The following is a 119306-nucleotide window of genomic DNA, read 5'->3' on the forward strand; positions in this document are numbered from 1 at the left end:
GAAATAAAGTAAATGATTTAATCCTTTATGTATATATATATATATATATGTATATATATATATATATACATGCAATGTATAAGTAAATGAAATAAAGTAAATGATTTAATCCTTTGTATTGTACTTGAAATTAGTAGTTGGCAATATGTATCAATTAATATATAATATTGCATAAATTATTATGTAATATATGACAGTTATAATTTTTATTATATAAAATATTGAAATATTCTTGTATAATATAATCAATATAATATATATGTATAATATTTCATATTATACATATATTGTACAAATTATATCATATTTAATATAATTCATTTTTTCATATATTAAGCATATTTCATAAAATATATTGCAATAACTATAACTTGTATGTTTAATGTAAGCAATTACAAAATATTTAACTATATGAAAAAAATTTTATTTATCTCAATGGAAAAGATTAAATACATTTACTTATTCATAAAAAAAAAGAAAAAAAAATTTATCAATTTCATAGTAAAATATGAAATATTTTTTTTCTTTCATAAAATATATGTATAATTTAATATGACATATTTTATATTTAATTAATTTTAAGTTATGCAAGATATTAAATATTTTAATTTTTGAAAATTTATAATATATAAATTTATAATATATAAATATATAAATTTATATATACATAAATATATATATATATAAATTATATAATCTATATATATAGATTATATAATGTATGTATATATTTAGCTGTTATTAAATAAAATATAGTATATATTCATAATATTAGTCTAGATATGGCGTCCACATAAAGAAACAATTTGGAGACTGAGGGAAATATTTTGCCTTTTTATCTGCTTGATTATATCAAGTTAGATAGATATGAAAGAGTATTATAATGTAACTATTTAAAGACGTCACATAAAAATTAAAAAGAGCACATTTCTTATATACCTGTTATTCTATCACTCTATCACTATTTCACATGTTTTAAAATAATTTATATATTCAAAATTTTAATATTCATGAGATAGTTTGGAAAATCGATTTTAGAGATTAAAATAAATATAAAAGTAATTAAATCTTATTTATTAAATTATAAATATTTTACCATAGATGAAATAAAACAGACAGCTATCTCGATCATATTAATATCTCACTTTATCCAATTAAAATTTCAATCTATAACTTAATAAATAATTTTCAATTTTTATATATCAGTTCAAATGTGAATAATTTTTGTGTTTGTTTAGATTTCTAAAATCGATATTAAATATCAATACCAGGATATTCTATATATATTATTAGGCTAAAACCAAAGATAAATATAAATAGCAAAAAATTATTAAATATAAAATAAATTATGAAAAAACAAATATATGCTTTGTTATATGTATGTATGTATTAATAACTGTTCTAATATTAATTAGATAACACAGTTTGAAAAGAATAATTATGCCTCAAGTTTTAACATAATTGTATTTTGATAATATTAGAATACTATTATAAAAATACTATAAGGGTATTGGAAAATAAATTTATTTTCATGTAGTAAATTATATTTATATTTTTTAAAAATGTCATTATTCAAAAAAAACATTGCAGTTTTTAGTACTATAATTTAAAACTAAAATCTATATATTATTTATAAATATATATATGGATATTTATTTGTACTTATTTGAATTAAAAATATTTCAAATAAACTATTTATATAAAAAATTAATAATTAATTGATTTTGATAATTTACATTATTTTATTTTAATTTGCATAAATTTTTTACTTAATTACAAAAAGAATAAAAAATTAAATTAACGTATTATATACTTATAACGTATACTTATACTTATACGTATACTTATAACGTATTATATACTTTTCTAATACCCTTAGTAACTTCATTTTGTAGACATATTTTTAATAATAAAAATAAAATGTAATAATTAAATATCAAATTTTCATTTCTATTTCATAAAATAAATGTAAAATATGTTCATAGAAATGTGAATATTTTGCTTAAAATTTCAATTAAAAATATTTTATGCATATCATATCATAAAGAATTAATAATAATGGATTTTGAAATTAAAAAAATAAAATATGTAATATAACTAGTTCACATTTCTAAAAAATACTTTTATTATAAAAAATATAAAACTGTAATTATAAATTCCTTTCTCATTATTTAAAATTACATTTCCTTGAAAAATAGCAGTTTTACAAGTTATTTTAAAAATAATATTTATATCTTTCAAATATACCGCGATCTCCTGAGAATGAAATCTAAATAGTTAAATCATGATATTAAATAAAATTTTCTTATTAATTTATCTATTCATAATCTTTTGCAGAGAAAATAATATAAATAAATATCATATATAATAAATAATAGAATTATATTATGTATACGATGGCCTTTGTATTTTCATGTACATTACTATTTACTGTTTTTCATAAATGATATAATAATTATCTGGAAATTTTAAACGTTAATTAAAATCAATATATTAACTTTTAATAATATTAATAATTGGAATATAATTGGTATATATTTCTACATTATTTTCTTATGCATAACTTATTTATGTATTTTATAGTAGATATGATATAGTGGTTATTAATAAAATCTGTTAAAATTCTATAAATATAAATATATATATATATATATATATATATATATATATATATATATATGTATATATGTATATATATATTCTGTAAATATATATATGATTTGCTTTATCATAAATATTATTATTGAAGATATATCTTCAAAATATTTCACAAGAAATCGATTTTGAAAAACTATATATAATTTATAAAATTTTTAAATTTTAGTATTGTTATAAAATAATGAAAATTAAATTAATATTAATATCAAATATTAATATTATCATAATAATAAATATATTTTTTATATAGTATATGAAATAATAATAATGTGACAAAAATATTAATAAAAATTTTTTAAACAGGTATTTTATTCTTAAAAGTTTTATGAAAGAAATGTAAAATACAAATTATGTAATTATTTCTTTCCAGCTATAATAATACCATCATATTTCTGCTGAAACCATTTCATTGCATCTTCTTTGGTAAGTCTATGTTGAAAACCAACTTTTCCAGTTTTTCTTCTTCTGTGAGCTACATTGAAACCTTAACAAAAAAAAAAAATAATATAAATTACGCACAAAATAATTTTTATTAATCAATAGTTATTTATTATTTTATTATTTTTTGAATTAATTATAATTATATTTTTTTATAATGAAATATAGTAAATTAATAAATTAAATTGTGCTATCATGATATCATTAATGTTAATTATTTATCTTCTTCAAAATTTTTTAAGCTATCATTCTGTTAATTGAAAAGTTAATTAAGATTTCTACTCAATTCATTATAAATTTTATAATATAAATTGTAAATATAAATTGTAGCTCCAATTAAGTAACACACCCAGTATAATAAAGTGGGCATGAGTTGCAAATATGAAGCCTATATTTTAGCACATATTTTATAAATATAGATACAACTGAATATAGTAGTAACTATTATGCCAAATGTGCATATATTTATATATTTAACAAATTGTTCAGAATATTGAATATAAAATGAAAACAAACTAACCTGGTCGTCCGAGAACAACATAGAAATCCAAACCATAAATACCAATGCTGGGATCATATTTAATTCCTAAATCAATATGTTCTTGAATACCAAAACCAAAGTTTCCGGTACCAGAAAAATTCTCTTTTCGTAATTCATATTCTCGTACCTTTAATAAAAAAAAAAAATTAATATCAAAGAAGAAAATATTATGAAATATTTAATATAAATAATAGAATTACTTTCAATCCACGTTCAAGAATTTCTTCTGCTTTAGCACCTCGTACTGTGCAATGTACTGCAATTTTTTCATTACGGCGAATTCCAAAAGATCGGACAGTGTATCTTGCTTTAGAAAATACAGGTTGTTGTCCAGTTAATTGTTCTAATACCTATAAAAATAAAATAAATAATATAATTGAAATATATTTATTATTTATATTTATATTTATTATTTATATTTTTATTTACAAAAATAAAAATAATTTTAAAAAAGAAAATTAATTTTTTAAAATCAATTCTTATTATAAACAAAAATATAAAAAAAATACTTATATGTTTATATAATAGTTAAAATGGTATAAAAGAATACAAGAAAATTATGAATGTATTAACACAAATATATTAACAAAAATGTGTAGAACATAATACATAAAAAATAAAATATAAATAATAAATTTATAAATACCTTTGCAGCACGAGTTAGTCTATCACCAGATTCACCCACACAAATATTCAAACAAAGTTTACGAATGCGTACTTCACGCATAATATTCTTTGATGCATCCTTAGGCTCCTTTCTCACTTTTTTCTCGATTCTTTTTTCAACTTTTTTTTCCGAAGATTTCTTTGAATCCTATAAGAAAATTACTTTATCAATAAGATTTTAATAAAATTATACATTCCTATTATTATATATAAAAATAAAAAAATATTCAAAATATTTTACTCTAATAATAAATTAATTTAACTTCTCATATTATTTTCTTAAACTATTACATATAAACAATTAATTTACAACTATAAAATTATAAACATCATCAAATAAATTTAGGTTATATTTATTATACATGCTGATCATAAACCTCAACCAACTGTTATATATTAAATTATAATCTTAATATATTAATAAAAAAGACATTAATCAATAGTAAATAAATAATAGTAATTTTTTTATAATATATAAAAAATAATTCATTAATATTTGATGTCTTTGATATTTAAAGATTATAAAATTTATTTTAAAAACGACAATCCTACACTTACCGCCATGATGAACCGGAAAGAACGAATCAATATCGCCCTCTATCGAATATAAAAGTACTACAAAAAAATGTTTCTAAAATTATCTCATAAATAAAAATCTAATGTAAAATAAATTATTTACATTTAATATTTACATATAATTTAGATCAAATAAAATACTTTGTAATAATAAAAAATATGTATGTATAACATATATATGTTAATAACATACATTTACTTTAGATATGATATAGAAATAAAATAAATTAATAACAATAGAATGATTAATTAATATTAATAGAATATAATCAATTACTAGAAATTATCTAAGATCTGTTTCTTTCTATATTTCTGAGTTTATGAAATATTTATTTTTAACAAAATGTGTTATAATAAATCAAGAATTCAGTGAAATTATTCATTTAAATTATTCAATAACTATTATATATATAATAACTATTATATGTATATTTCAATGTAATTATTATATCTCAATTAATATTGTGGTTAACATAATTCAACTATTTCTTACATTGATTATCATCATATTTTTCTTTTATGTAATATTAATCTTTAATTAAGTGCAATATCTTAAGTAAAAATTAAAATTAAAAACTTTTATATTTTTTATTTAAATTTTTTATATTTCATATTTAAATATATTTTATATTTAAAAGTTAAAATATATTTTATATTTTAAAATTTGTACCGATTATAAAAAAAATTTGAAAAATATAAATAATAAATTATTCAAAATCATGAACATGATTATAAATCACATTCTAATTTATAAAACATTAAATTTCTATATTTATAAATCATTGAATGTACGGAATAAAAATGAAAAAATAAATAATATATTTTGATTATTTACATAGGCATAGGCTTTTATATTTATTAAAAAAATAATATTTTTTTTATTTCATTGCAAAGTAATTATAAATGATTTATTTTTATCTTTTTAGTTTTTGTAGATTCAAAATCATAAAAATTTTTTGTGAAGTATCATATAAAGTATCAATATGAAATATCAATAACATTTAATCTGATTTAGATTAATATATTTTTGAAATATGTATATGTAATAAACATTAATACATTATAATATTTTATTTAATATTTTATTATATAAGATTTCATATCAATCAATAAAATCTATAATTAAATTACAATAAAACAAAATGTCTTTTAACATAATTTTGTATTTATAATTCATTCATTGATTTTAATTATAATTTTATTTATAAAATGATTCAAACTTATTTTACATTAATTTAATATTTGCTTAAATTTTTATAAATATTATAAATATAAAATATAAACTATTCCTATAATTATCATTTTATATTTTATAATCACTGAAGCCATAAATACCAATGCTGAGATCATACTCCATTATATATAATTAAAATAATATTGTAAATATGTTTATATTGAATTATCTTTTAATATAACTCGTAAAGCTGTGAAAATGGAGAAGGCATTGGACAAATACTGAAATATTATTAATTTATCATTTATATGTTATTCTTAATTAATTCATTTATAATTAATGTTTGAAGAATTAAATAGTTTTACCGCACAATAAGAGCGCAGAGAAAGTTTTGGCATTAAAAAATTGATAGAAAGAGATATTGGTTTTTGAAATATCAGCATAATCAATATGTTTTGTTGCATTTCTGATGTCTGTTCATACCATTTTAAGTTATATGCACTTATTGAAACATTTTTACTCTAGAAATTATGGAAAATTAATTATATATATGACTCAGTGTGAATAAATAATAAATAAATGAATAAATAAATTATATATTATATTACATAAAAATATATAAAATGTACAAATAAATATTTTATATATATAATAATTTCAAATTTTCATTTGAAGTTAATTATTTTCGCTTTTTCAATGATACAAATAATTTTATTTGAAAATTAAGAATCTTAAATGTTGAGATAATTTATTTATTCATATTTATTTATTATAAGCAATTTAAGTTTATTAAACGAAAAAATAGAGATAGAGAAACTGTCTCTGTTACATAACCGTCTTATTCTGTTTTATTTAATGCAAACTTATATTGCTTATAAATAAATGCATTTTTATATTGTTTTAATTTTTAGAATCGATTCTTCAAATATGTCTTAGGAATATGTACACTCTATATATTTATATAATAAATGCACTTATATTTGTCTACTTAATATAAATATTGATATATTAAAATTTAAGAAAATATTTTATAATTAAAATACTATTATTTTGAATATTACTTATTTCGATAAAATATTCATTTTAAAGTAATATTTGTGTGAATGCATATATTTAAAATACTATATTTTTATGTTCAAAGAAGATTTCAAAGAAAATTTTATTTATAAAATTATTTATAAAATATTATATTATTGAAAGAAATTATTTTAAAATATTTATTTTTATTTATCTATTTCAAAAATTTATTTTCTTTGAGTTCAGATCAAGTTAAATAGATACGTGTGATATATACGTATAAATACTTAAATAATTTAAATAGTTTAACAAATAAAATAATTAAATTTTTTGAATTGCATTAAAAGAAATTAAATGCATTAATTTCGGAAATTTTAAGATAATAATAAAATAATAATATTAAAATAACTATAATATTAAAATAATAATATTAAAATAACTAATAAGACTATTAAATTATATTACGATAATAAATTTGATAGAATTTCTATATATTATATTAATATGTTAATTATATTAATGCAACATGGAACATCAGATTATTCGAAAATATCAAGTTGCTTGTATATTCTCATCATGTATTTACACGAATCTGTTTGAACTTATCCGAGTCCATTTATATTTCTATTCCGATCTGAATAATGTAATTCAATTCATTATCGAATTCAATTATTTATATTGAAACGTAATTTCTGTAAATTTTTGTAAATAATTTATATAAATAATTTATATAAATGTACATGTAAATGATTTTTACCATATCATCCATGTATTGAGCTGGCCATGCATATAAATAAACTTCTATGAGTGCAGTGAAACATGTGATCATAAACTGTATTTTTATGACTAATAAAGGATTCTGATTACAAATTATATTATATTATTATATTATATCATTATAAGATAAATCAATTTTTTTATCGATATTAATGATTTTAAAATATGTTATTAAAGAAATCATTTTGAGCAATTTTTTCCTTTGTCAAATTTAATTTTGAATTATTCACAAAAACTTTTGGTATTTCTTTTATAAAAATCTATATACATTATTATGTGATTTGCATTTATTATATGTTTATACAAGGAATTCTAGAAGCTGATCACTAAAATATAACTAATTTTAAGCATAAACATATAATATATATAATTGTTGAATATAAGAAATATATATATATTTTTTTTTTGATAAATTATATCGAATTATATCATGAATAATGAATAAAGTATAATATTTAACACTTTCTTTGATATATGTTATTTGAATTTATTTGTACTCAATCCGCAATATGTAATTAATGCTATTGTCATTATTCAACTAAACTATATCTTTTGTGTTTGATCAATGTTTTTTGTTAATAACTAATTAACAAAGTCGTAGCAAAATTTTTTACAAAATAACAAAAAATATTACTTGAAATTACCTCAGAATTTATATATAAATTATATATAAATACAGAAATTATATATAAATACATGACATGTTATCGCGAACGCACACATATAAATATTCAGTATATCATTAAAAATTTTTTGCGAATAAATCGAAAATTAAAGCTAATCGATTATATTAAAAAAAAAATGATATTTTTAACATATTTTAAATTTATTGAAATCGATAAGAAAGAAATTAATTGATAAATTGAAAAATATCATGCATATAAGATATAAAATTTACCATTATTAGTATAATACCAGCAAGAATCATATTAAATGATGTTGCTATTATAGTGTAAAAAATGATATGACGGAAACAATTGGCTATTTCTTTTGCATATCTAAAAAATAAATTGCTTATAATAAATATAAATAAAAATAATTTAATCTATACATTAAAATATTATCCCATTAATTAATTTTCTCATTAATTTTAATTGACCTTAAAATATATCGTAAAATATTGTTTTAATTAACTTTTTTTTTACACAATTGAGGACTGACAGTTTTCGAATAATTTGCAAAAAAATACTATTATATTGAATTTTACTTAATACATATGCATTTAAGAATAATATATGAATTGAATAATGTGAATATTATAATTTCATCAATTCATTGTCCTCATTTTTGGAATATCTTATATAGACATACACATATAATAAACAAAATTCAGTAATATAATATTGTATAATATAATAATATAATATAATATCCTAACAATTTTTTAATATAATTCAAAAATTAGAATCGATTATGCATAAAGAAAAAAGTTGAAAAGTAACGATACATTTCAAGTTTATTAAAATTTATGAAGAAAAAATATTTAGCAAATTGATTGTTATCTTTACCTCCTTATTTGTAATTGTTTTTTTATACAAATGACCATCATATCTTTGTTTGAAATATTCTGTATCTTCATGATCAAACATTCAAATTTAATGACCACGAACCATAATAAAAGTGCTCCAAATATGCTTAAGCATACAGTTGCAGAACATTGATAAGCAAAAAAACATTGATGGAAATATATTATAATATATACTGCCGTATTATTAAGGCTTAATGGAAATTCTGTATAGAATGGTAAGGAAATAGGTAAGAATATAGGTCCTAATATAAATATTGTCGTAGTTAAGTATGAAATAATTATAGCACTTCCATAAAGGATATAACATTTTGATACATATTTCTGGATAATTTTCTTTTCATATTGTTTTGCCTCTTTCATATAGGTTATCATTTCTTCAATTATATGCTGTTAATTTATGATAAATAATTTATGATAAAATATACAATAAAACATATATAATAATAAACACAATTTTTACCCATAAATCATAAAATTTCTGCTAATTTTTACTCTATTAATCAATAATATAAATTTGTGAATTTGCTTTCTTAATATTGCGAATATAAATTTTTAAATAATAACAATATATTCTTATTTTTTTAATAATATATTATTTATGAAAATTTCTTTTAACATTTAGTCGTAAACTTGAAAAAATGAAAGCATTTATTAGTATTATTTTTAAATTAAAACTTATAAAAATGAAATAATATATAATATAAAACAATATAAATTATATATTGATAATATATAATATATTATATTTTTTTTTAAGGAAACTTTTTTTTAAATTTAAAATATATTAAGTTAAAATTATTAAAATATACTAGATTAAATTTATTATTCTGAAAAATTTTTTATATTTTAATATAATAATATATATATATATATATATATATATATTGGAATTTATAAATATATTAATTATAAATATATATATTTATATTTTTCAAAAATATTTTATCATTTCTTTTTAAGATATTTTAATTTATAAAAATTACTGTACAAAAAAACAAATAATATATAAAAAGATATATAATTTATATATGTTTTTCTTATAAAATAATTTGTAAGATAATTACATCTAAAAATAAAATTCTGTAAAATGAATGTATATGATAATTGGATGTGATTAATAAATAAAACATCATATTTTTTTCTAACATTGTTTAGTTAACATTATTTATTTTATTGCAGAATTTTATTTTAATATTAGTATTTAGTTTTAATATATAGTTTTAATATAATAATTAATATAATATAATTTAGTATTAGTCATTTTATTTCAAAATTAACTATATTCGAATAAAAAGGGATTGCTATTGAATTTAATTATTATTAAGATATAATCAGAGATATAAATTTAAGATCTTGAATTTTAGAATTTTTGAATTTACATTTTGAAATAAATAATTGTTCATATCTTATGTAATAAATAAAGTAAATTAAGCAAAGTTAATATTAACTAATTTAATTTTTTGAATTTTTAAAATTTTTTTAATGGGTTTTTAAAAAGTTTTTAAAAAGAAAGAAATATTAATTAAAATATAAAACAATTTATATAATTTATCACATTCAGTAATCACTTTAACTTTCGATAATAAATTGTTATTTTTTTTATTTCTAATTTTTTATAATTTAAACTTTAATATTTTGTAATAATCATTGTTACATCACAATGCAATGAAAAATCTTTATTTTATTAGTTTTTGATTTTTAACTAATCACTTTCTAAAAGTAAATAAATTAAATAAATAATTTTGATTTTTAGCTATCTACTTTCATGTAATACTTTCTATAATAAAAGTAGATAAATTATAAATAAATAATATTTTTGATATTATTTAAAAAAAAAGATAATTGCAAATTAATAAATTTGTATATAATATATAATTTAAATACGATAATTAATAAATAAGAATTTAAATTTTATATTCTTAAATATATAGTAATTTAATTACGTCATATCATTCAATTCTAATTTTTAAATTAATTGATTATCCGATGAGACCAATTTTATTCTAAGTATTTTTTTCTTTTTCTTTCTTTTTTTTCTTTATGTCTGTTATTATATATCTTTTTATATCATCTTGTATTATTATTATATTATATATATTATATAATAACTTACTTGTAAAGTGTCATGTTTGATTGCGCATATAGTGGTTTGAACAATTAGTTGAATTAAAACTACCATTATGCTTATAGACTTAGCGACAATAACGATATCATCTTGATGTAAGTATATCGAATGAAACATAGGCAAACTTCCTAAACAAGAGCTAATAATAGTGAAGATTTGAAAAAATCTGAAAACAATAATTTGATTTCTACTGGTGTTAGCAGAAACTGGCCAACAGAAGCACAAAGCTACACTGAGCCATGTAATATAGATGACTCTTTTTAGCATTACTTGTTCTATCATAATTTTAGGAAACTATTATTGAAACAAATGAAATAAGATTTCACTAATGAATAAAATTGTGTGCAGATTGTTGTTATCTTGAGTTATTATACTTCTTTGAAAGATACTAGAGATAAGAGAAAAAAAGAAAGATAATTAAATATTCATTATATGATCATAGACATTATTCGTAAAGCATTGCTTCAACAAAAAAAAGAATTTAATAAATCAACATAAATGAAGTACAATTTATTAGTAATGATTTTTTTCCAGACTATTTCTACATAGTCTAGCTCGATAGAAATAATTATTGGTTACACTAATAGTATATTAGAAACATGCAAAGGAAGGTTATTACGTAAAGTGATTAATATTAAATTATAAACGTTCTATTACAAACTTCTATTACAACGTTCTTTTGTAAAAAGGTAAAGAATATTATATTAAGCTAGATAAGAGAAAAAAAGAAAGATAATTAAATATTCATTATATGATCATAGACATTATTCGTAAAGCATTGCTTCAACAAAAAAAAGAATTTAATAAATCAACATAAATGAAGTACAATTTATTAGTAATGATTTTTTTCCAGACTATTTCTACATAGTCTAGCTCGATAGAAATAATTATTGGTTACACTAATAGTATATTAGAAACATGCAAAGGAAGGTTATTACGTAAAGTGATTAATATTAAATTATAAACGTTCTATTACAAACTTCTATTACAACGTTCTTTTGTAAAAAGGTAAAGAATATTATATTAAGCTAGATATTCAGAGATAGTTAATTTATATACACGCGATATTTACGAAAGATTAGCTAATAAAAAAAAATGTGATAATGCAAAACACATAGAATCCATCAATACAAAGTATCAATATATATATTTTAAGATTTGTGCAGATTTAATATGATATGGTACAATCTAAGAGTCTAAAGATTTGAAATAATTTTCTGATACCATCGAATGAAATCAAAAATATTGTAAGTATTTAATATATGTATCAATTAAAATTCATAAAAATATAAAATAATATAAGGAAATGAAATTCTATGTGAATAATCTTCTATTTTGACGTAATTAATTCTCGAAATTTTATAATAACAAAATCTGTTTTATATTTACATATTCTATATATTTCTGAATTTTTCTTGGAATTCTAATTCATATTCTTACATGAAAATCAAATAAAATGGAATGCCAAAAGTGTTTCTTTCTACTAAAAAAGAATCAAAAGACAAAAATTTTAAACGTTATTAAGAATTTTAAATGAACTTTAGAATGATTTGATTATCTAAATGATTTGATTAATTAATGATTATCAAAAATCTCAATTTTATTTCATAGATAAAATGAGATATTTAAATATTTAAAATTTCATAGCCTAAATTTTATTATAAAATTTTTTTCATTAAACTATTCATTAATACATTTATTTTTTTTAAGTATAAATATTTCAAAAAAATATCATTTCTTTACATCTTTTGCATTTTTCATGATTCCATCCTGAACATATTAGGCATCATATCCAATCATATTAAAATTTACTTCTAAATACGTTTATTTTATTTTTTTATTTTATTTTTTATTTACAATTTTAAAACAACCTTGAACTTTGTTTCGTATCATTATAGCTTTAATTATAATGATTTAAATTTTCTTGATATTATTCCTATTTTTTTGCAACTTTTTATTTCTTCTTTTGCTTCTATTTATCTTTTTACTTTTGCTTTTTTATTTTTTCTCAGTTCTTATTTTTTGCTGTGATTGGAAATATTAATGTTCTTTCAATTGAATAATTAAAAATTTTAATTTTATTTTGCTTTGAATATAATATAGATATTAGCGGATATATGAATTTTAATATTAAAATTTAGATCTTATTGTTGGATGACTATAAATAATAATCTATTATTAATAAAATTTAATTTTTTATTTTTTTATTATAAATGATGTAAATAATTTTTTGAAGTGATGTATATATAATATAAGAGCAATAAATTGTAACTATATTATAGATACATTAATAATATAAAAGATGCACTTATAAACATTTATTGTATTCTATTTTATATAATTTCTATATAAAGTATTCTATATTCTAATATAAATTTTTTATTTATTTTTTAACATTTTTTTTTAGTTTTACAACAAAAGTTAAAATTTGTCTTAAATTTTTTCATTATATTTCAATATATTTTAATTATTAAACTTAGTTTAGTTTAATAATAATTTAATTTAATATAGTTTAATTTTTTTTTTATTTTAAATATTTAATCTTATATTTCAGTCTTTCTAATTTAGATAATTTTTATATTAAATTATAATAATTGATACTTATTATATTTTTATATTTATATATATATAATATTTTTATATTATAATGGGATGTTTTTGTCAAATTTCAATATATAAAAAACTATAAAATATATTATATTTTAATTTTTGCGCGATTGAAATGAATAAAGCTTCAATCAAAAAATTGCTAAAGACTAATGACAAAATGAATTAGTGCGCATCATAATATGTATTATAATACGCATGTCATCAGTCTATAATTGAAAAACGTGATGACAAATTGTGTTTTATGACTACATATATATATTATATAAAATTTTTATTGGTAGGATATTATATTATGATTATTAAGCTTAATTATATATTGTTAAATCTTGTATAAGTACGTATCTATTTATTATTATATAAAATTTTTTTTTATTTATCGATTATCATTTAAAACTTTGCAGGATAAATTGGAAAGTATAATAATTTTTGCAGACATAATAATTAACAGATAATCCGATGATTTTCAGGCAAACGTAATAAGATTTTATTTCTTTTTAATAAAAATTTATAAATTTTATTTGTTTCTTTTCATATATAAAGATGAAAATAGCTAGATTAATACAATTAAGTACATATACTACATACAAGATGTTAATAAACATATGAAACATCTTTGGAGGATTTTAGATATCAAAATGATGAAAAAAATTCATACATACATATGTCTGATAAAGTTTAATTAATATTATAAGCATTTTATTATTTAAAATAATTTAAGTTTGTATTAGATAGAGCGAGACGGCAAAAAAGCGAAAACGCTCAGTTGGGTGGGCGGCAGTATTGCAATATCCCTTACAAAGCCCCTCAATGAAAATAAATATACTGATACATATACTGATTTTTTATATACAATTGATTATTTCAAATAAATTTCAATATAAGATAATATACAATATACATAATATACATAAATATCGTTGAATGTAACTATGAAATATTTTTATATTATTTAAAAAAAATTTAAATATGCAAATTAAAATCTATGTAATTACTTATTTAATGGAAAAATTATAACAAATTCCACGATATTTGGATATTTGGATTTTGTTATATTTGAATATTGTTATATGATGATTATGCAATATTTCATTTAAAATCATAAATGAATCGTTGTATTTCATTCAACCTGCCATATTTATTGAAATCCATTGAAGCAAATCAAAACACACTTCTATAATATATATTTTATAAATAATACTTATATGATTTCGAATTAGAAAGATTGAATATGTTTTTATATGCACAATTACTTTTTTAATTATTTATAATTATATATCATATGTATAAGAAAGTCCAAAATACTTGATCAATTAGAATTTCAGATTATTAAATTATCCAATTAAATCATGTTAAATATCTTTATTTTTATACAAATATCTTTATCTTTATTTCACTTGTAAAGTTCACTAAATATTTTTTATTTTTATATAGAGAGAAATAATAATCGATCTAAATATCATTTATTAATAATATGAATCAATATTACACATTAATATCATATATTCATAAAAAATGTATATCGCAATTGTTTTTTTTACATACTGCTTGAATGAATATTACAAATTCATTAATTTTATTTTGACTTTTATTTCTAATATATGTTACATGAACGTTACGAACAAACTAAATCCAGAACAAAGCAATACTATCTTAGCAACGGGAAAGATTGTTGATCTAAGTTTTTGTATTCTTATACTTAAAACACACAACATTCGATTTTGAATATTACTACCTCATTTTTTTTCTATCAAGTCTTTCAAGTCTCTTTTTCTAACGTCCAACATTCAATTGTTAGCAACGTTATTTCAGTAACACATTGTGGCGTCGCGGAATCAGTTCAGAATTTGATGAAATAATGCATATTTGAATATTTCTTTAAAATAAAGTTTTAATTAAATAATTTTCATATAAAATTAAATTATACAATAATAAATAATAATCGAAATAATTTTATTCAAAGAAATTAGTATAAATAGTGAATAAAAAAAAATCTAATATGTAATAATAATAAAAAAGAAAAATGTAATATTTATATGATTTTTTTAGTGAATATAAGATAGTGGCATTATACTAAAATGTAATATATTAAAATATAAATATTGAATTTTAATTTTTTTGTTTAGTAATTCATATCTAAATAAAAAATATTGACTTTAAGTGAAATAGAAACATAAGTTTTTCAATTGATACTTCAACTGATTTATGAATTTCAAATTGATTCAAGTATCATTAGTGACTTTCTTGTATATGTGAGAATAAGCAAGTTTATGTGTAAAAAAAATATATTCAACCTTTTTAATCTGAAATCGTATAAGAATGTGTTTTGATTTATTTCTATGGATTTTGGTAAATAGGCAGATTAAGTGTCATACAATAATTCAACTATGAATTTAAATAATATGTTTATAGCATAAAATAATTTATCTATGGATTTATATAAAGTAGTGTATATGTTAATATTCTGGAATTTACTAAAACTTATTCCAGATAAGATTTTGTTAAATAAGAAATTACATAATACGTATTATATAATGTTACACTAAAATTTATTTGAAATAATCAATATATATATATAAAAATATTATATATAAAAAAGTATCAATACATTTATTTTTATTGAGGAGCTCCGCTATGCAAGCGATATTGCAATACGATACAATGCCGCACACACAGCTGAGTGTTTTCAATCTTTCGCCATCTCGCTCTATCTAATACAAACTTAAAATGTTTATAACTTGTTAATTAAATCTTATCGAACATATATGTATATGAACTTTTTTCATCGTTTTGATATCTAGAATCCACCCTCCAAAAATGTCCACATATTTATTAATATATATACCCTGTATATATATATTTTTTAAATGCGTATATTCAATTACGTATGTTAAAATTATTTTTATATTTGTTTTGATTTTAATTTATTTAAAATACTTCTTATAATTTTTTTTCTGAGAAATTGATTATTTATGTTCATATCACATTCGATTTATCGAAATATTGAGCATATTTTCTCTTTCCATTTGTAATTCGATAGATCAATAATTCTATTGTCGAAATTCGTAACGATTAGATGCTTCGCATCAGGTGCATAATTTATCTATTTTGTAACTTTTATTTTATAATTATTTTTTTATCATTTGTATTACTATTATTTCACTGATATGTTTTTATTTAATTATTAAATATAATATAATTATATAATATAATTCTTCGAAGAATAATTTAATTTTTTTTTATTCGTCTTAGCTATTAGAATTACTAGATGATTTGAAATTATTGTTTTGTTAATATGATAAATTTAATCTTATATATAGTATATGTTTATAGTATATTTTATATATTTATTATAAAAAAGATCATAAAAAAGAAGATTTGATTTTTTTTGCAAATAAGTAGTTGATTGCTAAGATTATTTTAGGAGGAAAATTTTTAATATAGATGTCATGATGACAATTTATGATTTAAAAATAAAGAAATAATAAAAGAGAAATAAAGTTTAAATCAGAAAGATTTAAAAGATAGCGTAAGTATTTTTGTATTTTTTTTTTTTTTTTGAATGAATAGTATATAATATAGAATATGATACATTATAGTTTTGATATAATTTATAATTACAAATTGATTATTGAAAATATCAAAATAAAATAAAAAAGATTTAAAAAATTGTAATTTATGATTTGCTTATAATTCTTATGAATGTTCTATATTTTACAAAAATTTTTTTTTTTAAATATTTCTAATATGTTACATATTATTAATTCTAATGATAAGTGAACATTAACAATATAAGTTTCTAAATAATGATATTTTTTTTAGCAAATCCTTTTTTATTTTTCTATTCAATCTAATTTTATTTTCAGATTATTGTGTGCATTATATAATGCAATCAATAGATTCATTGTTTATTTCATAATAATATTTTAAATATAACTTTAAATAAATTTAATTATAATAGTCATGCACAAAATTAGAATCAGTATTTGTCCGTATTTATACAATATAATAGACACATTGTAGCTCTTTATTTTTATTTTTTTATATAATAAAAAATAAATATTCATTTACGGCATAGCATAGAATTAATGTTTTTTTTTTCAAGAAAATAAGACGATCGAAAAATAATTATCTTATGTAAATTTTTTTTTAGAAAAAAAAATTGAACTATCCTATCAAAAATTTCAATTTTTAAATTTCAAGTTTCTATTTGAAAATTTCAATTTTTATTATCATATTTGTCATAATGTAAATCATAACGTTTCATTTTTTGTTACGATTGTTAAGATATCTTCATGACAACTTTCATAGACCATAACAACATTGATGGCAATGCAAATTCTTCGCATCTAAAGGATGCATTTTAATTTCTTCAGTTACTCATTCATGCCATAGAATGAAAGTTCCAATCGATACGAGTCACTCGAACACGAAATTGTATATGTGTATACGGAATTTTGCATATTGGCAGATATTTATTATATTCGTGAGTAATAGTATTTCTTATTTTTTGTATATTTCACTTGTTAAATCAGGTATTCTTGCATAGGTCTTGTTGTATATCGCACCTTAATATTAATAACCTTCCAAGTTAATAAATATAATAAGTAAATTTTAATCATAAAATTTTAGAATATATATAATATGAGATATTTTAATATAAATATTTGCAAATATTAAACACCTAAATATATACATATGAATATTCATATATGAATTAAACATGAATATAAGAATGCATAAAAATAATGCGATAATAAATAATTTTTAAATTTTAAATTTTAATTTAATTTGTTTAGTTGCTAATTTTCAAAATAATACTTTTATTTTTTTCATGAAAATATATTAAATATTATATATAAGAAAAGACTTCGCGATAGGCAGATTTTTAAATCAAAGCTATTAAAGTTTTTAATATTTTTTTCTTATTTTCGAAATGTGTTTTGATAGAAGAATCGCTTGAGAGTTTAAATCAATTATTTCATTGAATTGTATTTATAATTAATTTTTTAGTAAATAAATGCTCTTTTAATTAATGATTCTTTTTATAAGATTTCAACGATTTATTATGTTTATAAAAAGTAAAATATAAAGTAAAATCATTAAAATAAAATATAATTATACGATTATATAAAATCAAAGTTCATTAGCCCATCACATACAGATTTATATTAATGTTTTTAACTCAAATTTAATCCTTTTCATATTCATTGTCAGGATCTCACTCACGTTCCCAAGTGCTATTTGGATGAGAAACAGGAGATGGACATGATTTTAGTTCGTAAGTTTATAAAAATTTCTCAGCGACTGATAATGCGTTAAATGCATCGTGTGTATTTTTCACATTATATGTATATGGTTAAGCTGTGGAATCCATTAACAATTATTAATTTAATTACAATTTATAATTAAATAATATATCCATTATATATTGTGAATTAAAAATAATAATGATGCAAGATTAATAATAATTAATTTTATTTTCAAATTATAATAATAATATTTCATTCATTATACAAATGCTTACAAATTAAAATTAATATATATATATATATATATATATATATATATATATATATATATATAAATTTTCTTTTTTTTTACGCAATGGTCTTTGGCCATCATTCAATTTCAGAAAAATGGTACGATAGAATATGAAAATAGTGTGCCAAATTCGGATATCAGATGCATCCTGGGAAATTTTTCCTAATAGACTTGCATCCGAGTGTTATGCGTGAGAATCGTGGAATGAATGTATTGATGTGCCTGTTTTGCTATTTTTTAAATGTAAGATTAGATAGGTAGTATAGACTTCTAGTATGTCTGTTAATTATAAATAGATAGGATTGGTATATATTGGTATATAGATAGGATACTGATTGTCATCTCTGATTGGAGTACGTTTTCGCGTACCAACTTGTTTCAGAAAATAAAATTTGAAAAATCAAGGGTAAAGCTGAAATGAATGAACAATGTTATTTTTCCTTGATTTCATTTATGAATTTTTTGAATTTCGTGATCATGATCGCGAAGTAGATCTCGAAACGAACGTTGCGTTGAAATTTTGCACATGTAAACAATGATTATCATAATCATTAGTTGTCCATATGTATTTAGTTTCAGCGATTTTTTTTTCTTTTTTCTTTTTTTTTTTTGTTTGCGATTAGTGAATTTCGAGCTTAAATTTAAGTTTCAGCGGGCATGGCGCTCGAAGAAGGAAGAAGGAAGATAAAGTATCACGAAAAGAACGCAACAGTGGCCTCTTATTTTTTGGATTTTTTTTTTAAATCCAAAGAATAAGAAGTTATTGCTATTGCGTCACTGTGCTCATTTTTTAGTAATAGATAATATTTGTCTGGCTGGCTTATCATTTCAGATTTCATCATGAATATCGCAATTGTATATTAATGTTGAAATGAAATAAGTTATAATTAATGTTGCGTTTATAAATTTCATATTTTGAATTAATATTGCTATAAAATGATGGTCGCGTTTGCTATGCATTGTAAAAAATGTCGTGATTATTTTTAATTATTTTAATTATTTTATTTTATTATTTAATTTATTAAATTTTATAATTCCTTATCTATCTTTTTTATGAATTAGTTTATTTTTTTTAAATTTAAATTTAAATTTATCCTATAGTATATTAATAATATCGAGATATTTGAACTTTTTATTTGTAAATTAATAATAAATTTTATATTAAATTCATTAATATATATTTAATCATTAGTATCATTTGTATTGATGAAAGATCATATTTTTTGTACAGTAATATTGCATTTATAAATTACCATATTTCTTTCACTTAGATTGTAGAAGTATGTTTTTGTTTATGGATTATTTGCAATTACAAAAATAAGTATGTTACGATAATTTTTAATATAACTGTAATTTCCGTTATTCATTGTAAAAAGTTATGAATGCATGAATTAGCTTTTATTTTATACTTTTGTAAATAATTAAAAAATATTTTATCGAGGATATCGTTTCGTTTTATTTATTTTTCTTTTTTTTTTTTTCTGTTGAACAAGAATTTCAATATAATATAAAGCAATAATATAAAGTATTTTTCACGTTTGAAATTTTAATATATTAATTACAAATAGAAAAAAATATTTCACTTACGGTTTATTCAAATTTATATTGAGTAGATAATTATTTTGTTAATTCTTCTGGCTTTTTCATCATATTTTTTTTTCTCTTAGTAAAAATATTTGTTATTGAAAATACTGTTAAAAAATGTATTTTTTTTATCGATAAATGTTTCTTGTTTCAAAACTATGAATTGCATAACAATATTTTTAATTTAATGTTATTTTTCTTGGATATAAATAATTTTTAAATTATTAATTTAGTAACTAAATTATAGCCATAAATTGAAAAAAATAAATAGGAAAAAAAAGTATGGCTATAAAAAACTAGATAAATCTAATTATCTATTATTGAGTTCTATTAATTCTATTGTAGTTTATTTGAGGAAACTTTATTACTATTTTACTCTAAATTATTTTTCAGCGGAATAGATCAAAAGAAATATCTTATTCTTTTTCTATGATTTTTTATTTGATTTTTATAAATTTTAGGTAGAATCAATAACAAACATTTAGCTTTCTGATAAATAGGATTTATAAAAGATGTATTTAATGGTTGTTCTTTTTATTTTTCAAAAGGTATTTTTCTCTACTTTGATTTAAAATTTCTCAAAACAGTATTCCTATTTTTTATGTTATCATAAATCGTTAGCATTTCTTAAACTTTTTCCTTATAAACAATTCTTCTTGTAAACAACAATCAATCTTTAATATTTATAATTACATCTTTGATAGTTATATTAATTTTATTTATAATTGTTTATCTTTATTATATTTTCTTTGATGATTCATATATTTCATAATTATATTCATATATATTCATATATATATATATATATATATATATATTATATATGATTTATAAATCCTTGAAAATTATAACGACATTACTATGAATATAGATAATATTAGAAGTAAAAGAATTTTTCGAATTTTTGATAAGTAATGTTTATAAACAAAATATTTTTAGTGATGTGAAAAGACTTAGAATAAAATGTTTAAAATGTTTTAATATTATATTTAAATTTGTTTTTAGGATCTTTTATAACACAAGATATGTGATTAAATACATAAAGTAAAGTATTATGAATATTATCGTCATAGTAAATTAAAGATATTATCGATTTAGTATATTTTTTAGGATTGTAACTAAAGTTTATTACTAAATACATTATCAAAAAAAGCATTGAAAAATATACAGTTTAAATATTAATATATAATAAAATATACAGTTTAAGTAGAAAAATTTAACAATTTCATTGATAAATGTAGAGAATTTCAGCATAATGACTGATATATTTTCGCATGTATATTGTAAAAGAAAATATTGAATTTGGATATTTATCAATATGTTATCAATTTTATGATTTTTTAAAAATTTTCATAATTGTCAATATTATATTCGATTATTTAGTAATATGAATACAAAACATTGAATTTATGTTGAATAAATTATTTCAAATCATGTCTGAAATTGCACATAATTTTATGATTACAGAAATTTAAAAATAAAATATGAATATTAGCAAATGGGATTTTCTACTAACAAAAATTCCAATTTAAAATATGTACAAATATGTTTTAATTATGCAGAATAAATTAATTAAGAATATACAAACGTGATATATTTAAGAAAATTTATAGGATCTTGTATTAATAATGTTATGAATAATTATATTATTTGTAAAATCAATATGTTAATATTTTGTAATTTTATAATATTATATTAATCTTTATTGACTCCAAAATTTTTCTAAAAATATTTCTAAAAATAAAATATTACATTTATTTTATTAAAAATATATTCATGAATTATATATAGAAATGAAATTAATTATTATAAAAAAAAGATTATATCTTAAAAAATATATTGGGAAACTGTTTTATATTATGAAATTGTTTAAGAATTTTATACTATCAACTGCAATTGATACCATAATAATTTTTCAAATGAAAATAAATCGCATTTGTATTAACCGCGCTTATGCATTAATCAACTTTTGGTCGGCCGACTGAGTCGGTGCGAATAGAGACAGTGGGTGATAAATAGAAATTAACCTCAATCGACTTCAAAGTCGCTCGTATGTATGCAACATCAATCAGTTGAAACGACTTTTGATCGTTTCCAATATCCAGTATAATTGTACTAAGCATTATAAGGTGTAAATATTAAAATAGTCAAGTGACAAAGGAAAGCGGGTCTTGGTTGCAAATATGTCTAAATTCAATTGGACGATAGATAAAACAAATAAGTTTATTGACTTATATAAGAAACATGAATGTTTATGGAATAATAAAAGTGATACATATAAAAATTGTAAATTGAAAAAAATAGCAATAGAAGATATAATACAAAAAATGAATTTTGAAGGTTTAACGATTACTACTATAAAAGAGAAAATCAGGTCGATAAGAACAATTTATCGCCGCGAATTGAATAAAATAATAAAATCTTGCAAAAGTGGAAGTGGAGACATATATGAACCAAAGCTATCTTGGTTTAAAAGAGTAGATCCATTTCTTCGTTCTGTATCAGTTTTACGAACCAATATTTTAAAGACGGTAGGCAGTTAATAAAAAATATTATAATATTAAAAAATTTTAAATATAATATTAAATTATAATCATAATGAGAATAAGATATAATTATAATACAGAAAAAAAAATATATTAAAATTGTTGATTTGTTATTTGTTTATTATTTTTATCTTGCCAATAAATTTCTTTTAAAAAATATTTTGCATATATATTATGAAGTTTTTGCGCTTTTCTAAAACAATAATTATTTGTAATATCGCTAATGATGCCATATATGCTAATTGTTTTGCTTTTTATATGTGTGCCAAAATTTTCTAATAATTTGTACATTATCAAAATATTCATTGCATTATATAAGTTCCACGATTATTATATATATAAAAATTAATCAATTATAAAACACAAATAGATTTAATAATTAAATAAATAATATAAGTATGTTCATAAGTTATCGAATTTATACCAATAATATGTTTTAGAAAAAATGAATATTATGATTATAGTATGATAACTAACTGTTTGTAAAGAAATATTATATTTCAATTTTTATTATATTTTAATTTTAATATAAATATTCTTTAATTTACTAAAGACTAATAACGACATACAATCATTATTAAAAAAAAAATAGAATAATTTATAATATAAAGTATATCGTATAATTATATTAAGAAAAAAATTAGAGAATATTAGAAAATAGTTACAATAGTTATATTAAAAATATAATACAAATATATTAATTTTTTTTAATTTTATGAAATTAATTTATGTAATTATATTTTATAATTTATAATAATTTAAAAATTGAAGAAAAAATTGTTATAAAAAAAATGTTAAATTCTTAGAAATTTATAAACTATACTGCGAAAAAATAAGTTCATAAATTAGGATTAATAAAGTGTATTTAGTTTATTAATTATATATATAGTGATGATCGAAAGTATGTTTATAAAAATTATTTTTTTATAGAAATATTTTGAATACATTAATAAATATATATTTATAAATTTTTTTAAAATTTTGAATATTTACTATTTCGATAATTATTATTAAAATTTTAAAGTAAAAAAGTTTTTACTTTATTTTTTTATTTTTTTTTAGGCATATTTTAATAATTTTACTGATGATGTATTGGATAATAATGAAGACTCGTCATCATTAATATATGATAACATTATGGAAACTTTAATAGAAGATAAAAAATTACAAACACAAACGACTAATGTGAAAATAAATAAAAAAGGGGCAATCGTTCCAGAAGAAATGGAATGTGAAAAAAATAATTCATTTTTTAAATCAAGACAAGAAAAACAAAAATGTGTATATGTTCCTAAAATGAATGAAAAAGTTATATGTTCAGAAAATAATATATCTTATGAATATTTCAAAGAAAATGAATTTGATATATTTGGCAAATCTGTAGCAGCACAATTAAAGCAATTTCCCCTACTCGAAGCTATAGAATGCCAAAAAAAAATTCAAGATATATTATTTACACAAAGAATTCTCCTTCTTCGCAAGGAAACTTCTCCCAATAGAATATCTGATACTTAGCTTTATCAATTTATCTTGTCTTTTTTATAAAAAAAATTATTTATTTTTGAAAAATAACTCGAAGCTTTAGCAACAATTGATAATAAATTTTTTAATTTTTTCGATATTTTTTTGTTTGATTTAATTTTTCCAATTCTGAAGGAGCACATACATTCCAATAAATATTTCTATGAAACAATATTTAAGAAATATCTTATATATATGATATAATCTTTTATTTTTATAGTTTTTTTTACTATGTCTATCATTTTGATATCAGATTGAAATCAAATAGATATCATACGAATTACATTACAATTTGATCAATACATATTTTTGTTTATTTCTTAAAGAAAAAAAATAAAATTTTGAATTGAATTGATAAAAGCCAGATTAAAAGGATCAATGTAAATAATATATATTTTTGATAAATTAAAAATGTTGCCTATAATTAATAATCAAAATATTATATTGCAATTTTGCAATTTTATTAGATAAAATTATTAGATAACTAAAAATTTATTAGATAACTACTATTTTGATTTAATTTTGTATTTTACTGATTCAACTTGCAATCTGAAAAATATTTTTTACATTTTTTGATTTTTCAAAACATTTGATGCTCTAGCGATATTTTCGATTCAATTGTTAATATTATATTTATTTTATATATTTTTACGTATCTTTATATGAATTTTATTATATATTAAAATATAGAAAATATAGAAAATATAGAAGTAAAATCAAGTTTATTGTCGACTACAGCAATAAAATCATCCCAATCATTTATTTCAAATAAGAACTTGTAATTATTTAAAATTCGATTTACTATTTTTGTATTTCAAACAATTGAAATCTAATTAAAAAATAACTTATGTAAATAATTATATAATAATAATTTAATTGATTATTATATTTATATATAAGTATTATTACGAGTTGATGATCATTGATGATCATAGTATGGAATAAAAAATTACAAAATGATTGATTGTTAATATATATTGAAAATATCGATTCAACAGAATTATTTCTAAAACATGAATGTATTCATTCTATTCTGTATAATTATAAATATTTCATAATAATTGTAAATATTATATATTATTATAAATATTATATATAAGTATATTATATATACTAAATAATTGTAAATGGAAAGACAGTTTTTATACTCGTATAACAATATATATAATAATTCAATTCATATTTGAATTTTAGATTTATTTTAATTAGTACAATCCAATATTCACCAATATTCCAATATAATAATTTATATAAATAAATATTATACAAAATAAATATTTAGATAAATATTTAATTTTTTGAAAATTAAAATAATGGCTATTATTAGTTAATTTTATTAATTAATTATGGATCTGAATTTAAAAAATATTATTAAATTAAAATTAAGATTTTAATTATCGATATATATTCTTATTATTTTTTTCTTATTATTATCATTTACTATTTAAATGGCATTAAAAAAATTATATTTAAAGACATCATTAATAATTAATAATTAACATTATTAGTATATCATTAATAATTAACATTAAATTTGAATTTTAAGTTTTTTTTTTACAGTTTTTTTTGCATGTTAAAAATCAAAGAATTAACTAATCTAAAAATTATTAAAGAGAATTTTGCAATAAAATACTTCTTTCATTAAATATTTATTCAAATATTTGTAATATATGTGAAATATTCAACATTTTACAGATCACTTATATGAAAATAATATAATGTTAAACATCAATAATACGATTAATGTGATATATAATTTTAATATTATAAGTTTAAACATTTAATAATTAAATTTAATTTTATATAACTTTGATAGATTCAAAATATACGATTATATCGTTTGAAATAAAATATAACATATGTACATAATAAAATATAACATATGTAAATATACAATAATATATATTTTATGTGTATACATGTATATTTTTTAAATATGTATGTACGAATATAATTAAATATATCTTTTATAAAAGATTTAAGATTTTGTAATTATTTTATGTATATATGTTATGTATGTATGTTAATTACAGCTAGCTTTAATTAATTTGAACTAACAACTAAGGCGCATTTGAAGAAAATAGGAATGAAATATTTTATATTTCTTATGTATCTTATTATTAGAACGTATACATATGTTGTATATATTAATATAATTCATTTAATAAATTTTGTAAAGTAATACGAAAAATAAAGCTATCTATAATTTAATAAATACAATTGACATCCATTTTTGATTCAGAATTATTAATTTCTTAATATGTTAAATTAAAATATTTTTAAATTATATATTCAGAATATTCATGATTTGTAAGCAAATATGATGTTATATGAATATTTTATTTTTTATTTAAAGAATAATAAACTTATTATAAATAAAACTATAATAAAATAAAATCTATAATAAAAAATAAGCAATTTTGTAAAACATTAAATATATTTATCCTTTTTGAAATTGACAAGATGCATAAAATGTGACATTAAAATTTGTGTTCTTATTATTTTATGCAATGAAAAAATATAATGCATAGCATTTAAAAATGTTTATGCAATAAATTTATAAAATGTTGAAAAATAAATTTTATGAGATAAGATATTAAATTTTCAAGAAGCAATTATATTTTTATTATTTTTAATTTTTCCTGAGAAATATATAATATATATATATATTTATTTTAATGTTAAGTTAAAAAAATTATAACAAGATATAGATATAGATACAACGATATTAATTTTTTTAATATTATATAATATAAATATAAATGTTGCGCAACATAATTTTTAAAAATAATTCTCTGTAACAAAATATATATTTCTACATTCATAAAAATATTACAATAAGAAAAAAAAATGTATTTTATCGATATATAGATTTTTAAATATATATTTCTATTATTATTTCGAAAAAGAAAAGAACGTTCAAAAAATATTTTTCTATAATCAAACTTCAATATATAACTTTAATACATAACTATTTTTAAGATATATGTTTACTTTAACTTGTATAAATGTAATATATATTATATTACATATAATAATAATATATAAATATTTGTGTGAAAAAATAAATACATATGTAATATTAAAGATCGAAATTAAATTTTCTTCGTTTTTCATTAAATTATATTTTCGTTAACAATTAAAACATCAATAGGAAATATTTTATCATAAATTAATAATCAATATGAATTGTTATAAACAATTGTTTTTAAAAAATTATTCTGATTAATTTTTTTTAACTAATTTTTATTTTTTAATTTTGTCGTTAATTTTTTAATAACAAAAAAATAAAATGTTTTAAATTACTTAGATGTTGGTATAATAAGATTATTGATTTTTTTATATTGAAAATGAATGTAAGAAATAGTTTTTATTAATGAAATATATGTCGTAAAATATAATGTCGTAAAATTATAATTTTTAAATTATTTCAATAAATAATTAATTTAAAACGTTATTTATTCAAATTTAATAATTAATTAAACATATAATAAATCATTAACTGTATACTTTTTTTATATTATTTAAATAATATTTTAAAATTTTCAAAATTTTAATTATTTATTAAATTTCAAAAATATGTATTTTTATAAAAAATTTATAATCTGTTATATATATAATATACGAAAAATGAAAAAAAATAGATAAGAATAATAAAAATTTATATATATATATATAATTATATAATATGTAATTATAATATGTAAACGTTAAATCAATAATATTTTATATTATAGTCTTTATAGTCTCTATAGTCTTTGTAGTCTCAAGATATAACTCAATTCGAATAATCTTTCAATTTATATAATAATAACAAAGAAAATATGTATTTAAATCTTTAATATTACTATGAAAAAAAAAAATGACCATTTAAAATGATTTTAACAATCAAATGTAGAATCCTGTTCATCCGTTTATAATTGGACTGCTGCCCCATAGCAACCTGCAATTTTATTCATCACGAATTATTATCTTTTTGTATGGATTTTCATTTTAACACCTTTTTCTATCGCATCTAATCTCCATATCTAATTTTTTTTGTAATAATTAACATATTTAATTGAAAATTATTGTATTATATAAAATTATTGTTCAATAATAATATTTTTGATAATTGTTTTTGTTGCTGTTGTATATGATATAATGCTATTGTAATGATAGCATACATGCAATGATATATGTGTAATTAATAATAAAAAAATATCATACAATAACAAAAATTATTGAATTTTATCTTCGATTAAGCATTAACGATAAATATTTAAATTTAATAATTTAATATTTGAATTAGATACATAAAGTAAAATTTCAATACAAGAAAATTCTATTTTATTTTAAAAAGTAATTTAATTTTATATATTATTATTAAAAATTATTATATTATATATAAGTTATTTTATTAGCATGAATGGTTATAAAATATAATAAATAGTATGTGTAAAATTTTAAATTAAATAATATATATCTTATATATTATTTATATATATATATTAATAAATTAAATAATTATATATCTTAATTGTTTAAGCAATTAACTAAACTTTTATTTCAAATTTCGATATACATATATATATTTATATTATTTAAATTTTCAATAAAAAAGATAATATAATATATAAATAAGATAATATAATATAATAAATAAAATATATAATAATAAAATATAATTTTTTAAAAATTTAAAAGATATTATTAAACACACTTTAACCTATGTATGCATCTTCATAAAATGATAAAATCACAATTATATTACTCGTTCACCGAATATATAATGTTATAAATATATAATGTTGGAAATATTTATTATATATAATATTACTTATAATACATGTAAATATAATAAAAAATTTTAATTGAAAAGAGATATTACAAAAAATTGATGGTAATTCACATGTTAGAAATTCAATCAAGTTATGACCACGTGTTTTGTGATATAAATTATGATCATGTGTTTATCAATATTTAAAAAATTATAATATGTATATACATACATATATCAAAGAGATTGCACAGATTTTCTTTTTATATAAAAAATAGAATAGATTAAAAAATTAAATATTAAATACTAATAAAATATATAAATATTAATAACTATAGTCATTATACATTATATTTTAAATCTTTGAAAAATTGAAAAATTGTTATAAAATTATAGAAAAAAAAATCACTCGTAATTTTTTAAAATAGAGTTAAAAAATTATATTCACAAATAAGCTAATAACTGTTTAATTGTAAACAAAAAAAATTGCATTAAATATATATATATATATATAACAATATTATTAATATTAAATTAAGAAATAATATATTTCATTTTGTTAAAAGATATGAATACAATGACATATTACAAAAAAGAAAATCACTATTTAGGATAAATTTCATTTTTTTTTTTAATAAAATAATATTTAAGATTCCTTCTTCCATTCTTTCATATATTATTGTAATCAACTGAATTTTCTGTTATCAAAATCTATAAAATCTCTAAATACTATGATTATATATAGTATAAGTTTTACGATATATTGGTAATTTGACTATACAGTATAATGATTAAAAAAAACATTGATTGTATTTTATAAAAAATTCATTTAACTTGATAATTTTAATTTTAAGCAAACTTTGTGTAGATATATATGAGCATAAAGGATGTTTTATATTTATAAGAAATATCTTTGAGAGAATGAATAGCTAAAATTTTAGCATTTTTTCAAATTGTGTAATGCAATTTTATATAGAAATTTTTTTATAATAAAATGATACGTTATTAAAAATTAAATATTTATTACATAAAAAGTTTTATTCTATTTTGTATTATTACAAAGTTATATTTAAAAAAAAAAAAAATAAAAAAAATTTTTTTTTTAAATTTTGTATTTGGAATAATTTTGTTTGAATATTTTAATCATTTTAAAAAAGATAAAATCAATTAAAGCTTAAAGTTTCAGTGTTTTTTTTTTGTTTTTTTTAAATATAATATTAAGTAAAGTAAATAAAAATAAAGTAAAAAATTTTTCATATTTAATTTTTAATATTGTATAACAATATATATATTATAAGAAAATTCATAAATAGAATTGTATTTAAAACATTGAAAATACCGAAACTTCGGAAATTGATTTCATTCTCTCAAAAATATTTCTTATCAATAAAAAAATATTTTTTTTATAACTTATTACGCTTTATATGCACACAAATTTTCATTAGAATCAAAATTATTATTATATTAAATGAATTTCTTTATAACATAATATATCATTAATTTTTTGAAGAATTGTCTATGAAACAAATCTATTTTTGAGTTTTATATTAAAAGATATTTTTGAATTTTCTGAAATTTAACAAATTTGGAAACATCAAATTATAATTAATATTTAATGTGACATTTGATGTTATTTCATTTATTCTATATTTATAATATTATTAGAATGAATTAAATAAATATATGAAAAATAGAAAATAATATTAATAATAATAAAAAAATATGTAAATTACAAAATACATATACATATGCAGGATGTTAATATTATTTGTTTCTAATATTTTTTTCATAATTGATAAAGTTGATATGGGAAAAACGGAAAAAGATAAAGTTTTACTATTTTGTATAAAACAATAATCTGAATAAATTTCTTATTATTTATATAATGGCAAAACTATTATTTTAAATTAATATTTATAATTTTATAAAAAAATTCATAAATAGAATTGTATTTAAAACATTGAAAATACCGAAACTTCGGAGATTGATTTCATTCTCTCAAAAATATTTCTTATCAATAAAAAAATATTTTTTTAGCTTATATGTTATATATTATATAACATGCTAATCGATTGTAATATATTTGATATCATTTAATTATAGTTCAAAAGATTTTTTATTATATGGTCGTAAATAATAGAAAAACAATGAATTGGCCAACGTTATAAATATTTCTAGAATATTTATTTAATTTTTATATTTTAAATAATCTTAAATTCTATCATAATTGATTATTGAATTCGTAATTTATTTTAATTATATTAAAATATTATAATTATTAATTTAAAAATATTCATCAATTTTATCATTACAAAGAATACATTTCATTAAAAGAAATCTATTCAGTTTATCGTCTATATATAAAAAGTAATATACACTGAAATATTTTTTATGCGTTTTTGCTGTTGGTAAATTAAATAAAAAGTTTTGTTTTCTTTTTAATTTCGTTTCAATGTGGCACTTTACATGCAATTAATTTTATAAAGAAACAGAATAATAAATCACATGCGCTATCAACTTTTATTGACTTAATTTGTAAAAATGATAAAAAAGCTCATTAAACATATTGAAAAATTCGCATCTTTTACCAAATAATTTAATATTATTGATTTGTAATTTTTTTCGTGCAATTGCACATTTTAAATTTGCTATTTTTTTTTAAAATTTGCTATTTTTATTTTCTGCATTTAAAAACAATTATACTTTCACAAATATTTATTTATATAAACATAGAAATTGTTTAAAATTATCAATATTTTTTTCTGTTTGTATGCATAATAAAATTATTAAACTATTAAAAAAATTATTAATTTTCTTTTTTGTTTTTTTTTAATAAAACCAAAGGGAAAAAAGAAATAATTATTTAACATATATAGATAGAATTATTCTATATAGATAGAACACATGCTAAATTTTCATTCAAGTTATTGAAGACGTGCTTTACATGCATTTTGAATGAAAAGTTTCAATACAATAATAAATATATATGACAAAATATATGAAAAATACATGAAAAAAGTTAGTTTTGAAAAAAAAAAATTAGCCTATTACAATTTAATCATTTTTTAACAACACTATAATATTTGTATCATATAATTTTAAACATAATAGAAAAATAATGATTCTGATCCATACGTTAACAGCACCTATAGGTTAACAGTCTCGTTCTTTATGAAATTTTGGTACGCAATCGTGTAATTTTTCGAAATCATAATATGAGAATTGAAATTTGTTGTTTTAAAACGCCGTTCTTCAAAGTGTAGGGATTTATCTTACGGCGAGTTTTTCTGCAAACGACGAAAACTCTAAGCAACCTGCTCGTACTTGACTTTATTGATGTTGCTGGCTAAGCAACACGCTAGAAAGACGCCTATAAGCGGGAAGAACGCTACGCCAACTGCTATTCCAGCAACCAGACCGATGTTACCATTTATGAAATGCAATACACGAGTGTAACAACCCTGAAAATTAAAATGTAAATTATTATACTAATTTATTGCGTTAGATAAATTTTAAAATGATAATAAATATGTTTTATTTCATTTAGTGTAATGTGATAAATTTTGTAATAAAATGTTTATATATTCGATATAAAAAAGAAAATTTAATGATATGTATCTTTTTTTAAATGAAAATTTTGATTTCAGATTAAGTTAAAATGAATAAGAAAAGACATTCGAAGATTAAAAATATAGAACTTAGTTTTTTTAGGTATTAAAAATACAAATATTTATAAAATTTAGTTTTTATTAGTTTTTTTAGTGATTGAAAAAATACCAATAAATAAATTGCAATGAATAGAGAAAATTTAAAAGCGATTATTATAAATTATCAATAAAATAATACTCTTCTATAAATTTAAATAAATAATTTATAACTAAAATAAATAAAATAACATTTTATTGTTTTTTAATTTTCTGCAGTTTTTATTGTTTTCGCACAAAATCACTAGCATATTTCTATTGATATTCTATCGAATGATATTTTATTTATACAAATTGCACAATTTATATATAATGAAATCTAATCTAAATATGTTAAAAAAATGTATATTATATATATTATGTAATATTGTTAAAAAAGTTCTTAGCATTTCTGATAAGTGATTAATTTTTTCATTACAATGAAATTACAATTGTAGTATGTTACAATCATTTATATATGAGTTAGCACTTAAATAGGTTAGATGAACAAAATGTAACAGTATTTGATAAAACGATTGTAAAAAAAAAATTAATTTTATTAGATAAGCCAATAATATTACTTTACACAATTAGAATTGTTTAATTAAACAATTTAACGATAACTTGGATTATTTTTGATGGATAATTTAATGCTTTGAAATAGATATCCAACCAATAATACACATATATAGTCAATCACATAACTATTTTATTTTTTAACAAATTTTTATTTTTAATGAAACTTTGTGAATATATAATGAATTACTTCGTATTTTAGTATTTTTTTTGTTTTTTTTAACATTTTAAATATAATTTTGTAGTGGTACCAAATAAAACAAAATTTTAAATTATAGAATATTTAATTTTTAATGCTTTATCAATCTATTATGAAAAATGAAATTGAGAAATACTTTTAAGGATTGATATCATTTTCTCAAAAAGATTAAAAAATGTCGATAAAAAAATTGCTCCATATAATTTAATTTATATAATTTATTATGTTTTACATACATAGAAACTTTCAATAAAATTAGAATTTTTAGGGGAATGAATTTATTCGTAATATAGGAAATATACGAATACTTCTATGATATCATATTATCTAAATCCTTTACTTTAGATTTTTTATATATTTTTTTTTTATCTTACCTGAGTATAAATGTTGTTTATGTCATTAATATCACATATATTTATTGGTACTTTGCAACATGATAACGAAATTTCCTTTGGCGGAGACATATTTAACCAATCAGTATAACCTCTGTTACCACAGCATTGTAGCTAAAAATAAAAAATGAATTTTATTCAATGAAAACCTAATTATAGTTTAATATTATATAATAATTTAGTTTATTATATTCTTGTATTGTAATTACTATTAATATCAATTTTATATCTAAATGAAATTTTATGTGCATACATATTGTATAATGTAATATATAGAGTGTGTCATTTAAATTAGTAAAAAAATATTAATTTAATTTTTAAAGTAGTAATTTAAGATATGTGAATTTTTTGTTTTGAATGTTAATATTATGTTAATATTTACATATTTCAAAATATAATATATATATATATATATATATATATATATATATGTATATATATATATAGTATTTTAAAAATGAAATTACATTGAATTGTTTCAATTTTTTGGAATATTATTATATTTGTATAAATATAAAAATTTTTAACAATTAATTAATAATTGATTTTTTTCACTAATTTCTTACAGTAGATTGCATAGTGTCGATATTAGCGCTCTTTCTTTCATCTAATCCATAAACAGACATAGTTTCATTGAGATCTTGATCGAATTTTTCATTTAAATTGGTACGATAAGCATAAATCGATGCACCAGCTGCAAGTTCCAGTAATGCAACAACAGCTAAAAACGCACCGTACTGTAAACAGACATTTTTAACAAATACTTCACACATAGAATTAATAATAAATTAATAATTAATAAATAATTATAAAGATTAAAACTATTAAAATTCATTAAATTCTTATCTAATAATAATAATTCTTAATAATAATTTTAATAATTAATAAAATTGTATAGTTTTCATTATATCAAATTAATATCAATGCCAATAAATAATAATATATAATTTGACTCACTAAGTATAAGAGAGCTGGATGGCCACGAGTTGTACAGCAACAGGCAAAAGTTGCTATCAAAGTTAAGATAGCACCCAAACTAGCTAATGCCAATAAAGCTGTTCTACTGCTTTCTGCACTTACATCTATATAATCACGAAGTTGAATTCTCACCCAAATACCAATGATCATCATCAATATGCCAAATACCTATGAAAACGATATAAATATTTATGTAAATTATTTTTATTTTTAATTGTAAAATATAATTACAATATTATAATTTAATCTAAACTATAAATAAAGATTATTATTATATTAAATAATTTTTGTTAAAAAATAATGAAATAATTCTGAACTATAAAAATTAAATAATTTTCCAATGTAATAAATTGAGTTATAAGTTATATTTGATTAGATATAAATTATTCTTTTATAACATTATATTGAGAATTTTGTTAATTTATTTTTAAAATTTTATTTATTTTATTATCAATATTTTTATAAATTTAAGAGAAAATTTATTAGTACATATTAGCAATTTTTAACATATGATTTATAAAATTTTATTAATAGATATATAATATTAATTTTATTAATTGGAATTTCAATTAAATTAGAAATAAAACTTTATAGATTATATTTTCATATGTTCGTAAATTCTCATAAAATTAATCAATGATGAATTTAAATTTTATGTATTTATTTTATTTATAATGTATATATTTTTGTTGACAAATTCATAATCAACATATAATTTCTAAATTATATATATTTTTTATACATATGTGGAATTAGTATCGATTTTTAATTTTATTTCATATATTAAATAAATATTACTTATAATGATAAATATTATTTATTTTATAATTAATTTTATTATATTTCTTTTGTATGTAGTGAAAAGTCGTTTTACTTGACTTAAATTAAATTAAAACATTAAGTTCATCATGTATAGATGTTGTACTTTTAATGATTTAAAAGAAAAAGAGGTTACAATGATAACATTCATGTAGGTATATATTTAGAGGAAGTTGATAACAAGAATGTTGATAACAAAGTAATTACCAATATAAGGTGAAAATTTTCAATTTAAATTTTCAATTTAAATAAATAGAAATATATAAAAAATATAACTTTAAAAATATTTTTTTTAAAGTTATTCTCATTTTTAATAAAATAATATTGGATTTTTCAATATCAAATAATTATATTTATTTATATTATATTTAATATTAATATCTGTTTGTAATAATATGTTTTTCTTTTAGAATAAAATCTAAAATTTAAATTGTTAAATCAATTAATGAAAACTTATTTCTTTATTTTCATGAAATTATTACAATTAAATTATTAAAATTTTTTTGATACCAATTAATAATTATAAGTTCTTTCAAATCTTATGTAAATTTTTTTAAATTATATATAAATACAAATAATTGTGAATTTTCTTATTAAAAATTTTTTTTTTTGCTTTTGTTTTAAATATATCTTTTTTAAAATTATTTTTCTCTAATGCATAAGTGAAAATTAATTTTAAAAAATTTAGCAAATTCAAATTTTATAATTTTTTCATTTGTTATATCTTTCTTTATTATTCTTTTTATATACAGTAATATCTTTTTAAAAATGGCTTACAAACTGAACAAAGTAGTAGATTCATATAATTATATAATAAAAAATATATATAATAGAATTAATCAAGTCCAATATACATTTTTTAAAATTCAATTTTAGAGTAGATTTTAAAAATTAATGAATTTTCAAATTAATTTAATCATAATATAATAATAGAATAATAAAAAATATATTTCGAAAAGAAAATATTTTGTTTTATATTATATATATTATTTGTTTAAAAACAAAGAATTTAGAAAAAAATAAATATTTCAAATTTATTTATTTACAATCAGATCAATGATATGTTATAAAAACAACCATATTCCGATTACGTGTCACCTTCAAGAGCAGAAATATGATTTAGTAACATTGAAAAAAATTGATCTTACCATGAAATATGATCTTGTTACAATCTCTTGATATTTCATCTATGGGTAGTTTTCATTATATTATATGTCTCATTAAATTTTTTGTAAATAAATTTCTAAAAGTAGATGAATTTATGTTATATAATATTATTTATATAATATTAATATTTTTTTATTTATATTTCATTTTATTTTCCTACGTTGATGTTTTTAATATTTGTAAAAAAATTTCATTTGAAAAATATTAAAAATTAATAAATGAAAATAAATTAGAAAAAAATAAAGAAAATAATATAAATAACAAAATGAAATAAATAGTATAAAACTGATATTTAAACAAAAATTTAAGACACTTAAAGATATCTAAAATAGAAATAACATTATGTTACATAATATTAATGTAGACATTTATATTTGATTTTTAAAAATTAGATATTTTAACAAAAAATAAACTTTGTAATATTTTTATTTATTAATTTTTTATATAATAAAAAGAAAAATATTTCGAAAAGAAAGTATTTTTGTTTTTTTATGTGAAAAAAAGAATTTGTAAAAAAATAAGAACATATCTACAATTATAAAATTATAATAAAATTTTTATTTGTTGAACTTAATAATTATCGTATTACATAATAGATATTAAAAAAAAATATACTTGAATTTTTTAATGAATTATTAGTTAACACATATATAAGTAAATTTAATTTAATGTGACATCGCAATTATTTCAATATAAATTTTAATTTTTCATATGAATAATTTCATATATCATAATATTTATTCATTCGTTGACAATAATAGAAATTAATTAATTTATATCAACACAATAATGAGTGGTTGTATACTATTATAAAGTAGTGATTGTATGCTGTTTTCAGTTAGTACTAAAAAAAAATTTATTTTATATATCATGTTTTAAATTATTTGTATAATTAAAACATAAAATAAAGATTTCGATTTTTATAATGTTATGTTATTATAAATATTTGAATCAATTAAAAATTAATGAAATGTAAATTAAATCTTGTTAAATGTCAAAGTTGTAAAAAATTATGAAGGAATATTTTTGAAGAAAATTTTTGAAGAAAAAATGAAATGAAATTAAATATTATTTTAAATTGTTAAGATTTTTAATTTCACATTATTTTTTTACATATGATAATATTATTCAATTTCTATATAATTATAATAATACAATAATTGTAATAATAAATTGTTTTATTTACTTATAATACATTATTTAAAACTTGTTAAACGCATTTTTATTTTTTTTATTACACTGATACTATATATAATTATTAATTTTTTTATCCAATTGTCAACAAATAATCATTAACTATTGAAAATACATATTCATTTTGAATATTTATTTAAAATTTTTCCTCAATTTTTCGCAAAATTTTTTTAAAAAAATATCTATAAATAGCTTTTGTCAATAATCTTGAAAAAAAAATTACAATATATTTTAATGACCTCAAAAATTTGAAAAACATTGTGTCATTTAGTCAAAACGATTTATATAAAAATTCACAAAGTAATAAGTAGAAAGTACAAAAAGGAATTTGAATAAAAAAAAAACATTTGGATAATAGCACGTCAACACGTCAGTGAGATGATAATATTGTGCAACAGTTGGGTGCAAGCTATTCCAAGATAATAGACTTTCTCGAATCTATCAAAGTCAAAGATGGATACACCAGAAACGTCCTTCTCTTACCCAGAAAACGCAGTTGAAGAGCATCAGTAGAGTCTTCATGCAAGCCATAGTGGCCACGGTTTCCAAACGTTTGGTCATTTTGTTCACACTTCTTTCTTATTCTTGTGATGTTGAATGTAGTATCACGGTTCAATTTTCGACTAATACTACGCACTACACCCTTGGACGAGTGAGAGAAGTCGATCGATTTGCTGCGAAATTGCATGAACTTATGTGTTGCGTGCGTGGCTTACCCCACCAGTCAGTACATGCGCGTTGTAGGATCTGTTCATCCTGTCAACGACTTTCATATCAACGGTATGACTTCTAGATTAATATATATTATATATTATATTATATTATATATGTAATATATAATATATATTAATATATATTATATATATTATAAAAATATTTCAATTGATATAGAAAACCTTGGTATAATATATATAATATATATTAATATATATTATATATATTATAAAAATATTTCAATTGATATAGAAAACCTTGGTATAATAAAATTGAAGAAAATAAATAGAGGATTTTTGAAATAGAAATAAATATTTTTATTTAAAGAATTTGACAAATAATTTTAAATAGTTTATTGTTATTGTATTTTTGCAAAATTGTTTATTGAAAATATGAATGAGCAATTGTTTAAAATAAATAAAATTCATTCATTACTATCTTTTATTCTACTAATTCATATTATTCATTTACTGATTTCTACATAAAAATATTAATATGAAATAATAATATTTTGTAAACCTATTAAACTAAAAATATTTTGTAATTTTTAATAATAATTTGGTATATACTATTTCATATAAAATATATATAAATTAATCAAATGATATTCAATAGTTATATTATATTCAAAATTTTTTTTTCTTAAAAATTATGCAATATTATTTTTCTTTTAAATATCTGGTTATATGATTTACTAGACTTTTTATGTGTCTATTGTATACATATAGAATATTAATATAATATAAATGATATGATATATATAATTTGAAATGTCAATTATAGATATCAAAATAAATACAATGTTGGTTAAAAAAATATCGATTGAGGCTTATTTATAATTGAAATTCGCATTAGATAAAGCAAGATGGGAAACAAAATGTAACAAAAACAGATCGATCTCAATACAAGTATGGAAAAATCTATTATAATGAATATACAAATAGAGAATTAATACAATTATTATAAATTTTCTGCAATTGGAATTAATTTCTGAAAGCTGGCTATAGTATTTATATATAGTATTTATGGCTAATTAAATGTAATATATAATCGATATTTGAATCCATATGTCTATATTTTTCGAATATGAGTATCAATCAAAATTAACATTGGAAATAAAAGAATTAAAACAAAAATCAAATATATTTTTCTGAAATTAATAAATTGTAATTCCTATTTTAATTTTTTTAATATTTAATGCTTTCAAGACAAAATATTAATTCCATCTTTAGACAAATTTTTTTTCTTCTTTTTTTATTTTAAAATAGTTATAAATTCAATATTTTATACTTAAAAAATTGAGAAAATAATGAATAACCACTTTATATATGTATCAATTTTCAATTATCTATCATTTATATATCGCATTGAACATATTAAATATCTCTTTTCGTTTTCAAGATATTCGCATTATTACATATTGTAATACATATTATTTTAACTATACAATACGATTAATATTATCTATATGATTTTACTACTTTTACTAAATCATATTATGCATTCAATTCTATATATAACTAACAATTAATAAATAGTATAGAAAGTTAATTATTTGAAGATAAGATAAAATATTGTGATTTTTAAAATGTATTTAAATGTTATAACTTCAAATTAATTCTCTTCGAAAAAATTCTATATTTCGTAAAATCATTTAGATATATTAAACAAGAAGACGATAAAATATTATGATTATGATTATAAGGAAAAGATAATGATAATGATATAATAGAAATAAATCTTTAATAATTCTATAATTTATATAAACATAACCATTAATATAATTATAAATTATATTATTTTTTATTTTATTTTCTTTCATAAATATTATACATTATATGATTTTATTTAGATAGATTATTCTATATTATTATTTTTTTAATTAATTTTATTATTTTAAATTTATCGAAATTGTTAGTTTTAAAATTTAAAAATTTTTTGAACATTTTTTGTTTATATGATTTTTTTATTTCGTAAAAATTTTTTCCTTATAAATTTATTAAATACATATAAAAAAAATAAAAATAAAAAATTTTTGAAATTCATGATCTTCCTAATTATATTGCGTTATCATGTAACAGGATCGGATAACGATCTCTATTATTTTTCATAACTGATACCTTTTTCGATAAAACAATGGTTTTAATGTAATTTTGTTTCACATACTTATCCTTGAAGACGTATTGCAAACATTTTTAATTATCAGTAAAAATCATTTTTTATTGAAAATGATAATATGTTCATTTTAAAGATCTTGTTTATTTGTTTGCTCTTTAACTTAAAGTCCAAAGAATAACAAAATTTTCATGTATTTAAACTTTTGATATCATTATACAGGATATATTAGATGTTTTTTCTAAAAACATTTTTAAAAAAATGACATAGAAAGAAATACTATTATTAGTCTTATCAGTATACAATATATTAATACAGCATATTATATTATAACATTCATTTATTCCTGATCTTGTTTTATCTTGAAGGTCATAATAAATATATACAATCTAATTAAAAATTATATTCGATTAATTTAAAATTATAATCCAATTATTTATTCGTACAAATACAATCGTTCAATTGCATGTTAATTAAAATTTTAATTTTGTAATGAAGAATATTTTAATATTTAATATTTAAAAAATTACGATTTCCAAATGTTTGAATTGATTTGATATATGACAAAAAAAAATTAAAAAATTATTTACAAAATTATATCAGAAAAAAAAATATAAGCAACAACAATTTTTATATTAATAATTAAAAAATTGCAAATTTTTCATAAATCATTTGTGTCATTCTATATTATATTATTATTGTTTAGTATTTCACAAGACATTAAAAAGATTTATTAAGTATAATGTGCTTATTTTTTTAAAGAAAAAAAATAATTCATTTTTAAATAAAAATGTTATATGTCCATTTAAATTTGTCATAACAAAGAAAAGATTATCGAATTGCGTGACGCAAATAATTTTTTCAAAGAAACGGAGAAACAGAAATTAATTATGTAAGAAATAGAGATTAAAGTTAATTGAATTTTTTCTCAGTTATATATAATTATATGACTAATAAATAAGATCTAATGTAAACTTTTTAATAAATTATAATGAATTTCATATATGTATATTTTTATTTTATTTTATTTTTTCGTAATTCATATGAAACAATTCAAATACGATTTAATTTTTAGAATTTTATCATATTAGAATATAAATGACATTCTGTCTTAGAATGGCACACAATATGATAAATAATACATTAGAATCTTATCTTTGTATGTTTACATTATGCAAAAAATTTTGAAAAAATTTCTGATATATTTTTAAATATCTACTTTTAAGCTATATAATTCAAAAGAAGTTGTACAAATTTCATATTTGCAGTATAATTTTGTAATATAATAAAGACGAAAATGAGAATTTAATTTGATAATAAAGAATTGTATCATTGCAGAAATAAAATATACATACATATATTATTTGTATACATCATATATCGAAAGAAACATTATTTATTTTTTGATGTAAAATATTTATATAAATATTTATATAAATAATAAATATTTATATAAATAATAAATATTTATATAAATAATAAATATTTATATTAATATTTATATATTTTTCTTTGTTTATTTTTACAAAAAGTAAAAGTTGTTTGGCAATTCTTAAAATAATTGCAAAATATTTTTTTATTACTATTGCATTTCATTTATTCTAGCATTTACATATCTTTTATTTCTTCCAATTCTTAGAATTTTTCAAATATATGTCCAAAAAAATAATAAAATAAATCTATCTAAATATTTCATTTCAGAGAAATGATTTATTTATTAAAAGTTGCAATTAATTTTATCATCTAATATAACGTATTTATAATTTAATACAATTAATTAACCAAAAATTTCATATTATTAATTAATTAAATATTAAATAATGAGAGTAAATTATATTTTGAAAAATCTATTTTTATAAATGTATTTCATTATTATCTATTATATTAAAAATAATTATCCTATTAAAATTTATATTTGAACGTCAATTATCCAAATTATTCAATCATCAAGTATGCGAATTCAAAAAAAATGGTTTAAATTTGCATATTTTAAAATGTTTACATTTTAAAAAATATATTTTCTTATAAAAGAATTGTTTTTCATATAAAACAAAGTTTGGATAATATAATTGTAATTCTTTTTATACGAATTGTAATTATAATTCTTTTTATACGAACGTAAAAAAAAAGTTTACACATCATTTACTTGTTGTATTATAAAAGAAGAAAAAAATTTGGAAGTACTGGATTAATTCATTTAAAATCGATAAAATGATTCTTGATGATACTTAAAAGAAAATATTTAATAAAAAAAAAATGCATATATAATAAATACGAATGCATATATTGATAATTTCAAACAAATATGACATAATTATGTATTTATATAAAATATAAATTAAAAATATAAATTATGTATTTATATCCAAATTTAATTTATTTTTTATAATGTATTTTTTGGAAGAATTATGGTTGACAAAAAAACTTGATGTATATTCAATACAAAAAAAATACATACATTCCTTGAAACGATATTAAATAACATAATTTTATATGAGTCTACTATTATTGAAACAGTTATATAATTGTAAAATTAATATAATGCACCAAGTAATGATAATATTGTCAAAATTTATATTCATTTCTGTGATTTCTTGTAATGATGCGGCGAATTGGAAGAGTCGATGTTTTTAGTATAATTCAATAAAACACTCGGCCAAATCACATTGTTGTCACCTACAACCGGAACTTGCTTAACTGTCCTTAATAATCTTTTAGTTCTTCGAATCTCGTGGAACCTCTTCATTCCCTCCTCGTTTCTTTCTTTCCTTTCTTTCTCATTACACGTAATTTTATTTTTGTTCAGACAGCTTAATTTCGTTTCATTCCTCGCATTCGTATTCATCAGAGATTTTTCACTTTGTATATAATTATTATTCGATTCTTCCTCAATCTCGATAATAGTCAAATTATTCTCGTCATCTTGTCTATTGTCAATGCTAACATCGTCTTCATTTAAATCGAGTTTGGATAAATCCACGTTAAACCAAGTGACAGAGGCAAATCTATTCTCGTTCTGATCAGAATTAGCTGTCGGATTAAAGAGATTTTCATCATCATCATCATCGATCCTGCCTTCCAATAATTGATTAGCGATAAAATCCACCGTGCTAACGTCCCATTCAACAATCTCCTCACTGCTAATAGAAATTCTATCTTCACCCTCGTTCTTCGTATCATCATTTACCTCCTTTTTTCCATTCTTTATATCGCCAATAGTTTTGAAGTAAATACTATGATCATACCTATACGTTTCCAAACAGGAACTGTCGAGATTACTGTTCGATTGGTAATTGAAGGTTCCGCAACAATTGATCTTGGTTTCCTCAGGTCGTGATTTTCGTCGAGATTTTTTCAAGGTATGGAAACGAGGATTCCACGCGGAGTCATCGATGACTAGCTTATTCGACGAAATGTTCCATCGTGGCTCCTGTCCCCCTTGCATGGTCATGCGACCTCTCGACAATCTCTGAGACCTCAAACGGTTGTAACCTCTCGCGTACGCGGCCCATCGTTCGATTCGTTGGAAAATATATTCGGTTTCCTCGCTCCACCACTCGGACAGACCTTTCTGGATCATTACAGTTACATCCTCGGTCATAATTATGGGTCGAACAATAGGAAGATTGGTGAAACGCCTTTTGTTCTTCATATGAATGATTAAAACTACAGGTTCATGTACACACCGTGTATACTACGATGATGGATGTACAAATAATGAATTTAGGTCGGATGATAAAGAACAATTGAACTTTCAGAAAGACTACCGGTGATTTATATAGAATAACTTAGAAGCACCACAAATACCGAAGCCATTTGAGAACTATCGTAATCCTTGACCATGAAATTTTCATGAAATTACGTCGAATTTGATTTATCGGTTCGATGATTGCGTGGTGTGTTGTTAGATCATGGTATCTCTGTCGTAAGCGAAAAAATATAAACCGTAACTAAAATATATAACTTATCGTATAAACCGACTTATATTAGATAATAGTTGGTAGATTAATGAGTAACTTGAGAAGTAAATCCAGTTTTTTTTTTAAATCACATTTGTTTATATTTTAAGCAATGAACGATGTAAGAATATTTTTTTTATAATAATTTTAACAACAATAAATATTTTCAATTAGCAATTTCAACTGTTACATTTATTTTTAATAAGATTTTTAATTATGATATTGACCTTGAATTTTTCAATTAAAGTTAATTTTACAATAACTTTTTTTTAGAAATTTTCATTGATCCCTGAGGAATTACTTGAAGAACTATGATGTAACATTTTGTCATATTTTGTATTTATTTAATATTGAAATAAAAACAAGATATTTTTATAAAATACATATAAATATAATAGAATTAAAGTTAATAAAATTTAAACGAAATTTTAAATTAAATTTTAAATTAAATTTTTTTTATATCATTTACTTATTATTAGCATTATTTTCATTTTAAAAAAAGATGAAATAAAAAATATTATTTTGTAGATTATAATAAATAATTTTATATAATTTTATCTAAAACACTTTCATTCCTTTGTAATTTTCTCTATTGAATTTAAAAAAATATTTTTAGAAAATTTAAAAATATATTTTAATTAATAAATAATAAGATAATAATGTGATAAAAAGTATTTTTAATATTTTTAATTCAACTTTAATTTATATAATTATAATAAATAAAATTTTCTATTGATATTGATGGAAAATCGATTATCTCTTCGTAATTGCATTTGTGTTTGACAGTATTGCCTTAACACATTTGACTTTAATTATATCAAATTTTTATTTACATGATTATATTTAATTTTAACTTTACTTTAGCGTAAAAGAAATTTTAATAAGGAAATTAAGTAATTTTAACAAAAGTAAAATGAAATAATTTGAAAACATTTAACAAAAAAAGACAAATGATTCACATAAATTTTAATATATTACATATATTTTGTAGATAATGAAGTTGTTTTAAGACTAATATAATATATATGTAAATAAAATTATACTTAATATTTTTCTTTTATAGTTTTATTACTATAATATAATACATAATATAATACATAATAAATTAATAAATTTAATTTTAAGAAAAGAATATAGTAATTTATAATTAATATAAATTATATTATTAACTATAATATTAATACAATTATTAACTATAATTGTAATTTGTTCAATCTCGTTTATTTTTAGTTTATTATTATAAATTAATTTATTAGATATATTCAAATATTTTAGAAATAGTCAGTTTCAAATATCATAGAAATAAGTCATTATCACAATTTTATATTATTTTATTATTGAACATATAAATAGTTTTAAAACTTAAGAAAAAAATATTTCTTAAAAAAGAATTCTATTCACGAAATAGAAGCAATAAAATATTTATAGACATTTTCTAGCCATTGAAGATTTATATTTTAACCTTTCCAATATTTTTAAATAATCAAAAATTGCATTCAAGTATATGGAGCTTATGTTTTATTAAAATATAAGTCCTTATAGTTATGAATTTAACATATTTTTATTTTATCAAAATATTATTTACATTTTTAATTTTATTTTATCAAAAATTATTACCAATTGTTTAGATAACTTAAGTAACTGTATTTATGTTGAGATAAATTAAGAATTATGAGATGATATTGAAGCTGCAGGAGAATGAATATAAGTAGATGGATAACTTGGATTGATAGTAACTGTCTCTTCTAGTATATGATTAGGTGAAGAGTTAAGATTATTATAATAGCCTTTGTTAGCTTTGAGAAATATATTCAAAATATCATTTTGAATAAAACAACGTACATGATTATTGTAAATACATAATTTCGAAGCCACCAAATTTCCAAAATGGAAACATTCATCATCAACCACATTGTTTGTAGTTGTTGATAATTCACGATCTCTGACGCAACATTGTTGCTGAACGCATGATTGTAACTTTCTTTTTTTTATTCCGATTTGTTGAGAGCAATGGTTGGAACTGGTATCCTTGTTCTGTAATTTTGAAGATGAGAATTCTTCACGTTTTAGTGTTCCTGCCCTATTAAATTCTTGATCACCTTGGGCCTACTTCAAAAAGAATATTATTGTTATTATGTAATAATCTTATATAATATATTTATAAAATTTAGAATTTATTTTTTCAGATAAAATATAAATTAATAAATATTTTTTAATAAAATTAATAAATATTTTTATATAAAAAAATATTATTAATTAAAGATTTTGAAACTATATAGAATTTTCTAAATATTTATTTTGCAATATCATAAAAGATAATAGAGAACATAATAAACGTTTTTTCTTTTATAAATACAATATTTATATTTATGGATGAGAATTATTTATATCTTTTTATTTCTTTAAATGAAAAAATTATAATTTTTTTTTTTAAATTTCTAATCTAAATTGCTCAAAATTGAATCCTATTTATAATTTTTTGAACAAAAAAGAATGATAACGTTTTCATTATGTTATTTATTGTTTTTCATGTTAATGTAAAAAAATTATTTTATTTTTTACAATAAAATGGCATTAGTCATGTTCTTAGAAATAAAAAATCGAATCTCACGAACAATTGCTTAATTTTTGATGTTAAATTTAAACTATTGATTTAATTTTTTTCAAATTTAATTAAAATTATTACAATAAAGCTAAAAAATTTGTTAAATATATTATATTGTAAGTTTATTTAAAATAAATTATATTTAACATAAAATATATAAATTAAACAAATTATTATTTGTTTAAATTATAAAATTTAATTTTTACTTACCAAATTAGATGGTTGAATATATTTACTTTTTTCCAATATAAATTTCATACTATCAAAAGCAAACCAAGAACTTTGATATCCAATAGATTTATTTATTTTCATTTTCTCCCTTCGAAGGGCTGCCAAAAGATATTCTATCTTTTTCTTGCATTCATCTACAGATTTTTTACTTTCTTTTGAAATTTCTTTCCATGCATTTTCTTTTTCCTTCTTGTTATAATGATTTGGATGTTTTGGGTCCCAAAGAATATTCTTTTTACGATATAATTTTATGAACACAAGGGTTTCTTCTTTATTCATTCTTATTATTATTTAAAATTTTTATTATAAATTAGAAAAATATTCGATAGAAATAATTTCTTTATGACAAAGATATTAACAATCTAAACACTTCAATGCGGTGTTTACAACAGAAATAAATGAGCAACGGAACAGTGAAATGGCCGATTGGTCTCGTTACGTATCTTTGTATCAAATTCTAATATGTATGTTTATCTCATTGATAGTAAAACTGATATGATACATGGATACGTAACAAATTAATATCTATTTTTATAATGATATATATAACTGTATTAAATCATATTGGAAGATACATAATAATAATATGATACACGAATATGCAACGAATATATTAATATTATACATTACAGACAACTTTAGATACAAATTATGGCATTGTATTAAACTTGGCAACATTGATAATTTATATATATGTATAGTGAATCTTATTTTAACGTTATAATAAATATTAAGATGAAATGTATTTATTTCGATATATTGATTTTAAAAAAATCGATCTAAATATATATAATTTTTAATAGCTATATATACATATATATACGTATATACGATTTAGTAAAATATCATAATTGTAATAAATAGAATTGATATATAAATATTTAAAATGATAAAAATGTAAATTTTGAGTATTATAGTATTTAATTATCTATATTGATTTAAATAAATTTTAGCATATGTTATTTCTTAAATAATTGTTTTTATTAATTTATTAATTTTATTATTATTAAAATTACATATATATTATTAACATTTTCTAAGAATTTTCTAAAAAAATGGTTTAAATTATTTTTGATAATTATTAGATATTAGATATTATTAGATATTATTTATAAATAAATACATACATATTATGTATTATTGTAAATATAAGTAATATATATATATACATATACATATACATACATATATAAATAATATATTTAAAAACTATAAAAATATTGCATAAAATAATAACAAAATTTTGAGTAGATTTAAGGTTATATGTATATAATATTCATATTTAAAGTATTTACATTGATTTGAAAAATATCAGTAAACTTATTAATGTTATTTTAAAATAATTTTATTTTCTAAATAAAACTATATTATTTAAAAATGAATAATAAAGCCCACAACAATAAAAATGAATAAAAAGTAAGATTTGACATAAATATAATAATGACATAAATATTAAATGAAGAAACTTGAATTAAAATTAATTAATTATATGTATTGTATGTAATTGTATGTGTATATGTAATATGCAATACAATGAATATAAAAGATACAAAATAGGAATACAAAAATTTTGATTTTAATCTTCATTGAACAATTATATTATATATGAAAGGAAAAATCAAAAAATAATTAATACACATATAAATATAAAAATAACTTTATATCACTTATTATTGTAATGAATTATATTTCAATTAATTATTTTATTATATTCTTATTATGTACTTTACTATGCTAACATATATGCTAAAGCAAATATTTAAAATAAAATATGAAAAACCATAGAAGTCTTAAATTAATAATTTTTAATAATATTGTCTGGAGATCAAAATCTTACAATTATTGTTACATTTATTTTTATCATATCTATAAGATGGGTTATAAATATGTTTGTATACATACAGATATATGTATCTATATTTTTGTCCAAAAATTTTAATTGCATATTTTTATTTTTAAAAAAAAAGAAAATGTTTTGATTTTTTAAAAATAAATTATTTAAAAAAATAAAATATGCATTTGCATATTTTGCACATGGAAAAATAAAGACAATTTGAGAGAATCGATTCACGAAATATAAAAATTGATATATAAAACTATCAGTTGAAATTTATTTATTAAATTATTTAAGTTATAACTTTAATTTATATTAAATAGAATAAGACAAAGATGGAGTTATTTTATTTTATTTCCATTCTATTTTATTTAATTCAAACTTCAATCAACATCAAAATTTATGTTTATTTTAATCTTTTAAATTAACTTTCTACAAATGTATCCCATAAATATATTAATATATATGAATTATGTAATATATTGAATTATACCAAATATTAAACTATAATAATTTATAATACATGAAACTTTCTTTCTTAATTAATTTATGACTTATAATACTTATTAATCTATAATTTTTTCTTAAATAAGTAGATTATTATCCGATTATCATTAAGAATTTTAATCTGAAATTTATTTACATTCGTGTATAATTTTATAAAATAATTTATTAAATATTAGATGTATAAGAGAGTTTTTTATATTTAATTAAATATAAAATCATTAAGATCAATAAAAACGCATATTTATTTCGTGAGCATCGATAATTAGGAACAAAAGAATTAAAATATATTTTATATTTAATAAAGTGATATTATCTTTTAATCGATATTTCTTTATTCTCCCTATACTTGCAATATATTTATAATATTATTAAATATAGCATTAATATCACATAATATTATTAAATATTATTATGTGATTATTTAAAAAATAATCAACAAAATAAAAGTACTAGAATATGAACATTAATTTTGCAAATGAAATTGAACTTTCTCTATTCAAAATATAATATTTAATAATAAATAATAATAATAAAAGATTAAAAAATTTTTTTTTCTATTTATTATTTATTCTTCCTATTTATTATTCTATTTATTATTTCTATTTATTATTTATTCTATTTATTCTATTAATAATTAAAATTTTATAAAAATAATAAGAAATTTTCTCATTTTTTTCGTTTTGAATATCCCAATTATATACTTCATTGAAAATTTGCAAATTTAAATAATTCAACTTGTCACAAAATATATTTTCTTTTTCGTTCGAAATTAATTATATATAAATTATATAAATTTCTTTTTAACCGGCTTCTTATTAAATAAATGGAAAAAATGCCGATTAATATCATATTTATAAAATATAGTAAATAAAATAAAAATATATATGTATATTTTATTTATATATAAAATCTAGATATAATATAATATAATATTATCAATATCATATATTGATTGCTATAAAAAAATCGCAATTTGTTTCAATTTAATTGAAATTAAAATGTACATCAAATGTATACATATAAAATATTAATTATTTTTTTAATAATAAAAATTATCTGAAAAAAATTATCTATTTTAGTAAACAAAATTAAATACATTTTCTTTATAATAAAATTCTTTAAAATAAAATTAAAACATTTATATATAATAGTATATAGTATATATAATATAGTATTCATTTATATTACATATATATATATATATATATATATATATATATATAATAATTATATATATAAATTATATATATAATTATATATATAAATATTATTATATATATAATAATTATATATATAAATTATATATATAAATATTATTATATATTATATTTTATAGATTACATTTTCATATCATATTTTATATTTCAATTTCATACTATAGATTAATCGAAATGATGATAAAATCCAATAGAAAACTGTTTATAAGAAAACTCATTCAAGTTGGCAAAAAGAATTTACAACGTTATTTAGAATTTGTCGAATTAAGACAGTTCGTGCATAGACAAAGCGGCTTCCATTATCTTATAGTGAAAGAAGCCAAGATGGTAAAACGGTAATTCGGTTATTCGAGATGCCAATCATCAGATACCGTTGTTGAATATTGAATATTCGACAGAAAAGGTGTCTACGCAGTTAAGAAAATTGTTTATCAGACCTTAGCTACGTGAATTAAAATTCAAAGAGCTCAACGTTTCCCCTGAGATAGGGATGATGGAGTTGCTGTATAAAAAGCCACGTGAAGACAATGGACCGTGCATTCTTCCGCCGATTTCCAATCCTCCATCATACAGGTGAATAAGCTTCTTCCATATTTTTTTTTTATAACATGAAACATTATTTTCATATCTTTTTGTGTTTTATATTGTTTCTTAAAATTGTACGTAAGTTTTCTTTTCTGGAAAATTTAATTATTTAAATAATTAATTATAGACAACTACTTAATGAAAAACTTAATGAATATTTTAATGAATTAATAGAAAGATATTTGTCTTTTTTAGATATGAATTTAACTTTCGTCCTAACTTGCGTAATGGCAATTATTTGGTTATTTTTTGCAAAATGTGAAACAGAAATCGTTAGCAATCTGCGTCAAAGATTCCGCAACCGCCCTTTATTAAGAGAGTAAGTATAACATATGATCAATTCATTGTATGTTTAAAAACATTAAAATGAATGAATAGTTAAATAGTTTTAAGTTAAACTTGCATTTATAAATATTATATTTTTTAAAATTTTTTTAATAATAAATATTATATATCAATATATTAATTATATAATATATTATATTATATAAATATTATATATCAATTTATAAATTAAAAATTATTAAATATTTAGCAAATATAATTAATACTATGTTGTTTTTATATGTTATAATTTTTATTTAAATTATACACATTATTGATAATATTATAAATATTATCATTTGTTTTACTTGGAAACATCAGAATTGAAATTTCAATATGTAATAAAAATAATCACATCCATTATTTTAAAAATTTTTTTTTCAATGATATTGTCTTTTCTTTTTTTCTTTATTTTAAGGCTATGATTAATTATTTTTCAGATATAACGTGGAAAATCTACTTCTCGAAGAAGATGATTTTACAAACTTAAATAAACGACAGCAGTTTGACGATTATGGTCACCTGAGATTTGGGAAACGAGAACAATTTGAAGATTATGGTCATATGAGATTTGGCAGGAATCATCACAAGTGATGACACTAATAATTGATGATAGATGCAATTGTATAGTGTCAATTCACTGTCATTGCGGCAAGAGTCACATTTTGTTTAGACTCTAGATAAAATATATTTTACATTGCAAATATTCATTTTGCAGTTTTCCTTTTTTTTCTCCTTTTGCCTTTCTTCCCCTTAAGTTAATCAGAAAAGTTAATTATATTAAATTTAATTAAAAACTAAATATTGAATATGATTTTCATTTGATTTCATTTCTTTTTAATATTAATTATGAAATATTAATCATAAAATTATAATGATTCATAATTATGAAATAAAAAAATAATATGTTTTTTATATGAATTTTATATAATCAATATTTATGATCATTAAAATTAAAAAATGAGTTTTTATATTATATTATTTCTTTTTAAATGTTAAGTTGTTTCTATACGATTAATCTCTTCTAAAGTTTATGCAAAACGATTTTCGAAATTATTTAAAAAAAAATAAAAGATCATCTATTTTAATCTTTTGAAATTATAAAATTATTTACTTATTCCGTTTCCATTTCCTATTATTGAACTATTTCTTCAAGAATTCTTTTTTTTTTATTTTTATTTTTATATCACTTAATACATATTTAAAGTACTTACATTTAAATTGTTAAATCATCAGAATCACCATTATCGGATGCAGAAGATAATCCATTAATAATAATCAGATTATTAAATAAATTATAAAATAACTATATGTGAAAATTAAGAATACTTAAAGAAATTTTTTTTTAATTTATTTTAAATCTGATCTGAACTTTTTTTTCTTTTTTTTCTCTTAAAATTATTTTTATCTAATAAAAAATATTATTTGTTATAATACAAAAATTAACTTACATTAAATTATTTAATTAAATTATTAAATAAAATTATTAAATAAATTATTTAATTAAATTAAATAAATTATTATAATAAATGAATAAGAATTTATCATATCATAATGAAAATAATTATGTTTAAATAGTACGGTATATTAGAAAATTTCTACAAGTTAAATATTATTATTAAAAGCAATTTCTTTTTTTTATTAAAAAATATGAATAGCAAAAAAAAGTTTTATTTCTATGTTTTGTTGCTGTATTATATATAGTAAATATATTTTATAATATTTTATACAGATGTATATTTTAAATATAAGTCAATTTTGTATCATAAATATTACATAATTATTTAAATAATTATTTATTCGTAATTTCAATATTCAAAAATCTTTTATTGATCATATCAAATAATGAAATATAACAATGAAATATTTTGTGCGTTATAATTTTATAATTATTCTTTTTTATTGCACATTTTTTTATATTATAAATATGAACATTCATGATGATATTTTATATATATATATATATTTAAATTTTAAAAAAAATTTTCTCCATTTCAATGTCTTATATACTTTATAAATATCGTGGAAGTTCTTCTAATGATTAAATATGTATCTAACTAAAGAACGTTTTATAAGATTATATATTTGTGAGTATATACTCTTCTTGCTTAATAGCTACCTTATTCATTCTTCTAACACTGCAATCTGTCAATATATATATATATATAATGCAACTAATAATTACATATTATACTTGTTACCTAGTAGCAAGAAAATTACTTGTAGGAAATCACTAACCGATACATTGTTGTTAATGCTTTATGTAATTCCTCTTATTTAAAAAGCAATTTTATATAGATAGCATTTGAAAATATTCAGTTGCTTTCGAATCAATGCAACAATTCAAGTGATAAAAAGCTTTCACATATCATTCTAATGTGATATACTATCAAATATTATTCGATTCAAAAAGTCAAAAAGTTTTTTGATATTATGTTAAAACAAATGACATTTAAAAAAATTATAAACATTATTTGGTTCAGTGTAGCTTTAACTTTTTGTTGGCCACTTTCTGCCAATAGTACCAAAATTCAAATATTTGTTTTTAGAATTTTACAAATAATTAGTATTATTAATGCTTTTATGCTGATTGTGCCGTTGTCATATTCTATTTATTTGCATTATGATGATATTGCCATTATTTTTCAATCTCTTGCTATATTAGTAGGTTTGTCTCAAATGATTATTCAAACTGTTATATTATGCTTTATCAAATACAACTCTCTGCAAGTAAGTTTGTATTTATTTTATCTTTTTTCCGCATTTCACATAAAAAAATAAATATTTTTACATGGATTACTTTATAATTATTTTTGCTTCTTTTTCTTCGTTATTTTAATATTATTAATTTTATAAAATAATATTTAATATTTAATCTAAAATATTAATAAGTTTTTTATATTTTGAATTATTATTATAATATTTCTTAATTGTATCTATTCATTATAAATTTTTTATATATAGGAGGAATAAAAAAAATTTTATTTATTTATTTGATATTTAAAATAAATTATTTTCATGATTAATAACAATTATTATTTTTTTCTAATCTAATATTCATTTATTGAATATTTTATAAAATTTGTGAAATTTTAATTTCAAAAAATCATTTATAAGAATAACGGAGAAGTTAACTGATATTTGATATTTAAGCATTTATCAAAAATCGATATAAAATCAGTAAATAAATTTCAGTTATATTTATTAATATTTAAAAAAATTAAAAGAAAAATATTAAATATTGTTTAGTTTTAATATAAATTAATTATTATTATTTTTAAAACATTAAAATTCTTGTTATTTAAAATCAATTTTATAATTGCATTCAAAATTACATTATTTGAAAAATTAAAAAATCGTAAAATTATGTAAATTTTGAAATCATTCAAACAATTCTCCTATAAATAGCTGAATTATAATCTATTTATAATTTAAGATAGATTTTCTTTTTTCTTTTATACATAATCTTACAAAAATTTTTTCTTAATCTTAATTTTATTAAGAATTATAATTTTAGTAAAAGATTATGTGTATGTACAGTGTATAATTTACATATAATAGAAACTTTGTTTCGGCAACAAATTTTTTTTTTCATAATTTTTTCATTATTAATTTTAAATATTTTTTTATAATTCAAATATAATACAATTTCTAATGAAAATATATTTTAATATATAAATTTAATATATAAAAAATATATAAAATAAAGTAAAAACTTATTGATAATGTAAAATTAGTCAAATTCCTGTAAATTGTAACTTTTGTATAGTAATTTTAATATCTCTTGAAATGAATATAAAAGTAACAACTAATAGAATTCAATATAACATAGAATTTTTCAATATAACATCAAATTTTAAATTTGATTATAGCGTGTAGTCGAGGAAATGATAATCTGTATCAAAGAAGCACAACAATACGAAAGGAAAATTTTTTGCAAATATATCGAGAATTGCAACATATTTTACGGAAGTTCTTTAACAATCACATACTTGGTTGTAATTATTTACATAATGGGACCTATAGTCCTGCCAACACCTTTTCCAGTAGATACTGAATATCCGTTTCACGTTAATTCCACGATAATAAAGATTATCATATATTTGCAACAATCTTTACTTATTTTTCAATGCGCTGGACATTTATGCATAAGCATATTTTGTGCGCTTTTGCTTTGGTTCACAGCCGCGAGATTCGAATGTTTGATCGTGGAATTGCAAAAAATCACAAATATTGGTATGCTGATTATTTGCATAAAAAAACAATTACGTTTAAGGAGGTAAAAAATAACACGTGTTCTAGATTTAATTTATGTATCAAATGAAATAGATAGAAAATCTTCTTCTACCTTCTTCATCCGAATACACTATATTTCTATTATAATTAATTCTCTCTTTTTTTTCTTTAGATACGCAAGAAACGTGGTGAATAGTTTTCGCTTTATGATAGTTTATGCCATCGGTGTAAGTACTTTTGCTCTGATTTTATATGGTATTATAATGATAGTGGTAAGTAAAATTTTTGTTTCATATATTTGTGCAATATAACATTTATAATATAATTCATTATTCAATTTATGACAGAAGGCACCATTAATTATGAAAATAGAGTCTGTAACTTTAAGTTTTGTTTTACTCCTACAAATTTATATATATGCATGGCCTGCTGATCACATGAAGGATATGGTAATTTATGTTTTATTATTTATATTTATAAATGTAGTAAATTAATAATTATATATATATAATTTATGATTATATATAAAAATAATATATTATGTGTTATTTGAAGTACATTAAATCGTTCATATTTCTTAGAGTATAAACGTTTCAAAAAGTGTATATAACATAATATGGTATAAACAGACACTGAGAATGCAAAAGGATCTCTTAAACGTATTGATATATCAGCGACCAATAACGTTTTCCGTTGATTGTATATTGCCAGAGCTTTCATTACGTTATTATTGCTCGGTAAGTCGAATTAATAATTCAGATATCGTTTCAGAATAATATATAATTAATAGAGTGATAATATTTCAGTATGTATCCAATATTTTCTCTATCTTCACAGCTGTACGTGTCATCATAGAAGATAATTAATTTAATATTTAATATTAAATTTAATATTATTCTATTAAATAATTGTTAAAATATTTCAATTAATCAATTATTTTTATGCAAACGTTAATTTAAGTATTTAATTAATAATTAATTGTGCAAACCACTTATTAATCTATATTTTTTATTAAATGTCGATTAGCAATTGATATTTTTAATTGATAATTAGCAAATAATTTTATTAATCTAAATCAAATTTTTATAATCAATTGATAAATCATTCTAAAAATTATATAATAATACATCATTAAATATAAGGTTGATATTGCTTTTGCTAATCGTAATTTTCATTATGATTTATTAATTCATTAATTCATAAGAAAGTAACTTTTTCAAACAGATTTACCTATCATATTTTAGTTGCTTATCACTATTATTTATTATTATTAATGTTAATAATAATAAATTATTAATGTTAATAATAATAAATAATAGATAAAAAATTGTCGTATGCTAATGTACATAATGTCACGAATAAGTATAAATATAATATAGCATTATAATATAAGTTGAAATTCAATATAGTACTAGCAATTTTTTTATTGCATATTTCGAAAACTGAGACTGACCAATCATAATATGTACAGAAAAAAATTATTCAAAATTCTTTCCTCTATAACATATTTAAAAATCTATAAAGATATTGTCTATAAATTGATCAGAATTTAATTTTCCATAAATATCCACAATAGTGATCTGTTGCATCTTATTAAAAATATCAAAAATCAAAGTTTGATTCGGATTTGAAATAAAAAAAAAATAAAATGCAATTAATTAATATATTCTTCTATCTTCATTGCACATTTTTCACATCACGAACCAATTTCAATATTAAGTTTTTATTCAACAAATCTAATTTTATTTTTTTTTTTTATTGTTATTCATTTACTACATATATAGACATTTTTATATACATAGATACTGACGATAGATGTTTCTAAATATTAAAGAAAGCTTTTAATTTTTTGTTGTACTTTATCTATCTATAATAAATATCACAGAAGCCCTTCTAATAACTAAACATATAGTTATTTAACTAGAGAAAATTTTATATTATTATACATTTGTGAATACTACTCTTGTTGTTTGATAACTATAACCTTATTTATTCTTCTAGCATTGTAACCTATGTCAATATACATATATAATGCATTTAATAATTATATATTATCGTCTAGTTATCTAGTAGCAAGAAAATTACTGATCGATACATTGTCATTAACTATTACGTTCTATATGATTTATAAAATTCTTTTTCTTTAAAAGAGAATTTTATACGGATAAAAACATCTGCAAACATTTAGTTGCTTTCGAATCAATGTAAATCTAAGTAGTCGATAGCTTTCGCATTTTTTTCTAGTATCTTGTTATACTATTAAATATTATACGATTTATATATAATATAATATTAATATTATAAATCGAATTTTCTTGATATTATGTTAAAACAATTGACACCTGAGAAAGCTATCCACATTACTTGGATCAGTGTAGCTATAACTTTTTGTTGGCCACTTCCTGCCAATAGTACCAAAATTCAAGTATTTATGTTCAAAACTCTACAAATAATTAGTATTATTAATGCCTTTATATTGCTTCTACCATTGCTATATTCGGTTTATCTACATTTCGATGATATTGTTATTGTCTTTAAATCTATCGCTTTGTGTGTAGGTTTGTCTCAAATGATTATTCAAACTGCTATATGCTTCGTTAAATACAACACTCTGCAAGTAAGTTTTTACATTATCTTATTTTTACAAAATTTTTTCATATTAAAATTATTAATAACTTTATATTCTAATTTTTTTTCTCCTGTTATTTTGATGCTGCTAATTTTAAAATATCGATTAGAAATTTCTTATATTTTCATTGAATTATATTTATAACATTTTTTAAATCGATATAAAATCGATATAAAAGATTAAAAACAAAATCAATAAAATTACAAAAGTAATTCTCTACGAAAGTAATAGTTTTAATTCTATTTACTAAAACTTTTCAAACACTTATTGTTTAATTTTGAATAAAATGTTAATTAGTATAATTAATAAAATTATTCTTTCTTCTCAATTAAATTCTTTTTACACGGAATCAGCTTCATATTTAGAATCACACGAAGTTATTTGAAATCTTAATATCGCATAAATTTTAAAATCATTTAAATAATTTTCCAATAATTTTTAAATGTGAGCTATCATTATAAATATTTATAATTCTCTCTATTATATTCTTACTTTACAAAGAAAATCACTTAAACTCAACATTTTAATTTTAATAAAAAATTGTATATATTATATATAATGGAGTTAACTTTTTGGCAAAATATATATTTTTTTCATTCATAATAATTCTATTTTAAAACATCTTCTTATGTTTCAAAATATAGAATTTCGAATAAAAAAAAATATATATATATATATATTATAAGTTCGATAGACTATTAAAAACTTATAAAAGCGTTGATAACACAATTGAGCTCATGTAAACTATATGTATTCAACTGTTTATTGTATGAAAATTTTTCTATAGTATAATATTTTTAAAAAATGAGTATCAAAACAATGAATAAAGTTCGATATAAACGGAAAATCTTAAAAATTTAAATTTGATTTTAAATTACAGCGTGTAATTGAAGAAATGATAACATATGTGAAAGAAGCTCAACAGTACGAAAGGAAAATTTTCCATAAATATATCAAGAAGTGCTACACATTTTACGGATGTTCTATAATATGTATGTATCTGACTGGGCTTGCTTTCATAATAGGACCTGCATTCTCGCCAGCTTCCTTCCCAGCAGATGCAGAATATCCATTTCAAATTAATTATAAATCAATAAAAGTTATCATATATTTGCAACAGACTTTAGTTGGTTTTCAATGCACTGCACATATATGCTTAAGCGTATTTGGCGCGCTTTTACTTTGGTTCACGGCCGCAAGATTTGAATGTCTGATCGTGGAATTGAAAAAAATCACTAATATTAGTATGCTGATTGTTTGCATTAAAAAACAATTGCATATAAGGAGGTAAAAATGACATGGTAATAAATTCCAGATTCAATTTAAATATTTATATATCGAATGTTTGGGTAAAGTAGAAAGTTTTATGGATAATTCAAGAACCTAAAATATAATGTGAATCAAAACTAACGAAATTATGTTTGAGAATTTGCTTTTCATTTGTATAAAATTCTAATTATTGTTATATTTATATTTAGATTTGACATAAATAAAATGATTATTTTCTATTTTATGAAGATTCGATTTTCATGTTCGATTTTCTATTTCTATTCTTTTTCTAAATATTGAGCAATTTTTAATTATTTTTAACTAAAGAAGAAAATTTCATAATTTTGTTATATTTTATTTTTATTTTACTTTGACTTCTATTCTTTTAAAACTATTCTTTTAAGTTTTCTAATAGCATTAGCCCATTGTATTTTTATTGCAATTAATTTTCTCTTATTTTAGATATGCAAAAAAAGTGGTAATTGGTTTTCGCTTTATAATACTTTGTGCCATAGGAATAAGTACATTTGCTCTGACTTTAGGTGGAGTTATAATGATAAAAGTAAAGTTCTGTTTTATATATAAATATATATTATATAATATATATAATAAAATTAATTATGTATATCCCAAACAGAAGGCACCATTTATTGTAAAAGTACAGTTCATAACTTTGATTTTGACTTTACTCACAGAAATTTATATATATACGTGGCCTGCTAATCACATGAAAGATATGGTGAATTATATTTTAATATAAATTATATTTTATATAAATGTATAATTTTAAAAATAAATATGTATTTTTTGAAGTATAACTAAATCATTCATATTTCTTAGAGCATAAATGTTTCACAAAGTATATACAATATAACATGGTATAAACAGACATTACGAATGCAGAAAGATGTGTTAACGGTATTAATGTATCAACAACCAATAATTCTTTCTATTAATTGTATATTGCCAGAGCTTACATTACATTATTATTGCTCGGTAAGTTAAATTAAAATACCAATTATGACTGAATATGTATGAATAAGAACAAAAAATAACAAAATAATAATATTTTAGTATCTATCCAATGCTTTCTCTATCTTCACAGCTATACGTGTCATCATAGAAGATAATTCATCATAAATTTAACATTTTTCTATTATGTAATTGTTAAAATACTTAACGAGATTTTTATGCAAATAATATATTTAAGCATTTATTTAATAATTAATAGTTATTTCCTTTGTTATGAATTATATATTTAATTCGGATTGCAAATCTATTATTAATCTATTTTTTTATTATTAAATAACAATTATTATTTTTAATTAATAATTAATATAATAAATCAATTAAATTTTTTATAATTAATTATATTAATTAATAAATATATTATAAATATATTAAAATCTAATATCTAATATTGGTAATAAGAATTCGATTCCTATCAATTCGAAAAAAAGACTATAATAGGCTTATTCTGCCAATGTAGTTATATCGGTTATAATAAGCGAATTCTGATCTTTTCATGTATATCAAAATACTAGAGAAACGAAATTCTTTTTTTAATTCAAAATATATTTGATTTTTTATTATTTCTGTCTTTTTTCTTTACACATGATGCATTGGAAAACAAAAATGATATCTAGTAAAACTAGGAATGTCTTAATTTTAATTTTAATAATAAATTATCAAGTGGCAGAAACAAAGAATTGAATTATCTCATAATTTTTATCACTATATTTATTATTCCATATCATTATATTAAAATATTATATTTTATTATTATTGAATTTTATTGTATCAATAAAATAATAATTTTTAATAGTTACCATCTTAATTTAAATTAAAATGCTAATAATTTATATATGAAATAAATAAAAATTTTGGTCTTATCGCTCGTTTTTTTTTCAAAATTATTATATATGAAACAAATTCAATCTTTGATATTTCGAACAATTGAAAAATAAAAAGTTAATTATAATGGTTTTGTTATTGTCTCTTTGTTCACATTGCAAAATCATGAGATGATAATTTTAAAACTATGATATCAAATTTTCAATTCATAAAATCATTTTACAAAATATCTCGTGCGTTATAATTTTGCGATTATTCTTTTTTATTGCATATTCTTTATAATACACACATAGACATAACAGTATTTTAAATTCTAAGAAAGATTTACTCCATAATTACAATTTCTTGTATAGTTTATTACCTTGTCAATGGATGAATTATTCCAACGATTAAATATGTAAGTAACGTTAGAACGTTAACTAGAGAACGTTTTACAATATTATATATTAGTGAATACCACTCTTACTAAGCACTATACGTTTTTCTAGTAACATAACTCGTCCTAATATATATAATGCATCTAATAATTACATATTATTATCTAGTTACCTAGTAATAAGAAAATTACTAGAAAATTATTGATCGATACGTTATCATTATGTTTCATATGAAATTCCTCTTACTTAAAAAGTAATTTACACGAATAATGTCTGTAAACATTCAGTTGCTTTCGAATCAGTGTAACAACATTTACATATCGTTTTATTGTCTTATCGTCCTATTGTACAAACACTAAATATTATTCCATTCATAAGAAAAGTTTCTTGATATTATGTTAAAACAATTGACACCTGAAAAAGTTATCTACATTACTTGGGTCAGCGTAGCTTTAACATTATGTTGGCCACTTCCTGCCAATAATGGCAAAATTCAAGTGTTTATGTTTAAAGCTCTGCAAATAATTAGCATTATTAATGCTTTTATATTGCTTTTGCCGTTGTTATATTCGGTCTATTTGCATTTTGATGACGTTATTATTGTTTCTAAATGTGTTGCTGTATCAATTGGCTTGACTCAAGTAATCACTCAAACTATCATATGCTTCGCTAAATACGATTCTTTGCAAGTAAGTTTTCAATAATTTTATTTTATTTATCACATTTTACATAAAAAATGAAATATTTTTTAGAATTGATTACTTTTATTGTTCTTATACATAATTCTGACATAAAATCACATGAAATCATTTGAAATCATTTAAACAATTCTTCTGTGAACAATCGAATTCTCGAGAATAAATAAATAATTTTTCTCTCTATTTAAAAAAAAATTTTTTTCAATCTCAAAAATTTTAATTTTTAATAATACGTTGTCTATATATTATATATAATATATAATATGTATAATACATATACTTTATAGGTATAATATATAATGCTGTATAATATTAAGTGTATATATATATATAATGGAGTGATTTTTTTCGGCAGTTTTTTTTTTTTTAATTCATAATCTTTTTATCGTAAAGTTTGTGTATATTCTCACATTTCAAATGCAATTTATATTGGAAATTTTATGAGTTAGAATAAAAGTTGTTTACAATATGAAATATTGATTGAATTAGCATAAAATATATAACAATTCATCATTATATAATATTTATGTAGTAGTTTTTAATACTAATATCTCTTAAAATGAATTCATCAAAATCAAAATAAGACGAATTTTTATATAGGATAATATTCCTAAAATTTTAATTCTATTTTTTAATTACAGCATGTTATCGAAGAAATGATAATTTGTATCAAAGCAGCACAACAATACGAAGAAAAAATTTTTCACAAATATATCGAAAAATGCTACACATTTTATGCATGTTCTATAACATGCATGTATTTAACTGCAACTGCTTTCATAATAGGACCTGCATTCTCTCCAGCCTCCTTTCCAATAGATGCAGAATATCCCTTTCAAATTAATTACACGTCAGTGAAAATTATCATATACTTGCAACAGACTTTGGTTGGCTTTCAATGCGCTGCACATGTATGCTTGAGCATATTTGGCGCACTTTTGCTTTGGTTCACGGCCGCGAGATTTGAATGTTTGGCCGTGGAATTGCAAAAAATTACCAATATTGGTATGCTGATAGCTTGCGTTAAGAAACAATTACGTATAAGGAGGTATAAATCGTGGATTAAATTATGCATTTATGTAAAATGTTCGGGAATAGGTAAAAAGTTTAAGTTATTATTCAAGAAAGCAAAATAAAATAAAAACGGAAAATAATGAAATTTCAGATTTTTAATCTGCTTATTTGAAAATTATTGTATTTACTACTGAGCTGTTTTCTATATTTCGTTTAAATAGAGAAAATTTCTCATATCAATTTTTAATTGTTAACAATTAAAAAACGAAATCTTCAAAATTTTTTTATATTTCATTTTTTTTTATTTTAGTTTTAAGAATTACATTAAATTTTCTAACTATATTGTCTGAATACATTGTAATTTTATTAAAATTAGTTCTCCCTTCTTTTTTTTTTCTTTAGATACGCAAAAAAAGTGGTAATTAGTTTTCGTTTTATAATACTTTATGCCATAGCAGTGAGTACATTTGTCTTGATTCTAGATGGTATTATAATGATAATGGTAAGTAACTTTCAATATTTTTTATGTATATATACGATGTAATATATATAATTTAATTATTTTCATTCATGAACAGAAGGTATCGTTAATTGTGAAAGTACAGTTCATAACTTTGAGTTTGACTATGCTCACAGAAATCTATATATACGCATGGCCTGCTGATTATATGAAAGATATGGTGAATTATTGCACATATTGCATCATTTATATTTATTTTAAATATATAAATATATAAATATATCATTTTAAATATATAAGTATATTATATATATATATATCTTTTTTGAAATATACTAAATCGTTTATATTTCTAGAGTACAAATGTCTCAAAAAGTGTATACAATATAACATGGTATAAGCAAACATTGAGAATGCAGAAGGATGTATTGAACATATTGGTATATCAGCAGCCAATAATCTTTTCTGTTAATTGTATATTGCCAGAACTTTCATTACGTTATTATTGCTCGGTAAGTTAAATTAAAATACCAATTATGACTGAATATGTATGAATAAGAACAAAAAATAACAAAATAATAATATTTTAGTATCTATCCAATGCTTTCTCTATCTTCACAGCTATACGTGTTATGATAGAAGATGATCCATGATAAATTTAATAATGTTCTATTATATAATTGAAGATAGTTTACTAATTAAATTTTTATACAAAGTGATGTATTAAATATTTAATTAATAATTGACTGTTGTTTCATTGTGAAATAAATGTTCGATTCGAATTACATATCTATAATCAATCTATCTTTTCTTTATCAAACGATAATTCAGAATGATTAATATTTAATTAATAATTTTTAAATTAAATTTAATAAATAATAAAGAATATTTAGAATTAATTTTTTGAATAATCAATTACGATAAATCAATTAATAAATCATATTTACAATTATTTAAAATTTATTATTAAATTATATAATGATATATATTAAATGTAAGATTGATATTGCTATTATCATAATTTCCATCAATTTTAATCATCTAAAGATTGCTTTACATTTTATTTTAGCATTCGTTATGAAATATGTATAATCGATGTATAATCTGAAATTGAAATATTTTGAACTCTGATTGTTTATTCTTACTTGTTATTATGAAATGTTGATATAAGAAGTGAATGAAAAATCATTGTGTGCACATATTGTCATGAATGCATAAGAATAGAAGAAATATAATGTAACAGTATTAATCATTTTTTGCAAATATTCGAAAACTAAAATCAATCATCGATTGTATGTATAAAAAGAAGTTGTTTTTAATTTTAACAACATCTAAAAATGATCAAATTCTATGAGGACATCGTACGTTTTTAAAGTGACTAAAATTTAATTTTCCATAAATACAATCTAGTTACTTTTACATTTCGCTAGAAATATTAGGAATCAGAGTTCGATTTGTTTCTCATTGATTATTAGTCAATATTATTATAGTTAAATTATTATACTTCACTATTATTGAATAAAAATTTATTATATCAATAAAAATAATTATTTTTTTAAGCGGTTACTGAATTTTAAATAATATTACGGAGAAGAATTTTTATTGGAAATTGTGAATAGCAAACAAGAATTTTGCTCTCGTGCTTCTCATTTATTTCTCATTTATTTTCTTTCTTCTCCGGATATTATATTTGAAATACAATCTTTCCTCTAAACAAATTAAGAAAGTATGTAGTTATTATATTTATTGTCCATTATTTCACATCATGAATCTTGTCGTGATGTGAAATCTTGTCGATTTCCATTTTTATTATATCTTCAATCCACGAAATCAACAATTTTATGGTTATTCTTTTTTATTGCACATTTTTTCATTCATTCTTATATTTCTTATGCACAACACTCACAATTGATATTTTCAAACTAGAAAAAAATGTTTTCCACCATTTCAACGTTTTACATATTATATCATCTCGTAAATATCATAAGAGTAAGTTCTTATAATGACCGATAATATGTAGATAACTTCATTCTTATGCGTGTTGCTTAATAATTTTTCAAGTAGCAAGCCTATGTATGTATAATACAACCAATAATTACATGTTATCGTTCAGTTACCTGAAGAAAAATAATTATTTCGAATTATTTATTAGAAAATCAGTAAAGGATAGACTATTTTTTATTCTTACGGTTGCATATGAGTATTATTAAATTCCTTTTACTTAAGAACTGATTTTATACGTCAAGAAATATTCAGTTGTATTCGAATCAATCAACTTAACTGAACAATAGTCTTCGCATTCTATCGTTCTATTGTACCAATTAAAAATATTACTCGTAAAACGAAGAATTTCTTAATATTATGTTAAAACAAATAATATCCGAAAAAACTATTCAAATTATTTGGTTCAGCGTAGCTATAACTTTTTGTTGGCCAATTTCCCTCAACAGTAGCAAAACTCAAGTGTTTATTTTCAAAATTTTACAGATAATTAGTATTATTAATGTTTTTATGTTGCTTCTACCATTATTATATTCGGTTTACCTGCATTTCAATGATATTATCATTGTTTCTAAATCTATTGCTTTGTCAGTAGGCTTGATTCAAGTAATCGTGCAGACTATTATATGCTTCATCAAATACGATTCTCTGCAAGTAAGTTTCTATCTATTTTATCTTATTTACCATATTTTTACTATGTAAGAAATTAAATATTTTGTTATTTAACTATACGATTAATTATTTTATTGTTTTCACAAACTATGATATACGAAATCATTTAAAATTATATGAATTTTGAAATCATTTATATATATATATATATATATATATATATATATATATATATATATATATAAAAAATGAATACCAAAATAATAATTAATGAAATTCAATAGCGGGTAAAAATTGTTAATTTAATTTCGAAATTACAGCATGTAGTCGAAGAAATGATAATTTATGTCAAAGAAGCACAACAATACGAAAAGAAAATTTTCCATAAATATATAGAGAAATGTCACATATTTTATGGATGTTCTATAGCATGTATATATCTGACTGCAACCGTTTTCGTAATAGGACCTGTATTTTCGTCAGCATCTTTCCCAGCAGATGCAGAATATCCATTTCAAGTTAACAGTACATCAATGAAGATTATCATATATCTGCAACAGAGTTTAATTGCCTTTCAATGCGCTGGACATGCATGCTTGAGCATATTTGGCGCTCTTTTGCTCTGGTTCGTTTCTGCGAGATTTGAATGTCTAGCCGTAGAATTGCAAAAAACTACAGATATTGGTATGCTGATTGTTTGCGTTAAGAAACAATTACATATAAGAAGGTAATGCCATAATTATATGTCGGATGTTAGAATGAAATGTGTAAAAAGGTTAAAGGATAAGCCAAGAAATTTTTTTTTTAATTATTGATAATTAATGATCTTTTCATAACAAAAATAAACTCATTACAACAAATAAAAATAAATTTATATTTATATTAATCAGATTAATTATTATATTAATCAGACCAATAAGTATCATGGATGATAATATTTTATTTTTTATTTCTGTAAATGTTGAATTTGGATTGAGTATGATTTGTTTATGTACGGTTGTATAATCTAATCAAATATTGATATTTGAAATTCTATTTTCTTATAGTTCAATGAAACTTTTCAACTTATTTCAAAATAGTATTTTTTATGTGACAATGTCAAAATAAATATTTGCATATTTTTTGTTATTTGATTTAAGAATTATTATATTTTCTGCTTGAGCTATTGTCTTGAGCTATTCGTTTGTATGTTGTTATTGTTTATACTTCATTCTAATTTTCATTCTTCTATTTTCATTCTAATTTTCTAAAATTATCCTTTAAATTTTTTAGCTACATGTCCGAATATATTGTATTTTTATTGCAATTTTTTTCTTTAGATACGCAAGAAGAGTAGTAATTAGTTTTCGCTTTATAATACTTTGTGCTATGGGAGTAAGTATATTTTCTTTGACTCTAGGTGGTATTATAATGATAACAGTAAGTAACGTTTTTGTTTTATATTTAATAATATAATATGTATAATGTAATATAATTAACAATATATATCACAAACAGAAGTCACCATTTATTGTGAAAGTACAGTTTATAACTTTGATTTTGACTCTCCTCACTGAAATTTATATGTATGCTTGGCCTGCTGATCATATGAAGGATATGGTAAATTATATTTTATTACTTACATAAATATATAATTATATATGTTTTTTTTTAAATATACCGAATCATTTATATTTCTTAGAGTATAAATGTTTCAAAAAGTGTATACAATACAATATGGTATGAACAGACATTGAGAATGCAAAAGAATCTGTTAAACATATTGATGTATCAGCAGCCGATAATTCTTTCTATTAATTGTATATTGCCAGAGCTATCATTACGTTATTATTGCTCGGTAAGTTAAATTAATATTCAAATACGAATTATAATATAAGTTAATGTAAATGATAATATTTCAGTATCTATCCAATGCTTTCTCTATCTTCACAGCTATACGTGTTATCATAGAAAATAATCCATCATAAATTTAATTTTTTTATTAATAATTGTTAAAATATTTCAATAAGATTAACAATTAAATTGTTATTATTTAATAAATAATTTATTAATATTTCCTTGACTATAAAATTAATAATTTATATATAATATAATATATTAATCTTTTTTATTAAATGATGATTAATAATTGATATTTTTATTTAAAATTAACTGATAATTTTATAAATCATCAACTAAAAATTCTTATAATTAATTTTAATCAATTAATAAATTGTATTAATTAAATAAATAATTAATATATTGTATTAGTACTGTTATAATAATACATATTAAATAAGATTAGTCATTATAATTTCGATCGTCCAAATTGTTTTATATTTTATTATCACAATCTAAGAATATGTAAAATATTCAAGATTAATATATATATGTTGAAATAATATATGTTGAAATTGGTACTTTACTAAACTCATTAAAATCCAACTACTAGATTGATTTATTATCATTATATAAATAAAAAAAATAAATAATCAAATAAAAAGTTACGGAATATATAAGTATAAGCGAAATTCAATGCAATAGCAATTATTTTTTGTAAATATTTTGAGAATTACGAACAATTGAAGATTATATATACAGAAAAAAAATTGTTCAAAAGGATTATTACACATCGATAAGATCAAATTAATTTTTCACAAATATTCTTAATCTAATTACCTAATTGCATTAGAAGTATCAGGAATTAAAAGTTCGATTTATTTTCTGTTGATTTGAAAAAAGGACTAAGAAGTTGTTCTGTTAATATGGTCACTGATTTCAGATCTGATCAGAGAATGCATATTGAAATATGAATTATTTCAAAAATTAATAAATAATACAATTTTTCGAATTTTCTCCAAACAATTAAAAAAATGCAATTAATTATTATGATTCTATGCACTGTTATTTTTCATAGAGTCTAATCTTCATTTCGATACTAAGTCTTCAATCAACCGAATCAACAATTTTTGGAGAAATATTATGCCTTTAAAATTTTTAAATTTTACTTTATTATTTCTTTTCTATTACACATTTTTCTTATTAAAAGAACTTAGTCCAAGAAAGATATAGATGCAACTAAACAAAAAACAAAAAAAAGCCAAGTTAAAAGAAAATAATTCAAATTCTAACGCATGTGCTAAGGTATTTATAATTATTTAAAATAAAAAATATATTCTTTTATTCTAGTATTCACTTTGAATTAAATTGAATTGATTTGAAATTGTTTTATTTATTTCGTATTATTATTTCTTTATATTATTGTATTTCTTATAATTATACATTTACAATAGCTATTTTTCGCTATGAAAAGATTAATGATGCTTATACAAGTTGTACCATTTTTTTTACAATGTCAATGAAATAATAGTTTAAAAAAATATATATTGATACAATTTCAATTTTTATTCAATTTTTAAATTAATATTCTCTTTCCTATATATATATATATATATATAAAGCATATATATATATATATATATATATAAATATATAATAGTATTAAAATTATATTATTTTAATTGTTAACATATAATGTAATTCATTATATGTAATGTAACGCTTTAACGCAGAATATTATAAAATATATATATATAATATTATATAAATTAATCTATTATTCTATTCAGAAATATTTGTACTACTACATAAATTTTTTTACTCTCTTTTCATGAAGTAGCCAAATACTATTGAATATAATATCTTTTTATTATGATTTACATAAATATTTTACGTAAAACGAATGTATTCTACCAAATGCTACTTTAAAAGAAATTCTGAATCCATTTGCGTGATAATTTTTCTTTGCACCTGTCTAAAATCGCACAGATGTATAATACAACCAATAATTACCTACTATTATCGAGCTAGGAGCGCAAGTGTATCCTACAGGTACACAGTACACAGGAAACAGTAACCGATATTACATTTGCTTTAAATTGTTATATTGCTATGATTTATTAAATTTCTCTTATTTATGAAGCAACTTTATACAACATAGGCAACATAAATATTTACTCGTTTTCGAAGTGATGTAACTATACAATCGAAGAATACATATTTCGTTTTATTGTATCGGTTAAATTTTATTTCGATTGATTCATCAATCAATTTTGTTGTTGTAGTATTTCCTCGAAAATATGGTAAAAGAAATGATACCTGAGAAAACTATCCATATTACTTGGTTGAGCGTAGCTTTGTGTTGGCCGCTTTCTGTCAATAGTGGCAAAACTCAAGTGTTCATTTTCAAAATGTTACAGATAATTAGTATTGTTAGCGCTTGCATGCTGCTTCTTCTTTCGTCATATTCAATTTATTTCACACGGACAATGTCGTATTTTTAAGAACTATCATCGTTTTATAGATGTGGCTCAAAATATTATTCAAACTGTCATATGCTTTGTAAAGTATTATCTTCTATAAATAATTCTCTCTCAAATAGAAACTTGATCGATGTGCGTTTATAAAAAAATATGGTGTAAAAAATTAATATTTGAATTGGAGATTGTGCAGTATATAATCAAAGAGATGAAAATCTGCATAAAAGAAACGCAAGAATATGAAATAGAAATTTTCCAAAAATATATTGCGAAATTTAAAACTGTTTGGGGATGTAATATAACGTGTATGTATTTGACCGCTTTGGCATTTACGATTGGATCTGTATTCATATCAACTTCTCTTTCCTGCGATGCAGAATATCCATTTCAACTTAATTACACACTCGTATTTGCCATCAGATATCAATCTTTCCTTAGCTATCAATGTGCATATGCATGTGCGGATCACTTTTACTTTGGTTTACAGCACCAAGATTTGAATGCTTATGCGTTGAATTGCAGAACGTTACTAATATTAATATGCTGATCGTTTGCAGCTACAAAAATAAAATTACAAAAATAAAATTAATTATTTAATCAATTTATTTGCATTTATTAGATTAATGATTGTTTCTATCTTTTTTTTATCAATAAATTTTTTGAGTAAAATTAATTAAGAAGATTAATTAAGATTAAATAAGAAAAAAATTAATTATAATTATATAATATAAATGTTTTTTTTTCTTTAGATATGCAAAAAAAATGATTAATTGGTTTCGTTTTATAATATTTAATGCCATTGGATTGAGCATACTTGTCTTTACTTTAGCTAGTATTATATTAATTATGGTAAGCGAAATTACTTATAATTTTTCATAGTAATAATAATCTAATTAATACAATTCATAAACAGAATGTGCCAAAAATTTTGAAATATCAATTTGTATGTATATAGTCGTATGTAGTTGTATGTATAACTTTATTAACAAAAATTATTATATGTATATATGGCCAGCCGATTATATGACAGATAAAGTAAATGATTTTCCATTTATTGCATATTGTAAATTGCAATAGGAAAAGTTAGCAGATTTTTGTATATAATAAAATCTTTTTGTATAAAGTAAAAGTTATAATATCATTTAAAAAAAAATATATTGTTCATTATTGCAAATTATTATGATTTAATTTTTTATTTATTTCTTGCATCTTAATTTATTTTTTTATACATCTTAATTAATAAAAAATAATATTTTAATATTTCCAGTTTTAATCAATAATATTTTGCTAATATTTTCCCAGCTTATATATATAGAGTGTTCCAAAATTAACATAAGATTTGAATTAAATATAAAATTGTTTTTAGTCTTTAAATATTTATTTTTTAAGTGAATCATAAAGTACATAGGATAGGGTTATTTATGGAATAACACATCGGGCAAATGGCCTCTACGATTTTGCTGGCACATACGCACCCTTTCGTCGAAATTTTTCATGACATTTTTCTGCATAATTGTGGCTGAATTTCGTTGATGCAGCGTTTAATTTCCTCTTATAATGCACATGTGGTTGTGGGATTGTTAACATAGACCTTTGACTTATAATAAGAAGAACCCATAAGAAGAAATCTAATGATGTTAAATCACATGATCTAGGAAGCCAATTCTGATCACCGAAATGAGAGAATACACGACCAGGAAATGTCTCATGCAGTAATTGAATTGTTTTATTGGCTGTATGGCATATGGCATTATCTTGTTGAAATCACATATTGGCCACACCAATATCATCCAATTTCGGCAGAAAGAACTGTGTTATCATGTCGCGATATCGAATACGCGATTAACAGTTGCTGCTTGATCAACCTCATTCTCAAAAAAGTATGGTCCAATAATGCCTTTTGCCCAAAATCCTCACCAAACAGTGATACGTTGTGTATTTGTTTTTCGCTAATCACACGTGGGTTCTCCGAACCTCAAACACGGCAATTTTGGCGATTAACAAAACCATCGAGGTAAAAATATGCTTAGGATTATTTTGCTCGAAAAACCAGCATCCACTTTTTGATGATTAATAATCCATTTCACGTTGTTGTATCGTATAATGCTCCATTTTTACTAACCCTAAACTCTCAGTTGTCAAACTGTTCTTTTTTCAGGGTTGCCAACAACTTAATGCAAAAATGGCGGCAAATTCAAATCTTGCGTTAATTTTGGAACACCCTTTATATTATATATATTATATATATATTATATACAGATTAATTATGTTCTTTTCTATTATATTGCTATATTTATATTTCTATAAAATTGCTCTTCCATTTTTCTTAGAGCATAAATGTTTCACGAAAGATATACGATTCAATGTATACGATTCAATGTTATATTTGATATAAACAAATGTTAAAAATGCAAAAGAATTTATTGAAAGAATTTATTGATATTTCAACGACCAGTAAATTTATCTATCGTTTGTGATTATTATCAAAACTTATATTGCGTTATTATTGCTTAGTAAAATAGTTTAATATTTGTTAATTGTTATTTATATACAAATTATTTAATCAAAAATAACAAAATGATATTTCAGTATCTATCCAATGTTTTCTCTATTTTCACCGCTTTACATGTCTTAGAAGATAATATATAATAAGTATTCTTAAACTATTGTTTTGATAATGTAATAATATATAATATTAATACTTTCTAGACTAGAAATCATAAGAAGAATAAATTGATAAAAAAAAACAACAACAAAAAATACGAAGTTAATATTAATTTTATTATTTTGTACAATTCCTTACCATTTTAATTTTATTATAATTTTTATAGTTATTTAATTTCTATATAGATATCTCCGTTTCCCATTATAGATTACATCTTTCTTTTTAAATTAATTGAATTTTATCTTTTTAAGTTTCTTAACTATCGTTTGATAAAACATTTTGATGAAATATGCGTAGATAATGATAATTTTGTAAAATTGAATTTAATTAAAAATAAAATTTAATTTTTGGAAAATATATGAGAATTGTATGAAAATTATATGAAAAACTATATATAAATAAATAGTTTTAGAAAAATTATATTTTATATATATGCACTAATTTTACAGTTTTTATTATTTATATAATATATTAATATATAAATAATAATAAAATATAATACTAGGATATTTTGTTATAATAATATATTATTTATTTTGATAAATTCAAGACAAAATATATTTTTAAAATATTTTTTTACAATTATTTCTACATTTCATCCATTTTGCATCCTTTTACAATACAATCCTTAGCTTTTTGAGTCTGATCAATAATGTGTAGATTGCTTTGTTCTACATTAGAAGAATCAGTACCTTTTTGAATCTGATTAATAATTTGTGGATTGCTTTGTTCTACATTAGAAGAATCAGTAGTTTCTTGAATTTGATCGGTAATTTGTAAATTGCTTTGTTCTACATTAGAAGAATCAATAGCTTCTTGAATCTCTTCAGTAAATTGCGTATTATACTCTTTTACATTAGAAAAATCATTAGTTTTGTGAACTTGACCAATAATTTCTAGATTGCATTCTTTCGAAGAAGCTCTTTCTTCTTTAGAAGAATCAATAACTTTTTGACTAGTAACTTCTAGTTCTTTTACACCAGGAGAATCAGTAACTTGCTGAATCTGACTAATTTGTTTATTGCATTCTTTTACATCAGAAGAATCAATCTGAGCATTAGTCTTTTCGATCTGATCAATAGCTTCTTCTTCAATCTTATCGATAATTGATCGAGTACATTCTTTTTTATCGACATAATTATATTCTGGAAAACTATAATCTCGAAATGAATGCAATTTATGCTTTTTTAATTTTATATCTGCGACCTGTCGATGGAGTTCCATGTTATCGTCCAGAAACACATTTATCCCCTTTCGCCTTTCCAATTCTTCCAGACTGTACCCAATAGTTCGTCGATGCAACAACCATGGTTCCGGTTTTGGCGGCAATGGTAATGCTCTAGGTTTCATGGGATAAGGTAATCTGTAATGACTTCCTGATGTCGTTCGATAATCCATCCTACGAGCTTCTTCGGCATCGTACAATATATCTGTTAATGTAGGTTCTTCTTCTTCGGGCCTGCGATATATTTTACTTCTTCAAATATCATTTTTTGAAAATATTTATGTATTGCTATGATTTCCTAATAATATTACTTTTTTATAAATAATTATTTTATTATTTTTTTATAAATATAAGCAAATTTTTTATTAAAGGCTATTTTTATTATCATTGAATATAGATTTCACGTAAATCTGTTGAATTCATTTTTTATGAAATTTATACTAAGATATCTTAAAAATTTAAGATATTCTACTAACAAATTATATATTAATATTTTTTAGAAATTTTGTCAAATCATACTATAGTATTTAATAAATATTTATATAAAATTGTAAGTTTTTATTTTATATAGACAATATTATAATATAAATATTATAAGTGGATAATTAAAATTTTCAAATATGTAATGTTATTATATTTTTATTTTCGATTACTGTCAGTATAAATATACTGAATACCTAATATATAATGATTCTAATTCTCAATCTCTCTAAAGGAAGAGCTTTCATCTTTGAAAGATGATTTTTTTAATTTATTTTATTAGTAATATAACACTGATTTTTCATTAATGATTTTCAATAGAGAGAAATTCATATATATAATCTTACTACTTTCTCTATCATTAAAAATGATTTAATTCATTTGACAAATTTTTCCACAAAAAGAATAAATCTCCATTACTTCTAGCTTTTAATTCTAATCTAAGAAAATAATATATCATGATCATCTATTATTTAAAAAAAAAATAATAAAAAAAATTAAACAAAATTTATATTATTTATTCATGCAAAGAAGTTTACTCACATTTAGAGATAATTGATTAATAATAAAATTAATAAATAATTGATCTCGAGATCAATTTAATTATAAATATAATAATTAAAATACAAAACTATATATATTAATATAGTATGATTATATTCAAATATAGAATATAGAATAAAATATTTTTTAATTGATGTAATATATGATGTAATATATATGATACGTACACCTCTTCTACAAGTTTCTTCATTTTATGTAAAGCACGATGCGGAATAATTGGTTCATATTGATCTTTTAATTCTATTTGTGATAACATGGCTTGTGTTTCTGAAATTCCTGTACAAATAGCTCCTGGACCCAATCTTTTATACGATGATAAATGAAGATTTCCTTTTGGCGGAAATATCTCTTTATTATCTCTGGGTTCTGCTAATGTATGCATTTGCCTATAAAAATCAAGTTTTATTAGATAATCGAAACTTGATATTTAGAATGAAAAAACTTGAGTCTGAAAATTTATATTCGAATCTCGAAATTCAAAAAATTCTCAAAATTCGAATTGTTTAAAATCCAGAATATTTATTTAATATTTATTAATTTTTTAAAAGAAATTTTCTCATGAACTAAAATCTTAATAATCATCTTAATTTAAAAATAATTTAAAAATTATATTTTATTACTTTTTTTCATATAAATTATTAATATAAAATCATATCAATTAAAATGCATTAAAAGTGTAAACATAAACTCATTTGAATTATTATTATTTGAATAAAAATATTAATTTTGAGATTTCAAACATCATAGTTAATTCAAAATTAAAAAATAATCAATTTATTATTTATAGATATCAAACAAGAATATAAATAAGATGTAATATAAAAAAAAATAATGATAATTTGTTTAAACAAAATAAAATTTTTTTAAAAATTTCATTTCAGTAAACAAAAGAAGATTTTATTAAAAAAATACAATATTTAAAATTTCATTGTAAAATGTTATTTATATTAATAATTACATTTTTCGATTCAAAATTTCGATAATAAAAAATGATACTTACGTTAATGATTTATTTCAATAAAAAATAAAATAAAATTGTCAATATTATTGTCTCTATTATTATATTATTATTATATTATTAACTAACCATTTTTTAGTATTTTAGTAAACTATTATTCTATTATGATTAAATTTTACTCTCAAATAAAACTACGTACACGATTAAAAGTAGTCACATTATAAATGGTCTTAAAATCAACATTGATCGTATGCGTTGCTACGTATAACAAAAGGAGGGTGCGTTTTACCCTCGTTCGTTTTACTATTTTCCTTCGTATTAATATTGTAAGAATTATTTTTTCTATCATTATTAATTATGCACTTTATTGATTAAAAAAAATTTTTAAAAGTATTATATATATCTTGATTATACATTTTTGCAAGATATTAATATATTCGTAGAATATTTTTAAAAAATCAATTCTAAAAGCAAAAACAAATACAAAAGTTGATGTACAAAAATATCGATTGAAGTTTATTTAAGTTATGTGCAATTGTAGTTTGCATTAGATGAAATGAAACGAAAATAGAGTATAACAGAGACAGAGTGTTTCACTTTATTTCCGTCTCGCTTTGTTTAACTACGAACTTTAAATGATTACAAATAAGCTTCAATCAATCATTTTTATATATTGATTTTTGTGTTTGTTTTGATTTCTAGAATCGATCATCCAAAGATATATCACAAATTAACATTTTATATATGAAAATAAAAATTTTTAATTTTTTTTTTTATTTACTTAGATTTACTTTATGCATAAAATGCTTACCAATTATGAATTTTTACTTTAGTATTATAAATTGCAGGAGTATGAAAAACAATTGGTTCCATTTCTTTAATTTCATCTTCACAAATCGGAAGAGCGGCCTGCAATATGATTAATATTTATAACTTTTATATTTATATTATTCTATATACAATAATAAATATTTTTAATATTGTAATTTTGTTTTATACAATGCGCTATGGAGATTATTCAACGTACAAAAATAAGTAAAAAAAAAAGAATAAAATTTGAAATCTCATTTTTAAGAAAATCTAATTTAAAAATTTATCAATTTCTGATAATATAGAAATTCTGATAATAAAAGTTTATTTTCAAGAAAATCAAATTTAAAAATTAAATATATATATTCTTAATTAATTCTTAATTGAATCTTATTTTTTAATTATATTTTCAAACTTAATAATTATTTTAAAAACGAATTAAAAAAAAAACATTTTATTTCACATTTTTTTTATTTATTTTCGCTTATTTATCTATTAATAATAATTCTATATATATTTAATTAATTTCCAACTTTTATTTATATTTGACTCCAAATATATTTTTGCATATGAAAACTTTGATTCCATATTTTTTTTAATGAAAATTATCATTTTCTTAATTATATCTAAATTATTGAAACATCTTATAGATATGTTTCTAATAATAAATATATGTAATTAAAGAAAATGCTTTATTTATTAAAAATATTTAATTTTACCAATCAAAATATAATTAATATTATATATATATAATTAATATTAATATTTATAATATTAATAAATTATATTTATTTATTATATTTATAATATTATATATATACATATATAATTAATAAAGAATATATATTATATATTAAAATACAATTAATAAAAAATTATAGGCAATTGAAAAAAGAAAAAAATTAAAATATAATAAATAAATTGTATATAAATATAAATGATATTATATAGATCTACATAACATTGAAATAAATAAATATATAACATTATATGTATATTAATATTAAAATATATAAATAAATTTCATATGAATGATATTTTAGATATAGTACATAGTTTATATTATAATAATTAATAAGATTTATAATTAATTAAAAAAATAATCTTACGTTTAATCTTCCTTTCGTCAACATGTTTCTTTTTTAATATTTTCTTAATATATTTCTTTAATATATTTTATTTCACAGAATACTGCACGAATAATTAATTGAAAATTACTTTGAATATAGTATCAAATATTTATAAAAAAAAAATTATATAAAATGTTCCTGTTTAATATTTTCTATCGAATCTCTGATATCTTCACATCTCTTAGAATTAACGATATATAAACGGATGTAATTTATTATAAATCTATTAAGCATTAAGTTATTTTTAAATCGATTTAGCGGAAGTATATTTTTTGTTTTAAGTTTATTGAAAAAGAAAAAATTGTGAAAAAATGAATTCTATGTTAAAAGAATTAATATTACAAAAATGTCGTAAGGTTAGCTCTTTGGAATATGTTGAGGAAGAAGAAAGGGAGGATATTGCAGAAGAAGAATCCGAATTGGAACCAGAATTGCCTTTTGAAGATATTCTCGCCGATAAACGTCGCAAATATTCTATTAAGGAAGAATATATTTATCTTCTTTATAATGACATTTTGAAATATTTTGTGAAAGAGTAATTATTTTTCTTTTTATTGAATCTTTATCTAAATTTCATTATTTATAAATTCAATTCTTATAAATTAATTAGATAATTGATAGTATCAATATTAAAAATTTAGTCAATATAATTATTTTCATTTATCATACTTGATTCATAAATAAAAATTATAGACAAATAAAAGAAATTATATATGATATAAATTATTATTTTAATATAATAAATTTTTTATGAAATCTTAATTCAAATTTCTTTCTATATATGTGTATATTTATTATGTATTATTATTATTTATATTATTTATATATGTATTATTATTTCTAATGTATTTTACATATATATGTATTGGATGTTAAGGATTATTTTTATAAAATGATGTTGATATATGAATAAAAATAAGAATATAATATAGCATATAAATATAAATTTGTAAATATTTTATTAAAAACTTGTAATAAAAATAGGAATGAATTTTTTGTTTAATAAATTATAGAAACACTTTGATTTATGATAAAAAAAATCCAAAAAATTATTTATTTTTAAGTCTTAAACTATAAATAAATATAGAAATATAGAACTTTCGATTTGAAATTTTATTTTAAATTAGATATGATATATGCTCTTTGATATGCTATTTCCTTTTCTAAAAGAAAAAAATTTATTTTTTTATTTTTAAATTATATTAAATTAAGTTTGCATTTCATTTTTATGTTACGTTATTATACAGAAAATATATTATATAGAAAATGAATAATGTAATTATTATTTATTATTTATTATTTGTTATTTATTATTTGAATAAAGTATATTAACGATTAAAATTATTATTAAAAATTTATTATTGAATACAGATGGGATGGTAAATATTTAAGAAAAAAACCTAAGAAAATAATTGATAATGACGATATATTTAGTGATGAAGAATGCATTGATGAAGAATATTATGAAGAAGAAATTATAGTAGGAGATAAAAAAGATGATAATTTTGAAGAATGTATTAGCGATGCATCTAAAACAAATATGGATTTATCTTGGAAGTTAAAATTGCCCGATGAATTTGCAAATATAACATTCATTAATAATAATACATACAGTGGTCGTATTAGTAGGAAAATGATGGAAGGTGAAGGCGTTTATAGATGGGTTAATGGTGCTCAATATAAAGTAAGAATTTTCAATTTGTTAGACAATTTTCTTAGACATTATTAACAAATTATATATTATATATTTTAATTATAATTATATAATAATATATTTTTTAATCAATTGAATTAGATTATTGTGTAATAAAATTGATAATATTTTAATAAAGATTTAAATTTTATTTAAGTGAAATTAGTTTTTATCAATTCAATAAATTTTTTAATCAATTTTTTAATAATTTATTAATAGTATTTCAATAACAAAAAAAAATTATGTATTTTAAATTTGTTGTATGTTAAATTTGTATTATATTATATATATAATTTTTATTCTAATTATAATTTCATTTTTTTAAATAAATAAAGATGACAAAATTTTTTAAAAATAAAAAATTTTATTTAAGTAAATAAAAATATCATATAATATACAATTTTCTCTCTAATTTTTTATTATTAAAAATATAATTTTGCAGGGAACATTTGAACAAAATCTTATGCATGGGAAAGGTTTACTAGAATGGAATAATGTTTGCTGGTACGAGGGTGATTTTATAAATGGTTATCGACATGGTAGAGGAATGATGGTGGATGGAGAAAATCATTACATGTACACTGGTCAGTGGTATAAGGGCTTAAGACATGGTAAAGGGTATGTTATACAAAATACAAGATAATTATTTTAGAACCGAATTAGAACTTCACATGGGTATGAAAATTAAAATATATGTAACTATTAAAAAAAATATAGTATATGATGAAATATTTTGCAGACACAAAATATATAATTTAAAAGAAAAAAAAACAATATCATATACTAAAAAAATATGAATATAATATAGGCTAAAAAAAAAACTAATATTAGATAAAGAATATTTTGTTTCCAAATATTTCTTATTTTTAATTTATACTTTTAATTTATAGTTTCAAAATATAATATATACTGATTTTTTACATTAACAAATTTTATTTATATAATTACCTCATTGTTATATATATAATGTAAATATTAGTAGAGTAAAAATAAGCGCAAAAATTAAAAAAAGAACATGGAAATATCTTTTCTCTACACTTTTTTTGATATTGTTCCCACATTGCCTTGTATTTTATCATGATCAGAATTCAAATATGGATTATTATGATCATAAAATAGGATCCTAAGCATTGGATTTCGCGGTTATCAAAAATTAAGAATATTTTTATTTGTATTTCAATATTCTATATTGCATTTTCTTTGTTATTTTAATAAAAAATTGATTTAAGATTTTAGAGTTTAGAAGAAAATTTGGAAAAACATATAATATATTAAATACAAAATATAAATATATATTCAAAATGCAGACCATTTCAAATAATTCGAAAATTATTAAATTATACAAAAAAATGTTTTATATAAATTTTCATAATGTAATAGTAAAACTATAAATATATTTTCATCTATGTATGAGCTTTTCAATATGTTGATATTAAATTATATTAAACAATCAATATGTTTATTACAAAAGTTATGCTCGTTATGATGATAATGGTTCATACGATGGCGATTGGGTGATGGACAAGATGAATGGGATTGGATTACGGATTTATCCAAGCGGTGCTCGTTACGTGGGTCAATGGAAAAATGGAATTCGTGATGGTATCGGAACTATGGTCTGGACCAATGGAAATTTTTATCGTGGTGAATGGAAATGTGGTTTAATGCATGGGTTTGTTAATTTCAATTCTTATGATAATTCTTATGATAATCAAAAATATATAATATAAAATAAAACATTTTTTCATTTCAAATTTAATATTATGAAATTATACACATATTATAATATACATTAGTTATGGAGAATATGTATGGAATGGATTCTTCAACAGAACTTTTACTTGGCCACAAGAAGCATCTTACACAGGTTATTGGCGTCATGGATTGCGCCATGGCAAAGGTGGATTATATTTTTATTTTAGAACAAAATTAAAAATGTTAATTAAATTGTTTTTATATAGGAGATATGAAATTTAATTCTGTCGGTGGAGCAAAGTATTCTGGATATTGGGAGGATAATAAAAAACATGGTTATGGAATTATAATTGGTAATAAATTATAAATATTTTAAAAATTAAACTTAAAAATATATGATATATTTAAAATTGAATTTGTATTTTTAAATTTGTTTAAAACTTTACACATAAAAGAATTATTTAAATATCTCGTTCTTTATAATCGTATTAACAAGTTTTTCACTAATATTTACAATAAATTTTAAAAGAAAAAATATATTCATAGAATATCTCTGGAAGATTCTAGAGCTTAAAAAATAAAGAAAAGAATTATTATATAAAAATATGGATTGAGATTTATTTAAGATTTAAATAATTGAAATATAGATTTATTTCTATTACATTTATTATTTTTTCACATTGTCTCTGTTTCATTTCATTTAATGCAAACTTAAATTGTTTATAACTTAAGAAATAATTTCAATCAATCTCATCAAAATATTTTTATATACCAAATTATATATATATGTTTGTTTTGTCTTTAAAATCGATTCTCCAAATCTATTTCATAAATATATTAATATACATGTATATATATATATTTATTTTATTTGTTCAAAACATTATCTTAATTAAAAATATATTTTTATTATAAATATATATATATATAAATATATATATATATATTTTTATTATATATAGGAAATAATGGAGAAAAATTCGAGGCTAATCCATTATTTTTAAATGATATTTTATGTACTGATATTACAAAAGATAATAATTTAGAAAATGAATCAGAAGTAGAAGATAAAGAAGAATGCATAATAATTAAAGATGTGAAACCAAAGTAAGAATCACTACTTTAATAGTCATATAATTTTATTAAAAAGATTATTATTAAAAAAATATAAAAGATTATTTTTTTATTCGTTAAGACCATATATAATAAATATATATAAGTATAAATATATATAAAAATTATCTGCATTTATTGTTTATATAATGACAACCAACATATATATATATATATATATATATATATATATATATATATATATATATACATACATACATATACATATATTTGGTAGGAATTATTAATAAAATTGTGAAAATAAGAGAGACAATTATACATGATATTTAAAAAATATAAAAATAACTATTGAATGTTACTTATTAAATATTATTTTTTTCAAATATTATATTTATAAATTTTTTTTTTTTTTTTAATTTTTTAATTTATTACTTTTTTCACATATTATATGTAAAAAAAAATTTAAATAATTATGCGTTTATATAAATAATATAAATATGTATGGAATTGTTTGGAAAATTATTTAATTATAAAAGAATAAAGAATCATAAAATAAATATATATACACTTAAAAATTATTATTGAGATAAAAATATTTATATAATACATTAAATCAATAATTTAATAATTGAAATATTATACAATTTATAATAATAATATATATAATATTAATAAATATATAATAATAATAATAATATAAAACTTTAAATATTAAACTAATATATAAAAAAAAAAAAATTAAAAAAAGTTTTTAAAAAATAAGGAGAAAATTAAAATAATAATATTATATTCTTTAAAATTCATTCATAGAGAATCAAAATTTTTTTTTTATTTTATGTTTTAAATCTTTGCATATTAATATTTATTTCAGATATAATTATATTTATTAACAATAATTAGAAATATAATATTATGTTATATTATTTTATAAATTATATAATATATAAAATCAGAAACATATTAATAAAATAGATATTATTAAAATGGAATCAGAATAAAATACAGAAATAATGATAAGTTACAAAGTAAAAACATTTAAAGATATCTTTATAGTTTAATTATTTATAGATTTATTGAAAAACCTGCTGAATTGGCAAAAGGTTTTGTAACACCTATCCTAAAACCAGAACAATTTCCATGTTTAACTTATTATATAACTCGTCTTCTGAATCCAGAAAATTTGGAACCGCATTTTGAACCTTCAATTTCATCTGGAAGATGTTATAGTTGTGAAAACGAGTCTTGTGCTTGTTTACATATATCTTCAAACGGTTATTTATTTATATTTATTATACTATCAATTAAAAAAACTAACATATTTTTTTTATATTATCTCTATATTAAGTAACTTGTTATTAATTTTATTATTTATATTATTAATTTCGTATAGATATTGTTATAAATGAAATTATAAATGAAGAAAACGATTTTCCACAAAAACAGCTTTTTAACTCTGATGTAGTGAATATAACAAAATCTGAATGGAATTATGAAGAATGCTGGATATACAAATGTTTAATGATTCATATCTTTCGTTTACGTCAAATTTATAATGATTATGCTAAATTATTTGCAAAGCCAGCACCAAAATGTAATCTTGTAATGAGCAGACTATGTTTATGGCAATTATGGAGAGATTGTAATATTCAAAAAAAAATTTCTCTTTCTGCAATCGATAAACATATAGGTAAATGTTCATCAATGTTGATTATATTAATAATTATAGTTAATATATGTATATATATATTGTCTATAGATAAAAATATTTATCGATACAAAAAAATATTTTGGAACATTATTTTACTATTATTCATCAATAATTATAAATCTATTTATATAAATTTATTTATTAATATATATTTAACATTATTATTTATTATTGAAATAATATTATAGCAAAAAATAAAAGTACAATAGTAAAAGATCCCCACCATCCATTTGAAAAGATTGAAATCTGGCAATTTTTACACGCGTTGTTAGAAGTATCTTGGCATTTGTACACAAAATATAATAATATAGAAATCGGAGAAATGAATGGAAAACTTGCTAATGGTTTGCACAAATTTTTAAAAAATGATATATATCCTCATATTGGAAATCATATTGGTATGTAAGCCATATAAAATTACATAAAAAAATTAAATAGGAAAAGTTATTATATATATTTACATTAATATATCTCTAAATACAGTAATTTATCTTGAAAAATTATAAAAAATTATTTGTTATGAAGAAAACTTCATTATATTATTCTTATTTGCTTTCTAGAAAGTTATTTTTTAAGAAGAGTTAAATAAATAAAATAAGTTTAAAATAATTTTACAATGTTGCAATGAATCTCCAAATTACGTCTTGTTTTTAGAATAAAAAGATATTATTATTTCGATATTTTTATGAAGATTATATATATTGCATATATGGACATGAGAGTTTGAAGAATCGAAGAATCGAATTCTAGAAACCAAAACAGAAACAAGCAGAAAAGTTGATATATAAAAATTTTCAAGACTTATTTATTAATATAATTAAATTTTATTTTATTTATAAATATAATTAAAGTTTGAATTAGATGAAATGAGATAGAAAGAGTATGACATTCTTTCTGTCTCCATTATATCATTATTCTATTTTTATTTCGCTTCATCTAAAATTAAATTGTTTATAATTTAATAAATAAGCCTCAATCAATATTTTTATATAGCAACGTTTATATTTATTTTTATCTCTAAAATCCTTCAAAGCTGTTTTATATATTAATCTTATATATTGTAGTATATTATATGACGAAAATTAAATTTGAATTTAATTTATTATTTTATATTTATTATTATTATAGCATCGTATTCTAATACATATTTCAAAAATTAATCAAAAAAATTTTCATATCAAATAAAGATTCTTTTAGATCTGTTAAAATTCTTGAAATTAGCTAATTCTTCTAATACTTTATTTTAATATTATAAAGATTTTATTTCCAAAGCTGATAATAAGTGTATTTTTACGATTTTTTAGATGATTTCAATTCTCTAATCAATGTAATATTGATTCTTATCAATCCTTAAAAAAAATAGCTTTTCTGCTATTTCTATTACTTCGTCCTTCATAATTTTACGAATATTTTATTTCTATGGAAATCAGTCTGTCACCTTTCAGTTCTAAAAACAACTGTATATGTAAATGTATGTATATTGTCAGATAAATAAATAGAGATAAGAGAAAAAAGAAATAAATTTCTCTTTGTTTACATATCACAAAAATATCGAATGCATAATGCAAATTTTTATTTTCATAAATACACAAAATTATTGTTGTAAGATAATTATTATAGTTATAAATAATAAATAAAATAATAATTATAAAAAATAAATAATAAACAATAATTTTTATTTGAAATATTATCTAGATAAAAAGAAAGTTTAAATTTTTGCAGATAGATTGATTTATTAATTAAAATAAAATTTTTCATGTCATATAGGTACTTTATGCAATGAGAATAAGGATATATTACCTATGAATTGTGTTTTTAAATTGTATCAACAAATTGGATATCCACCTTCTGCAAGAGATTTACTTCAATCAACATGCATCTTGAGTAAGCTAATAATTGATTTACAATATGAATTTTTTGTTTGCATATGATATAAAACATGTATATAATATATATATAATGTTAATATATTTGGAGAATTGATTCTGAAGATAAGTTGATACAAAAATACAAAAGTTTTTGATTAAAACTTATTTATTAAATTGTAAATAATTTAAATTTGCATTAGATAAAGTGAAAAAGAAATAGTATAACAAATTGAAATTTCACTCTCTATTTGCTTTTTCCAACATAAATTTTAATTGCTTATAACTTATAATTTATAATAAATAATTTTCAACTAACGTTTTATTCTTATTATTCTGTTTATTTTATTCTTTAGAATCAATCTTTTAAAGATAATATAAAAATATATTATATAAATGCATATAAAATATTACTATATATATATAATCTTTAAATATAATATATATATATCAAATAATTATGAAATACTTATACATTTCGAATTGTAAAGATAAATAAATATTAATAATAATAAAATATTTTTGTGATTATTTTTATAATATTAGTATAAATATTATCTTCATTTTAATTTCTTATATTGAGATTTTTATAATTAATTTTATGATAATTCTAAATTTTTATATATTTATTATATGATGAATGTATACAAATTTTTTTAAATATATAAAAAAATACTTGTTTTTTATTCAATTAATTATACATAAAATAATTAAAAAAATATTGCTGCATGCTAAGATAATAAACATTTAATATAATATGAAAAAAATATTAATATATATATGTATGAATATATATATGTATATTATTTCAGCAATTCTCATATCATAACATGTGATTAAATATTTTGGAAGTATTTCTTACAGATTAAAAATTATAATAAAGTAATATATTAAACTTAAAAAACTTAAAATTTGTCTAATTATCTTATGATTTTAAATGTATACCAAAAAATTTAAACAAAATATACAAGTTTAAAGTATTTTATTAATAATTAATATTATGAACAATAATGTGTTTGTAATTTCACAGTATGTATGTATGCATGCAGAATTTGCTTAAAATCTAATTTTTGTAATAATAATATTTTTATATTAAAATATATAAATATTAATAATGTAGATGCAAAAGATTCACGATTATTTGCCACGATCACTGAAACTATGAAAATATTTCCGGAAGGAATTAATTCTGTGACAATAGGTGAAAAAATTAGTTATTTACTAAAACTTAATGAAATGTTTACATTACATAATTATACGACTGATATATCAAAGAAAAATGAAAATAATCTAAGTATGTATCTAGTTATATAACACACTCTATAAAATCATTATTTTTTATCATTTATCATTAATTTATCTAAATTAAAAATATAATTTATATTACAGTTAACAAATTATTGATTTTTAGTCAGCTAGGAGTTATAAAAATGATAGAAGTCATGACGCTAATATGTCCTGGAATAAAAGATACAAATACTGGAATAATTATAAATATGGATTATAAGGTATATGATCTTAAGATTCAAATTTTGATGTAAATATAATTCAATAACGATTGATAAAATGGATTATTTGATTATATTTGTTTTAGTATTTTTAATTTTCGATATTATAATGTTTAAAATATATTTTAAATTATCATGTTTCGAAGATTTTATATTATAATTTATTAATTTCTTAAAATAAACAGTAGATTATAATAAAGTATGCTATTTTAAAAAAAGTGAAAGATAATAATTTGATGTTCATTAATATTTTTAATTTTATATGATTGTATAATCCAAATAAAATTACATATCAACAATAACATTAAATGTTATTTGATATTATCTTTTTATTGAACAATTATTCTTATGATTGTTACATATGATTACTATTTTGCAATTTTTATTTTATATGTGTTAGAAGAATTATGAAAATGAAATTGAAAATAAGTAATTTAATATACAAAATGAATAAATAATATAAAATGAAAATTATTAAATGAAATTGAATTTTATCGAAATATCAATTTTAATTATAAAATTATTATAACTTATATCGAAAACATAAAATATAAATATCATAGATTTGTAAAATGTATTTATTACATCGATATTTATTCATAAACCAATATTGAATACCATATATAATTTAATACTTTAATCAATGATTATTTACAGATATTACAAAAATTGCATTTCTCCTAACTTAATTATCTTTTGCTTAAATGTGTAATATATTTTACAGACACATCGTATACGGTATTATGCATATTTTACAATATAGAAATTGAATGTTACAGCTGACATTTCTTGAATTTTATGAAATAATACTAGAGGCAACGAAGGAATTATTCTTTTTAAAAAACAAATCTGAAAAATTATTACAAACGAAAATTGAGAAGGAAATCAAGTCAGTAGAAATTAATAATTTATAAAAAGAAAAGAGCTCTTAAATTAATAAACCTTCTTTGATTCAAAATCATTTTCCGAATTTAAAAATAGATTAATTTAATATAATTTGTTAAAATAATAATAAAATCTAATTTTATTTCATTTATGTGAAAATTTTATATTTCATGTTACTATTTCTAGTTTATTTCTAGTTTATTTCACTTTAAACATTTAGGATAATATTAAATAAAATTAAGCAGTTTTTACTGCAATTTATTTTTAAAAATATATTTATAGTACGCAAAATTGTAATTAAATCAATTTAAAACAAATAAGAAAATATCCATTGAAGTAAACTAGAATTGCATTGGCACATTGATACATTAAAGAACAAGAATAAAAATAAAAAATAAAAATAAAAATAAAAACATAATTTTCTAAAGAAAATTAATAAAATAACTTGTAAATGATATTAATAAAAATGACTCATTACCAATGTTCCTCCAGTTCGAACATATAAACAATATAAACTAAAATTTGTCATTTAATGATGATATAAATGAAAAAAATATATATTTTTTTAACATATTGTTCTATATGTATCATTTACATCTATATAATTAAAAATTATAAAATCCTTAATGGATAAATAAATTGCCTTTACAAGACTATTTTTTTAATTTAAGAAATCATAAAATTTTTGGCAGCATAGTATTTCAATATTTGCCGCTAATAAATAATCTGTGATAAAATATTTAAAACTTATGAAAAAAAAAAAATGAAAAAAAAATAATAACAATTAAATCAATTTATATGATTTTTACATTAGTACGATAGTTTTATAATAATTTTAAACCGATAACTGAAAAAACAAAAGAAGCTTAAATAATAAAAATAATTAAATGACAAACTATTCAATGCATCCAACTGTAAAAGTAATTTGATAGTGTTTGCATATACAAATACGTTGGACTTTTTGGACAGGTACAGATAGAAATTTCATTCATGAAACATCATAAAATTGAAAAGAACGTGGCAGTTGGCTCTCCTTGCAGCCACGGATGGAACGATTCAGTCTTGAGCGAGCAATAACAAAATTGTCAATGTCATCGGAACAAGCGAATCCATTACGCATTTTTACATAATGATGCAGTGGAACTTAATTGATTTTTATGCATAAAATACTATGCTAAATATGTTTTCATAAAAGTCCCAGGGCTCAGAAAGTCAGGAACGACAATGTACGACTAAGTCGCTTATAGTAATGTTTTTATTTAAAATGCAATGTATACGCGTTACTTCTAATCCATTATATTATCTTTTTATGTCTTCCTTTTTTATATTTATTCGAATTTATATGTGGAAATATTTTCTATTCACTAATAAAAAATTTAATTATTGATTTTTATTTTCTTCAAAAGAATAAAAATGGAAATATGGATAATGAGAAGAATGAAAATTTAATTTGATATAAAAAAAGAAATTCCTCAAAACAAAAAAAGACTTATATATAAAAATATAAAATCTCATATTTGACTACCAAATTATAAAATATTATACAAGTATGTACAAAATGTATATTTTTACAAATTGTGAATCATGCAATGAATATAATCATAAAATCGTTATTAATTTTTAAAATTAAAATGAAAAAAAAATTCGAAGACGAAGATATTTCAATAGTAGATTTAGAAGTATCGTGTCATCGCGGCTAAAGCCGATTCAACAATTCCTATAAGTAATTCTAAAATATAAAATATATACTGATGCATATAACTACAGTACAGCACAGAAAAACACGCTTTTATGACAATAAAGCGCGACACTGTTCAAATCCTCGATAGCAAGTATATTATTCGGTTTATAATTATTTGATAATATTTGAATTAAAATTAATTAATATAAATTCTTATAAAATATGAAATAGTTATATATTTTTATTCAAAAATTATTTTAACTTCTTGCATAAATAAAAAATAAAATAATTTATTTTTAATAATACTACTAACAAATCATACCAAAAAAATATATCGCGAATGTACAACACGATCAAAATTTAATTTGTATCGTAAATTATTTTCAAGTTCGACATATTTCATTACTTTTCGATTCATTTATAAATTTATATTTTTGAGATAAATTCGTTATACTAATGATTAAAATATAAAAAAACAGATTAATAAATTGATAGTAGAAAACATTTTTCATAAAAATATCTACATGTATCCAAACTATTCGATAAACAGGATACCTTAGTTTAAGTAACTTGAATGCCATCGAGCGACTGTTACATTTTACTTTGTTTAATTGATTATCGAGATACAATATGGAACGAACTAATGTCTTTATAATGCAACTAGTAGACGAACAGTGAGTTTTTTTATAAAAATTGTTCGAATAATTATTGATAGTATAACTATTAGAATGGATGCAGTACATAATGAGCCCCAGGACATACAATATCTCTCATGTAAGTAATGTATCGTCCAATTCTTCTATTTTGCCTTCAGGCTGAGATAGAACTTTACGCAATACTTTGCTGACTACATCTGATAACGATTCTTTTGCACCAGCATCCAAGAAAGCCATACAACGCTGAAAAATATAGTTTGTAGAATTATAATTAATCGATATTCGAATTCAGTTTATATTTGTGTAATATAATTGATAAGTACCTGATGTTCTTCTTCTCCTTGTCTCAATCTAAGTACAGCTATGAGAGCAAGTTCACTGTTAGCTTTTACATAACCATTTTTTTCTTTTGTTCCATTTACCAACATAGGTAAAAGTGATTTAAGTAATTCTGGTGACATTTTTTCTGGCGATATGTTACGAGCCAAATGAATGCAAACTTTGGCTAATAATTGTTTTATATCATTGCTATTGTTATTCATCGACTAAAATTATTTACATAATAAATTATTTATAGAAATTATTTTATATTTATTTTTATATGTTTATAAAAAGTAATAAATATAAAATTATATAATCTTTAAATTTTTACCCGTACAAACGGAGATAAAATTTGTTGAGGTATAGATTGTCCTTCATTCATAAGATATTGAAATAGATAACCACAAGCTCGTACACCATTCATAACAATTTGAACTCGATCAGCACTTAAATACGAAAGTATTACACTGCAAACCCGATCTTTTTCTTTATTATTATAAACAGTTGTTGGAGATTCCTTTAATGCAACAAATAATGCTGCAGAACGTCCATGTCTAAGCATCCAATCAACAGTTGAATCATTACCTACAAATTGTTAATTAAATAATTTAATGTTAAATATATTCTATAAAAAAATACACAAAAATATTCTATAAAAAAAATCACAAAAAAGTTATGAAAAAAATTTTAAATTTGAATTTTAAATATCTCAATTATATATACAAAGTTAATACATTTGTGGAACACCTTTGGAGGATTAATTCTAAATTAGTAGTATGCAAAATTTAATAGTATGCAAAATTGGTTATAATTTATTTATTAAGCAATTGAATTTTCTTAATGAAGCAAGTCTTAAATGAAGCAAGATAGAAATGTTTTATTTTTATTTCATTAGCTTTTTACATGTCATCACGAATTGTTTATAATATGTAAATCTCAACTTTTGTATTTGTTCTTGCTTTCAAAATTATTTCATGAATATATTAATATTTTATTATACTTATATTGTTTTATATTATATAAAAAAATATATATAATATATATTTCATAAATAATATTTATTTTTTCTAATAATTACTTATATAAATCTGATAAACTTACATAATAAATTTTCATTAAATGCAACATTAAGTTGATCTGGAGTAAGCCATCGTATCAATGCTCCAAAACAACCAGCTACTGCATTTCTTGTAATGTCTTCAGAATGACCAAGCATACTACTTAAAGTAGCAAAAACTTGTTTCTTCATTGGTTCTGTCATTTTATCACCAGCAGGTGTAAGAACACCTCTTAAAGCTTGTAACATTGTTTCCCTAAATAAAATATGTAAATATATATAAATTTTAATTAGAAATTTATAAATAACATATGAAAAATATTCAATTTTTTGATTTATACCTAATAGCTGGATCATCACCAGTTTTTATGCCAGCATGAAGTTCTGTAAACAATGGATCTACACGAGTATGTATTACAATGAGATTACTTAAAGCATAAGCAGCTTTTAATCTCACTTGTCTGTTACTGTCATTCAATGCTCTTAAGAAAGTAGTTTGTAATTGTGGTAAAAATTGTTTTAACATTACTCCAACCTAATCAAAGCATTTAAGTAATTATTTGTATTATTTTTCTTTTACTATTTGATATTATACAAATTATATATATATATATATATATATATATATATATATATATATATATATATATATATATATATATATATATATAATTTGTATAATATATATATATATATATATATATATATATATATAATTTGTATAATATATATATATATATATATATATATATAATTTGTATAATATATATATATATATATATATATATATATATATATATATATAAGATATTACCTTGCCAAGTAAAATTGCAAGAGTTTCTAAAACTGCTGCTTTAACACTCCAATTAAAACGATCACCCAAAATTCGAATTAATGGTCCAGTAATATGTACAACACTTGGTTGTAATGCTGAAGCACTAGTTAATTTTATAACTTCTCCAAGGCCTTGAGCTGCTTGTTCTTTTGCTTCTGGCAGACCATTTAATATGGCTTCTCTGAATATCGGAAGAATAGGGGTAATTCCTTTTGGTAAACAAAATCCTGGTAATAATTCTTGTCCTTTTAAATCAGATACTGCAAATCGAACAGCTTGTCTAATATCTTGTACATGCGCAATTTGTTGGTCAGATGCTAAAGTCTAAAAATGAAATTTAATATATTAATTTAATATATTAATTTATAAAAATTATATTAAGATAAAGATATTATATTATATTAAGATTAAGATATTCATTTATATAATAAATGAAATACAAAAATAACCTTGGTAACTGCTGTAAGAGCTTCCCAACTCATTTGTAATACATCTTTATCGTCATCTGTAAATAAGTGAATGAGACCTCGTAATAATTGTGGAACATATTGACTGTAATCTGCACGTGTATCCCGGCAAAAAGCACATAACAAAGTTGCAGCGCTTCGACGTCTAGATGGATCATCTGCTCGTGTAGCTTCCATAAGTTGATCCATAACTGTTCTAATACCAACTTCATCAGTAACAGATAAAATTACTGCTTGACAATATTCTAATTCTTGCACTTCATTTGGTGATCCTTGAGCACTAGAGAGAGCAGTCAACAATGCTGGTAGGATTTTATGAAGGAACCTTGTTAATGCTTCGCCTGCTACACTTGCCAAGATTGATAATGCTTTTGTATTAACAGGTGGAGTTGTTAATTGAGGTACTAGATATGGTAGAACAACACGAGATTTTATTGCCATTACTTGGCGTAAACCATCTAAAGTATTCTCTGCTTCTGCAGGATCTGGTGAATTTAATTGTGTTAACATTGCTGGTAATATGTCATCTAATGCTCTTACTCCTACAGTTGAATGTAAACCATCAAAAGTTTTTGCTGCAGCTTGTCGAACTTCTGGTAATGGATCACATAATGCTTTTCTAGAATATGAATAATAAAATTTTATTAGTATAATTTATTAATATATTTTTTTATGATTAATTAGTATAATTTTAAAATATATAGAAATTAATATATTAATATATTTGGAATATTTTTAGAAATTCGATTCTAGAAATAAAAACAAATACAAAATTTGATAATCACATAAATCTTGACTGGTATTTTTATATATCAATTTTTATATTTATTTTTATTTTTAAAATCAAACGCTTCCCATATATTTTACATATTATATAACTGTGTGTATATATATATATATATATATATATATATATACATTTATTTTTTTTACATTTATTTTTTTTACATTTATTTACATTTTTTTACATTTTTACATTTACATTTATTTTAAAATAATAATGATAATAATAATAATAGTTTAGCAAACTGTTGTATATGATATTTTAAATATTTTCAATAATCTCATAAAAAAATGTTTCAAATAAAAGTTAATAAATTTTGAATCAACTAAAAATTTCAATATTTAATAAAATTGCCAAAATTTTTTTTTTTTAATTAAAAATTAAAATCACTTAAACTTTTTTAAAATATACAATATGTTTCTGATTTCAAAACATTATAATTAATATTAAGTTCAATTTATAATTATAATATCATAAATATTTCAAATGATTTTAGATTCAAACATTTGGATTGAACTTTTAGAAACATTAATATGTTAAAATTTGGTTATATATTTACCTTACTGTTGGAACTAAACTGATTACAAAGGTTATCACCATATCCTTATTTGTACTTGTCATAATTTCTGATAATCCAATACATACACCTTGACGCTGATCAGCTTGATCACTTTGTAAACCTTTTTCCAAAATAGGTATGATTTCTGGTAATACTCTTTCACCTAATTTTCTAACTAAATCTCCTAATGTTCTTGCTGCCACTTGTCTTTTATCATTACTTGTACTAGCTAAACAGCCAAGTAATAAAGTAAATAATGTTGGTAATATTTCTCTTAAAGTTCTTGGTGTATTTGTTACAACAACTTTCCATACATGAAGAGCAGCTTGGCGTACCATTAGTGCAACATCTGATCTACCCATATATAATCCAGCTAAAACGCGATTTCGTCTTTCAGCACCAAGTGCATTAATAATGGCAAAATGCGATTGTTCGGTTCCAAAATTATCATCTTCACTAGCCGTTTCTGTTGACATTTTTCCCGAAACACCAGAGATTCGATATAATAAATCTCCAAGTAATTGAACTGATGAATATCTAATACGCCAATTATCATCAAAAAGACTTTTTTCTAATTCTGGTAATAATAACATAATCGCAGAATCAGCATAAAGATTAACAATACGTTGCCCTGCTCTAAGTGCTGTTTCACGAACATATTCATTTTCATCAGCTAAAGCTTTCAAAATAGGATTGATAATTTGTCCAATATAAGGTGTAAATTCTGTAGTAAACGCACTTGGCATGTAAATAAACATCATAATATAACCATCTTTTACATGAGGAGCAATGTCAGTTCTTTCAGCAGTACTAATAATTTCAGGCATAAGTTTATGAAGTTTTTCAACACCTAATCCTCTCACAACTTCTGAAAGCCCTTGTGCAGCACCTGATCGATCAACGCTACTTGTTTCAGATGTAAGAGTTTGCATCAACCAAGGAAGTAGATCTTCAAAGCTTGATTCACCCATTCCTCGTACCATGGCTCCTAATGCTCTTGCAGATACACTTCGTACTTCTGGTACTGGATCTAATAAACTTGTTTTTAAACCAGGAATAATAGTTGGTAAATATGGAGTTAAATCTTTTTGATCAGTTAAAGAATACATATTTCCAATAATTTGTGCTGCCATTTTTCTTGTTTCTGTTGAACGATCCAAAAATGCTCGTTGTACTACAGGCATAATAAGAGCTAGTGATGGAGCATCAATAAAATGCACAAATTGTGTATCTAAAAGAGTTTGTAGACAAGTAGCTGTTTTATGAGAAGGATCTTGTAAAGCTTTTAATAAAACTGGTACAATAGCTTGAATCTCTGGATTACGAATTACACTTCCAATAACTTTAAGAGCTTCTGCACCAGCTTCTTGAACTTTCGTATGTGAATCACTAAGTACTTCAATGAGCTTTGGAACTATACTTGGCAAACAACTACTAAGTTGTTTTGGTGCACAATATGCCATTGCACCTAATAATTCAACAGATCCTTAAAATGGTAAAAAAATATAATTCTTTAATAAATTATATAATTCTTTGAATACAAATTATAATTTAGAATACAATACAATAATTATAATAAAAATAATAATACTTAAATTATTTACCAGTTTTAGTCCTCCAAGAATCTTCTTCTAATGCTGCTAATAAACTGGGTAAAACAAGTTTTACTCCATGTGCAGATAATTTACTCATAACTACACGAGCTGTATCATCAGTTGCTGTTCTAACATATTGACTTGAATCTCCAAAACATAACAATAAGTGTGGCAAAACATGAACAATGTATGGTTCAAATAATCTACCAAGCATTGTACATAACATTTCAAAAGCGAATAATGCTCCTTCTCTATGTCTGTAGTTTTTCTTATCCTGAATAGCATTAGTTAATGTGGTCATAATATCAAGCTGTTTTAGTGCCAAAATTCCCATACCCTTGATTATACCTGCTAAACCATAAGCTGCACCTTTACGCTCTCCATATTTATCTGATTTCAATAATTGGTCCATTAATTTGTCTACAATACTTGGTGCATCATCTTTAATAGAAGGCACAAGATGTGGTAAACAATTAGCTACTGCTTCTTGTACTTGTTGTGATGGTGTAGAGAGAGCAGCAATTAAACGCATAACTATTGGTTTAATACGCGAGTCATCTTTGTCCAAATGTCTTGCTAAAGATCCCATAAGAATAACTACAGACTGCTTAATTGAATCAAAACTTCCAATTTTAGGAGCTTTATCCATAAATTCTTCAAAAACCGGTAATAAAGAAGTTATATTTGCTTTTCCATGAAGATCAACAACAGCTACAGCTGCAGTTAACATTTCTGTACGAACAGCTTGATTTCTATCTCCTAAACCAATAGAAACAAAAAATTGCACAAGTTTAAGTACAGTATCAGCACTAAGAAGAGGTGCCAATTGAGCCAATGCAAGTGCTACACCTCGTCGTGGACCCCAAGTATCAATAGGTTGTTCAACAATACGACCAAAATCGTTTAATTTTGGTGGAATCATAGCTAATTTATCTTGATACATTTGTAATAATTTATCTAATATTATTGGTACTAAATGGGGAACTTCAGTTAAACATTGTGCCAAAGCACAAGCAGCAGCTTGCTGTATAGGTTCTACAGGATGTGCAGTATCTTGAATAAGTTCATCAGAAAGTTTTTCTGCATCCATTACTAAATCTGCAGCATTCCATAATTCATTTGCAAGGATTTTATTTTCATCACAAACATCGAATCTAGCGATCCATATTCTTTTAATAAGATAAGAAAGTTGATCAGGATCTTCTTTCTGAGATGGAAAAGCTTGTCTTACTACTGTTAAAGCTCTTAATGCTGCATCTCTTATTGTAGATAAAGAATTTTGTAATGCTCCAATTAAAGAATTTATATCTTCATTAGTTGCTATTGCAGTACCTGGTTGACCACTACCAGATTGAGCAACATCTAATAATGTTGCAACTGCATGTGTCTGTACTCTTCCATTTGTGATTTCCATTAATTCTATTAACAAATCAAACATATGTTTACGTGGAAGTAATTGAGGATGTTTCATATCTCTGAAATCAGAAGAATTCCCTCTTTGTTTAGCATGTTCTTGTATTATTTGTAATCCTTGAACAATCATATTATCATCTTTATAAGATAATAAAGTTTTTTTTATAAAAGGGAAAATATAACAAAAAGTTGGTGCTGTAAATAATTTTTTCTGTTTTATTGCTGTTGTATGCAAAAGATTTAAAGTTCTTTTTACTGCAGAATCAAGATTTTCTTCTTCCCAAGCATGATTTAAATCACATTGAGGTTGTAATTGTCGTAATGTAACATGTGCTACTACATCACTAAGAACTGGATTGTTTATTTTTATAATTTCTTTTAAACGAATATAAAGATCAGACATTGCAGGAGCAGCTAATGGTGATCCTAAATTTTTTAAAATCGGAGGTAGAAGATCTTTTAAATAGAAAGATAATTCTTGACCATTCCCATGCATAGAGCATATAGTTAAAGATACAACATTATCTATTTTAAGTTTTAATTCTGTTAATCTTTTACGAATTGTACTTTCTTTTGCCATTTGAGTTTTAAGAATTTCTTCTTGCTTAGGTGTTAATTTAGGTTCTTTTATTTTCCCTTCTTTCTTTCTTTTTTCATATAATTCTCGTCTAAGTTGTAATTCTTCTTGCTGTTCTTTAAATGAATATACTTTGCTTTCCCTTTTCATGTTCATTGAATTGAGAATATCATTTTCATCATTTGTTGGTAATACACTCTTATCATATAATTCTCCTTCTGGAGTGAGATAAATAAAATATTCATCTTTAGTGACTCTTAAAATCTCTACATCATCAAGTTTACTTGTAATATTTGATACTATTACAGGTAGTATAATGTCTGGTATAATAGATATTACGTTTGTTAATGCATTTTCATAGCTAGCAATAGGTTTGTAATTTTGTATAAGTATTTTCTTTATTTCATGATTAAATGAACATAAAAAGTGTTTCGGTATAAGATTAAAATTCTTTACAATTTTAAACCATAGATTTGGCATTGCTTTATAAATTGCAGGATGATGAGATGGTATTAATGCATCTCTTGTCATTTGCATAGCAGGTGATTCGAATAAAAAAGAACCTGAACAAATAGCAAGTAATCCATCTGCAAGACATCTACCAGTTGTTTCATAATTAAAAGATTCTTCTTTATTTTCATCATTTTCAGATTTAATTTTTACACGTTCTAAAAATTTATTATATTCCATTAATAATTCTTGTGCAGGACCATATGTACTTAAACCAGTTAAAATTTTTTTAATTAACGGAAAACAGCGTTTTCTTATTTTATACTTGGGAGCAGTAGCACATGCTACAATTGCTCTATGTACGCCATTTAAAGTTTTTTCATTCAACCTATCTCCAAATTCAGTAATTAATCTTTCACAAAGCAACATAAGATGATATAAAATATCATCTGCACAAGTTGTCAAAAATTTTTCGGAAAAGAATATTTGTTCATCAATTGCATTCCATAATATAATTTGTTTATCATTTTCCACTTGATTAACAAGTACAAATTTCAACAATAAATAAGCAGCTATTAAACCTTCTGTAACTGCAGCTGGTTGTGCAGATTGTTGTATAGCCCTTGTTAATGATTGTAATAGTAATGGAGTTATTGCTTCAGAATAAGAAGCTACTGGTGCAGAAAAGAAAAGTTTAATATAAGCAGTACGCACTATGGCAGTTGAAGTTTTAGCAGTCATGCCTTTTTTAAATGCATCTATTACACATTTTGGGACATTGTTTGCAAATTTGTTAGTCCATAAAGCCATCATTTCAAGAGCATGAATTAAAGTTTTTTCATGAACTTCAGTTTCAAGAACTTTGATAAAATGTTCACAAGCCGTTTCAGCTAATCTTTCAACACTACTTCCTGAAGCTGCATTATAACTAAGATTGCCAGCACCTTGTAATACAGAAATTTTATGAGTTGCAACTGTAAGTTTCCCTTCTGATCCATGAAATACAGCAAATACAGATGATAATAAATTTTCTAAAGCAATAGTATCTGAACATTGAAGAGCAAGTCTACGACAAGCTCCTACTGCTTCATCTCTAACTAAATCTTCTTTTGAATGTAAATTTGCAAATAATCCTTTACTTATATCTTGACTATATTGACTTAAATCAAGACTTAAACCACTTAAAATATATCCAACTGATTCAATAATAATTTCTGGATTTCTTAACATAGCTTTTTGCAAAGCTGGTAATAATTGACTTTTAAATTCATCATGAGATATTCTACGAAGAAGAGGTACAGCATTATGAACAACATATAGATCTGGCTTTTTTTTACAACTAATAGTTAATTTTATGAAAGGATCTATGGTATTTGTCTGCAAAAAAATATATATTTGTTTCATAATGTTTATTATAAAAAAATAAAAAATATTACTAATAAAAACAACTTTTTTATTAAAAATATAATGAATATTAATGAATATTACCTTCAATTTTGCCACTAATTCATTTTTTTTTGCAGTGACTAAATATTTAGTGAGTAAACTAGCAAGAACAATTACACCATTTTCAACTTCTAGTTTTGTTAATGTCTCTAAATATTCTATATCAATATCTTTAACACTTGACCATTCATGTGCTAATAAAACATATACTTTTTCTGTCAATTTTTTATCCATAGATGCCAAAGCTGCTGCGCTCAAATTTGCTTGTGCTTCAATGAGTTTTGGTAATTCTGAATTGATGTTTAAGTTGCTTTTATATCCATGTAAAACAATTAATGTTGACCATTTTAATGCAAGATATGCAGTTAAAGCTGTATTTAGACTAAAAAATATTTTATTAATAACTTATAAAAACATTGCATTAATATTATAAATATATTTGAAAAATTATTTATGTAACATTTACATACGTAGGAACTACATTTTTATGCCATGCAGCTTGTTCTATTACAATATTAATCATATGTTTTATTGAAGGTTCTGGTTGTTTTTTTAATAGTTCTTCAATTAAATTTTTCACGTAAGATTGGGAAGCAGTATCCTTGTATCGATGTAAAGTAAGAGATATGGTTTTGCAAATTCCATGTACAATCTTCTCATTGATGCCTATAAATATATAATAATAATTATAATTAAATTTTTTCAATTAAAATGAAATTTTCAATAATACTATTTCTAATATAAAAAAATGATAAAAATATCTTTATAATTTCAATATATAAAATTCAATATATAAAATATTCAATATATAATATTCAATATATAAAAGATATTTTAAATATTTCTTCTATTTTTAGTTCAAACTTAAATATAAATACTTATTATAAATAAAATTAATTTATTTTCTTAATTTACATATTTTTTGCTTGAATATAAATTATAATAATAGATATATTATGTAATATAATTTATGTTAAAAATTTATGTTAAAAATTTAAACAATATAATTCATATTTTTTTATGATAATAGTAATTAAAGATAATTTAATTATTTTTTTATTGAAATATATATTACCTTTTTATTATATATAATTATTTCATAATATGAGATATGAAATACATTAGTATAAACTACATTAATTACAAAATATGATATTTTGTATATTTTTCAATTTTTAAAAAATATTAAATTTATGTCAAAATATTAAAATTTTATATATATACATATACATATATATATATATATATATATATATATATATATTGTTTTGATATTTGTAAAAATAATAGCTTTATTTTATATGATTAATAATAAAACTGAAAAGAAACTAAAAGATTAAAAATAATATACACAAATTATATAAAAATTATAAGTATTATAATTAAATAATTGTCGGTTAATAAATGTCGGTTAATAAATTGATACGTTATAAAATTATATTACATATAATGTTATTTTTTCTTAATATATTAATTTTTTAATATATTTATAAAAAATATATATATAATCTTTTTCTTTTTCTATTATTAAATATTTTTATTTAAAAAAATTATAAATACTTATCAGAAAATTATTCACATTTTCGTTTCTTACCAGGATTTGACAACACATTGACGACATTTTGTAGAATCTCTCGCCGCTCGTTTTTACTGGCGGTTTGAACTCGATTTGGCAGATCTTTTAATGCTTTCGTTAACTATAATAAAATCAAACATAAATAATTAGTAATTACAAGACAATAATATAGTTTTTGAATTTCCACGTGACAGACTCACCTCGACATCCGCCATATTTCTTCAAAAACCGGACTGGCCTAAAGCGCCATCCTTCATTGACTTAAACAGATATTCAAATTATTCTATTCAAAATTTTTATTTTTTAAATTATATACATATCTATTTTAATTAATTAGATAATGTTAATGCTTCATATTATTAATAATTTGATTATTATATTTATATACATATATATATTATTTTAAAAAAATATAATCTGCTAAAAATTTGTTTTTGATAAAATAATATAAAATCTTATTTTATTTCTATATTTTAATTTATTAAAATTGTTCGTTATAAATAGTATATTTTTCATAATTTTAAGTTAAAATTTTTCAAATTTCATATTTGAAATGAATTACAAAAATATGTTCGATAAAATTTTTATTCTTATACATATTATGTTACATCAAAATACAATAATAAAATTTTATATTTTAAAAATAAAAAATCTTATATAAACATAAAGTATTATTTAAATATTATATTTGTATTATAAACATATTATAAATATATATACATATATATTATGAACATATGTAATATTAAAAATTATATTTATTAATTAATTAATAATGATAATCAAATTATTAATAATATATGGAGCATTAATACTATTTATTTATTTGAATTTATTAAAATAAATTTAATAAAAATATATTATTATTTATGTACAAAAATAAATTATATATATTTTTATTTATTTAAAATAAGGTGTAAATTATAGGTTTAAGATATAAATTTTTATTAAATAAGACAATTTTATCTCCAACTTTTTGTATTATCTAATATAAATTGTTCATAATAGATAAGTCTTAACCGATATTTTCGTATATCAATATCGTACATATCATTTGTATTTATTTTGATTTCTAAGATTGACTTTCCAAACGTATCTCACGAATAAATATTAATATCTTGTATACATTATTAAAGTATATAAATGAAATACATATAATTCTATTTTATTCGAATGAAATATTAACGAATGAAATACATGATATTTATAACTAATAAAATATATAGATCAAATATAGATATAAATAATATATTTTTATTTAATCAAAAGAACAATATTTTTAAATTATTCTATATACATAAAAATACTACGTCATTTTGTATCCAAATACTTTATATTTGTAAACTTTAATATTAATAATTTTATAATAATATAATAAGATAAATAAGAATATACATATTTTTAAATCTTATGATTTATTAATATTTATATATTTGTTATACATTTTATTGTTAATAAATATATAAATATTGAAATTTTAGAATATATATATATAATTATTATATATAATTATAGAATATATACGATTTATTATTAAATTATTCTTATTTTTTGAAAATATATTATAATATGATCATAACTTTAACAATAATTTAATTCATACATTGAGTATTATATTGAGTATTCATACATTTAAAAGTTTTTATATTGGTAACATTGTCAATCATTCGTTTCAATTTTTTTGTACATTGGTAATTGTATATATATATATTTATTCTTTAAAATAATTAATATATGTGTTATGAACATGATTATTTTATAATTTAAGATAATTTTTTTTTATAAAATTAATATATCAAGAAATAATAAAAAATTAAATGTCTATGTTTTGATTTAATATAAATTTTACATTTATAATTTTTAAATAACTTTTAATTAAAATATTTAATATTTAATATGACTGCTATACCAATTTTTATTCAAGAATGGACTCTTGATAAAGTTTTAGGTTCTGGTGGATTTGGTATTGTTCAACTTTGGACACATAAAAATGGTAAAAAAATTGGTATGTTAATTTTTTTGTAAATGAAATAAGAGGATAAAATTTAATATTAATTTTAATATTCTTTTATTACTACTGATTAAAATTATTATTTATAATTAATAATTCAATTTCATATTTATGATTATATGATATGACATAAAATTCAATATTTGAAAATATAAAATATTTTATAAATTATAGCAATTAAAATCTGCAAAAAAGATGTCATACATTTAACAGAAACACAACAAAAAAGATGGATCAATGAAATAAATATAATGAAACGTTTAAAGCATCCAAATATTGTTAAAGGATTTGACTTACCATTTAAACATCCGGATGATAAAAAAGATTTACCTATATTATGCATGGAATTTTGTAGAAAAGGTGATCTTAGATCGGTAAATATATAACATATATTTATCTTTCTTTAATTAATGAAATATTTATATCATTAATATTTTTTAAATTTTAGCTTTTGAAGAAAGTAGAAAATTGTTGTGGTGTCAGTGAAAAGGAAGCAATTAATGTAATGAAAGATATTTCTTCTGCAATAGAATATTTACATTCTAATAATATTACTCATCGTGACCTAAAACCTGAAAATATTGTCTTACAAGATGAACGTAATATAGTAAATAATATTGCTTTCATTGTAGCATTTAATATAGCAAAACATATATATATATATTTATATATACATATAAAATATATTTTAGATTTCATATAAATTAATAGATTTAGGATTTGCAAAAGAACTTGGAGAAGCCAGTATATCTGGATCTTTAGTAGGTACATTAAATTATGTAGCTCCAGAACTATTATGGAAACAAACATATAGCTGTTCAGTAGACTATTGGAGTTTAGGAATTCTTTTTTATGAACTTGTTAGTGGTATAAGACCATTTTTGCCTAGAATGCAACATACTATGTCATGGTATATTATATAAAATTATAAAAAATAATATAAAATAAGAATTTTAATATAAATTAACCTATATGTTTTGTAGGATGCAACATATTAAAAATAAAGGATATGATGATATTTGTGCTTTTAAATCAGAAGAAAAAATAATTTTTGGTCAAGATATTATTGGTCCTACAAATTTATCAAAGTAATAATTATAAAAATGTTTGACATAATATAAAAAATATTAATTTCATTTAAATTTATTATATCTTTTATCAGAAATTTTCAAAATAAGTTGGTGGAATGGTTTAAAATTGTATTACAATGGGATCCAAAAAAAAGAGGAAAGCAATATGATGAAAATGGAATATCAAATTTAGTGGTGTTTAAATTATTGCATTCTATTTTATCAAAACAGGTATTTTAGTGTGTAATTTTTATTATATTAATAAATTATTTTAAAATATAAAAAAATATAAATATTTTATTTCTTCAGATAATTCATGTGTTTTTTCCATCAATATATAAAATTAATTCATATGAAATAGTTAATACTACTAAGATTACAGATTTACAATATATGATTGAAGAAGATACTAATATACCAATAAATCAACAAACTTTAACAGATTATTTTGGTAAAGTTCTTATTGAAAACCAAATACCACTTTCATTACAAATTCAGGTATAAGATACTGTATAAATTTTTGTATTTATTATATTTTTTATTCTTCAATGATTAATATGACCATATAATTTCTATGATTATATAAGTTGTTTGTAATAAATTTTTTAGTATACATTATAATTTTATTTATATAATTATATTATATAAATAATTTATATAATTTATTTATATAATTTATATTATTAATATATGTGTAAATATTATATAATATTCATTATTATATAATTCATATATTTCATATAATTTATTTTAAAATAAATATGTTTGAATATAATGAAACATATATATAAATATTTTTTAGTTTTTTAGTTTAAAACTAATCTTAAATAAATTATTTATATCATAGATATTACTTTTTAATCATTGAAGAATTATTTTCTTATAATAAATTTATATTTCTTCATATTTAATTTTTTTGTTCTTATCTTAATTTAATCTAATGATTATATTGTAGGATTCAATTTTATTTGTTTTTAAAAACGAAAATTCTTTAATAGACAATATTCCTTCACCAAATATTCCTATGGAAATTCAAAAAATGATAGAATTATCAAAAAATCAATTAGATTTTGAAACATTACAAGATTATTATAGAATAACAATATTTTTTATGAATCAACAAATATATTTGTTTCAACAGTATATTTTTGCTTTAAGTATAAAAGTGTAAGTTTTTCATATAATTTTTTAATGTAAATAATTATTTTAAATAATTATGTATATAAACTTAATTTATATAATTTATCTGTAAATATATATATATTTATATATTATATATATATATTTATTTAATAATATATTATAATATATAATTATTATAATACATTATAAATAATATTTATTTTATATATTATTATATATTTTAGAGATTTGATTATTTCAAGACTTAATACATTTGATAAAAATATAATAGATACGTTAAAAAATATAAATATTCTTTTACATAAACTATCTATAATTCATACTGAATGGAAAAAAGGATCTACAAATAAAGATAAATTAATAGTTTTAGAAATTATATGTAATAAAGTTACTAAACTTATTGAGATTACTAATCAGATAAAATTAAAATTTAATTCCCTAATATTGGAGAACAATAAATTAAAAGATACAGTACAATCTATTGATTGTATTAAAAATATGTTTCAAATGTAAGATTTTATTTTATAATATTTTAAATACAAATATATATAAATATATTTATATAAATATATAATATTTGTATATTATATTTAAATTTTATATAGATATAATAGAGCTGCAAAAATTTACGAGTTGCATATAAATAAATGTTCTCATAAAGATAAACCAATAGAAATGGTAAAATTAATTTTTAAGTTTTTGAAAGAAGAAGAAATACAATTTCGTAATGAAAATATTTTTAAAATTATAAAGTATGTATACCATGATATAAGCATAAACATTCTATATATTAATAATAATATATGATATATTAATTGTTACATTACATTGATATTTTAGAGAAATAACAAAACTGGAATTAAAACTTTCAAAATTAGAAACGATTTTCAATTCAGTTATTGCTATGAAGAATATATATTGTGAAGAATTTCAAAATATAACGCAACATAGTTTTAATAATATATTTGATATTTCTAATAAAGAATCTTTACATTTATCTACTACTTTACATGACACTACAAATATTTTATCAAATGATAATATGGAAGTATCAAATGAATTTAATAGTAATCAGTTTTTAAATACATTTAATGTCAAACAAAAAGAAATTATAGATACAGATAATGATGTGATATATGATAACTTATTAATACGTTACACGTATGTTTTATTATAATTTTCATGTTATAAAATAAGAAATGATATTTAAAATGAAAGTATAAAATACTTTTATTTTTTATTTTACTAGGTTAGATAATCTTTTGATAGAAATGAAAAAAAAATATATGGAGCTACTTAATTTGGAACTTTAAACATGCAACAAAGTATGTATGTACTGCATTGTTTGATTTTTAAGATTTTATTTTTTTTTTCTCTTAATAGATTTTCATTATTTTTAAACTATTGTTTTTTTTTTAAATTTAATATTTTTTTTATAAAATATATTTTTTTTAGAAATTTATTTATTTGTTTATAATTACATATTATATTTTAATATTTTTGATTTCTTGAAATATAATGTCGTACACCCCATTTAATATTAGCATTTTTGTCTGTTTTGAGATATGTATATATAGGTCCATTTGTTATATATTTCTGTTTTATTTTCCACTCAACATTATTTGATGATGTTAAGTGATCTGTAAAATATTGTTTATTTACATAAAAATTAAAAATATTATATATATGTATAAAATATTTTTCATTTTTTTGGAAAAATTGTAAATACATAATTTACAAGTAACTTACAAGTAAAAATAAAAAAAATTTTAAACAGAAACACTTTTTAATATAAAATTATAAACAAATATTAACTGCAAAATGAAATATAAGTTAGTAAACGGATTTTATTAAATATAAAAAATTAATTATATACATATAATTTTATTTTAAATTTATAAAATGATATATTCTTACATATTATATTTGTTTATAATTTTGTAATAAAGTAAAATTTTATGTTTTTTTTATTTTCATTTATAAATAAGAAATAATTTATATTAAATATGTATTGAATGTCAAAATTGTATATATTAGATGAAAGTTTATAAATAAAAAATATGATAATAAATAAATATGTAAATACATATATATGTATTTGGAGTAATCAATTATTTCATATAAAAATAAATGTGTGATAAAAATATGATAAATAATTAAATTTATGGCAAAGTTTTATATAATGTTTTTTTTTACACATTATATTTAATATAAAATAATTTAATAATTTAATATTACATATATATATAATGAAAACATTTATTTTTTATATATGTATTATCATATATATTTTAAGTAAAATTATTTTAATAAATGATAATTATACGAATATGAAAATAATATATATTTTTAAAAAAAAAATTAATAAAAAAATTGATTAATAGTTATTTATTTTGAATATTATGGAACTTACCTTTTTTAAATATTACACACAAAAATAAATATATAAGAATAGATTTTAATATCTGTAATAAAATTGATTATTATTGACATATATAAGAATAAATATATATATATATATATAATTATATATTATAATTATTTGTGATTAAATTATATTTACAATTTTGATGTTTAAAATTTTAAAATTCATCATAGAAACAGATATTGTTTTATAATACATAGAATAGGATACTGTTTTATAATAAACTACATCAATAGTTTTAGTTTTATCTTTAATAAAAAATTATGATTGAATGGTTGAATGAATATATAAGGCAAACGTTTTTATTTCGCTTTCACTTATATGAAATTAAAAATTTTCAATTCTTATTAATATATTTTATCATAAATTTTATTCTATATAATAGAAGTGAGAAATATTAAATAAAATATATCAACACTTTCATATTTTGAAATGTATTTTATTAAAAAAACTGTATATACATCCTAAACTGAGGATTAAACAACAATGTTAAAATAAATATGATTTTCATTTACTATTTACTTTCTCTTCACTGAAAAATCTTACACACCATACTATTTTTTCTAGATTGTCCACGTATATTAACAATTATGCAATTTCACGTATAAAAGTTCATTGTACATTAACTTGAAAAGTAAAAAAAGAGGAAAAATGCGAACATTTTCAATATCTATTTAGAGTTTTGAAACAAGTTTTGAAACTTTCAACTGTTTCAAAAGAAATAGATATTATTCATTATCACTGATATCTTCATCAGTTGTATATTCGGAATGTTCATCAGCTGCATCTACATCTTCTGCTGTTTCTTCATCTGAAATATCCCACTGAGGATGTTCTGTGGGAACTTTTGGTGCTTCTTTCACATCCAGCTATAAATAAATATTTTTAAGTTAAGTATAATAATAGATAATAATAGTAAGTATATAATAAAATATATAATAAAATAATAATAATGAATAATAATAATGAAATTTCAGTTTCTATAAATAAAGTTTTATTATATACCTTAATATCTTGAGCTTGATCAAAGCCAAGATAAGAATCACTACGTAAACACACAGTAAATGTATAAACACCTGGCCATCGTGGTGCTGTAAATTTTAACTGAACTTCTTCAAAATGTGCTAACGACGTAACATAAATAGGAGTTGTTAATAAAGTTTGACTTTTGCGATCACAAATATAAACCCACCAATATTCTTGTTTAACATCTGGAAAAAGTGGGCAATGCACTTCATGTGATATATTACTTCTTCCTTCTAAAACTTTTTCTCTCTTTGAAATTCTTTGCTGAAATCTGCTTAGAAGAATATTAGTACATATAAAAAACTATTATTATATATATCAAATTATTATAAAATAATTATTTTACCTTTCCCACTCTGTATCATCGTCATCTATAGACATATCTTTTTTTTCATGATTATCTTCATCATTACTTCTGTCACTATCAACATCACTGTCACTGACATCAGATAGTTTATCTTTGGAAGACTCTTTCTCTATTTTATCTTCTTTTTTCTTTGCATTAGGAGTATTTGTTTGTTGAGCGTTATTGCTAGACTGTAATTGTGTCTGAGCATTCTTTGTAGAAGTAAATTTCTTACTAGTACCTTTTTTATGAGACTTTTTTTGAACTTTCTTTTGCCTAAGCCACGCCGGCTTTTTTACAGTTTGATTCTGTTCTTCTGACACTTCGTCAGGAGCTTCATTGTTTAGTTTACTATCATCAATCATAGTTTGTTCTTTGATAGAATCATCTCCAAATAAATGTTTCATATCTTTACGAGTTAATGATACTGTTACAGTCACAATAGCACCAGCAGTATAAACAGTTGGATTTTCATCATCAATTACTGAAATTAAATAAAAGAAAAAAAAATTATATCTTATGCATATATAAATATATAGAAAAAGATATGTCTCATCAATTTTAATAATTTTTAAATATATTATAGAAAACAATATTTTAAACAACTTTTTTCCATACATATATTTTAGTTTTGAGATATTTGCAAAAAATGATTGCTATTACTACATTGAATTTTATATGTATGCATCTATGATAGCATATACATTAATATATGACTGTCATTTATCAAGTATTTTATAAACACATCATAACAGCTGAATAAAAAAATAAAAAATATAAATAAAAAACGGATGAACTAATCACTTAATACTTATCTATAGGAAGCTTCTACATTCCATGGATCTTTCGGATTTATGGAATGCAAGAATAAATATAAATAAATATAACAACTCTTAAGCGAACAAAATTACAATGACTAAATACTTATGTTATAATAATAGATAAGTATGTGTAAAAGAATTTTGTGGTACGTGAATCGCATGGTAGGTCTACACTTGCTTAATATACGTGGAGAGTGAAAGATGATGATCGCCGAAGCACGGAGATGATCAACAATCGTGGATCGATCCCTGAAAGAAATAAGACGATATCATCACAAGAAAAAAATTGGGCCATCAGATCGATTTATTAGCAATTGCAATCTCGAATTGTGCAGATGCTAAAAAAAATTCTCGATTATTTTTTTTCTATTCATATCATAGATGAAATATGTATCTTTTTAATAATTGATACTTAAAGAGATATATAATAAATATTTTATAAGTTAGTGAAGTAAAAAATAATATATAAATAATATTGTTACTTAATATGATTTTGCAAAAAATCAATGCTTTATAAAATTCGATCTGTTTTTAAAAATTTAATAAATTAAAAAAGTTAAATATATAATTATACCGAATAAATATCTTATCGATGTAATAATCGATAGAATAGATGATGGCAACACTGTATGAATTATAAAGTCTATAAGATTTGTTTTTTATTCTACATATGAGATATATTGCTATTATCGTAATTTCTGTTATCCGATATTCCGAACTTCACTTGCCCAAAGATTGTTTTATATTTTATTATCGCATTCTATGGATCTGTGGAATGTTGAATTGATTTTTAAATTCATAAAAATTTATGAGAAAATAACTTTTTATCAATTTATATTCTACATTTTACATATTTTAATTATTTATTGTCAGGATGTACTTATATAAATATTAAATAAGAAGTATATTGATGCATACACTATCATTGATGCATAAATATAGACGAAATTCAATGTAGCAATAGCAACATTTTTTACAATATATTTTTATATTTACAATATATTTCGAAAATTAAAATCAAACAATAATTATATAAGGAAAAATTGATTAAACTCTAACATAACATATTTAAAATCATTGAAATTTGTGAAATATGCTCTTTTTTATAATAATTAAAAGAGCATTAAAATATAAATATAAAATACATATTATCAAAAGTAAAAAAAATATTAAATAATTTTTACCTTCAGATCGTACTTTGAATTCTATATATGGCATACTTCCAAGAACTTTCATTACATCTTCGTATTGACTCTCTGATAAATGTCTAAGAATCAGTCTTCTTTCTTCTCCTTTCAATTGTGCAAATTGTTGAAGACTTTTGATTTGATGCTAATTTAGTTGAATAACTTTGATTAAATTTTAAATTATAACATATCAAAAAAAAAAAGTGTTACAAGTCAACATATTTAATTTTCATTTTATTATGTGAAATATGTCTTTTAATTTAGATTTTATTTATTTTTAATTTAAAAATAATATAAATTGAAGTTAATATTTCAAATAAAATAACATTATGATTGATCCAATTAGATGAATTAATAAACTAACATATGGTGAATAAATCAGATTTCTAAATTCCTATATACAATGAAAATATTAATATTTTCATCTGGTCTTACATGGAAGAATCTTTGGCAAGAAACTGTTATAAATTTATTTTTAAATCAACATATTGTTATTTATCGCTTGACAATCAATAATTGCATTATTAATTATATGAATATTATGTATCTGTATTGTCTTTTTGATTCGTCTTGTTGGATTAATTATAATTTTATTTTAATGAGAATTTTAATGAGAAAATCAGTTTCTTTTTGTTCTGAAAAATTTCATGTTTTTGACTTGTACCATTTTATATATATATATATATATATAAATATAGATATTCTATATTGAAAAATTAAAATTTTTTAAATATCTTTTTCTCTAAATAATATAATTGAATACCTTTTTTGGTAAGAAACATTTTAAATTGTCTTCAGTTATATGTGGTAACTGTAAAAGAGGATTTTTGAATTCCCAAAAGCCTTGTACTATCATTGCACATAATTTCATGCAATTTTCTACAGTTTTTATACTTGGTAAACGGGGAACTGCAAAAAAAAAAAAAGAAAAAAAAAGAAAAAAAAAAATATTCATTAAATTATAAGTATATTTAAATATGTATATTAAATTGTAATTATTACTATAAGATGTTTTTTAGAATATTTTATTTAAAAAAAAAAAAAAAATTTATAATTTATATAATATACGTATGTACCTCTTCTAGCATAAGCTAATAAAATTACTCTATTAGCACAAGTTACCATCTCTTGAATCAAGTATGGACATTTTTTTACTATATATTGTTTATCTTTTTCTAATGTATTTGGATTTAATGGTATACGAGACAAATGTGCATGGATTAAAGCTCTAGCTTTAATTGAATATGAGCCATCATATGAATCACATAATGCTATTGCCTTGTTTTTTGCACCTAAATCTGGCAGTTGTTTAATAAGCTGGAAATAAAAAATAAAAATTATTTGAAATAATAAATTTTGTCTCATATAAAGAAATGTTTTGTTTTATTGAAATTATAATTAATTATAATTATTTAATAATAAAATTAATTAATAGTATTCTGATTAATTAATACACTTAATTAATACATTAATTAATACACATTCACTTTAATGTAATAATAAAAAATAATAAAATATTATACTATATATTTTACCGAATAAATTTCTTCACTATCTGTATATCTTTCAACTATTTCTGCATTTCGTTTCTTATGAAATTCATATGAAGCAGCAAGAATTGTTATAACCCTTTTTAATGACATTTGAGGATATTCAATGAAAAAAATATAATACAATCGAGTAGTTGCTAACAACACCTAGAAATCAATAATTAATTAATTTAATTAAATTCAGTAATATTTATTTTATTTATATTTAGTTATATATGTATATTATACTGATTATTAATATTCAATGAGATTTTAAAAGGGATTCTAGAAATTCTAAAATAAAATAAAAATTGATGTACAAAAATTTCGTTTAAATCTTATTTATTATATATAGTTATAAGCAATTTAAATTTATATTAGATGAATTAAGATATAATAAATTAAGATTAAAAAAAACAATTTCACTTTTGATTTCATCTCCTTTCATCTAATACAAAATTTAATTGCTTATAATAATTATAATAAATAATAAATAAATCAAAATTTTTGTATATCAATTTTTCTATTTATTTTGATTTCTAAAATTGAGACCAAAGATGACCCATGAATATATTAACATTCTGAATATATTGCAAATTATATATTTACTTGATCACCAGTATAACGAATACTTTTATACCACCACATTCCAACAGCTGTTGGCAATACAAACATAAACACCAATGAGTAGAATCCCAAAACCCACACTGAATTTTCTTTTTCAACTATCCAAGATGGTAAAGCAATTCCAAAACTCATTGCTCCAGGACCATCTGGATTTCCATATTTTTCCCAGTTTTTTCGTGCTTCTTCATCCGTTAAAGCTTGATATGCTATTAATTTATATAAAAATAAATAATATTAATTTTAATAGTAATTAAAATTATTTTAATCTTTATAATATTTATTTAATTATTTAATATAATTATAATGTTATTAAATATATTACTATTAATTAATTATAACAACATATGTCAATAGTTAATGTATTTTATATATTATATAATATTTATTTTAACCTTTAGTCAATCGCATAAAAGCTTTTTCATTTCCAGTTTCTTTATCAGGATGAAGAATTAAAGATAATTTACGATATGCTTTCTTAATGTCACTTTGAGTTGCACTCTATAAATAATAATAATAACATTATATATTGATAACATTATTGAATAAATAAAAAATATATTTTTAATTATTAATACTTAATCGATTAATACTTACAGAAGATACACCAAGTATTTCAAATGGATCAAAATTAGCCATTTCATAATCAAACTGTGAAACTTTATATGTCAAAAAGATAAGAACCACCCATCCAAGAATAATAAGAAATTTGCTACAATAATAATGTAACATTATGGAAATCTAAAATTAATATAAAAATGGATATAATTAATACTTACTCAAATAATGCCTTAGTTTCTTTCCAAGGTTTATTAAGTCTTAGAATAATTTTTTTCTTTTTGCATCCATCACATTGACACTCCTTTGCTTCTTGATCAGGATCTAATTATAAGTAATAACAAAAATAAATTAATTAAACTTGATAATAAAGATTACAAATTAATTAAACTTGATAATAAAGATTACAAATTTGTTGATATTGAATCCTAAAATTATTAAATTTATTAAATCATTATATCATATATGATAAATCAAAAAATTTATTGATATATTATAAACTATGATAATCAATTTATATATCTTAAAAACAATAAATTTTATTAAAAATAGATATGTGTAAATGATATGTACATATATATATATTCAAATTACTTTTTAAAAAATATATAATTAAAACTTAAAATAGAAAACATTATAAAATAGAATATATAAGCATATTCAATATGATTCATATTTAATATGTTATTAAAGTACAAGTATTCAAAATATTTTATTTCATTATTGAGGTTATTAGAAAATTAGTAACGGGATATTCGTAATTAAATGCTAGTTAGTCTTTCATCATAATATTATGAAGTGAATTAAATAAAGAAAAAAATGAATATAAAATATAATAAAATTATATGATTCAATTGAAAATATAAGAATAAGAAACGTTATTGTAATATTATTTATTTTTTATGTTAATTTAAATAGATTGGTCTAGAACTAACCTTGTTTGGGACAACGTGGCCAAAAATAGTACGTCACAGGTATTTGAAGAAGTGCCGAAAATGATAGTAGAAAGTAAAAAAACATTCCACCACTTTCGTCGTATTGAAATTTTTGGCCACTCATAGCTCATTAAGTAATAATCTTTAAGTATATTGTTTAAGTACATTCATTACTAAACTTTTCTTTGAATTCACGGTATCATTCAATATACAGTTACAGAGTTGTCACCGTCAAGATTGCCAACTCAGCACAGAATTATTAATTTAAGTCTGATGTGCAATTGGCGTTTAATGTTTGACCGATTATGTTTATATTCACACAATAAAAAATATAAAGAAATACATTAAAAGTCACACATTAAGAAATGATACATTCTTCACACTGTAGGGTTACAGATTATTTTACTGCTTCTAAATGAACTTAGAATATGCCACTGCATGATAATGCTATAATTTGTGATTCTATTGTAGTCTGACCGTGAACAACGTCACTAATGCCAACGTCATATGAATGTTAACAGTAAACAAATCTTGAATCGATATTGAAATCGATAGACATATCGACTTTATAAATATAAATCTATAAGAAAAGAATTATTATTTTTTAAATATATTATTTTTTTATAAATCTAACATATTCTAACTTAAAAGTAGAGGAAAAGTACTTGCTATATTAATTAATTTATAAAGGAATTATTTGGAAATTATTCTAAATAACTAACACTTAATTTATAAAATGTTTATCTATATATTAAAAATGAAAAGTTACTACAAAAATAAGTATATAAGTAATCAAAAATAATATTGAATAAGAGAAAATGAAATACATATATTGTTTTCGAAAATTGAATTAAAAGTATTTTGTTTCATTTAACACTTTATTTTAAAGTAATTTTGATTTATTTTTATTATATTTAGATTTGATTTATATAGATGTCTATTCTTTATTTGTTATTTATTTATTGTTGTTTATTATTTATTAATTTTTATTCATATTAATTCATATTAATTATTAATTGATATAATTCAAAATTAAAATTACATTAAACAATTACAAAATTACCGAGATACTTACTATGCTTTAATTTGAAGAATAGTAAGTAATGAATATATTCAACTATATTCATGATATTCTAATCAATGGTTCTTTCTGGATTGGTTTATTTACAAATACTGCCAATGTATGATTTCGTTTGACAATAAGATCATATTCAATATTTAAGATACATATTCATTATGTACAATAAACGCACGAAAAAATTGTGATATCTAACTTTAATAATTCATATTTTAAATTTCTAAGGTAAGTCACATATTTTTGATTTGATTAAGGTTAAATACATTTC

General features: G+C 20.0%; 16 protein-coding genes across 27 annotated transcripts; 8 read left to right on the top strand and 8 right to left on the bottom strand.

Annotated features, from left to right (window-relative positions):
- Positions 1 to 2949: 2949 nt before the first annotated feature.
- Positions 2950 to 4882, bottom strand: LOC726171 (60S ribosomal protein L11). The gene is made up of 5 exons (XM_006557645.3): positions 4862 to 4882; positions 4284 to 4451; positions 3838 to 3987; positions 3617 to 3764; positions 2950 to 3142 (listed from the first exon to the last, which is right to left on the bottom strand). Exons 1-5 carry the CDS (start codon positions 4865 to 4867, stop codon positions 3015 to 3017), a joined length of 600 nt encoding a protein of 199 aa, XP_006557708.2. The 5' UTR covers positions 4868 to 4882; the 3' UTR covers positions 2950 to 3014.
- Positions 4883 to 6125: 1243 nt separating this feature from the next.
- On the bottom strand, positions 6126 to 12754 carry LOC102654530 (odorant receptor 67a-like). 2 transcript variants are annotated; one of them, XM_016911002.2, is made up of 6 exons: positions 11489 to 12754; positions 9356 to 9762; positions 8746 to 8845; positions 7828 to 7929; positions 6419 to 6574; positions 6126 to 6334 (listed from the first exon to the last, which is right to left on the bottom strand). In XM_016911002.2, the coding sequence occupies exons 1-6, from the start codon at positions 11780 to 11782 to the stop codon at positions 6269 to 6271; spliced, it is 1125 nt and encodes a 374-aa protein (XP_016766491.1). In that variant the 5' UTR covers positions 11783 to 12754; the 3' UTR covers positions 6126 to 6268. The 2 variants fall into 2 exon arrangements, with proteins under 2 accessions (XP_016766491.1, XP_006557709.2); XM_006557646.3 differs by lacking the exon at positions 7828 to 7929 and having other exon boundaries at positions 11489 to 12753.
- Positions 12755 to 23083: 10329 nt separating this feature from the next.
- On the top strand, positions 23084 to 25400 carry LOC102654576. The gene is made up of 2 exons (XM_006557647.2): positions 23084 to 23766; positions 24844 to 25400. Exons 1-2 carry the CDS (start codon positions 23419 to 23421, stop codon positions 25294 to 25296), a joined length of 801 nt encoding a protein of 266 aa, XP_006557710.2. The 5' UTR covers positions 23084 to 23418; the 3' UTR covers positions 25297 to 25400.
- A 3731-nt stretch (positions 25401 to 29131) lies between these two features.
- LOC412465 (tetraspanin-7) lies at positions 29132 to 39737 on the bottom strand. Of its 2 annotated transcripts, XM_006557649.3 has the most exons (6): positions 39553 to 39737; positions 35869 to 36057; positions 35478 to 35648; positions 34894 to 35025; positions 33338 to 33522; positions 29132 to 29245 (listed from the first exon to the last, which is right to left on the bottom strand). In XM_006557649.3, the coding sequence occupies exons 1-5, from the start codon at positions 39628 to 39630 to the stop codon at positions 33367 to 33369; spliced, it is 726 nt and encodes a 241-aa protein (XP_006557712.2). In that variant the 5' UTR covers positions 39631 to 39737; the 3' UTR covers positions 29132 to 29245; positions 33338 to 33366. The 2 variants fall into 2 exon arrangements, with proteins under 2 accessions (XP_006557712.2, XP_006557711.2); XM_006557648.3 differs by lacking the exon at positions 29132 to 29245 and having other exon boundaries at positions 33230 to 33522.
- LOC102654729 lies at positions 39722 to 53898 on the top strand. 2 transcript variants are annotated; one of them, XM_026439059.1, is made up of 4 exons: positions 39722 to 39849; positions 52416 to 52824; positions 53032 to 53155; positions 53601 to 53898. In XM_026439059.1, the coding sequence occupies exons 2-4, from the start codon at positions 52779 to 52781 to the stop codon at positions 53752 to 53754; spliced, it is 324 nt and encodes a 107-aa protein (XP_026294844.1). In that variant the 5' UTR covers positions 39722 to 39849; positions 52416 to 52778; the 3' UTR covers positions 53755 to 53898. The 2 variants fall into 2 exon arrangements, with proteins under 2 accessions (XP_026294844.1, XP_006557714.2); XM_006557651.3 differs by lacking the exon at positions 39722 to 39849 and having other exon boundaries at positions 52403 to 52824.
- Positions 44261 to 45646, bottom strand: LOC100217360 (uncharacterized). The gene is given in 1 exon segment (NM_001142693.1): positions 44261 to 45646. A coding segment is annotated over 1 exon segment (1074 nt). The 5' UTR covers positions 45551 to 45646; the 3' UTR covers positions 44261 to 44476.
- On the bottom strand, positions 47448 to 49247 carry LOC102654685. The gene is made up of 2 exons (XM_006557650.3): positions 48673 to 49247; positions 47448 to 47963 (listed from the first exon to the last, which is right to left on the bottom strand). The coding sequence occupies exons 1-2, from the start codon at positions 48970 to 48972 to the stop codon at positions 47520 to 47522; spliced, it is 744 nt and encodes a 247-aa protein (XP_006557713.1). The 5' UTR covers positions 48973 to 49247; the 3' UTR covers positions 47448 to 47519.
- Positions 53899 to 55248: 1350 nt separating the features above from the next.
- Positions 55249 to 62499, top strand: LOC100579011 (odorant receptor 43a-like). 5 transcript variants are annotated; one of them, XM_026439166.1, is made up of 6 exons: positions 55249 to 55890; positions 57033 to 57439; positions 57569 to 57668; positions 57744 to 57845; positions 57978 to 58133; positions 58203 to 58301. In XM_026439166.1, the coding sequence occupies exons 1-6, from the start codon at positions 55594 to 55596 to the stop codon at positions 58260 to 58262; spliced, it is 1122 nt and encodes a 373-aa protein (XP_026294951.1). In that variant the 5' UTR covers positions 55249 to 55593; the 3' UTR covers positions 58263 to 58301. The 5 variants fall into 5 exon arrangements, with proteins under 5 accessions (XP_026294951.1, XP_026294952.1, XP_026294949.1 ...); XM_026439167.1 differs by lacking the exons at positions 55249 to 55890; positions 57033 to 57439; positions 57569 to 57668; positions 57744 to 57845; positions 58203 to 58301 and adding exons at positions 59955 to 60013; positions 60906 to 61312; positions 61757 to 62033; positions 62135 to 62290; positions 62369 to 62499 and having other exon boundaries at positions 58047 to 58133; XM_026439165.1 differs by lacking the exons at positions 55249 to 55890; positions 57033 to 57439; positions 57569 to 57668; ... (1 more) ...; positions 57978 to 58133; positions 58203 to 58301 and adding exons at positions 59349 to 60013; positions 60906 to 61312; positions 61757 to 61856; ... (1 more) ...; positions 62135 to 62290; positions 62369 to 62499.
- A 1262-nt stretch (positions 62500 to 63761) lies between these two features.
- Positions 63762 to 66493, top strand: LOC100578724 (uncharacterized). Of its 2 annotated transcripts, none has more exons than XM_016910999.2 (6): positions 63762 to 64214; positions 64865 to 65271; positions 65640 to 65739; positions 65816 to 65917; positions 66054 to 66209; positions 66319 to 66493. In XM_016910999.2, exons 1-6 carry the CDS (start codon positions 63921 to 63923, stop codon positions 66331 to 66333), a joined length of 1074 nt encoding a protein of 357 aa, XP_016766488.1. In that variant the 5' UTR covers positions 63762 to 63920; the 3' UTR covers positions 66334 to 66493. The 2 variants fall into 2 exon arrangements, with proteins under 2 accessions (XP_016766488.1, NP_001314879.1); NM_001327950.1 differs by having other exon boundaries at positions 63921 to 64214; positions 66288 to 66350.
- A 260-nt stretch (positions 66494 to 66753) lies between these two features.
- LOC102655559 lies at positions 66754 to 73791 on the top strand. Of its 3 annotated transcripts, none has more exons than XM_016910996.2 (6): positions 66754 to 68352; positions 68631 to 69037; positions 69630 to 69729; positions 69808 to 69909; positions 69992 to 70147; positions 73358 to 73791. In XM_016910996.2, exons 1-6 carry the CDS (start codon positions 68059 to 68061, stop codon positions 73376 to 73378), a joined length of 1080 nt encoding a protein of 359 aa, XP_016766485.1. In that variant the 5' UTR covers positions 66754 to 68058; the 3' UTR covers positions 73379 to 73791. The 3 variants fall into 3 exon arrangements, with proteins under 3 accessions (XP_016766485.1, XP_016766486.1, XP_016766484.1); XM_016910997.2 differs by lacking the exon at positions 73358 to 73791 and adding an exon at positions 70243 to 70346; XM_016910995.2 differs by lacking the exon at positions 73358 to 73791 and adding an exon at positions 70212 to 70356 and having other exon boundaries at positions 68059 to 68352.
- A 1997-nt stretch (positions 73792 to 75788) lies between these two features.
- Positions 75789 to 88520, bottom strand: LOC552292. Of its 2 annotated transcripts, XM_006557655.3 has the most exons (4): positions 88411 to 88509; positions 79312 to 79409; positions 77710 to 77928; positions 75789 to 76732 (listed from the first exon to the last, which is right to left on the bottom strand). In XM_006557655.3, exons 2-4 carry the CDS (start codon positions 79371 to 79373, stop codon positions 75862 to 75864), a joined length of 1152 nt encoding a protein of 383 aa, XP_006557718.1. In that variant the 5' UTR covers positions 79374 to 79409; positions 88411 to 88509; the 3' UTR covers positions 75789 to 75861. The 2 variants fall into 2 exon arrangements, with proteins under 2 accessions (XP_006557718.1, XP_003249149.1); XM_003249101.4 differs by lacking the exon at positions 79312 to 79409 and having other exon boundaries at positions 88411 to 88520.
- Positions 80787 to 82863, top strand: LOC113218604 (phosphatidylinositol 4-phosphate 5-kinase 7-like). Its single transcript, XM_026439149.1, has 3 exons — positions 80787 to 80791; positions 81812 to 82124; positions 82576 to 82863. The coding sequence occupies exons 1-3, from the start codon at positions 80787 to 80789 to the stop codon at positions 82774 to 82776; spliced, it is 519 nt and encodes a 172-aa protein (XP_026294934.1). The 3' UTR covers positions 82777 to 82863.
- LOC102655008 (radial spoke head 10 homolog B) lies at positions 83570 to 91281 on the top strand (the record flags this gene model as incomplete). Its single annotated transcript, XM_026439150.1, has 11 exons — positions 83570 to 83805; positions 83930 to 84033; positions 84095 to 84181; positions 84791 to 84935; positions 85971 to 86173; positions 86293 to 86589; positions 86799 to 87008; positions 88378 to 88494; positions 89596 to 89769; positions 89865 to 89983; positions 90763 to 91281. Coding segments are annotated over 11 exons (1827 nt in total), but the record flags the coding sequence as incomplete, so codon positions are not given.
- A 1853-nt stretch (positions 91282 to 93134) lies between these two features.
- On the bottom strand, positions 93135 to 104573 carry LOC409457 (eIF-2-alpha kinase activator GCN1). Its single transcript, XM_392968.5, has 13 exons — positions 104486 to 104573; positions 104304 to 104406; positions 103180 to 103375; positions 102752 to 103091; positions 98833 to 102640; positions 97229 to 98714; positions 95868 to 96504; positions 95398 to 95742; positions 94925 to 95118; positions 94628 to 94839; positions 93858 to 94111; positions 93529 to 93750; positions 93135 to 93448 (listed from the first exon to the last, which is right to left on the bottom strand). Exons 1-13 carry the CDS (start codon positions 104498 to 104500, stop codon positions 93320 to 93322), a joined length of 7941 nt encoding a protein of 2646 aa, XP_392968.2. The 5' UTR covers positions 104501 to 104573; the 3' UTR covers positions 93135 to 93319.
- Positions 104574 to 105988: 1415 nt separating this feature from the next.
- LOC726760 (inhibitor of nuclear factor kappa-B kinase subunit beta) lies at positions 105989 to 109915 on the top strand. Its single transcript, XM_026439070.1, has 12 exons — positions 105989 to 106290; positions 106471 to 106670; positions 106745 to 106903; positions 106989 to 107206; positions 107280 to 107384; positions 107459 to 107597; positions 107676 to 107864; positions 108322 to 108533; positions 108734 to 109018; positions 109115 to 109261; positions 109350 to 109670; positions 109759 to 109915. The coding sequence occupies exons 1-12, from the start codon at positions 106182 to 106184 to the stop codon at positions 109820 to 109822; spliced, it is 2148 nt and encodes a 715-aa protein (XP_026294855.1). The 5' UTR covers positions 105989 to 106181; the 3' UTR covers positions 109823 to 109915.
- Positions 109916 to 111357: 1442 nt separating this feature from the next.
- LOC412505 (translocation protein SEC63 homolog) lies at positions 111358 to 118464 on the bottom strand. The gene is made up of 12 exons (XM_395961.7): positions 117961 to 118464; positions 117247 to 117349; positions 117065 to 117179; positions 116863 to 116968; positions 116453 to 116676; positions 115850 to 116011; positions 115391 to 115631; positions 115078 to 115223; positions 114312 to 114459; positions 112307 to 112790; positions 111940 to 112231; positions 111358 to 111803 (listed from the first exon to the last, which is right to left on the bottom strand). The coding sequence occupies exons 1-12, from the start codon at positions 118082 to 118084 to the stop codon at positions 111663 to 111665; spliced, it is 2286 nt and encodes a 761-aa protein (XP_395961.4). The 5' UTR covers positions 118085 to 118464; the 3' UTR covers positions 111358 to 111662.
- Between the last annotated feature and the right edge of the window lie 842 nt (positions 118465 to 119306).

The sequence above is a fragment of the Apis mellifera genome, linkage group LG2 (assembly GCF_003254395.2).
Source record: "Apis mellifera strain DH4 linkage group LG2, Amel_HAv3.1, whole genome shotgun sequence".
NCBI lineage: Eukaryota > Metazoa > Arthropoda > Insecta > Hymenoptera > Apidae > Apis > Apis mellifera.

Coding starts and splice junctions, on each gene's coding strand:
- LOC102654685 (XM_006557650.3), bottom strand. CDS start 48,972: ATGAATAAAGAAGAAACCCTTGTGTTCATAAAATTATATCGTAAAAAG. Junction 47,964..48,672: donor ATATTCAACCATCTAATTTG/GTAAGTAAAAAT, acceptor TTTTTGAAGTAG/GCCCAAGGTGATCAAGAATT.
- LOC726760 (XM_026439070.1), top strand. CDS start 106,182: ATGACTGCTATACCAATTTTTATTCAAGAATGGACTCTTGATAAAGTT. Junction 107,385..107,458: donor GGTCCTACAAATTTATCAAA/GTAATAATTATA, acceptor ATCTTTTATCAG/AAATTTTCAAAATAAGTTGG. Junction 109,262..109,349: donor AATATTTTTAAAATTATAAA/GTATGTATACCA, acceptor TTGATATTTTAG/AGAAATAACAAAACTGGAAT.
- LOC409457 (XM_392968.5), bottom strand. Junction 94,840..94,924: donor GGTGATGATCCAGCTATTAG/GTATAAATCAAA, acceptor TATTTTATTTAG/GGAAACAATGTTACAAGCTT. Junction 93,751..93,857: donor TTTTATCTCCGTTTGTACGG/GTAAAAATTTAA, acceptor AAATAATTTTAG/TCGATGAATAACAATAGCAA.
- LOC102654729 (XM_026439059.1), top strand. CDS start 52,779: ATGGACCGTGCATTCTTCCGCCGATTTCCAATCCTCCATCATACAG. Junction 52,825..53,031: donor TCCAATCCTCCATCATACAG/GTGAATAAGCTT, acceptor TGTCTTTTTTAG/ATATGAATTTAACTTTCGTC. Junction 53,156..53,600: donor AACCGCCCTTTATTAAGAGA/GTAAGTATAACA, acceptor ATTATTTTTCAG/ATATAACGTGGAAAATCTAC.
- LOC102654530 (XM_016911002.2), bottom strand. CDS start 11,782: ATGATAGAACAAGTAATGCTAAAAAGAGTCATCTATATTACATGGCTC. Junction 7,930..8,745: donor CTGGTATTATACTAATAATG/GTAAATTTTATA, acceptor ATTTGTAATCAG/AATCCTTTATTAGTCATAAA. Junction 6,335..6,418: donor CTCTGCGCTCTTATTGTGCG/GTAAAACTATTT, acceptor ATAATATTTCAG/TATTTGTCCAATGCCTTCTC.
- LOC412465 (XM_006557649.3), bottom strand. CDS start 39,630: ATGACCAAACGTTTGGAAACCGTGGCCACTATGGCTTGCATGAAGACT. Junction 36,058..39,552: donor TCTTCAACTGCGTTTTCTGG/GTAAGAGAAGGA, acceptor TCGTTTTCATAG/GTATTTGGCATATTGATGAT. Junction 35,649..35,868: donor ATCCAGCTCTCTTATACTTA/GTGAGTCAAATT, acceptor GTCTGTTTACAG/TACGGTGCGTTTTTAGCTGT.
- LOC102655559 (XM_016910995.2), top strand. CDS start 68,059: ATGTTAAAACAAATAATATCCGAAAAAACTATTCAAATTATTTGGTTC. Junction 69,038..69,629: donor AAACAATTACATATAAGAAG/GTAATGCCATAA, acceptor TTTTTTCTTTAG/ATACGCAAGAAGAGTAGTAA. Junction 69,730..69,807: donor GTGGTATTATAATGATAACA/GTAAGTAACGTT, acceptor TATCACAAACAG/AAGTCACCATTTATTGTGAA.
- LOC552292 (XM_006557655.3), bottom strand. CDS start 79,373: ATGGAACCAATTGTTTTTCATACTCCTGCAATTTATAATACTAAAGTA. Junction 77,929..79,311: donor AAAGTAAAAATTCATAATTG/GTAAGCATTTTA, acceptor TGATTTTTATAG/GCAAATGCATACATTAGCAG. Junction 76,733..77,709: donor AAGAAACTTGTAGAAGAGGT/GTACGTATCATA, acceptor AATATATCGCAG/GCCCGAAGAAGAAGAACCTA.
- LOC102654576 (XM_006557647.2), top strand. CDS start 23,419: ATGTCTAAATTCAATTGGACGATAGATAAAACAAATAAGTTTATTGAC. Junction 23,767..24,843: donor GAACCAATATTTTAAAGACG/GTAGGCAGTTAA, acceptor ATTTTTTTTTAG/GCATATTTTAATAATTTTAC.
- LOC113218604 (XM_026439149.1), top strand. Junction 82,125..82,575: donor TTAATGGTGCTCAATATAAA/GTAAGAATTTTC, acceptor ATAATTTTGCAG/GGAACATTTGAACAAAATCT.
- LOC412505 (XM_395961.7), bottom strand. CDS start 118,084: ATGAGTGGCCAAAAATTTCAATACGACGAAAGTGGTGGAATGTTTTTT. Junction 117,350..117,960: donor GCCACGTTGTCCCAAACAAG/GTTAGTTCTAGA, acceptor ACTTATAATTAG/ATCCTGATCAAGAAGCAAAG. Junction 112,791..114,311: donor ATTCAAAGTACGATCTGAAG/GTAAAAATTATT, acceptor ATTTAATTTCAG/TAATTGATGATGAAAATCCA.
- LOC726171 (XM_006557645.3), bottom strand. Junction 3,765..3,837: donor TTCTTGAACGTGGATTGAAA/GTAATTCTATTA, acceptor TTTTTATTAAAG/GTACGAGAATATGAATTACG. Junction 3,143..3,616: donor TGTTGTTCTCGGACGACCAG/GTTAGTTTGTTT, acceptor TTTTTTGTTAAG/GTTTCAATGTAGCTCACAGA.
- LOC100579011 (XM_026439164.1), top strand. CDS start 59,720: ATGTTAAAACAATTGACACCTGAGAAAGCTATCCACATTACTTGGATC. Junction 60,014..60,905: donor TTAAATACAACACTCTGCAA/GTAAGTTTTTAC, acceptor TTTAAATTACAG/CGTGTAATTGAAGAAATGAT. Junction 62,291..62,368: donor CATTACATTATTATTGCTCG/GTAAGTTAAATT, acceptor ATAATATTTTAG/TATCTATCCAATGCTTTCTC.
- LOC100578724 (NM_001327950.1), top strand. CDS start 63,921: ATGTTAAAACAATTGACACCTGAAAAAGTTATCTACATTACTTGGGTC. Junction 64,215..64,864: donor CTAAATACGATTCTTTGCAA/GTAAGTTTTCAA, acceptor TTTTAATTACAG/CATGTTATCGAAGAAATGAT. Junction 65,918..66,053: donor CTGATTATATGAAAGATATG/GTGAATTATTGC, acceptor TTATATTTCTAG/AGTACAAATGTCTCAAAAAG.